The sequence below is a fragment of the Eptesicus fuscus genome, chromosome 4 (assembly GCF_027574615.1).
Source record: "Eptesicus fuscus isolate TK198812 chromosome 4, DD_ASM_mEF_20220401, whole genome shotgun sequence".
In the NCBI taxonomy this organism is placed as follows: Eukaryota; Metazoa; Chordata; class Mammalia; order Chiroptera; family Vespertilionidae; genus Eptesicus; species Eptesicus fuscus.
The window spans coordinates 37,718,434-37,862,612 of record NC_072476.1 but is presented as its reverse complement, the minus strand read 5'-3'; the positions used below and the strand labels follow the sequence as shown (position 1 = coordinate 37,862,612).

At 40.1% G+C, this 144,179-nt stretch overlaps 1 pseudogene; it reads right to left on the bottom strand.

Annotated features, from left to right (window-relative positions):
* Nucleotides 1–33,383: 33,383 nt before the first annotated feature.
* LOC103286203 (cofilin-1-like) lies at nt 33,384–35,979 on the bottom strand (annotated as a pseudogene).
* Between the last annotated feature and the right edge of the window lie 108,200 nt (nt 35,980–144,179).

Here is a 144,179-nt window from a genome sequence, read left to right as displayed (position 1 = left end):
AGTCCTCTCATCACATTGTTGGACTCTCCAGCATGACAGCCCTCATCCTGAAATTATCTAGGGGCTCACCAGGAGGTACCTCCTTGGTATAAATTCGGGCATGGGCCTATGCACCCACTATGAGTAACAAAGACACTCCTTTCTCAAGGTAAATCCCAAGGGTGTAGAGGCTTCCTTCTAAGAATCAGGGACAAAAGCCAGCCACATTCTTTATTATACAATAGTATCTGCCTCACCCATTGCCAATAGCCTCTTATAAGGAGGGACGGTGCCTGGCATGCCTATGCCTGGGACTGGCCCCAGTAGTTATGTTTATTTCAGTAAATCCAGCAGTTTAGGAAATTTGCCCAAGGTGAATTAGTGAGTGAGAGCAGCCTCTCATTGTCTGTGAATTCCAACTTGGCAATTTTTTTGTTACTTTGCCTTTCTACGGCAGTGGCTTTTATAATTTAATCCATCAAGAAGAACAGTAACACGATAGCAACAATCATAACACAGTTGTTGTTTTTTAATCCTCTTTTTAATCTTTTTTTTGCTTTGATATCTATCTATAGAAACACATTTGAATTAATAGAAAGTTAGCTTTGTATAAGGAAAGACCAATAGAGGTGTCAGATAGGCAATGTCATGGCTGTGTTTATGAGTGTCCACGACTGTCAATATTAAGTAGGTTATAGAAGTAAGTGCTGGTGTTTTTATTTTTGTTCTCAATCTGAGGATGGCCAAGGGATTGGATTTTAAAACATGGATATGGTATTTGGTGAATCTGACAAATTAGCTGATTATATGTATGCTTACTTTTTTATTCCAAAAGCTATTTTCCTCTAGTAGATGATACAATCAATGCTAAGGATTGAATATTTAACCTAGTTCTCCAAATCTTTGATAATTTGTTTTCCATGATGTACTAGATTAAAACTAGAGCTATTGCCTAGAGATTTCAAAATTAAGCCAACTATTTCTGGAGACAAAATATTTCTTATGTATTTATGTATATACACCCCCATTTTAAATGTTTGATCTGAAGAGTCTCTGGGTTTTTCTTCTGGGCACACAGAGATGCCTCCCTGGCAGTGTCAGGGCAGTTTCCCCGGGCCGTGGCCTCATTTTCTCCAGGTCTTACACTGGTCTAAATCCTACTTTTTCTCTTCCTTGCTGTGCAGACTTGATCCCTGGCTTGCAGGACTTTTTGTAATTAGGATGAACAGAGAGCCTTCTGTGTTTACTGCATTTGCGTGGTCTCCTGTTCTTGCCTGAGGCCCAGGGTCTCCTGTGAGTATATTCACAGTAATTCCTCCGTATCATCAAATACCCAGTATGCATTTAAAATTTCTCATTAAAAATAAGGCTTTACTTTGTTTTATTTAAAACTGGGGAGAATTCGCATGTTTGTATGCAACTGGTGATGCAGTATTGAGTGGAGACTTTTATAAGAGTGAGGTCCTCAGCAGGGCCCCGTGCCACACTCACCTCCAAGGGGACCACCTCATGTTGGTTGTGTGAATGGTGTCCTATGAGTGTGCATCGTGTTAAAGGGAAGGGACTGAAGACATTAGCAGCCCACCAAAGAGGTCTGAAGATTATTTTAAACTGAAAACATCTGAATAGACAACAGCCATGAAAGAAACATTATCTAAACAAGCAGAACCTCCCGAAAATACAGCTGTCATTGACCCCCCACTCTGAGGGAATTTCCTGTTTGAAAGAAGACTGACCCTTATTAGCACCAGGAAGAATGCAGCGGCCATGCCCCTCCTCCTCCAGAAGGGGAAATACTCAGCTGGGAAGGAGAAAGAATGCCCATTTCCATTAGTAACAAAAAGTCCAACAGAAGCTTCCATACCTTCCCATTGAAACCCTAGCCTGGCTTCTGTTATGTTGACCCAAACCTTCAGCTCTTCAGTGAGTTACTCATCACTAAGCAACTCCTATGTATACGTGTGAAATAAACCTTGTCCTTTCTCCAGTTGCTCTGTTATCACCTACTTTTCAAGCCCCTCACTATTTGGACCTAAGTTGGCAGAGGAAAACCTTTTTCTCTCAACAGGACCCTGGGTACTTGTGGAGAGCTGGCCTTAGGAGCATGGACCCTTTATCCATAGTAACAGGAGGGAAGACAGAGGGATATGTGTATATTCAATCCCTCTCTTGTTCTCAGACTTACTGGAAGTGTCATCTGCTCACAGTGACTAGTCCTCATTCCCATTCACTACTCTACCTATTCCAGTATATGCCAGGCTCCACACACTCATTCAACCACTCCTTCACCGAATGCTTCTCTAATCCTACTACATGGTCTAGGCCCTGGGGAAATAGCATTGAGCAAAATCCAAAAATTCCTGCCTCCCTGGAGGTAGCTTTCTGGTGGGGAAAACAAATAATAAACTGCACAGTACATTTAATAGTGATAAGTTTGAGGGACAAAAAAACAAATACACACTGAAAAAGCAGGAAAAGCAGTCAGAAAGAGTTGACTACCTCACTGAAAAGGAGACATCTGAATAAAGATATGAGGGAATCAGGAGCAAACCTGGGGAAGTCTGTTCTAGGAAGTAGAAATAGCTATGTAGAGAGAGTTGACTGGTGTCTTCAAGGAACACCCAACGGATGAGTAGGGGGTGAGCAAAGGGAGAATCATAGTAGGAAATAAAACCAAAGTAGATTATGTGGGGCCATGCTGTGTGGGAGCTTATAATCATTGCAAGTATTTTGGTTTTACTTAGAGAGAAATGAGAACCCATTGGAGGAATCTCAGCCGTAAGTTAATCACAGAGTTATCACACGGTCTAGCAAATACACTCCTAGTACGTAACCAAGAGAAATAAAAACATAACTTCAAGTAAAACATGAGTGTTTATAGCATCATTGTTCATAAAATCCAGCAGAGGAAAAAACCCAAATGTCCATCAACTGACAGATAAGTGAACAAATTGTGGCTTATCCATACAGTGGAATAGTTTGTTTCTACATATTTTTCCTTATCTTACTATGTATTCTCTCACTAAGAGATCTTATCCATACTCATAATTTCAACTATCTCCTATATATGAACTCACAAGTGAGCTTCAGATCTTTTATGTAACCATTACACACAAAGCATCTCAAATTCAACCTGTAGAACATTGAAATTATGATTCCCTCATCCCAGTCCCCCCAAAGTCTCCCCAGGATATCACCAAATTCTGAGGATTTTATCCCCTAAAATGTCCTCTAACTTCTCTACTTCTATTTAACTGGTGAACAATAAAATACATTTCCATTGGTTCTCTTAGAATTGGGTAGTTTTGTTTTGCTTTTTAAAAATATATTTTATTGATTTTTTTACAGAGAGGAAGGGAGAGGGACAGAGAGCTAGAAACATCAATGAGAGAGAAACATTGATCAGCTGCCTCCTGCACACCTCCTACTGGGGATGTGCCCGCAACCAAGGTACATGCCCTTGACTGGAACCGAACCTGGGACCCTTCAGTACGCAGGCCGACACTCTATCCACTGAGCCAAACCAGTTAGAGCTGGGTAGGTTTTTGATGTGTAAAATATAAACACACAGTTTTATGTGCTACAATATTCAGTGGACAGAGTTGATAGAAGAAACTACTCTGCACCTAGCATTGAGCAAGACTATCTCACTGGGTGACATAATTATGAGGATGAAATAGATTAAATAAAAGATTTTTTTTTTTTGCTTTTATTTTAAAAGGCTACCTACATCATTTACTGTGGAGATGTCACCGTCTGAATGGGCCTATCCCAAGATTAGAAATTATGTGACATACATCAGTGCATGGATTCTTGGGCTACATATGAATTGCTGATAGAAGACAAATGATGCTGCTTGCAATTGTGACTTGAAAGGCAAGTAAACCATGAATCATCCTCCTGTACTAGTATAAGCTTGTAATCAGAACAATGGAGAACTGATATGTGAATAGTTGTCATTTACTCTGGCTGTGCAGGTAGCTTAAATGCTGTCACATACACACAATTCGTGTTATCTGAAACAGGGGACACTTCTGTTTAGTTAAAATTTTTTAAACATATGTTTAGAAATAAAGAGATATCCTAATTAGCTGAAGCAAGGACAGTAGTGTATTGTGCTTCTCTGTAAAAAAAAAACCACCGTATTAACAATGATAGGACTAAGTATGTGTAGTATTATGCAATACTTTTAAATGTACAAAGCACGTTCTCCATATTTTAAAAATATTTAAAACACTTGTGTGAGTTAATTATGATCATTGTTCCTGCATTCACAAACAAGGAAATGTCCTTGATAAGATGAAAGGATTTGCTTGTGGATGTGTCCAAGTACCAAATGGTAGGAGCCAGGGCACAAACCCAAGTCTTCACCTTCCAACTTTAAACTCTGTGTGTTCACAATTCAAATGGTAAGCACGGCACAAATGAGCAAAATTGCTCTATTTAACAGTGGTGATAATGATGTAATAAAAACAATAACAATAGAAAATATATTGATTTATTTGTCTCTATTAAAATGTAAGCTCTATGAGGAGAGATACAGGCATACCTTGTTTTATTGCACTTCACTTTACTGTGCTTCACAGATGCTGCGTTTTTTACAAGTTGAAGGCAAGACTCTCCACCAGCAGAGATTATGGGACTCTTTATTGCGGTCTGAAACCAAACCTACAATATCCCGAAGGTATGCCTGTAATTTTATTTTTGTTCATTGCTGTGTTCCCAGTGCGTATAACAGTGTCAGGCACAAAGTAGGCCCTCAATGAAATTTTTTTTATAAATCAAAGAATAATATATCACATTTTCAAAGACATTTCACAAATAGTATTTCATTGATTGTCATAGCAATTTCCAAGTTTTCTGACTCTGACTCCAATATTCTTATTACTCCTCATTGTACATAAATAAAAGATTACTTTAAAACAATCAATGCTAAGATATTAAAAATAGTAGGATATAGTAGTTCATCCAAACCAACCCCATAATAGGATCCCAGCCAATCTTACCTTAAGGATGACAAGAACTGACTTGAATAGATTGGCTTCTCTATGGATGGGAAGGTGGTGAAAGGCACGTAGAGAAATTCGCCGTTGAGAAACGCACGTGTCTGTCAAGATTGAAAAACAAAAAATAATGTTCTGAAAGGTGGGAAAAGGTTGGCGCCCCTTCATAAGGGTATTCAAGGTCACCTCCTGTTAGAGCTGCTAAAATGTTTTTCTTTATTATTATCCTGATGGTTCTCATTTATTATGGAGGATCAAAAAGTGATTAATTGAGTTTAAAAATTAGCAAGCGTTCTGTTTGGGGACAGAAAGGTAACAAGGCCCTAGGCTCTGAGGAGCCTCCTCTCAAAGGACCCAATGTATAAGGAAAGAGTGAGTGGAATAGAGCACTGCTTCAGTTTCATTAACAAGGAACTGGGGGAAGGGATTCTGCTGTCAAAACAGGTTTGAATACCACTTGTATTTAAACTATAATGCCATCAACTTTAGATGGTCCTACTTATTCCTTACTCTCCATCCCAAAGCAATATCCAATCAAAGGTGTGCTAACAGTCTGAATGACATTGTCACACACTACAGGTGGTGTGAAATAAAGGTATTTTTACATTCCTACCAGAACAAGAAATGGTATTGTCTATTATTTTGAAGAGGAAAATATTGAAAAAATGACAGTGCCTCTAAAAACTAAACAAACAGTCCTCAGGCTTTCCGTCACCTATTATATTAAAGTACTTTATTATTATTAATAGTATTTGTGATCCCAACTCACTAGAGAAATAATTAATACAAAACCAGAGGGAATAGAATTGATCAGGTGTATGTGCACGTGTGCGTGCACACACACACCTTATGACACCACCCAATATCCATAGCAAGTAAGATGTCAGCCCAGAAATACAACAGCTATTGAGAAACAAAATTAGAAAAGTGTTCTTTTGAAGAAATATTTCCTTTGGTCCTTTTCTTTTTTTTTTTTTTTTAAATCACCAATTTCGTGTGAAAAATGAAATCTAGTGAGGTATCCTTGAAAAACTGGAGCTTCTGTACTCTACATGTAGGAACTAAATCAGAACACTCGAAAGAGGGTGGATGTGCTGTGACATAGTGCAATTGGGAAAGGAATTACTTTCTTCTCTGCTTGTTTTTAATGGAGAATTCCATGAAAGAGTGTGCTGGCAAGAACAAGTTCCTCTCAGTGACATTTCATTTCTTAGCAGCAAGATAGATTAATGCCTGCTTCTTGCAGCTCATGTATTACCAGCCCTCGTGCTCCAGAAATGAAAAATCATGTACTCAATTCATTCTTTATTGCATAAATGTTACACAGAGAGAGTGGAAATTTGCATTTGGGTCTTCATTCCTGTTAAAATATTGTGATCTTGATAACAAGTTAAGAAAATGGTAGTACCACTGTCCTTTTATATTTAGCCTCTACAAAATAGCCTAATGGAGCTTATATATAAGGTGAGGGGAAATGAAAGTAGGGTTATGTTAAATTGGGTAGCCTCTAAATAGAATACAAAAATGTGATCACCTCTATATAGCAGGAATAACAAGACCCATCTGTAAGTCTTAATTGCCAAAGCACAGGGAACTAGAGATGTCTTCAAATGATCAGTAACACAACTCAACCAAAAGGCAATTGAGCTGGAAAAAAAAAAAAAAAAAAAAAGCCCAAGTCTAAAGGAACACACATTGAAGGACTGAGAGACTCTTGAACAAATTGCTTGACAGCAGGTCTGGGAGTCATATCTGATCTCCTTTCTCCTGGAAAAGAGAAAGCAATTTTCAGCCAAGCAATTCCAAGGAGCAAGCTTGACTTTTCACTTGTGGCACCCACAATATTCTGCCTTTTAAAATGTCCCTGTCCCACCAGGTTTAGTACTTTGGTTAGATTGAAGCTTTTGTTCTTCAGATACATAGATTTTTAAACAATGTTTTTATTGATTTTTAGAGAGAGGGGAAGAGAGAGGGATAGAGAGAAAGACACATCAATGGAAGAGAAACATCATTGACTGGCTGCCTCCTGCATTCCCCTACTGGGGTTTGAGGCCCCAACCCGAGCATGTGCCCTGACCTGGAATTGCAGTGGTGACCTCTTGGCTCAACCACTGAGCCACACTGGCTGAGCTTTATTTTTTATATTAATCAGAGCCCACGTGTTTGAGTCGGGGTGGGCTGGGTGGGGCGGGGCGGAGGAGGATTTGGCTGGAGAGAAGGTGAGAAAAGCTGCTGTTTCCCTCCGATTGTAGAGGTTCCTTTTGTGGGATTACCCCAAGTAATCTCTGGTGCTCTGTAGAAACATTGCTTGACAAAATTGAGTAAAATTAGAATAATTACAGCTGGTAGACTTGTATACTTATGCCAGATTATAAAATTGTTCTGTTATATATTTAGAGGGTGAAATAAACTGGAAAAATGCAAATGTTTTGAACGTATTGAACCAGCGTGGTAGTCTTGAATTATGAGTTATTTCATTAGAATATTTGATCTGATCAAGGTTTTATCCTTAGAAAAATTTTTGGGTAGTAATTTTACACACGTGCCTAAAATTCCTTACCAGTCCCATGCAAAACTTTGGAAAACAGGATCTCTTTGTCCCCAGGATCTCCCGGAGGCACCCCCAACCCCTTCTCTCTCCACAGGGGCTGTGTCCCCACTCAGCTGAACACGGGGGGTTCAGGGTGGGCAGTGTTCAACATATAAAAGGCCAAGTCCCAACAGCACCTCTCACGGCTGAAAGTTTGAGTGTCTGTCTTTGGTAGCCTTGTGGGCTGCTCCTGGAAACTTGCTGAGTTAAAGTGAATCTAACACTCAGAGGAAAGAATTGCTTATGGCCCCAAGAAAGAGAAAGGGAAACACTTGAGGGTTTAATTTAAAGTCATTATGGCATTGGACTCCTGCCAATGGAAATTTTTCAGAAAGCCCATCTTTTGCAAGAAAGGAAACTTCCCAAATAGTTTCAGGAGGAAAACCATTTTTGGGGGAAGGAAAAAACACTCAAAACCAAGTAATGGTTTTAAGCTGTTTTCCCCCATGGGTAAAATCTTTGTATTCTCCAGAACTTCCCTAAAACAAAATGCAGATGAATAATAAAATACAAAGAAATTCAATAAAACTAAAATGTAAGTCTTTTTCTTTGAAAAGTCATGGCCATTTCCATAGTTCCACAGGCCTCGGACCTGAAGAAAATCACAGCCATGCAGCAAAACCTGAGGGAAATGAAACGCAGTCTGTTTCCCTTCGGTTCGGTTTCTGTTGACTTACCCAGGAACTCAGGTAGTCAGAGAAACCAAACCTGCTCCTCATAAATATACGTATTCATATTTTCTGAATCAGCGGGGGAGCAGTGGGACACAGTTGGGATGTGTAGAATTACTGTGTTGGTCAAAGGAAGCTTAAAACAAATTTAGAAACTATTTGTTTAAAATAAGCAAAAGAGTCAAAGGCTCTTTTGCATGTCTGGAATATAAGGTTGCCCAAAGGCAAAATAATTTCTGATCATTCTTCCTAAATACATTAGTAGAAATAATTTTAATGTTTAGAGATCACTGGACAGACAAGGTTGACACAGTGTATTTATTATCATTGAAATTGTTATTTGTGATCCTGTTGCTGTTTTTGAATGCCTTTAAGCAGGTTATGTATTTCCCAGTTGGTTGGTCCCATTGTCTTACATATAACTTTTTCCATCTGTTTGTTCTCATAAGCCTTTAAATGAGCAATTTTAGAAGCCTGTTGTTGTTAGATAATAGTAATAAAAGCCATCTTTTTGATAAATGCCTACAATATGTTAGGCAGTTAGTATTTACCATTACTGATCCTTTACAATAGTCACAAAAGGTAGCTATTATTTTCCCATTTTAAAAGACCAGAAGCCTAGCCCAGCTAGCATGGCTCAGTGGTTGAGTATCGACCTATGAACCAGGGTTCAATTCCTGGTCAGAGCACATGCCCAGGTTTCAGGCTCAGTCCCCAGTGGGGGGCATGCAGGAGGCAGCTGGTCAATGATTCTCTCTCATCATTGATGTTTATGTCTCTCTCTTCCTCTCTGAAATCAATAAAAATATATTTTTAAAATACAAACAAATTTAAAAATAAAATAAAAGAATAGGAGCCTAATAAGTGGTTATTCTGAAATTTGAACACAAGTGAGTCAGGCTCCTAATTTTTCCTCCTCTTTCCATTAAACCTCAACTTTGCTGTGATTCACAATGTTATGTACCAGGTTTAAGTAAAGGCCCCTTCAAATAATACACAGGACAAACGACAACTCTACCCTGTTAAGTTCCAATATAAAAGAGTGCAAGAACCTCGGACCTCAGCTAAGATTCATAACAGAAAGCATGATGCATTTGTTCTGCCTAAGATCAGTCACTAGAAAGACCAGATTTTTGTCTTTTTCTTTTTGGTAATACTGCCCCAGGGCCCAATGTGGTCAACCGATGTCATAATTCATTCCGCAGTCCTGTCAAAGACAGCTCAGTCATTTCATCTAACAAAATATTTTTTAACTGTCAGGGTGCATATTTGATTTGGATCCAGGGACAAATGGCTCTCCAAAGGCTTCCTGCCAGGTTGATGACGGGATGTATCAACTGGCTGGATCAGGACTTAATAGTACTGAACCATGGAGTACATTTAAAACACTCACATACATTCTCAAATACTATAATATATAGCAAATTCCATTGCCTTCGACTCAAGGATATTTAGAATATGTGATACATCACTCTTTCTGCCCTGGGATTGAGTTCTAGTCCAAGGTTGTTGTCTTCTTTCAAATATAGGAAACTTAACTTGAAAATAGGTGATTTATCTTGGGCTCAATTGAAATGGCGCATATTCCATCATGTTGGAATACATAATAGCTTATAATTTAAGCAAGGAGGAAGTTAGAGTCACACATCATTTAGCCAGGGTCACTAAGAATGAAGATGTTATGCATAAGTACATTTTCCTGAATGCTTTAAGAGTGCTTTCAAAATGATAAAACCTATACTTACTTTTATCCCTCAGACTTGATATAAACAGGGTCATCATCACAATTTGACATCTTGTGAGTCAAAGTTTCTGTATTATTAGTTTGTGAAATAAAAAATAAAAAGAGCACTAAAGAAAGTCTCATGGATTTGTGTCTGGTCCCACATTCAGCACTGCAGTAACAGAAGTGTTGTTTTTGCTCTGCCTTCCTGCCATTTATAATGTTTTCTTTTTCTTCTTTCTTCACCTTTCTCTCCTCCTCCTTGTCCTCTTCTTCTTAATCAGGTTGTTTATTTTCTTGTTGAGTTTTAAAAGTTCTTCTTATATTTCGGATACTTCTTTTGCAAATATTTTCTCCCAATCAGTGGCTTGACTTCTCATTCCATAGACATCTTTTGTGGAGCAGAAATTTTAAACTGTTATTAGTCTTAATGTCATGTAATGTCAGTCCTCCAACTTTGTTCTCCTTCAATTTGTGTTGGATATTATGGGGCTTTTGTCTCTCCATAAAACCTTACTTTTTAAATTTTTATTTATTGATTTTAGAGAGAGAGAAAGAGAGGAAGGAAGAGAGAGAAAGAAACATGGATTTTTGTTGTTCCACTTACTATGCATTTATTGGTTGATTCTTCTATGTGCCCTGACTGAGGATTGAACCTATAATAGAGAGGCAATATTCCAACCAACTGAGCTACCCTGCCAGAGCTCTCCATAAAACTTTAGAATCACTTTGTTCATATTTATAAAATAGTTTTCTAGGTTTTGTTGGGGATTGCACTGAATCTATAGGTCAAATTAGAAATAACTGATATCTTAACAATATTGAGTTTTCCCACCCATGAACATGAAAAATCTCTTCATTTATTTAGTTCCTTCATTTTGTTTATCAGAATTTTGTAGTTTTCCCCATAAAGACCATGTACATATTTAGATTGTTACCTAATCCTATATAATAAAAGCATAATATGCAAATCGACCAAATGGTTGCTATGACGTGCACTGACCACCAGGGAAAGACCCTCAAAGCAGGAGCTGCCACTCACTGGTGGTCAGTGTGCTTCGACAGGGGGAGCTCAGCTCAGCCAGATGCCAGGCTCACAGCTGGCGAGCACAGTGGCAGTGATGGGAGCCTCTCCCACCTCCATTGAAGGCAGGCGGTAAGGAACAAGGGGTCCCGGACTGCGAGAGCTCCGGACTGCGAGAGGGATGTCTGGATGCCCTGAGTGGTCCTGGACTACAAGAGGGTGCAGGCTGGGCTGATGGACTCTCCCCCACCAGTGCACGAATCTCGTGCACTGGGCCTCTAGTTATTTTATATTGGGGATTAGATTTATACCTAAATATTTCATTTTGCAAGGTGAGTGGTATTGCACTTTTTATGTAAAATTTTACTTTTTTATAACTACTATACAGGAAAGTGACTGATTTTTATATATTAACCTTGTGTCTACAACTTTGCTATAGTTGCTTATTTGTTGCAGGAGTGTTTTGTGAATCCTTCTGGATTTTCTACAAAGCTTATTATGTCTTCCGTGAACATTGAGAATTTTATTCTATGTATTTTTTTACTTCATGAAAAAGTATTATTTTATTTTAAAATTCTATCCTATACAGCTGATTATTGTGAAACTTTAAAAAAATCATATATTATTTTTCAATTATAGTTGACATTCAATATTATATTAGTTTCAAACATACAACCCAGTGATTAGACATTATATAAATTATTAAGTGATCATTATGTTAAATCTTGTACCCATCTGACACCATACATAGTTTTTAGAATATTATGACTGCATTCCATATGCTTTACTTTACGTCTCCATGACTATTCTGTTACTACCTATTTGTAATTCTTAATCCCTTCACTCTTCTCACTCAACCACTCAATCCCACTCCCATCGAGCAGCCATCAAAATGTTCTTTGTATCTATGAGTGTTTCTATTCTGCTTGTTCATCTATTTTGGTTTTTTAGATTCAATTGTTGATAGATTTATTGCCATTTTATTGTTCATATCTTAGTTTTTTCTTTTCTTTTTCTTATTAAAGAACACCCTTTAACACTTAATGTAATGCTGGTTTGGTGGTGGTGAACTCCTTTAGATTTTTCTTGTCTGGGAAGTTCTTTATATGTCTTTTGATTCTAAATGATAGTTTTGGTGAGTAGAGTAATCTTGGAAGTTGGTCCTTGCTTTTCACCACTTTGAATATTTCTTGCCAATCCCTTCTGGCAAAGTATCTGTTGAGAAATCACCTGACAGTCTTATGGGAGGTCCCTTGTAGGTAACTGTTTTTCTCTTGCTGCTCTCTTTTACCTTTTGTATTTTAATTCTGATGTGTCTTGGTTTGGTCCTCTTTGGGTTCCTCTTGCTTGGGACTTTCTGGACTTATATGTCTATTTCCTTCACCAGATTAGAGAAGTTTTCTTTCATTATTTTTTTTTCAAATAGGTTTTCAATTCCTTGCTCTCTCTCTTATTCCAACACCCCCATGATGTGACTATTTGTATGCTTGATATACCAATATATATTGGAGGCCCCTTACACTATCCTCATTTTTTGGGATTCTTTTTCTTTTTACTGTTCCGATAGGGTGTTTTTTACTTCCTTATATTTCAAATGGCTGATTTGATTATCAGCTTCCTCTACTCTACTGTTGATTCCATGTAAACTATTCTTCATTTTATTTAGTACATCCTTCATTTCTGACTGGTTCTTTTTTATGGTTTTCATGTCCTTTTTCATGATGTTGAAGTCTTCTACTCTTCCCCTATGTTTATTGAGCATCCTTATAATCAGTGTTTTGAACTCTGTGTCTAATAGATTTCTTGTCTCCATTTTAAGTTTAATTCTTTTTTTTTTTTTTTTTTTTTTGGACTTCTGTTCTTTCATTTTGGATATGTTTCTTTGTCTCCTCATTTTGGCCACCTCCATGTGTTTGTTTCCATGTATTAAGTAGAGCTGCTACATCTCCTGAGCTTGGTAGAGTGGCCTAATGAAGTAGGTGTCCTGAAGGGTCCAGTGGCACACACTTCCCATTCACCTGAGCTGGGCACTCCCAGGTATGGCTTCCCCTGTATTGGCTGTGTACACCTTCCAGTTGTAGTTGAGCCTTGATTGCTGTTGGCACATCAATGGAAGGGATTTACCCCTTGGCTGATTGGTTCAAGGACTTGCTTGGACCACTGTGGAGGATCAGCTATGCAGGATCCCAACCCATGAGCAGGTCTTACTTCATTGTGGCTCTGTTGCCTGTGGAGGTGGTCACATGGTGCTTTGATAGGGTCTGAAGTTGTCTACCAGGTGGGCTGGTCCTGGAGCCTCCCTGGAGGTACATTCCAAGGTCAGAAACTGCCTGTGTCCTGCCCAGGGCTATCCAGCATGAACTACAAAGTGATATGCTGATGGCTGCTACTTGTTCTGGGCTTCAAGGTGCCCAGGAGAGGCCAAGCTGCAAACCAAGGCTAGTTCCCATTAGTGTTGGGTATGTGACCACTTAGAAAGAGATACAGGGTTCACAGAGGCCATATTATGCTTATTTGAGAGATATTAGGAAAGTCTGAAGCATGAGCTAAGACTAGAATTATATCACCATTTGTATGGAAAAGCCACTGGAAAACAGCTTGGGTGAGCCTGAAAGTTGGTGGGGCAGAGACTCAGGGAATCATGAGGGTAGGGCTAACAGCCTTAGACAAATTGATAGAGACTTGGCTATGGCACTCACATGCTGGAACTATGGGAGAAACGCTCAGCAAAGGAACAATGTCCTCTGCTACCACTTCTGTCTTGGAGCAGGCTGCCCCTCTAGCTCTTGTTGCCAATGCCAGATACCTTAGTTCCTTCCTGGATGTCCCCTGGTGCTTTTTGAACTGCTTCCCCTGGTTCTGGAACTCAGAGGGAGTGAGTCTGAGTAAGTCTGTGCATGGGACTTTTAAGAGGAACTGCCTGGGGCTCCTGAAGCCTTCTCTCTCACTCAGCTACAATCCCAGCTGGGTTTAATAGCCACAAGTTATAGGGACTTTCTTCCCAACACTAAAATCCTGGGCTGGGGTTCCTGATATGGAACTGGGACCCCTCACTCTTCAGGGGGATCTCTGCAGCCAAGATATCTCTTCTGACTTTTATCTGCCACATGTGGTGTAGAAGCAGTCAGTTTCACACTTACCTCTTCTACCTGTCTCAATGCAGCTTCTTTTTTATATTTTTAGTTGTAAAAATTCCATTAAGTTAGATTTCAGGGGGTTTTGAATGATCTGAATGATCTGAACATAGATAATTTTATGTGTTCTTTCCTTGTTAGACTAATTGAAGAGGTTCCTACTAGCCAACTTGGGCATAAATAAGAGTAGTAACTGAAATGCATTAAAACACATCAAATGTTTAAGCCCAGAAGTCTATACTGACCTTAAACAACAAAACAAAATCTCATTGCTCTCCTTTGGCAGATATTAGAAAAATAATAATTTTTTAAAACTTGTAAATACAGGGAAAGCTTCAAACATTTGCCCTGCCTTTTCTGTGTATCTTATACTGCAGGGTAACCAAATACTTTGCAAGGGAAAGTTACTGTCTGTAGAAGTACCCCAGCTAGTAAATGTAGAAGCTATGCTAAAATTATCATATCACTATTTTACAACCCATTATGAAATAATGGATCTAGACAATGATTATCAATGGCTGCTCACAACTCAAAAGGATAAACAATTAGACAGTATAGGTTTCATAATGGAAGTAGACAATACCACCTAAGAATGCTTCTTACCAAAAATTTGTACCTGAAATCACTGAGTTGAGTAGGAGAGAGAGAGAGGAAGAGAGAGAGAGCAAGAGGGGTGGGGGGGCGGGGGGGGGGGGAGGGAGACTACAGTTTAAGATAGATTTAATAAACATTTAAATAATTAAATTTTTATGGACCTCATATAAATCCTGTCTGGATCATATATATAAATATTAAATATATATACTAGAGGCCTGGTGCATGAAATTCATGCACTGGGGGGTGTCCCTCAGCCCAGCCTGTACCATCTCTAATCTGGGACCCCTGACTCCTAACCACTCACCTGCCTGCCTGATTGCCCCTAACTGCTTCTGCCTGCCAGCCTAATAGCCCCCTACCCGTTCCCCTGCCGACCTGATTGACACCTAACTGCTCCCCTGCTGGCCCAATCACCCCCAACTGCCCTCCCCTGCAGGCCTGGTCACCCCCAACTGGCCTCCCCTGCCAGCCATCTTGTGACAACGTGGGGGCGGCCATCTTGTGATGATGTGGGGGTGTCCATCTTGTAGCAGCCAACTTGTGATGACGTGGGGGCAGCCATCTTGTGACATGAGGGTGTGAGGGTCAATTTGCATATTACCTCTTTATTGTATAGGATTGATTTCAGAGAGGAAAGAGAGGGAGAGAGAAATAGAAACATCAATGATGAAAGAGAATCACTGATCAGCTGCTTCCTGCATGCCCCCTACTGGGGATTGAGCATACAACCTGGGCATGTGTCCTGACTGGTAATCAAACCATGATCTCCTAGTTCAAAGATCAATGCTCAACCACTGAACCATGCGGGCTGGGACTGTCTGGATCTCTTAAAATAATATTAAATTAACATTATTTTTAGTATCTAATATTATTATTACTTTTGCAAAACAAAATATTTCTTATCTTTTAGAGATACACTCTGATATATTTATCGACATAATGATATGAGTCTGAGATTTGTTTTTTAATAATCCAGTAGTTGAGGTAGGGTATAGATAAATCAAAATTGATAATTGTTGTAAGTAGATAATAGGTACATGGGATTCATTATATTATTCTTTCTGATTTTGTATATGTTTGATATTCCCATAATAAAATGTTAATAACAACAAAGCAACAAAACAAAGCCCAGATACTTTAAATTAGTTGCCCAACACCACCTATGTAATTAGGGACAGTTCAAACCTGAAATTGGACTCTTGACTTCCAATCAAATACTCTTTCCCTTATAACAAGCTGTTTTGCTGAGATGCCAAACTTCTTGGGTACCAAATTATCTGCCCAAAGCTTGACAAGCCAATGGGTGAACTAGGAAATACACTATGGGGCTATCAAACACTCGTACAAGCAGCTCATCAGTAAGCAGCCAAGTGGCAAATTGAGATTGACTGGGAGTGCAGAGCAGCTGTTGACTTTTGAAGTATTGCCCAAAGCTCTTGGCTTTTCCCCATTTGGCCTTTAAGGGAGCCATTTCAAAAGCAGACTGGCCTTCAAAGTGCCCAAACAAACATAGTTGAAAGGCTGTTTAGTCTGTGCTTAGATTTTTCTTAATGGATGGCATCACACGAATTCATTTTTGCTGAGAGCTATATAATCAGACCAACATGGAGTCTTGTGACAATAGCTAAAGTTAGAGCACCTGGGCACCAAGATTTTAGAAAATGGTTAGATTGGGATGTCATTTCCACATTAATAAGATTGCTGCTTCACTAGACACTAAAACTCAGTCATCATTGCTGTATTTCTGGCATTGTTGAGACACTGGGGCTGGGGAATAGATCCGTGGGGAGATGAAGAATTAATGAAGATCATACTGAAAACCAGAAAGGTGATAAAGTGGCAGTGATAGCAGTGCAAAACCAGGAAAGGGCATATACATCCTCCAAAGGAAGCACATACTGACCCAATATTTAAATGCAGCCAGCTAGGCAGACATCTCTTGCTGTTATTTCTTTTTCTTTTTCTCTTTTCTTTTCTCTTCTCCTTCCCCTTCTCTGCCTTCTTCCCTCCTCCTCCTTCTCCCATCCACCCCTTCTGCTATGTATTTGTAGATGAGGATCTCTTTGGAGGTCATTTATGGGAGGGGGGGAAGGTGGAGTGAAATTCTTGTATTGTCAATGCTAATACTCATACTCTCACTTTTCCATAGTCAATGTTCAACATAGGTATATTTTAGGCATTTTCTCCTAATGGACATCTGTTGCTTTTTCCTGTCCAGCATTCATTTCCATTTTTATCACAGTACTCTGTATCTTCCTTGAAAAACTATCACTTTCTCATCATGTGTGGTCTTAGTGGAATTGTTAACCAAATGGCACCTGGCCCAAGTTTTGCTGACCGGATTCATTTTAGTGAAAATTTGGATGCTTGGGTTGTGATTTATCCCAATAGTAGCATTTTAAAGAGTGGCTACTGGATAATGCTCCCTAGAACTCTAAAACTTTGCTACTCTGCATCCTGTCCTTTCAAAGGCCTGAAACTTGTCCTCGATTCTATGACAGTTTTCTTTTCATCAAACTTTCCCTTTTTCAGAATTGGTTTATATCCCCTATAACCCAACATAAATGATATATTATTGTCCACATATGAGAGCTAGTTATTTACTAAAAGAGAACAAATCAAGGATATTGAATATTCATTTAGTATGTGGAAGGTAAGTACTTTGAGCCACATCAACTCAGTTTATTGGCACACATTAAAATCATGCTCCCCAACTTATTATTGGAGAACAATTGAGTATTTAAATTTTGATGTCTTTTTGTAAAAAATTATGGTACAAATTTTAAGCCCATCATGCAAAACACCAATACCACATTCATATTTTTATTTCTGTGTCTTCTGAATAATTAGATGCAATAGGGAGAAAAGCATAAATCTGAGATAGAGCACAACTTCTCAAAGTCAAAGAAAATTCATTTTTTTAAACAATGTAGGTATAAGTGATGAATACTTCTTTTGCTTAAATACCCACTAGATTATAGGTGAATCAAGACCATTTCTTGGAAACTCAGAGGGGTAACAGGCTTTTTCATTGAAGCAACAAGCCTTTGTTATTTTCAGGTCACACACAAATCCTTGAAGATGGATGATTATCTTTAGCTCTGAGGTAGGGACAAGATAGAACGCTTTAGCTTTCCCATTTCTTAGGTTCATTCATAAGATCAATCATGGCTCCTTGTTATGGACTAAATTCTTTTCCCCAATAATTCATATGTTGAAGTCCTAACCCCCTGTGTGACTATATTTGGAGATAGGGTTTTTAAGAAGGTAATTAAGGTTAAATGAGGTCATAAGGGTGGGACGCCCCAGGAAAATTAGTCTTTATCCTAGTGTTGTGGGTTGTGTCTCCAGACCCTAATTCATATGTTGAAGTCTGAACTCAGTACTTGACTATATTTGGAGGTAGATATTTAAAGGGATAATTAAGTTAAAGTGAAATCACAAGAGAGGGCCTTAATCCAATAAGACTGGTATCCTTGTAAGAAGATGAAGAGACACTAGAGCTCTTGAACGCAGAAGAAAGGCCATGTGAGGACATTAAGAAGGCAGCCGTCTCAAGCCAGGAAGAGACTCCTCATCAGACATCACTGATGGCACCTTGATCTTGGCCTTCTGGCCTCCAGAACTGTGAGACAAAAAATTTCTGTTGTTTAAGCCTCCCAGTCTGTGGTATTTTGTTTTGGAAACCTTAACAGACTAGTACACCCTGTTTTCCAATAATACACCATATATCCATATACTAGTAAAAGACTACTTTGATTCTTAGATAATGCTAATTTAATGTTTATATCAATCCCTCCAAGTTGACTAAATCTCAACACCTTCCCTTTCTTTATACCACTAGCTGCACCCTGTTTCTATGCTCCGTTGCTGCCCTGATTGACACCTGTGGTGCTTCCGGCACTGTGCCAGCATATTACCACTGCTGTGTTCAGGCCACCTGACTGGTGGTCCTTACCTGCTTTTAACCGCCAGAACTTTATAAACTCTGTGCTTGACCCTGAATTCCCTGACATTCTTGCATACTTTTGGATCTATGGGTCTTTATTTAGTCTGCACATCTTCCACTAGTCATTTTCTTATCCCACAACCACATAACACTTCATTTTTCTCAGCACAAATAGGATATCTCTTAGGGTTAGATCAGGATGGATTTAAGTCCACTTTCACATTATACTTGGCCACACTGTGACCCTTTCTTTGGACCTGCTTTATTTCATCTGGTCCACTCTGCAGAACTTCTTTCTCATTATGATTTTTTCGAAGGGATTGTTTCTTCCGCAATCTGGCCTCCATTGCTCTTACTTACACCCCATCAACATATGTCTGAACCCAGATCACAAACAGAGTTCAAAATCCTTTCCTTGAGTCTGATGAAACCCAAGCACATTATAGCTAGGCAGGTGGTGAAGGGTTGCCTAACTTTACAAGCTATCATGTCTAAACCTCATCCAGCCAAGTAGTTTGTAGAATTCCTGTCGTTTTACCAGTTGAACTTTTTATGTTTCATTTCATTTTAGCTTAGCTCTTAGGATAGAATCTGATATAGAGATGAGTAATACATTCAGATGAGTTAGAAAGACAGCAGTGTGCAGCCTTAAGAATCCTAGACAAGGTCTCCTCTTCCCTATTCAGCCTGCAATGCCTTTTCTTGATACTACCTGAACTTCTTTAGCACCCCAGTACCACCTGAACTTCCTGCTATTGTTGTACCTTTTGACAGGTGGATATCAATAAGTGATCTCTTACTCTCATCCCCTATTCCCTTTCTTTAATTTTCAGAACATCCTTGAAAGCTGCTGGCAACAGTGACAGCCCATGTCCCTGTCTCCCTTGTTTCCCATCACCTGACCAATTAACATTGCAGAGCAGAATCTCCATCCCTCTTCAGTTTGCCCAGGCACCAGATCCAGGCCAGAAGGGCACTGCTTCTACTCCACCTTCTCACAAGGAACCCGCTGGCTTTCCAGAGGGAAAAATGTGTGCGCAATTGCCTGCCTTACACAGGTGTCTTGCTTTTCTTAGGTTAAACATAAAGGATATGGTTACTTAACAACCATCATTCATTATCTGACATTTCTTATCTTCTCAGAGAACAGATATAATCACTAAAAAGAGTTGACAGATAAACCAGGAGTTATTTAATGTGACTCCCCCACTTTATGTTGGCTAAGTCTTTAGAATCAGATACAGAGGTTATCAACCAAGAAAGTGAATAGTCAATCAATAACTTGTAAAGAAGTTTAAACAAAAAAATAAAAGAATAGTCATAGTTTTTCCTAAATAAACAGGGGACTCCCATTTCGTTAATTTGTTACAAATTCCCTAAAGTGAGAAATTTCCATGTACAAAACAAATGTAAGTGTCTTCCCCTCAACACCTCATTATGCCTGTCACTACAGGCAGTGGCACATCTCATTGTTAATTTCTTTTTTTAAAATATATATATTTTATTGATTTTTTACAGAGAGGAAGGGAGAGGGAGAGAGAGTTAGAAACATCGATGAGAGAGAAACATCAATCAGCTGCCTCCTGCACACCCCCTACTGGGGATGTGGCCGCAGCCAAGGTACATGCCCTTGGCCGAATCGAACCTGGGACCCTTGAGTCCGCAGGCAGATGCTCTATCCACTGAGCCAAACCGGTTAGGGCTCATTGTTAAATTTCTTGATGTTAAATTAGCCCTTATATGTCTTGTTCTTTGTAACTGCAACAGCAATGATAATCACATGGAATTTTAGATCATTGTTATTTGAACTGTATGTTTAAATTCAGGAATATGCTGCCTTAAACTCTGGTCCTACTAGATGTCCTACTCTGGCCCATGGGTTTTCTTCTAATTTAGTATTGCTTGGCTATTATGCTTTGACCATGTAGGGGAACTTGTATAAATTAAATACATTTGTATAATCAAAAGAGTACTTTCCAAAGTCAATTCTAGATTTTTCCATATTGATATTTATATTATTTTTGAAATTTCACTCTGCAAAGTATTAATTCACAAGAGAATCCCAGGAATTTCTTGTGAGAGATATGCCCCAATAAAATCTGTCTCCTCATCAAGTTACCCACGTACCCATGACCCTACATAGTATCCACAATAACATGTTGTTTAAAACCATCAGGATTAGTTTTACTCCAGGTCTTCAAGATAAACTTATATTTTGTGGACATGGGGAGAGTTAATTCCCTATCTATCTGTTCCCCAATTTTAACATTTCCCCCTCCCCCCAGTATATCTATGCTTGATTTTTAAGCATCATTACTACAAATGGTTAACTTTCGTGAGGAAAATTGATTTTCATAGCTAGGGATGACACAAAAAATAATGAATTACCAGAAAGTAGTCCTCCTTAATTCTGGTCAAGTTAACAACTGATTAGTTTTGCCAAAGAGGTTAACCCCTCTTGTACCTCTCAACCTAGAAGATGGACCAAATCAACACTGGAGGGGGGTAACACGTAAGTACTGTACATATCAGCATATTTCAAAATACAATTTTGTCTAGTATGTCTGCAAAGGATATTTCTTTCTCAGAAACTGGAGCAATGAACACACACACACACACACACACACACACACACACAAGATATGAGTGGGTTTTCTCATTTTGATAAAGTGAACACATATTCCTCTCATAATAGACCATTAACAAAAATCTTTAATAATAAAATATATTTATGAACAACAGCAACAACTTCTTGAAAAGGCTGTAATTCAGTCCTCAATGCTCCCTCTACTTCCAATTCTCTTTTCTTATGATTTTTGAAAGTTGTTAGGAATAGTAGTAAATCTGACTCCCAGAAAATTTGCATTTTATTAAAAAAAATAAAGAGCAAACAAAATCATCATCCAAAAGAAAAGACAACCTGTGGATCGGGAGAAGATATTTGCCAGTGATATATCCAATAAGGGGTTAATATTTAAAATTTATAAAGAACTCATACAACTTAACACCAAAACACCACCAAACAATCCGGTTAAAAAATGGGCAGAGAACCTGAATAGACACTTCTTCAAAGAGGACATACAGATGGCCAATAGACATATGAAATGATGCTCAAAGTCACTAATCATCCGAGAAATGCAAATTAAATCTACAATGAGCTATCACCTCAAACCTGTCAGAATGGCTGTCATCAATAAACAAACAAATAACAAGTGTTGCCTAGGATGTGGAGAATAGGAAAGCTTCATGCATTGTTAGTGGGGATGCAGATTGGTGTAGCCACTATGGAACACAGTATGAAGGTTCCTCAAAAAATGAAAAATGGAAGTACCTTATGACCCAGCAATTTAACTTCTGGGTATTTATTTGAGGAAATCCAAAACACCAATTCTAAAAGTTATATCCATCCCTGTGTTTATTGCAGCACCATTGACAGTAGCCAAGATATAGAAGCAACCCAAATGCCCATCAATAGATGGGTAATGAAGTGGTACATATATACAATGGAATATTACTTGACAATAAAAAAAAGAATGAAATGTTGCCATTTGGGACAACATGAACAAACCAAGAGGGTGTTAAGCTAAGTGAAATAAGTCAGACAAAGAAACACAAATACCAAATGATTTCACCTGTACGTGGAATTTAAAGAACAAAATAAATGAACAAACAAAACAGAAACAGACCCATAGAGACAGAGAACTAACTAAGGGTTGCCAGATGGGACAAGGTCTGGGAGCTCGGTGAAAAAGTGAAGGGATTAAGAAGTGCAAAATATGGGGTTATAAAGTGCAGCATAGGAAATATAGTCAATATTCTTATCATAGCCATGTATGGTGCCAAGTGGGTACTAGACTTTTGGGGGGATCATTTCATAAATTATATAAATGTTTCACCACGTTGCAGTATACCTGAAACTAATATAAAATAATATTGAATGTCAACTGTAATTGAAAATCTAAAACCAAGTAGTATGGGATGGAGAAAGTGTTCCCGGGACCATCTCTCCTCCAGTTGTGCAGGACAGGCTGGGCCAAGTGAATCAGGTGAGAGTGCAGACCCAAGGCACCGCATGGAGGAGAGAGGGGGTGAGGAGAAAGATTGAAGGAGAACTCTGAGTGGCTGGAATGTTTGTTTAAAAAGCAGCAGGGATTATCTGATAAGCTGGGTAAACTGCTTGTTATTTTTATAATGTAAATGAAACCAGTATTAAAGTGAAAAGCTGAAATCCTCTCACAGGACAGATAAAGCCAAATGATTATATTTAGATTAATTTACAAAAGAAAGCAAACATTTTCATTCCTAGTCTCCAACACGTACCAACACATCATAGCCTCTTGGAATGCTTATGGGAGTTGAGTGAATGGAAAGTGAAGGGAGGAGGGTTGGGGCAGGAAAGAGTGTATCAATCCCTAAGTTTTGCCTTCAGACTTCCCATGAAGTGTACCAAGCATTTGAAATCGGCATACAATGAACATTACTAGTACACAGAAGTAAGAATTGGTTGGTTCTTTCTTCCTTCTGCACCTCAAAATTATTATTCCAAAATGATTTTGCCTACCATTTACCCACAAGGACCTGACCCAAAAGATAATTATTTTTAAAACTGGCATACAAATAATTCAATACAGAACAAGTTCTTAACAAAAAAGCCTCACAACTTACTTGAAATCCCTGGAAAGCTTCTAGTGAGAGCGGCATGTGACTGACGTGGTAAATTAGGCCTGTTGGAGAAAAATCAAGACAAAATATGGATTCATTGTTTTTTTGAAAGGCAGCCATATTTTGAAGAAAATGTGCATGCCATGTTTTATTAAGAAATTATATCTTTCCCCATGCTTTCCATCTCTTTCACGCTCTGGCAATGGCAAGCAGGTTAAACAGATGTGTTGAAAGAATTAATACCAGTCTTGGGAACGTGTAAACAAAATATTTCTTTAGAAACACCTACCTTGAAATTTCATTAGTTCTATCAGATACTGGAAGGGCCTGGATTAGGGGAATGATTTAAACGGTGCAGGCTGTTCATACAGACTTAGACCCCTTTTGTGAGATGAAAAATGAGAAGATGGATTTAATATTTCTCCAATGAATTGGCATGGGGTTTAAAATCTTGCTTGGACTGAGATAACTGTGTTTGTTTTAGTGCTAATAAATTCGGCTTGGTAAGAATTTTTCTTTTCTTTTTTAAGATTCATTAGTAGGGGTGGAAAAAATTCCCTTCTAGGTTTCTTGGCTGGTCTAGTAATGAAACTAAGATAAGACGGACTAACAGGCGAAAACCACGTTTAATTACCTACATATGGGAGCTTCATAAAGATATGAAGATACAAACCACAGTCAGGTAATTGAGGCTCATATAACTTCTTGAGCTAATGAAAGACGTAGGGGTTTGAGGACCCCAGGGGAGGAAGCCATTCACAGGAAGGCAGATATTTGGAAAAGAAAGGTTGTCCTGTTATGCAGATAAACTTCTTAGGTTCAAAGCTATCTCTGGTAATAGCTCTCTTCACGGTATAGGCTTCCTTTCCAATGTAAATGTAGGCGTGTGAGGATGGAGGCAAAGAGCTTTTCCTGAATCTGTTGGGTTTTGATTGCCATTACCTCAAAATAATCCTCCTGCCAAAGTGACATGTTTGGGGGTGTTACATTCTGCTCTCCCTCCCATTCTCAGCAGCTATACATTTGCCTCTGTGTAGAACCAACTCTCCCCTCTGAAAAGGCAGCATAACCCGTCAAAGAACAAGTATATAGGATTAGCACATTATGAAGAATAAAGAGAAGCTTTCAGCTCTCTGTCACGGGTGATATTTATCACATTTTTCACGACCGGCTCTAATAACAGTGCAGAGATAAAATAGGCTTGATGCATCTCTCCTGTACAGAGCATTTTACAGCAGCGACTCGGAGAAATCCAGGAGGTGAAACCTGTGCTCCTAGCCTCTTGTGGTTTTTATTAGTCTAAGATGGGAGGTGTGTGTCGGGGGGAGACTACTTCTACAAAAGTGGGCTTGAATTTTCTGTCTGTTATGCTAATGTATGCATAGAAAAAGCTGGTGCTGAGGGCGGTTCTCCAATTAAGACAAATGAGGCACATTGAATTTCTCCCCCAGGGCACAGCAGGGGTGCTGGCAAAATCTACTTTATTCTTTTTCTGTCAGGGCTGAACTGGAAACAAAAGCATGAAAATTCAACACATCCACTTACAGAATAATAAAGGCTGTTGTTTAAAGCGTGAAGAGTTTTGGCACCCTTCTGGGGCCTTATGCAAATCACTCTTCCTCTCAACTGCTACCACACCATCGGTCTTGGAAATTAAAGATGTACTTGGTTGGTTAACAGTTGAAAGGAGAAGAACAGGCTGAAACTCAATTAGATTTGTATTAAGCAAATAAATCAGGACTGACTGATATTGGCTAAACTAAAATGCATTACCGGCTGACAGTAATTCTAATTTGATTGACAAATATAGGTGGTATGTTATTAACCTAAATGAAAGATAAAAATCTTTTATTTTTTAACAAAAAGGATTTTACTCTGGTAAACAATACTCTCCCCCCCCCCCCCTAAAGTTACACAAAACAATAAACAGAGACCACCGACACGGCGCTGTTTACAATCCTTGCTCAATAACACCGGAGATCTATTTCCTGGTACATGGTTAAGAGTTTAAGACCAAATTATTCTGCAGAAAGACATTTGTTTTCATTGATTTATTTGGTGTAATGTAGGAGCAGAACACATTATTTATTTGGTGGAATGAAGCACACCAAACACACTATATTTATTATGGCGAGTAACACAAAAGCATAGACCTGTACGTGCCTGGTTATTTATACATGGTGCTTTTTTACACTAGGGTATATACCAAGGAGCTTTAAATGAGGTTCAAGTTATGAATGACTATTTCAATCAAATGCTGCAAAGTTCTGAGGCAAAACAAAACCCTCTTAAACAGAACAAATTTGTTGTGTGTGGTTAGAGGAACGAGAGGTTTTTCCCATGTGAGAAGATTTTGGAAGTTTCATTTTAACTCATCTCCTTATCTTTGCTGTTTACACTTTTAGAATTTACAGAAATTTAAGCCAGTATGAAGGGGAAAATAAGACATTTGGGGGGCTAGCTATCTGAATCTGTGCCAGTAACCTGCCTTCTGACGTACACCTTTGCTTGCCGATAAACTCCATTCTTATCAAACTCTACTCTTATCTGTTATGCCTGTCCTGCCTTGGAGAACCTGTTTCCCGGAATACTCCCATTTTACAGAGACCATAAACCAGTGATGGGCAACCTTTTGAGCTTGGTGTTTCAAACTTCGCCAAAAAACTGAGCATAACTCGGGTAGTGTGTCCCTTTGAGGAAAAAACATTATTTTGCGATATTTATAGTTTAAATAACATAAATGTTTCATCCTCGGCATGTGGCCGCCTCAGCGGCCGCGTGTCATCAGAAATGGCACTGACACGCGTGTCAGAGGTTCGCCATCACTGCCATAAACCATGAACCATATACAATCCCTGGAGGGGCTGGTGCCAGTGCTGGCCCGCCTCTGGGTGTGGTCTCACTTCCCCCATCCCAACTCAGAGGGGAAGCCTGATCCATATTTGGGGGACAAAGGAACTAAAGGGTATAAAGGGAAAGCTTCGTCCATGTTCATCACTCAGGATTTGGAGACTGACTCCCCTGAGTCATGGCACTAGAGCAATCTGCAATAAAGGCAACTTTTTGAATTTTCTCTGAGTGCCCGGCTGATTAATTCTCCCGCACTGCCTGGCAGCTTATCTGCAACAATTACATTTAATATATTGCTAAATTAATAATTAAACACCAATTTAATACTTCTGCTTTTGTTACAGCCATCTTCTATTTTCTCCATCTTTTCTGTTCATCTGCCTCATCACCTTTTTCTTCTGGCTACCAGATTAGACTCATTCGTATCTTTCAATGATCTTTCCTTCCATCTTTTCCTACCTGGTGTTCTTGCCAAATCCTGCTGTGCTTTGCTCGGCATCAATGCCAGCAATGGTCCCTTTCTCCCCTTGGAAACCTGTCCAAACCTTTGCCTCGTGTGGGCTGCTTCCTGCCGCAGCTCTTGCCAGCCCCTGTTCTTACTCTGCCTGTTCTCATCTCTCCTCTGCTGAGCACATTAAAGATTCTCAGCCAAAATACCTTTCTTTGGGACTCAGTCCCACATTTTCCTCCCCATCACCATCAATAATCCCCTTCACTGATACTGAGTGAAGTTAGATCAGAGAATGAGACATCGACAATCACCGTCAGGTTTCACACACATTTTCTTTCATCCCAGATTGCATTCTCTATTTTTAGCTTTTCAAACCTTTCAACCTCTACTCTCACTTATCTCTTCTTATTCCCCTGCATAGCTGGCTATCAGATGGGCTTCTTTTTGTCTCTCTCTCCCTTTTTCTTGGGACTCTTCCCTCTTTTTCTGCCACCGCCTGTGAAATTTACCTGAGAAATCAGTTTTCAAAGCTTCAATATATCTCAAAACTCATATACAATCTGCTAATTACAACCCCTACTACTTATTGTGGGTTTAGAAGAAATTTAAAAATATATGTCTTTATTGTTGAAAGTGTCATAGATCTCCCCTTTTTTAGAATTTTGTTCCATCATATTTATTTAATGATTTTTTTCAGGTTTTATACTCTTTTAGTTATATTCTTTATTATGTAATGATTGTTAAAAGTGAGATTGTTGAATCATCCATTTTGTGTTGTGTTTTTGTTTTTGCTTTCCATTTAAGAACAATAACAGCCCTAACCAGTTTGGCTCAGTGGATAGAGTGTTGACCTGTGGACTGAAGGGTCCCAGGTTCGATTCCTGTCAAGGGCATGTACCTTGATTGCGGGCACATCCCTAGTAAGAGGTGTGCAAGAGGCAGCTGATCAATGTTTCTAACTCTATCCCGCTCCCTTCTTCTCTGTTAAAAAAAATCAGTAATAATATATAACAATCAGTAATAATATATATATATAAAACAATGACATAAATCTTTGACATGCAGAAGGAATCCATTCTATGGACCTTCATAAACCTGAAGATCTTTTGTTTCTTTTTTTTTATTGTGGTAATATGTACATAACATAAAATTTACTACTTTAACCATCTTTTGGTATACAATTCAGTGGCATTAAGTATATTACCTTAAATTTATTAGGGTAACATATTATATTTTTATTCTTAACCCCTTTCATGTCTTCTTCCTTGCCATAACCCTCACAGCAGTTCACTTGCTTTTTGGGGTCATTTTCAGCCAAGAAATACAATTTTATATCCACTCACAAGGCAAAGCTAAGGTGACTTTGATGCTCCCTTCAAATGTGCAATGATTCTGGAAATAGGAAAATTGTCTAACTGCCCAGTATAAACTAAGTTGTATTCCACTTCAAATTCATATTCAAATTGCTTTTCTGCTTCTTATAGTGCAAGGGAAGTAGTTACAGCAACACAGGAAGCCAGACTTGAGAGGAAAGATTGACACCTGAGAATCAGAAGGCTTTGTTCCCTTAAGCCCAGTTAAATATCATTGAGCTATCACTCAGTACTAAGAGAAACAGTTTCCTCTTGCATTGCTCTAAAACCAACTACTAAATAATGTTAGGATATCTTTGAGGCAATAATGAGTAATCATTCACAGTTCTTTTGAAGGGAATGTTGTTAAGATTAAAAAAAAAAATAGGGCCCAAAGGCAGAGAGCTTTTAACTACTAGCCATTTGGCAATATTACTTTCATTCTCCTTCCTCCCTTCTTCCCCTCCTCCATAACCCTTAGTATAAATCTTCTTTCTGAATTTAGTGTTGGAGAGAGATTCTGCAATTGCTTGAAGAAATGTTCTTCTTCTTGTTTTAAATTTGTTCTGTTGACTTCACTATATTTTAACATGTGTTATTGAGAGCATACTAACTCTGAATTACTGGGTTGCATAGCCACTTGCTGTGGGAGAGGATTTAAATCCATCAAAGTGCTCAGTTTTCCTCCACAGCAGGCAGTCTTGTCTCCTAAGGCAGGTAAAGATCAGGAGAGAAGAGAAATAGAAATAGAGACAGATAGAGACAGAGGTAAAAGAGGAGAGAGAGAGAGAGAGAGAGAGAGAGAGAGAGAGAGAGAGAGAGAGAGAGAGAGAGAGAAGAAAAGAGGGAGAAAGGAGAGACAGATATGTGATATATGTGATTTCCCTCAGGGGTAATGCTATTCATATCTCTTCTGTTTATCTTGAAAAGTTTCCAAAGGACATATGGGGAGCAGCAGTGTTGCCTCACTGGACTTGGTGAAGTATAGCCCTGATTTGAGATATATTAATAGCCAGGAAATTGATCTAAAGGTCAAGGTGTAGGTACTAAGTCTTCTTCTCAGTTGGGGTCCTGTCTGTCTCCACACAGCTTTTATGGCAGCTCTCCCAGCTTTTCTGTGCTCCAAGGCCCTTGAATTGTTGTTCTTTCTTTGTTCTCAGTATCATTCTCCTTTATTTTACTTACCAAGGTATGCCTCAAATATAGACATTTTAAATAGCTTATTCCCTATCTGTGCATCTCAGTGGGCACCAGAGACCTGCTGAAGTAAGTCCTGCTCTGTGGTGTGGGCCCCTGCACAGCTGATCCTCCACAGTGGTCCTAGTCAGTCTTTGCAGTCGATTGACCTGGAGGTAAATCCTTCCCATTGACATGCCAACAGCAATCAAAGCTCAACTACAACTGGAGGTTGTACATAGGGTTGTGTGTGGGGGGGAGGAGGGGGGCACAGCTAGAGTGCCTAGCTTAGGTACATAAGGAGGCTGTGCCACTAGATCCTACAGGGCACCTCCTACATTAGACCACTCTACTGATTCTGTGAGACATAGCAGCTCTACATAATACATAGCAACAATCACAGGGTAGCAGTCAAAATGAGAAGACAAACAGAAACTAACTAATAAAATAAGAAAAAGAAGTCAATGAAATGAAGGTAAGTAAAATAATAGATACAAAATTCAAAACAAATGTTATAGGATGCTCAAGAAAGTTAGTGAGAACTTCAACAGCATAAAAAAGGACATGAAAACCATAAAAAAGGACTAGTCAGAAATGAAGGAAACATTAACTGAAATGAAGAATAATTCACAGGGAATCAATAGTAGAGTAGATGAAGCTGAGAATCAAATCAGCAATTTGGAATATAAAGAAGCAACAAACACCCAATCAGAGTAGCAAAAAGAAAAAAAGAATTTTTAAAAATGTGGATAGTTTAAGGGACCGTTGGGACAACATGAAGTGTAACAACATCCGCATCATATGTATACCAGAAGAAGGAGAGAGCAAAGAATCGAGAACCTATTTGAGAATATAATGGCTAAAAACTTCCCTATCCTGTGAAATAAAATAAACATATATATCAAGGAGGTACAGAGAGTCCCAAACAAAATGAACCCAAAGAGGCCCATACCAAGACACATCATAATTAAATGGCAAAGCTTAAAGACAAAAAGAGAATCTTAATAGCAGCAAGAGAAAGACAGGTAATTACCTAATAGGCAGTCCCCATCAGACTGTCAGCTGATTTCTCAACAGAGACTTTGCAGGCCAGAAGGGATTAGGAGGAAATATTCAAAGTTATGAAAAGCAAGGATCTACAACCAAGATTACTCTAACCAGCAAAGCTATCATTTAGAATTGAGGGACATATAAAGATCTTCCCAGACAAGAAAAATTTAAAGCAGTTCACCACCACCAGTAGTACATGACATGTTAAAGAGTCTTATGAAAGCAGAAGGAGAAGGAGGAGGAGGAGGAGTGGAGGAGGAGGAGGAGGAGGAGGAGGAGGAGGAGGAGGAGGAGGAGAAGAAGAAGAAGAAGAAGAAGAAGAAGAAGAAGAAGAAGAAGAGAAAAAATCCTATATAATAAAGAGGTAATATGCAAATTAACCCTCATGCCCTCACAAGATGGCTGCCTATGACCAGGCTGGCAGTGGCGTTAGTGAGGGATGACCAAACGACTGAACAGTAGGCTTCATGGGGCGACCAGGCTGGCAGGAGGGGGGGGCAGTTAGGGGCGACCAGGCCAGCAGGGGGGCAGTTGGGGGTGACCAGCCCACAGAGGGGGGCAATTAGGGGTGATCAGGCCAGCACACAGAGGCAGTGTGGGTGACCAAGCAGGCAGGCAGGCAGGTGAGCGATTAGGAGCCAGAGGTCCAGGATTGTGAGAGGGATGTCCAGTTGGACATCCCCCGAGGGGTCCCAGATTGGAGAGGGTGCAGGCTGGGCTGAGGAGACCCCCCCCCCCATGCATGAATTTCATGCACTGGACCTCTAGTATGAATAATAAAATTTATCAACAATTGAATCCTAAAAACAAAGTAAATGAACAAGCACTACAGAAACAAACTCATAGATACAGAGAACATTTTGATAATTACCAGATGGGAGAGGGGTTCAGGAGATGGGTGAAAAAGGTGAGGAGATTAAGAAGTACAAATTGGCAGTTATATAATAGTCACAGAGATGTAAAGTACAACATAGGGAATCTATATAATAAAAGCCTAAGTGACCGTTATGGCAAAATGACCAGAATGACTGGTCGCTATGATGCGCACTGAGCACCAGGGAGTAGATGCTCAGTGCAGGAGCTGCCCCCTTGTGGTCAATGTGCTCCCACAGGGGGAGTGCCACTCAGCCAAATGCCGGGCTCACAGCTGGTGAGTGCAGCGGCAGTGGCGGGAGCCTCTCCTGCCTCCGCGGCAGTGCTAAAAAGCAGTGAGCTGAGCAGTAGGAAACAGTGAGGAGGAGGGCAGTAAGGAGCGAGGGGCCGCGGACTGTAAGAGGGATGTCTGACTGCCGGCTTAGGCCCACTCCCTACAGCAGTCGGGCATGCCCTGAGGGGTCCCAGACTGCAAGAGGGCGCAGGCCGGGCTATGGAACCCTCCCTCCCAGTGCATGAATTTCATGCACCAGGACTCTAGTATGGTCACTAATATTCTAATATCTACTTATGGTGTCAGATGAATATGAGATTTAGTGGGATGATCATTTACTAAGTTATATTATGTCTAATCACTGGGATGTACACCTGAAACTAATATATTATTGTACGTCAACTGTAATGAAAAAATAATAAATGATTAAAAAACAAAATACCTTTCCCTCCACAATTTAGCAAGTTAACTTCCAGTGCCTCTAGATTTTTCTATAAATTAGGCATGATCACAAATACATCACAGGGTTCTCCTGAACAGAAAAGATGATAATATACAGTAATTCTTCTAAAATGTTTTAATCATTATCTTTCATGGTAGGTAGGGGAGGAATTGGGAGAAACCCACAAGTACATATTAGAGAAAACTTTATTGTGGTTTTGTTGGGAAGCATGAGACTTGGTTGGAAAGTTTGTAAGGAGAACATTCTGAGAAATGGGAATTGTATGGAAGGCTGCCTGCCCTGTTTATCGGAATTCCAACTTAGGAGAGACTTAGGGGAGTGTTGAAGGTAGCACCCCTAATTATTCCTTGACCTTTCCAAACAAGTCTGTGCATGTGCAGACCCCTGGGTGTTTACTGGAATCCTTATGCTTAATTCCTGGATGCCCTTGCCTAGAGGACAATGTAAACACATGTGTCCTCCCAAGATTACTCACCTATTGATTATATCTAAAGATAAAAATTCCAATAAAGGCCTAATGAGGCAGGCAGTCAAGGCTGCCTGGCTGCTATAGCCGGGCTGTCCCTTAGCTTCTCTTTCACAGTGAAACTGTCAGAATAATCTGTTCATCCGCCATTCAGGGGCTGATGGTCAGTCCTGGCAAGGTTTCCTCTTTAATGTCTAAAAAATCAATGCATATTTTGCCTTTTTATCTATATTAGATTCATTTGCTCTAATATAAAAATATTTCACAAAATTTGACAATAACCATGTTTATCTTTTGATTTCTGTTATGAAGAACTTTGAGAAACTTAGGAAAATGCTTTGTAAACAGTATCACATACAATTTTCTTATTACTAGATTTTGTTTTATTTTGCCAAACATGTGAGCCATTCATTAGCATATCCACTGACTTTACAGGTTTCTTATGCTCATATTTAGGTTTTAAATGATCAGATAAATGATAATTTTTTTCAGATGTTTTCTAAATCTTACAATTTTACTTTTAAATTGAGTTTTAGAGATGTATCAAGATCAAAGCCATTTTAAGAGTTCATTAACCCATTAATTTATTTTTCTCTTAAATAATGTAATAAATTAGGGAACAGTTAATGAATATAACAGCTAATGGTTTCTGTGTTATATCATTAAATGCTCTCTAACATAATACAAATTTTAATCTAAATATCCTATATTTACATGAAAGTACTCTTTTAATGTCATTTCTAACTAAAAATATATTTCAACCAATGCACAATTTATTTAATCTTTATTCCTTGAACACTTCCGATGCTAACATTGAGCTAGTCTTTCTATGAGAGATGTCAAGATAAATAGGAAACAATCCTTGATTCTTGAGAAGCTCAAGAATTTTCACCCTAGCAGTTTACCAGACAGCTGCTGGACTTCTTCCATTTACAGATTACAATCTACTTACACCAAATAATCTTTAACCACATGTCTAAAATAACTATCTTGTCATCTGTGGGGTCAGACAGAGGTTTGTGTGAATCCCTGCTCAGACACTTCATAGGTACATGATGATGGGCCAGTTACTTAAATTTTTCTACTTGTCAGTTTTTCAACCTGTAAAATAGGGATAATGATATTTACTATTCAGGGTTTTATAAGGAGTGGAAATAATATATTTAAAGCATGAAAAACAGTGACCAGAACTTAGATATTCCATCTCTGCTTCTTCCTACTTGCTTATCTACTAGTTTGAAGTCATGAGCTGGACACCCAGACTAGTGGACATGTAAAGATGGCTGCTTTGGTTTAGGCCCAGATCATGGTTCTGGGAGCTGTGATCATGAGGGCTGGGCCACAGTAAGTTGTAAATGAAAAACTGTCTGTGGCTGTTCTTGTCAGAAAAGTGCAATCATTGACCATGTCCCCCTTTTAGGGTACCATGTACTGCCCTGAGCACCAGTAAAAACTGAAAAGGGAAGAAACAGTTCATCTGTAATTGAATGGAACTCTAGGTTAACTTCATGGTTCAGGTGGGGGCATACCATTGTTTTACATTAGAGATGGAAATACAGAGTAAGTATTTATTTTTCTCACAAAATTTTTACTTTGGGTATTAGAAATATTTCTCTATAAGAGAAACAAAAAGGGATTAAGTTGAACTCTCGTTTGCTTTTAGTTTTTAAAAACTACAAAAGTTGATGGGTAATGGATGTGTGGTTAGCTAGAACACATGTATAACTTTTGAGGAAACAAAAGTCAACCTAGAAGTACTAACACTATATTTAAAGTCTTATAATTTATGCATTGATCCATAAAGATAACATTCTTACTGGCAAGTCCTCAGAATTACATAGTCAAACCAAAGGTTCATGGATATTTCAACTATATATAAGTTATAATATGGCAGAAAGGTAAGAGCTCACCATATACTTTGATAGCATCCATAGGTTTTTTGTTTTGTTTTGTTTTTTTTTTTTGTTTTGTTTTGTTTTTAACTCTTCAGACAGATTAGAAGCTTTGGGTGTACCTGTATGTGTTTTTATGACACACACACACATACACATACACCACACACACACATACACACATACACACACACACTGATGGCATTCAGAACACACTACCCCAAAATATGCCATCTTGGCATAATGAATATTTTAAGGTGAAATAATTTGAGAAATAGCAGGGATAGGAAGGACTTTCTCACCTCCCCTTTCTTCCTTGAAGCAAGTCTTAAGACACTTCTGTGAGAGGGAGGTGCCCTTCCTATAGCTGGAGGAAAGGAACATCCTTATCTCTGAAGATAAAGGGACACCATGAGGAATCCAAATGAACTTGCTAAGTTTCTCCCAGTTCACTACCCTTAGCTCATAAACTCGCCCCCCCCCCCCGCCACCCCCCCTTTTTTAAGTGAGGCTTTTTATTGTTGTTTTTCTTTTTTTTCTTTTCTTTCTTTCTTTTTTTTCCCCTTTTAAATTAAGGGTCCCTTACTGGTCCTGCTTCCATGAGTGGCTGAGAGCAGGTGGAAAAGGGGAGGGGAACCAGGCAGCGTGGGGAGGGGTTATCTTCACAACATTCTATTTATACACAGAACTAAACAGACAAGCTATTCACTATTGCGATTAGAAGTTGGCAGCATGGGAAAGGGGAGGAACAGGTTGCAAGTAGGAGTGTCATTAAAAAAATACAGGCTCTCTCCAAAACTGGGGTGCCTGGGGTGGGGAGGACTTGGTCTGTTTCAACCCAAAAGGAATCAGATCAAAAGTGGTCTGGGAAGGCCAGCACCTTCAGGGGTGGAGGAAGAAGGAAGGTCCAGGGGGTGGTGGGCTGTTTGGCAACTGGGTGAAGGGATTGCCCTCCCCCTGCTAGGATCCCCCCAGCCCCTCTGGTCTGGCAGCAGGGGGGCAGCTTGCACCCCCCCAAAGGTAGGTCTGGGGCTGCCAGATACTCCAGGCAGGGGCTAGAGGGGAGCACAAAGGCTTGCCCTCCAGGGAGATGACAGCACTGCCCCCCAGCTTCTCTGCCAGAGTGTAGCGGTCCTGACCTCCTTGTAGCAGTTTGCTGGTAATTCATGCTTGATCCCTGTAAGCATCTTCTTGATGGCATCATTGGAGCTGGCATAGATCCGTGGTTGGCAAACTGTGGCTCGCGAGCCACATGTGGCTTTTTGGCCCCTTGAGTGTGGCTCTTCCACAAAATACCACAGCCTGGGCAAGTCTATTTTGAAGAAGTGGCGTTAGAAGAAGTTTAAGTTTAAAAAATTTGGCTCTCAAAAGAAATTTCAATCGTTGTACTGTTGATATTTGGCTCTGTTGACTAATGAGTTTGCCGACCATTGGCATAGATCATTTTGCTCTTAAGGGGTGCAGACTCAGGGGCCCAGAAGATAAACACCAGGTCCTCCTTCTTGCTCTCCTTGGTCTCATAGGTTGCATCATACAGGGAGTAGCAGCAGCCTTTGTCCGGCAGCATCTTGACAAAGGTGGCGTAGGGGTTGGCTACTGTCTGGCCCACATCACTTACCAGGATCTCCTTGCCCTCTTCCAGAATGAAGTTCTTCTGGTCTTCACTCAGGCAGAAGAGCACTGCCTTCTTGCACTTCTTCACCTCCTCTGGTGTCGAGGACTTACGTACCTTCATGTCATTGAACACTTTGATGACTCCATCAGAGACAGCCACACCAGAGGCCATGCTTCTGGAAGCTAAAGGAGATAGCAAGAAGAACCTGGAAAGACGAGCACGCTGCATCTGCTGCTGGGATCCGACTGCCATACCCTTTTGTTCTAATCACATGTTTTCATGACTTTCGACTCTTCATCAACACTTAGGCTTAACTGTTTCTTTGGGTCTTCATTTCTTTACTAGAGGCCCGATGCATGAAATTCGTGCAAGAGTAGGCCTTCCTTCCCCTGGCTGCCGGCACCAGCTTCCCTCTGACACCAGGGACCCGGGCTTCCCTCTGGCACCCGGCAGGCACCTGGGACCCAGGCTTCCATCACAGCCCCGGCTTTGACCAGTCTAAGTAGCATATTACACTCTTATTATTATAGATGATGACTCCCATGTCACATAAAACTTAAATAAAATTGTATGCTTAAATAAAGCCTGATATGCATCATTCATCTATTGCTTTCAATTTATCTTCTCTATATTTTTAAAGCATAATATGCATAACAGCAATAGATTTTGACTTACAGCAATTCATACCCAAAATCCTTTGCTAAGAGTACCCCATGTTATTATTCATGTTATTAAACAGACAAGTCACAAATTACATTTCTTAGTTGGCTTCCCCTCTTGCACCCTGGCATATAAAATCCTTCCTTCTTCCTTGTCTCTCCTCTCCACTTGCCTGGCCTTAGTCTTTCTGGGGCCTTTGGACTCTTGGACGCAGACACAATTCCTGTTTTAAGATCTCTTTAATAAAATATATCGAATTGGCTGTTCTATGAACCTGATTATACTATGCAGAATATAGACAAATTGTTTATTATGAAATAAATATGCACATTATGCCCCCCTCCTTTTTTTTTTTAAATGTTTTTCATCAAGGTCTTGATGGGCATATAATGTTATATTACCCCCATAAAAAATCAGATTTGACTTAAAGAAACTTTTCTCTAAGAGCATATCTTACCAATCTACTATTATTTAAGATTTGCTTTGAGTTGGCCAATGCAAAACTCACTCAATCCTCCCCAAAATAAAACACCAAAGTAGCTGGTTCTCTAATCTTTCTTATGTAGGAAAATAAAATGCACACTCACAAGAAATGCACACAAAAATGGCTTGTCATGGATTTCATGATAAGGAATGACTGGATTCCAGGAACTCTTTCTCAGGTTTGGATATAGGCCCCCACAAACAAAAGTGGTCCAAGTTCTTCAAATAGAAGATTTATTCTGAATTACTGATGCCTGCATCGATTCAGTTTAAATTGCTTCCATGCCATCAGAAAATGAAGTGTTTACACAAAAATGGAAATTCCTATTTTTTTCTACATGGAGCTGAAATTGTTCACAGGTCACAGCTACAGAGAGGGAAATGCCCAGATTAACTACCCTTTTTTATTTTCTCAGCTGGGCATTGCGCATGTCAATGGAATGTATCTGTACAAACAGCATACTTTCACATTCAGGAAGTGATATTTCAGAACAAGCTTTTGTAAAAGAATACTCTATTTTCTATGGTTTGGGGAAAAGCCAAAGTGAAACTTAGATTTCTTCTATTTCATAAATGAACTCTATAATAAACAAAACTAAGTCTACAATGTGGATTTATATAATACGGTCATTGTAGGGAATTCAACATGACTGCAAAATATTCCATTTGACAAAATTAATGCTGCTGAATATACTTGCTGCCAGCAACTCTTATAATTACATGGAAAGGCAATTGGTAATGAATTCCTTTAACTTGGGAATTTCAAATCTCGAGACTGAATGTTGCCCATTATTAAAGTTCAAAGGCAACTATCTCTAGAATTGTCCTTTTAATGCTTGTTAGATGGTTTTAGTTGTTCTTTTCTTGTAGGCACACAATTGTTGTCTTGATCTTCATGATAAAAAGAGCATTGCTGGATCTTTGTAGTGAACCCAGTTGGCTTGGTAACATGCCTGTAGTCAGAATTCCAAAGTGGGAAAACAAAGGCTTAGAAATTATAGGCTGAGAACTGTTTGTTCAAGACTGTGGGAATCTTACCCTGGCCTGTAGAACCAATGGGCTCTCTTCATTAGATCCACATTCATCCATAAATTCCCCAATTCCTTGCCCTTTAGTCTTTTCCCAAACTAGAGCTTTAACCACAATAAAAACAAATGTGGCCACTTGTTTTGTAAATCAATTCTTACCAAAATTTCTAACATGTTATATTTCTTCCCCTTCATGTCATAATTCCAAAATAATGACATTAACTTATTCAATGTTACATTTATTTCCTTAATGAGGACGTGTCAAAGGGCAAGCCTTTACTTAAAGGCAAAAAAACAAAACAAAACAAAAAAGTCTGCATGTAGGCCTATTTGAATGGTGATGAGTTAGCTTTCTCTCAGTCCAGATATGGCTCTTTTTCCCTAAATTAATTAAATAAGCAAATATAGTCTAGCAGGGCTATTTTAGATTGCTTAGTTTAGAAAATTCAGTCCAAATTGAAGTATAACCCAGTGAAATTAGTTTAACTGAAGAATATCATCTAACAAAAAAAGAAAACAAGGCAATTTTACTTTTATTTTTTACTGGGTGTAAAGGTATTCTTAAATTAAGTAACACTATGTCATTGGATTACACAATTGTGACTTGGAAATGCCAGGAATGTTCCTTTGTGTGTCTAAATAATGCAAGTTGAATTCCGCAGTGTTCATATAAATACTTTAATTACACTGAAGCTTTATCAGCAGGGAGTCATGGGAACTATGTGAAACACTGGATAAACATTTTTAAAAGCAAGAACCATTCAAGGTACACAAAAGACAGGATAGTCATAACAACAGTAGCAACCACAACCACCACAAACTAGGGAAGCTGGTAACTCTCTACTTTATATGAACATAGGATTGAATTGTTTTTCTTTTCTTTTAACTTCTCACCATTGTTTTGGGCAAAATACCTAAAAAATGGGAAAGAAGAAGCCTGAGAAACGAAGGGACGGAAGAATTCTTAGTCTCCTGTGATAAAAAGTAAAAAGAATCCTGAATAACAGTGAATCAGAAAAATCGCAAATCAGAGTGTTTAGGCTTGGCTATTAGATCTGAAAACTGAGAATGAATACAAATACAAATTCCTTTTAAGAAAGCCATAATAAGCTGTTCAAATTTGATAGAATGCCTTACCAATGTGAAATCACATACTCCCAGCTACAGAGCGCTTTGTTTTCTAAATAGACTTAGTTCCCTTCTGAATTTTCTTCCAAAATGTGTAGGCCCCTAGCATTATGGAATGAAAGTTTAATGTGGTGCTACAGCTTACAGCCATTAATTATTGACTGAGCAATTAATGGCTTCATACAAGAAGAAAAATAAATAATGAGAAAAAAAATCATGTCACTTACCATTAGTAAAGCTTATAGTTTAGTTTTCTCTTTTTGCCCTGAATGTCACGGAATTCAGAAGCCAATCTGAACTTTGACCCTGCACAGGTGATGAATATTCATTGCCATATCTATCTTCTCCTTTCCTTGGTCCTGCTTTCTAACTTTCTTTCTTCCTTCACACTGACCTCCTTACTGGCTCTACATACACTAACTCTGTTGCTGTCTTAGATTTTGCACTTGCTCCTCTATCTGCCTACATAGCTCTTCTCCTAGAGATTTGTGTAACTGACCCTTATTGCCTTCAGGTTTCTGCCAAAATAACTCCCTACCAGTGAAATCTTTCTTAAACATCCTCTTTAAAATAGTATCTTCCCCATACATGCTACCTTGTTTTGCTTTATTTTCTTCCATAACACTAAATACCACCTGACATATAAAGGGTGGGACAAAAGTAAGTTTACACTTGTGTGTATGGACAATAATACAATAATTAACAATAATAAAGGATAAACTCTGTGTTGCAATACACACAACTGTAAACCTATCTTTTACCAAGCCTGTATTTATAATTTGCTTGCTTACTTACTCATTTTTTTACTTTTCCCCATTATATAAGACAAAGGTGTTTCTGTTTTGTTAATTGCAGAATCTTCACACCCAGAATATAGTCAGGAATATAGGTATGGTAGGTAAGAAATAATATTTATTGAATGAATGAATAATCCTAAGTATAGACAAGTCTAATCAAGAGTATTCATTCATTCATTTGTTATATCAAGGAGGAGATTCAACAAATCTGTAAAGAAAAATGTGAAACTTCAGAATAAGCAAAATAAATGACTGGATATCCTCTCCATGGAATGCTAGAGCCCCAGGGATTACTTCAGCCTTGACAGGTTATGCACATTTTTACTACTCTGTAAAGTAGAAAGTAGAAAACTGATGGTCATGCAAAAAATTCTTATCTGCAAACATGCAAATCAAGTGTGCCCCAAGGAGTTTCAACTTGGCTCCTCCATTGTAGAAGAAGGCAGTCTTGCATACATTTGCAAATCCATTTCAGTATTCCTAATCTATGTGTCTATTCTTGGGATTCTCCTTTGAACCAATTATAATATTTTACCAGTTCCCGTCTTTAATTAATGACTTAAAAATAATCTTTGATATTGTAACCACAGAATTAACTCAAAATGGTCCTATCCAGTTTAATGACACATTGAATTGCTTTTCAGATACAATGGACCAAAACTGCAAGTCCTGTAGCCAATGCAAGCACAGAGGAGAGAACTTGGACCTCTAGCTGCACTGGAAACCAAAGTTTCCCACCCCAACACATAGAACCAAAGGAGTAGGTCATAACCAGAACTTGAATACTGGAACCCTTTCAGATGCAAAGGGTCTGCTGTCCAGGAAGAGCCATTGTTGACGCTCCTTTACCATAAATGGCCAAGTTCCAAGGTCCTCCAATTAGAACCTGCCTCACCAGCACTTCCACATACTTGTTCTTCTTAACCCCTTAAAAATCGTTAACTTAGATTGGATTAAAAATGGTGGCAGAGTAAGTGGATGTTGCATGGACATGCTCCTAGGAACAAACTGGTATTACAACTAAAATACAGAAAAACTTCCTGAATAATCAACGCAAAACTTGCATGAGAGAACCCTGATACCCGAGGGCCTAAAGTGGAGACCACATAGAGACTGGTAGGAGGGGCAGAGGAGCTAAAGGGCTAGCTGGGCTCCCACAGAGAGCAACTGAAGTCCCAGAGAGATATCTCAGCTGTGGGGGGCTGCTACTGAGAATTCTGGGATCTAATCCCCAAGCTGGGCCCCCCAGGAGAGAGCACCAAAACTGAGGAGGATACCCACATAACATCTGGCTGTGAAAAGCAGTGGGGTGCTGTCTGCCAGAGAGTAACAGCTGAAAATTCAGGCACCCTCTTAAAGGGCCAATGTAGAACATTCCCTGTGGAGCCACCCACCTTGTGCTCTGGCAGAGGGAGGGTGAGGTGGACTGGAGCTGTGAGGGCAGAAGCCAAGACTGGGGACTTGGGGGATAGAGCCCAGAAGGAAGACACCCTAAGTTTCCTGGGCTGAGTCATTCCCTCAAGCAGTGGAGGACATCTTTCCCACATAGACATTTGCCTTGCTGGGGGAAAATAGTTGACACACTCTATTGGAAAACACCTTGCCCTGAGGCCACTTAAGAGATTAAAAATAACAATTACCCTCCAGGCAGAAGCAACTGCCCCAACCTGTTCAAAAAATCTCTGGCCACATGTGGACGATTGCCTTGGGGGCAAATTAAGTTGGAATCCTATCAGTCTGTAAGCAGAGGCAGTCTCTAGAGGCTTTGAGTCTTTGCCTGATCTAATTAGTCAGAAACAGCCTTTAACACTCTCCTGCACTAGAGATTGAGAGGTGTAGAGTATCTACCTAATACACAGTCACAAACCCAATCAGAAAGCCAAAATGAGGAGACAAAGAAACAACCTCCAAATGAAACTAGAGAATTCTCCAGAAGAAGAGATAAATGAAACAGAGATAAAAAAATTTATCTGAAACAGAGTTCACAGTAATGATGGTAAAGATGCTCAACAGCATGAAAAAAGATATAGTAACTATGCAAAAAGAACAGTCAGTGATAAAGAATGACATAACACAAATAGAAAACACAAAACTGCCTGGTACTGGCACAAGAACAGACATTTAGACGAATGGAATAGAACAGAGAACCCAGAAGTCGACCCAAGCCATTAACTCAATGAATATTTGACAAAGGAGGCAAGAGCATACAATGGAGTCAAGACAGTCTCTTCAATAAATGGTGTTGGGAAAGTTGGACAGATACATGCAAACAAATGAAACTAGACCACCAACTTACACCATACACAAAAATAAACTCAACATGGATAAAGGACTTAAACAAAAGATGGGAAACCATAAAAATCTTAGAAGACATAGGCAGCAAAATATCAGACATATGTCTTTACCAATACAGCTTCTAGGACAATGAAACAAATGGGACTACATCAAAATAAAAAGCTTCTGCACAGCAAAAGAAACCACCAACAAAACAACAAGAAAGCCCACTGCATGGGAGAACATATTTGCCAATGTTATATCTGATAAGGGTTTAATCTCCAAAATTTACAGAGAACTCATACAACTCAACAAAAGGAAGATAAACAATCCAATCAAATAATGGGCAAAGGACTGCAATAGACAATTTTTGAAAGAGGACCTACAGAAGGCCAAGAGACATATGAAAACATGCTCAAAGTCACTAATCATTCAAGAGATGCAAATCAAAATGACAATGTGGTACCATCTCACACCTGTCAGAATGGTTATCATCAACAAATCAACAAATGACAAGTGCTGTCGAGGATGCAGAGAAAAAGGAACCCTCTTGCACTGCTGGTGGGAATGCAGACTGGTGCAACCACTGTGGAAAACAATATGGAGTTTCCTCAAAATATTAAAAATGGAGCTCCCATTTGACCCAGTAATCCCGCTTCTAGGAATATATCCCAAGAAAACAGAAACACCAATCAGAAAGGATATATGCCCCCCTATGTTCAATGCTGTACAATTTACAATAGCTAAGATTTGGAAACAGCCTAAGTGGCCATCAGCAGATGAGTGGATTAGAATAATGTGGTACATCTATACAATGGAATGCTATTCTGCTGTAAAAAAGAAGGAACTCTTACCATTCGCAACAGCATGGATGGAACTGGAGAGCATTATGCTAAGTGAAATAAACCAGTTGGAGAAAGGTAAATATCACATGATCTCACTCATTGTGATATATAATGAACAACATAATCTGACGAACCAAATAGAGCCAGAGGGGGAAAAATTTTAGAATAAAATAGAAGTAATCCTGTTATTTCTAATATTTCCTACAACTTTTGTGATATTATACTATGTTAGTACAGTTTTGGTAATATTAGTATAATTAAAATCTTTTTTTCTTTAAATATTAGCTTTTATTGCATGTAATATTATGATATTTAAAATTGTTTTCCTTGAAAAAAACAAAAAAAACACAAAACAAAAACAAAAAAAAAAACCCTGTTAACTTAATACCAGAAGCAGGATGGATTTGAGACACCATTAGGTCTCCCATCTTCTCATTTGGTGCCTTCTTGATCAAATAACTTTTCTTATTCCAAACTGATGTTTTGAGTTTTGACCATTTGAAGCATCAGGCACACGAACTTTTGTTCCATAATAATATGTGTTCATTTTATATTTATATGAGAGTCATGACTTTACCTCTTTTTGAAACTGGTTCTTAAAAATTTTGAAAATGAACATTACATATTTTTTTTCCTCTCAAAAGCATATCTTTGGTGTGATTGTTTTAGAGCTGACCATTTAATGTCTCTGAATTTGTTTGCTCATCTGTGATGACTAAGTGCACTAATATCTGAGAAGTAAAAGGCATGTTGGTAAAGGGGACATGGAAGAAATAGATGAAAAGTCCAGGTGAGTAAAAACCTGGGAGGATACTGCATGTTACACTGTAGAAAAGTGGGTGAAGATATTGCCTTGGAAGAGGGCATTCATTTCTTGATTAGGAACCAGTTACCTTTTAAAGACTCATTTTATTTTTTCATAGACAGAGGCCAGTAGGTCTGAAGCTTCATCTTGATGCTTAAGGAAAATCTTTCTATTTTGGGACACTTTTTCTGATTGTAAGAGATGGTTCAACTACTAGAATTCGTCAAAGAAAGATAAAATCACATCTCAAGAAAGTCAAATATAAAAGTAAAAAAAAATGGGCAAAGAAAAAATATCTCGTAGGGCAGACAATTTTCAAAGTTCTTTGAGTGATAGGAAGCAGACAGGTACTGTTTTGTGTGATATGCACTAAAGCGAATGGAGGGAGATGGGGTATGCCTCTTCATATGAATAATGTGGGCATAGTCCAAGGAGGCCTCCCACTTTCTCAAAAATTTCTCTGTTTCAGTCTGACCTCACAAATGCCTTAATGTGGGTAGATTTTATGAGAAGACATGCAACTATTGAGGAAATATTAACCAAATAATCAACCAAATTCTTTGATACCAACCATAGCAGTCACTGGTGCTAAATAGATTTAATCAGCACCAACCATAAAAGACAGATACAGCCTGTAGTCTTGATACTGTTTTAATAACCTGGTTATTAATTAGCAGAAAGCTGTTAACACTCTCCAGATCTGTTCCCCGCAGATGACTGGGGGAAGGGACCGGACAATAGATGCATGACTAGTAAGGTCTGAGTGACATGGGAAGGTACTTGTCTATTACTCATACCTGGGAACTAATCATTGGCCAAATAGGTGTGGCCATTGCAAGAGTACAAAATCTAAAATACTTAACTCCTAAACAAAGAGAGTTCTCTCTCTTAGAGCTGTTGGCTCTGCACTCACCCACATGGCCCACAGCCATGTGGACTCCACACAATGTACTAATGGACTTTAACTAGCCTGATGCTACATCAGACTCAATTCCCATGTGGAATGGAAACTCTGGACACTGGCTTTGCTTTTACCTTTTCTGGAGCCCCAGCTGCACCTTTTCCAGGACTGGTTTGAGCATCATGGGACTTTGTAAACTGAGGAGTATAACTCTACACAAATAGAAATGACTCATTCTCCCATTCGAGTCTTAGAAAATTCTTTTTCTCAAGATATCACAAGTACCCCACTTGCATCAGTGATGGAGAAAGGCAATCCACCAAATTCTCCAGCAACAGATTGGTGAACCAGCCATGACAGAGTTAACCAGGAGAATGGACCTGTGGACCATGTGGAAGATGTACCTCCCTGCCAAAGCCAGCACTCAGAGCTACCAGTTCCAAGGAAACAGACAATCCCAAGGACTGGTGGCCACAGCAGGGCCTTAGACTGACAATCTATAATAATCCTATCTAATAATAGACAAATTTGCAAATTGACCATACCTCCGACACACCCACAAGCCACGCCCACCATCCAATCAGAGCGAGTATGCAAATTAACCCAAACCAAGATGGCTACAGCCACAGAGAGCAAGGTTTACTAGGTAACAGAGGAAGCCAAGCTTTCCGCCTGCCCTTGCCAGGCCTAAGCCTCCACTCACGCTACAAAGTTTCAATTATAGAAGGTAAACAAATTCAAACAAATGGCGGCGGAATGGAGCTTGAGAGAGCAGGCCAGGGTTGCCGCTGGCAACAGGGGAAGCAAAGCTTTCCTCACACCCTGGCCGGGCCCATCCACTTAAGGCAACAAAGTTTCAATTATAACCTCAACACAAATGGCTGCCGGCCTCGGAGGGAGACCCAGGCTTGGCTCTGCTCCAGGCTACAAAGTTTCAATTGTAGAAGGAAAATAAATTCCAGATACCAGGGCCTCTGCTTGGGTTGCCAGGGGGCATGGCCGGCCTGCAAACCACCACAGGCCCCTCGCTCAGGCCGCCCCATGCCCCAAGGGAACCCCCACCTGATCCGGGACACCCTTCAGGGCAAACCAGCTGGCCCCCACCCCTGTACCAGGCCTCTATCCTATCTAATAAAAGACTAATGTGCAGATTGATCATCACTGCAACACACAATATAGCTGCCCCCATGTGGTCAAAGATCCTGCCCCCATGTGGACACAGGATGGCCACCACAAGATGGCCAGCAGGAGAGGGCAGTTGGGAGGCACCCGGCCTGCAAGGGAGGGCAGTTGAGAAGGACCAGGCCTGCAAGGGAGGGCAGTTGGAGATGATCAACCCTGTAGGAGAGGGCAGTTAGGGGTGACCAGGCTGGCAGAGGAGGGAAGTTGGGGGCAAACAGGCTGGCAGCAGAGTGGTTAGGGGCAATCAGTAAGGCAGGCAGGCAAGCAGTTGGGAGCCAGCAGTCCTGGATTTTGAGAGGGATGTCCGACTGCCCATTTAGGCCCTATCCCGGGATCGGGCCTAAACAGGCAGTCAGACATCCCTTGAGGGGTCCCATATTGGCGAGAGTACAGGCTGGGCTGAGGGACAACCCCTCTCTGTGCACGAATTTTGTGCACCGGGCCTCTAGTAAAAGCATAATATGCTAATTAGACTGGATGTCCTTCCGGAAAGACCTTCTGGACGAAGCCAGGGCTACAAGGGCTGAGGTGGCTGCTGTAGTGGGTGGATGCCGGACAGAGGCAGTTGCCACCGCGGTGGGGGCCGAGCCCCTTGCGTGAATTTTATGCATCGGGCCTCTAGTAGATCCATAATAGCCCTTTGCTTTTTCATTCATTCTCCCTGTAGGTATTTTTTTTCCTCTCTGGTGAGAAGGAACTGGTTAACATGGAACTCTGGGGTGGGAACAGATTCTTTCCTTGTTGCTTTGTAAAAGTGAAGTTGGTACAGCTGTTATTCCAATAAAAAAATTAAGGAGCCACATAAAATAATTTAATATAATTGGAAACTAAATTCTTATAGACTGAAAATAGAGACAAATCTTCGCAAGTGAAAAAATAGATCAAATTCTTTTGTAGGAACATATGTACATTGTCTCAGTATGTTTCCCAATAGAGCTCTTTAGTTCTATACTTTTTTGAGGCTTAGGTTACAAATTCAATGGTTATGGAGATCCAAGCCTGGTGTTAAAAATGCTGTATTTGAATAACAAATCAGTTTCCACATTATTATCAGTTCTATTTGCTTGATGTAGGCCATACAGACTATAGGACTGGGGTCTGTGCTTTCTCCAAGGGCCTGGAGTGGAGAAGCTGAGGAGGAGAAGGGGTAGATATACAGAGTTGAAATGGATCTGGGTGTCTTAGTTATAGCACAGGATTGCTCTTTATCTTGGAACCCATAAATACAGATTGCAGAATAATTCATATAGTAGTAAAGGTTTGAGTCCACATCAGTTTCGGTGTTTGGGATTTACTTACATAATATGTATATACGTTGCATAGTATATCTATTATGTAATCCTTTGGGCAGAATCTCTTAAATCATGCCAGGGCTTAGCCTTGTGTGGCCTATTAATTTCTAGGTTAGTCCTAGATTACAACTGTACATCCTCCTCTGCTAGATGTTTTATAAAATGTTAATAGGTACAAGCATGACAAAGACCATGAACCAAATATCACACTGAGAAAGATATAAAAAGCAAATAAAAATCCACCATGCTAAATGCTCTCAAGAGGGTCCACCTTTCCAGTCTAGATATCATTACCAGAAAACACCTCCATTAAAGACAAATTTGTTTATGACTCTGGCTCACTGCTTATCTGCAAAATTTATTAGTCACATAAAATATTTTGCAGTTTTGTATGACAGTGGATTTGACAGATTTGTCCACGTATCTCACATACTACTTTGACAGGCTCTGTCTACTTAAATTTAAATCTGTAAATATTATTTGCAAAGTTTCCAGGTTGGGTATACACATTGCACTGTATGTACAGAAGCTTAGATCTAACCTAAAACTAACCATCACATTTCTAGGAAATGTGTTGTTCTTCCTATATTTTCTTTGAGTAACCAGGGAAAAAAATATGCATTGGTACTTATATTTAAGTACAAATGCATCTTTTACTTTCAGAATTGGAGAATAAATAAATCTCTTTTTTTATATAAATGCATATATTTCTATGCAGAAATCCCTCAGCTAATTCATGACACTGTACATTAACCACATACACAGATCAACAAAGACCTTGCTTTCATATAGAAACTAATTTAGAATATATTTCTAAATTACTGCTTGTGATTGCTGTCAATTTAATTAGCTACCTAATGACAATATCTGTTCATAATCAGAGTCGTCAAAAAGACCAAGTTTCGTAATTAGATCATATAATTCCTTAACAACTCAATTTTATAATGGAAAGTACAATGCGTTCAGTCGATTTTCTTCAAAAACTCCTCTGTATTCAAAATTAGGAATTCCTCAGTGTGTTCCTTTGACATTTAAAGCTGGAGACGGAGAGGTTAGGTTAGAAAGCACAGCTCCCTCCTGGCTTCCGTGTGAAATTGCTTGTAAGTCACATTATGCTCTAAGTCCATTTCCCCTCCAACCGTTCTGAGGGTATAACATTTACTCTTTGTCACTAATGTCCTTTTCTGTAAGAGACACCAATACGAATTGTAACACAATGAAACAATTTATCTTTGTTGGGCGATTTTAATGATTCTATAATTATAGAAAACTATAGAAAACCATGTTTTCCTCTTAATCAACTCAGAAACTCAGTGACATTTCAGTGCTAAGACAAGAAAAAAAAATAAAGGAAAGGGAGAATCTCTGTATTTTTGTTTTCAGGATATAATATTAATGAAAATCTAGAAACCAAACATAGACAGTGTCAGAAATGCAAATGGACACGTGTCCTAATGGGTGGCTGTGCAAAAATCCAGCCGGAAAAGCACTAAGATAGGCTAATTTCATTTCTCCCAGCTGCCTGCCTTTCAATTCTTTATCTCAGCTATCGGGTTTGAATAAATTTCATCTCCCGCACTACAAGTAATGAGTAGGCAATGACTTATGAAGCCAGCGACAGAGTGAAGACCGAATTAGAATACAATTTTAATGAGACCGAGCTGAGAAAGTGGAAGTGCTACTCATTTGACAGACTTGGCAAAACATCCAATGTTATTTCAAATGCTCTTTCCTTTCTGCAAAGAAACTGTCGACTATTAAAATAAAAATTTAAAAAAAAACAGGGCTCTGAAGAATTCATTAGTGGTAGCTTGTTAATGTGATTATAAGCTAAAAAAAAAAAAAAGAAAAAAAAAAAAGAAAGAGTTCTTAGAGAAGTCATTTAAGGAGCGGAGCAAATGTGACCTAAAATGTAAACGTGTTAAGTATAAACACTCCTGTGAAAACAAATAACATGTTTGGATTTCTCTGGAAGAAAGAATAGCACATTAACATTCAGGCAACATGCATCTCTTTGAAATGAGGTCCAGAAATTGCTGGGAAAAGTGTAGAGTAGACAAATATTTTCTTTGTTACTGCTTACTTGGAAGTCTATGAAACAATGTCATATGGTCTTGAAATACACTGAAAATAACGTGGTGTGAAAACAAGATAAACTCAAGCATGAAGTTCTTTTTCAGAGGTCGATATCCAATGTTCAGGACGGAAGAAAGAACCTCCTTGAGGTGGTGGGGGCAGCCCCCCGGGAAGTATAAAGGGAAATGGTCTCTGGCTAATAGGAAAGGTTTGCCCCCAAACCAAAGCATTTACTATTCTCAAACTTAAAAAAAATAAATAAAATCATAGGGTACTTGTTTTATAAAAAACCAGGATGCCACAAAATAACGAGAACACTTACAAAAGTTAAGAACGCCAACCCACCAAAAACAATGTGGAGGGATTTTCAAGAGTATTTTCCCACTTAACTTATGTCAGGGGATGCCCCTTCTTTCTAAGAAGCCCGGTGCCTTCTCAGCTGGGCCGAGGTGGAATTTGGGTCAAACTGAGCTGTACCGCAAAGCTACTCACAATCTGCATTTTTAAATCCATTTTCGCCCAAACAAACCTCCAAAGATATAAGAAGTCTTTTTTTTTTCCCCTCTCCCCTGGCTCCTACCTACTACTGTTTCTGCCTTTCTTTTAGTGATTACTTCCTGTCAGTTTTTCTAGTGCATAAAACATCTGGGATTTGCTGCAGGCTCTCTGTATTTATAGAGAGCCTCACAGCAGGTGCCACTTAGAAAAAAAAAGCCCCTGTGAGCATGAGCACACCAGTGTTATCCCATGACCCCAGGGTCACGCTGCTAGTACGGCGGTACAATGTTTAGCAAAGGAAGGCCCCTTCCATCAGCAACTGATAGAGCAGTGTTTTGTCTGGTAGGCTAAATGTTTTATGAAATCATAAGTCAGTACCTATATAGCTTTAACAAATGGATATGTGGGCTTTTGAAATTATGTGTAGATGTAGAGTCCTGATTTGCACCCTGTAGTAAACAAATGACTATTTAAAAAATGGAGTAATTTTCTGATGCTGATGGATGGTCTCTGGTGCCCCCAGGCTCCCAGGCCCCAAATCCACTTCCTGGACTTTGAAGTTTGGGTTCCTCTAAAGCTGTGACATTTCCTGAATAACAAACAATGCAGGGGAGACTTTGGTGTGAGAAAATAAATTTGTTAGCCATGGGCCCCGTAAATGCAGTTTGCTCTTAACACCCAATAATAGTGACTAAAGCGATGTGAGACACATTTGCCCATAAATGTCGCCATTCTTTAAAAGGCATGTTACAGTTAAAGAAATTTAATGGAACTAATTTAGTTTATGAATCTCTCCAGCTTCCTCCTTGTTATTGCTGTGGTTTTTTTTCTGAGAGTTACACAGTGTCATGCACTGGTACCTTATGGAGTGTTCGTTAGGACATGCCCTCCTTTAGCCTATCGATTGCAACTTATTGGGAACATGAGATCCAAGAAATCCAAAGAAAGTTTGAGGCAACACCAGGAGTTTAAACACTGCTTTCCCAAGTGTAGTCAACAAAGCACATTTGGAGTGTTAAAGGTGATCCTTTTGGGTGGCCTAATTAAATTGGTAAAAAAAATATGTAAAAACTCAGACATATATTATCTACACTAATAAAAGAGTAAGATGCAAATTGATCATACCTTCACGACGACCACCAGCCAATCAGGAGTGAGTATGCAAATTAACCCAACAAAGATGGTGGGTTAATTTGCATACTCAGGCACCACTCCAGCCGCTCCAGGCCTCTGGGCAGCGTGGGAAGGTGGAAAGGTGGCTCCGGCCAGAGCGAAGGTGGTGCTGGCAGCTAGGGGAAGGAAGGCCTATTCTTGCACGAATCTTCATTCATTGGGCCTCTAGTTACATATAAAGTTATAAATAAAATTAGAAGATAAAATTCCAATTCATAAAAAAATACAAGAGTGAAGCTTTGTCTACCATACTATGCATCTACTATACATAGTAACTTGTCAGTTTATGCCCATTAAAAATTCTTAAAGAAAATTTGAATTTCACAAACAATAGAGTCTTATTTGTAACCCCACTCTAACTTACCACAACCCACTCCCCACACACACACATCTGGTTCCCAATTAAAGAGCATATTTAGTCCTAAGTAATAGAATATAAATTATTCTCAATCTGTCACTTGGTCAGTTACTTTAATGATGAGGAAAAAATTAATATGTTAGGCATCACTTAACTCTCCTAAAGGAATCTTGTTCACAAAATGCAGAGGTGAACTTGAGACAGAGCCTTGGGCTTGGAGAATGGAGCATATCCTTGTCATTCTTATTGCTTTTGGTTGTAGATACTATGTCCCACCCACTTCTCTCCATCAACTCCTTCTTCCATTTTGGTTTTTTAATATTTCTCCCCTGAAACTGTGTGAATACCTCCATGTGGTAGGCACTTAGCACACATATTTCCTGTCACCATTTCCCAGAGTAGACAGCTAGCTTTTTGAGGACAGGGGCCTGATCTTGTTTATATTTCTATGTCCAAGGGTTACTATAGTCATGGTCAGGTACTGATAGGATGGATACTGCAGATCAGTGAGGGGTGAATAGTCACTCAAGATTCTCAGGGACCAGGGACCACAGAGAGTCACAGAGTTTGAGAATCATCAGAGTGAGAGACCACAAGAGAAACTAGTCATGACTTTAACCCTCAATTTCACTTTGACTTTCCAAAATGCGATAACAGAGACAATAGTATTAGACTGAACATCAGATTCTGGATTGGCATTCTGTTTCTAATGATAAATACTATGTGGGCAAAATAGAGCAAATTCCTTACCCTTTCAGACCCAGTTTTTTGTGTTTTTTTTGTTTTTGTTTTTTTTTGGGGGGGATATTGGGATAATAGCACCTACCTCACAAGATTGAATAAAATATTACATGTAAAGCCCCTGGTTCAAGATCAACACATCTTATTTCCCTCCCCTTTACTGTCATCCGAGGAGTTTCTTCTCCCTGTTGCATAGCTGACATTTAGAAAGTTGGCTTTGTTGTCAATGTCTAAGCAATGACACTGTCAAGTCACTGCTGGGGAAGTGTGTTTTTTACAGGGTTCCTAGATACACTTTTCACGGTGAGAGGTTTTTCTGAGAACTGATTTCTGGTATTCTGCACAAATCAAAGTTATTCAAGGAGACAAAGACATTGATCATCTCTTTGCTTCTTGTTTTCCTTGGCCCCTATGGCAGCTCTACCAATATGTCCCATGAATGCTTTATATAACTTAAAGTGTGTGTCAGTAGATAATCATCCATCACACCTAGCCCATTTTCCTAGATTCAGAGGAGAATATTTCTCCTGATTATGTTTTTAAAAAATTCAAACTTTAATTGTGGTTTATATAAAAGAAACATAGAAGTTACCACCTGAGCCATTTTAAGTGTATAGTTCAATAATGTTAAATATATTCACATTGTTGGGCAATGGGTCTCCAGAACTTTTCATCTTGTGAAATTGAAAATGTACCCATTGAACAACTCACCCATCTCCCCTCATCCCATCCAGCACTTCTGATTGTATTTTTAATTGTGGGTTTTGGTTCACTTTCAGATGTGGCTATATACTAATATGTTATCTGGTAGTTAGTAGAGTGTCTTTACAAAATAGCTATTTTTCATTGGAAAAACACCTATGTGCACAAATGGAGTGTGTGAAATGCTCATTTTCTGCTATACATAACACTAATTATAAAAGTAATTACCTAAGAAATATGGGTGTATAATGCTCATTGTCACCTGTAAGATGCTGGGCAAATATGTTTGTAACCCCGGGCTCCTATCTGGTTGAGAATGGAAAGTGGGGTAACAGGTAAGGATGGTGTTCCGAGAAGATAGTGATTATGTTGGAGACAACTAGACTACACACTCTTTAGCCATGCAGAGTGATTCTTGAAATATTTGGATAATTGAGGTTGAAGTATTTTTTGGGAATCTAATCTGCCACTTCTCTGCCTCATTTGGCATATTTAGAATCAGCCTGTATTCATATTTGAAGGAGGCTTATTTTCTTTGAATAAGTTCCAGTGTAGAACATTAATTGTTAAACAAGTACCACAATAAAATCACAGAATCTGAAAAAAAAAAGAAGTGAACCACAAAGGAAGGAGAATTTTTCTTCAAAGACTTAGTTCTTATTATGTATATATTCTATTTCCATTTTCTGACTTTTGCTAACTTCCTATGTTGATTTTAGCTAAAGATATAAATCTTAATATTACATCTGCCTAGCACGGCCAGTACTTTTTTTCCCTAAATGGTCACTAAAAGTTTTCTTTCATCTTCATTCCCAAGGTATAAATAAAATACTTTTTAAACATTAAAAAATATTATCCTAAAGAAGCTCTATTATAATCTATCTCTGAAAATTATTGTTAATCCTCACCTAAGGATTTTTTTTCCATTGCTTTTCAGAGAGAGTGGAAAGGAGGGAGGAGGGAGAAAGAGAGAGAGAGAGAGAGAGAGAGAGAGAGAGAGAGAGAGAGAGAGAGAGAGAGAGGGAGAAACATCGATGTGAGAGGGACACATCAACTGGTTGCCTCCCTCATGCATCCCAACTGTGGTCAGGGAGCAAACCCGCAACCCAGGTACCTGCCCTTGACTGGGAACCAAACCCTTGACCCCTCAGTATGGGGACTGATGTTCTAACCACTACAACACCAGACAGGTCTGAAAATTATTTAAAAAAACACAAAGAAATACCATACCATATATTAGGAAATAATGTTAATTCTATTATATGAGCATATTTCTTAAACCCCCCCCCCCCCCCCCCACACACATATATTCTTACGGACACATTCTGTCATGATACAAATAATTAAAATGCTCTTAAGTTTATTACTGTGCCAGACATTAAAACCACAGTAGAAAACAGTATTCACTGTTGCCTTTTTTTAAAGTCAAATAATTCTGACAAGCCAAGGTCTCTTCCATTCAAACCTCCAAATGTTCCCCTCCTTTAGGAGGCTGGGCTGTTGTTAATACTTTGTCAAGAAGGACTTGTGACCGATACAGTCTTTCTCAGCAGTGAAACGAAGGGGGTATTCCCCTGTGTGCTGTGAAAGATGCTATATCCCAGAGCCGGCTGAGGGTCCGCAGCCCGCTTCTTCAGGGTGTAAGCTTCTGACTGAAGCACCAGCTGTGATCCAGGGTTTCAAAGAGACCTTGGAAATGGCAAAGCAAGACCCTGCATTCAGAACTGACAAAACCAAGCGGACGCGGGAAGCAATAGCTATTCTGTAAAAATGCTCATCGTGGGGAATGTCTAAATGAGGAGAGTGTGCCACAGAAACACGGATTTTCTTCTTTACCTGGCTCATGGAAGACAAATAATTGGTCAGTATAGACAAAATAAGTACTTGGGAGAATATTTCTTTCCAAAGTTAGCCTCATCAAAATAATTGGATTTTATTTGACTCATAATATTAATTAGAAAATTCTGTGGAGCAAACCTTGGCCTGATAAGAGTAAGGAGACTGCAGAGAGCCCTAAATTACACACAAGATCACCCCTGTAGCTCCAAGTTGGAGTTAAAAGGCCTTTGTTAACTTACCCAGGAATGAAAGGCAGTCATTTCTCCCCTGGGAGAATTACTTGTTTCTTAACTTCCAAACACCTTTAAACATATTTTTTATCTCTCTTGCTAACCTCAGCCATAAAGAAAAATGTGTATAAGGCAGTTTTTTTGTTTTGTTTTGTTTTGTTTTGTTTTGCAGCAAAACTGTTGACTGTCGATATGTCCATTGATGTCCCTTGGAGACGTTTGCTGTCAGATGTGAAGGCCATCGTCATGACTGCACCGTTCTGAGCTGGCCTCCCCACGGTGCTGAGTCGGATCCTCAGAAATCCAAGATGCCCTAACGGCTGACCACGAGACAGCAGTCGGCCATGCAGAGGCGCGCTGTGCCCACGGCACTAGGTCAGCGTGATGAAGAGCGTGCCATTCAGTGCCAAGCCATTTACAGAACAGCAGTGCTCCTTCTCTGCCACAGGACTGCATGCGCAGGGCAGCACATATCCTCAGCCATTAAGCACAGTCACAAAGAGATGGCCCCAGTGCGCTCCAGGACAAGGTGGGGAAGCCTTTACTGAAATGCAGACCTAGCTGCATTGGGAAATTGGTCTTGCTAAATTCAGTGCCCTCTGGACCTTCCTTTTAACCTCAGAATTACCTCCCTGGATGCTGAGCAGTCAGACAGTATTTATTTAGTCACACAAGGCTGAGAAGATGTTTTTGCAAACACTCGGTTGTTTAAATAAAGATAAGTAGCACACTACTATAATCAGGCACCTCTATAGGACAATTTTGAATAAGGCAGGGTATTAAAAACAATCTGTGTATATACTAGCTTACATCCGTTTTGAACACTGGTACATCTCTATGGTGAACAGATGAATTCATATTTTTGCTGACCCACATGGCAGTGCTTTTATCCGACTGGTTTCTTATACCACAAGCCTTCCAGAAAGCTGGGATGTCATCACGTGCATTCTCTGACTCTGAGCCTCTGGTGATTCCAGTCATTTTGGAAAGATAGGGCTCTGCCCTCTTGCTTCGGATTTGCTGGCAATAGACCTTCAGCGAACAGTATATCTGCTCCGCTGAAGATGGAGTGCTAATCTAGAGGGACTCGAAATGGCTCTGTCATTTTCTAGATGACAGCTCCTATTTTCCACTGGCTTCTGGCACATGTGCTGTCATCCATCTATGTCAAGAAGACACTTGCTTATCTGGGTGCTAGAAATGCTTTTGTTAAAAACACGTAACTGCAGTTCATCAATCTAGTGAGCAAGTTGTTGATTTTACTAAACTAAGTTTAAACTCCGCTGTGATTTGGTGATATGACATCTATTTTTATTAGATATTGTCATGATTATTTATAGTGTCTTAGAAGCATACTTGGGTTTACAAAAAGGCAAGTTAATCTGCCAACTGAGTGGTGTAAAACAAGTTTCAGGGCTATGATATACACATATTAATATTTTTTCTTCATTTTTTGGCAATTCTTAATTAAGAAATTACTCCTAAAGGAGAGGTAGAAATGGAACCAGGATCATAAAAATCAAAATTTAATATGCAAATAATGTATTTCACAACAAATGATGGTAAGCACTAAAAAAATTGTAATTATATAAAACTAGTCATCTTCTAACTCCAAATAGTATCAAATACCAAAGAATATCATCAGAAAATGTCCTTAATTAACTTGTAGAAATAATATTTTGTTTTGTTAATCCTCACCTGAGGATATGACAGAGAGAAACATTAATGTGAGAGAAACACATTGATTGGTTGCCTCCTGCATAGCCCTGACCAGGGCCCAGGCCAGGGAAGAGCCTGCAACCAAGATACATGCCCTTGACTGGAATTGAAACTAGGACCCTTTGGTCTGCAGGCTGATGCTCTATCCCCTGAGCCAAACCAGCTAGGGCTAGAAATAACATTTTTATTTCAAAGTGGAAAATATTCCTTTTGCTGATATTGATATGGTTTTGACTAGTCTGCCCATGTCATTCTGGTTCAGCCAAGACTTGACCACTCAGAACATGTGCGAACTCTGTCTAACTGGTCCACCTGACCTTTCAGGGAGTTTCTGAAGAATTCACATCCATCACTATCAGCCAGACCTGGTTCAAACACTTTTTGTCATTTAACTCATAGCCAATAAGGTTGCTAATGTGCCCCAGGCAAGAACATACCTACTCATAGTAGAAAATTTGGAAAATACGGAAGAGAATAAAGATGTTGCTTTCTATTATATAAACATTTTATTGTGTCTGTTTGAGTAAAAACATCACTTTGTATCCAGATTATAAGATTGAATACAGGATGAAATGAGCTAGGAAAATTGCTGATATTTGCAGAACATTCCAAGTGTAGAGTAATATGAATTTGTGAACATATGAATGCATGTCCATGTGCTGGAGGTGGCATTGGTGGCAGTTACATCAAGTTAACAATGACAGTTTTTGTGCTGTTAATATGAAAATAGAAAGTGTGAGTATGTCCCAGGTACATGACAGCATATTATTTTTGTTCAATGGAAACAGATGTTATGAAGAAATTGAATCAGAAGTAATCTTGATGGAAATATTTTCACTATGTTATACGATGTGTAAAGATTCAAATTCCTTTTCTCTTTTTAGCAGTAATCTCAACTCCTCTAGGAAATATGAATGTTACATATAGGTGTATATTAAATAAATAACCTTAATATGAAAAAGTAGATTTTAAAATAAAAAGCGGGTATCCTGGATACCTCGAGTATGAGCTAGCTGTCTCATTCTAGCGAAGGTGTTTCTCTTCTCATTCTGTGTCTGGAACATAAAAACAAAGGTATAATTGGAAGCCAAGAGTCAACTAAAGTGACAGTAGAGATCTTAAGGCATAAAGTGACTGTGTGTTTTTCTTTCTTTAAAAATATCTTCTGTAAAATTTCTAGGGGAGTTACCGTTTTCATCTTTCTCATTCAGAGATATTGAGACAAATGTGAGCTCTACCTGTAATATTTTCTCGTTCATCATAAAATCATTAATTTTTAAAAAATTTCAAGCCTTAAACCCTCATGCTTAGGATTTCAAAGTAGTTCAAATCAACTCAATAATGTATCAGTCATGGTTTAGTCAAAGAAACAGAACCACTCTGATAAGTGGATTATATGAATTTCATTTTCCCCCTTTCCCTCCCTTTCTCTTCCTCTCTCCTTCCCTCCTCCCTTCCCTTGCTTCCTTCCTTCTTCTCTTCTTCCCTCTCTCTCTCCCTTCCTCCTTCCCTTCCTTTCTTTCTTCCTGCCTTCTTTCTTTCTTCCTTTCATCTATCACCTATATAATGATTTTGGTTTTATTGTTATTTAAATATTTAATTCACTTGTAGTGCATTTTGGGGTCAGAAGTAGTAAAAATAGGGATCCAGATTTAAAATATTATGCATTTCTATTCCCTCTTCCCCCTACTATAGGGGTCATCATTTAGAGGTTGTCCTGCCCACTGCATTGTAACTCAGAATCTGTGCTCTATAATACTCTATGACAATCTCTCTCCACTGCTGCCCTACCCTTCATTTCTTTTTATATGAAAAGATGTATTTATTAATCTTTTTAAAATATCTTTTTACTTTCTACCTTTCTTAGATCAGGTTTCCAGAAAAGAGTCTGAGGTGAATTGCCTGAAGAAGGTTTATTAGAGAGGGGCTTTAGGAGGTACACTAGGCATTGAGGTCTCAGGCATTCCTGCAGGGAGCCCTGGAATTAGAATCATCCTTCAGAATTACCCCAAATCGAGGCAAGGGGACTGGGCCTTTGTAACCTCACATCAGCTAGTCACTGTTGCTTGAAAGGAGAACCTTGAGGCAGGTCCCCCTGGTGAGAGACAGTGTCTACCAAGGCTCTCAATTATGGTCCATCAGCACATGATATTCCCAGCAACTGGGGGATTTATGGTTGCCCCCAAAGTGGGGCTCTGAGTGGGGTGCCAGAGAGAAAGCAGTTATCCATGAATTTTATTGCCATTCTTATCCTTTGCCCCGATGTGGTTGCAACATTTCCACTCTGGTTGGATTCTAAGATTACAATAGGTATTTATATAACCATTTAGTTATTTTTTATTATGTTAATGTTTTCTGTCAGTTTCAAAGATGTTTCTTCATTTCTGTTTGTCTATGTATGAAGAAAACAAAAAAGTGTTTTATTTCTTGTGTCCAATCATTTTCAGAGATGAGTATTCTCTGAAAGCAATATTCTGGAATGAAGATCAGGGGTTAAGTGTTAACGTCAATTCCTAGAAATTTGTCAGAAATTGGCATATGATAATTTATGAGCATATTGAGTATGTTCCAGGGAGAGGTCAGGTGCTCAGTGTGGTGGTTTAAGATATAAGGCAAAGACTTCTCTGTCTCAGGAGACTGAAAGTAGAACTGCACTTGTTCAACTGCAATTGACAGAAAAACAAACCAAATTCACTAGTGTGATGGTTAATTTTATGTGTCAAATTGGGCCAAGGAGTGCCCAAATTCAGCATTATTTCTGGATGAGATTAGAATTTGAATCAGTGGACTCAGTCACATAGATTGTCTTCCCAATGCAAGTGGGCACCATCCGATCCACTGAGGGTCTGAATAGAACAAAGAAGCTGAGGAAAGAGAAAATTACCCTTTTTTGCTTCCTTCCTGCCTGCTTGAGCGTTTGGACTGGGAGTTATATCATCAGCTCCCCAGATCGGATTCAGGCCGGAATTATACCCCTGGCTTTCATGGGTCTCCAATTTATAGATGGCTGATCATGGGATTTCTTAGCCTCTATAACACATAAGCCAATTCCTCATAATAAGTCTCTTCATATATACTAGTATATATTATTGGTTCTGTTCCTCTGGAGGACCCTGACTAATACATCTAGGCAAAAATGGGAATTTATTAGCTAATGTGACTGAAGAGTCTGTGGCTGGCTGAATCCAGGGAGTCAAATGATGTCATCTGGATTTAGTATCTCTCCATCTTTCCGCTTGGCTTTTATCTGTGTCAGCTTTAACCTCAGACAAGCCCTCCCATGATGACTGAGGTTTCTGCCAGCACACCCAGACTTATTTCCTCTCCCATGAAAACTCCAAGATACAGGGCTCCTTTTCACAAACAACTTCCATAAAACATGGGGCTGAATCTCATCGGCTAAAAGAGAGACTACAGTGATTAATTGGCCCAGGACCTGTATTCACCATTGAAGCACGTGATGCATCTAAATGCCCTGAGAGTCAGAAAGGTGGGATGTTAGAGTCAGAAATTGGGAGACATTGTGGTGTGATTGGAAAAAAAGGGGGAAAGAATGCCAGATAACAAGAAGAACAAATGACTTATAAAAAGAGCCAGGCTATCCTATATAATAAAGAGCTAATATGCTAATTAGACTGAACAGCAGAACAACCGTCCAGACGACCTTCCGGACAAAGCCGGGGCTGCGAGGGCTGAGCCCCTGGCATGAATTTTGTGCATCGAGCCTCTAGTATATTTATATTTTCATTTATGGATATGTATTGAATATCTGCTATATCCTAGAAAGTATAAGATTCTGGGACACAGAGAACAAGATAAAGTCCCTGCTCTCAAAGAGCTTGTATTCTAGTGGGGAGAAAACAGAAAATAAACAGATAAATATCTAACCTGTTGTCACAGTTACCAATTTACTGTCTCTCCGAATCCTTCCTTCTTTGTCCTGCTTTGTAATACTGGAGCTGGACCCTGTGACTATTTCTCTTTTTCCAGCTGGCAGAATGTTAAACGTCATCAACGGAAGTCACAGGGCAAAGTACTGGTGGCAGGAAGGTTCTTCCTTTCAAGTTTCCAGTCCTCCACTTATCCCTCAGGGAGGAAGTCTGGCAGTTCTTGCAGATGCACTCCAGCCGCAGCCTTAGGTCATGCTGTCCCCATCAGCAAGGCTACTATCAGTTCTGGTCTGCCCACACCCTCCAGCAACAGCACTGGCATGGCCACACCCTCAGGCAATGACAGGCCAACTTTAGACACCAGCTCCAACTGCCCATACCTTCTGGCAAGAGCAGACGGCTTCTAAAGGCCAGTGGAAGCCCATGCCCTTTGGCAAGTGTCTTTGCTACAGCCAGACTGCATGTTCCTGTGGTAGCCATGCCCTTTCTGAGAAAGTCTGAGTCTCAGCCTTCAGGGAAGGGAACCCTCTTAGTCCTTAGCTCCCTTACTGTGCATCTTCTGCAGCCTAGAGGTAGTAGCTACCTTGTTGAATATGCTACATCGAAACCCCTTAGGGTCCACTTCTACCCCTTTTAGTAGTTAATCACCTCCTACTAGTTAACAATTCTTTATATGAAATTTTCCCTATTTAAATACATGGTGTGGTTCTGAAGGAAACGGAGAAATTATGTGAATAGGGTCATCGGGGAAGGATGCTGAGGCCTGAATAGTGTTTGGGTGTGCAACTCTGTTCTAGATGGAACAACCAACACATGCAAAGACTCCGAGGAAGAAATGAGCTTGGCATGCCTAATGAAGAGCAGGAGCCTTTTATAATGTTTCACTTTATGTTTGAACTATAATTTGCATAATTATTTCCCTATTACTGGACATTTACATTGTTTAAATTTTTGCAATTATTAATAACAGCGAAGGAAATGGGTAAATATTCCTAAAGATGAATTCTTAGGAGGGAAACTGATAGCTTAAGAGTTAAGGCTTTGAATAATTATTATCAACTCCTCCTCCAGTAAAACTGTACCAATTCAAACTCCTCCAGCAGTGTTCAAGATTAAGGTATGCATTTGCAGACCTGCAGTTTCTATTTCATGTCTCTGACCTCAGCGGGAGCCCTGCTGAGCATGGTGAGCTTGACCAAGCATGATTCCAGTCACTCAGCACTCCACCTATCATCACATAGGATTCCGCAGTAGCATTAGCGCCTCAGAGCCCTGGAGCTCCCTTCCTCCTTTCTTTCATCTCAACCTGAGTGTTATTATTACACTCAGTATCATGAAACAATATTCGCTTTGGCTGGGATACTTTGCAAGTCAACACCAGCTCTAACAAATGACATTCTTCCAGGCCTTGGTGGAACATTTGCGTTCTAGGGAGAATGAGTCCCACCAACTGAGTAACCTATTTGCCAACCCCGCAGTACTAAACCACAATTTTCTATGTTGCGTCATCCTTTCATCTCTGGGAAACACATTCGCCCGCCCAGCGAGGCCCTTGGTGTGCATAAAACAATAATGAGCGTGTATGCTGGACTTTTAATCTTCAAAGAACGTTGTGAACATTAACTAATTAATTTTCACAACACTCTTGTAAGATTAGTAAGCACTACTCCTCCCCTGAAATAAAAACAGGACAAAACATTGAAATATTGGACATCACAAAAAGCCCAGAATCTAATAGTCTGGGAAGAGAAGATTGTTGATTACCAGCTCAGCTGTGAGAGTAGGAGGGAAGCTGGGCAGGCTAGTGATCTTTCCAGAATCACAAAGGGAATGAGCAGCAGGACAGCAATTAGATTTCACTTTACTAGTGCTCATTGCTATGCTTAGGCCAACACATGGGCAGACCATAGTAATTCAATCAAAACTCTGTAGGAGAGTTAAGGCTATCTGACAAAGTCAAGGTCACCTACATACAACCAAATAATGTGAAGGAGCAGTACAAAGAAATAGCCATAAGTATTCAAATTAATGGTATAATAGGAAGAAAATGTATCTCAGAAAACAGACATATAGGACATTGAATTGAAAGGTTAGGCATTAAAGAAGAAATTCAAAATACAAATGCAAATGACAATGGATTACACAATGAATCATAAGAGGACTGTCCCATGAATTCTTACTTGAATGTATACCTGTACCCTCAAATAATGTCAACAATTAGGAAATCTACAATTCTAGAGAGTAGGTAAACACAGCTTTTAACACACTTAGGAGGAAAAAAGTTAACTTGTCTTATACCTGGGACCTAGTGATTATTTTTTACATGTGTGCCTTGAATGGATAATAAAAAAGAAGAATTCTAAGTTTTTAAACTTTCTTTCATCAGCTACATCAATAACTTCATTGTGCTCCAGATTGCAGTCTAGGAAGACAAGGATCACTTGCTATCATTTTTCTACTTTGTGTGGATGGCAAATATAATGGGTACTGTGGTAAAAGTATTCTAGACACTTGGAAATCAGAATAATAATAAAATGGTACATTGTGTATTGCAAATGCTTTTTACTGTAATGATGCCCATTAATGCGCAAGACTGTATATAGGTATAAATAGCAAAGCCTACCAGGTGGTATGAAAGAGTGTGGACTTCAGCAAAAATATCCTGACTTTAAACAAACTACCACATATTAGCTATGTGTCATTGAGCAGTATATATACAATTGCTAAGCACCATTTCCCTCATCTGTATAATGAGGATAATGATACAGTATTGGTCAGGACTCTTGTTACAAGTGACCTTTCCTAAATTCCATAGTCCCTTCTGGCACCTGCCTCATTTCTCTGCTCTTCTGAAAGAACTGCTCATACTCTCTCTGTCCCTAGGTTCTGCTTTCCCCATCCCTCTTCAGCCCACCTCCAATAAGCTCCTGTCTTTGACACCATGCCATGGAAATTCTCTTTTCAAGGTCAACTTAGAAAACCATATTCAACTCAGTCCTGACTTTAACCAGACACTCAGTAGCTGGTCCTCTGTGGACATGACTGAGCACCTTCTTTCCTCCTGAAACAGTTCATTCTGTTAACTTCCTTAATCTCACCATCACATGGATTTTTTATGACCTCAATAGTGATTACAGTTGACTCTTGAGGGGCACCTAATTTTTTGCACGTACAGTCAGAAATCCACGTATGATTTCAGTTGGCCCTCCCTATCTGTGGATCTCCAACTGCAGCTCCAAAATACTGTTTTTGATCTACAGTTGGTTGAATCTGCAGATGGGAAACTCAAAGGGCCAACTGTATCATTATTGAAAAAAATACACGTATAAGTGGACCGCGTAGTTCAAACACAGGTTGTTCAAGGGTCAACTATGTTTTTCAATGTCCTCTAGGAATTCTAAAAATATTTTTATTTTTGGCCTGAATTCTAAAAATATATGAGGGCTCTGTCCCTGTCCCCCTTCTATATCTATCCCCACTCCCTTGGGAGATCTCAGATCCCATGGCTTCAAACAGAATATGTATTATAAAATCATCTAGCCCAGATGACTTTCCTTAGCTCCATCCTGGAAAATCCAAGGCTACTCAACATACACTCTTTTATAGGTAAGAATGCCTTTCAAACTTAACATATCCAATATTAAAATGTGTCATCTACCCACTCTTTAATCCACCCACCTTTTCTTCTCTAGATCTTCTCCATCCCCTTTAGTGCTATCACTATTCATCCAGTTGCTTATGTCAAAAACCTAGGAAACATCTTTGTTGGTTTTTTTGACCTTCCTCTCCCACTCTTCAGCACTTCTAACTCCCACTCACATATCCAGTCCATCGGGAGGTCCTGTTGACTCTGTCTAAGAATATATCCTGATTCCAACCACTTTCCCTATCTTCCCCACAAGCCGGCCACATTTCTCACTTGGGTTAAGACTTTAAACTGGTTTCTCTACTGCTTTTTCTCTTGTTGCACTGTAATCTGTTCTTCATGTAACAGTAAAAGTGATTGTTTTAGAACATAACACAAATATGTTTATTTTTCTACTATAAAGCTACCAATGGTTTCCCAATGCAGTTATAATAAAATCCAAACTCCTTAGCAAGTTGTAGGAGACCCTACACAAACTGATCATCCTCACTCACCAACCTTGCTTATTATGACCTTCTTTATGAGACTTGAGCACAGCAAGTACACTTGGATGTCAAACACTGTACTTGTACTTTCCCCTACTGGGGAACTCATGCCCCAGATTCTCACATGGCTGGCTCCCTGACAACCCAGATCTTAACTCAAATGTCAGTTCCTTAGAGAGACTGTCTTTGACATTTTAAATAAAGTTGTTTCCACACACGTCCACATGCACACATATATTTTCTACTTCATTAACCTTTCTAAATTTTTTCAAAGCATGTGACTATCTGAAATTTTATTAATCATTTTTTTATTATCTGCCTTCCCCATTATAAGACTCCATGAAGCTAGCACCTTATGTCTTTTCTTCTTTACATCTCCCACACCTAGTATAATTTTAGTCTACTCACAGGCACTCATTAAAAAATTTTTAGAGTATAAATCAAAAATCCAGCCTAAACTGGATTAATGAGAAATAGAAAAAATAAATTAACTTAAAGATTGAAGAATAGATTAAATTTAAGAAATGGTTGAAACCAAGCACCCAAGATGGACACATCAGTGTTGGTATATTTCCCAGTTTCTTGGCTCAATTTTCCTCTTTGATAGTTTTATTCTCAGGTAGATTGGACAGGAAGTAGATATAACAAGTAGAATCTCCTAAATAACATAATCCTTACAGTTCTCAATCTCTGGGGAAGAAAATTTCCCTGGAAATAGAGACATTGATTTGCCCACTTTTTTTATACCCCAAATCTAGAAGAGTGGCTGGAACATAGTGAATACTCATTCATACTTAATGAATGAGTTAATTAATAAATAAACACAGGATTTTTCTCTCCCAGTACCCACATATCAACTCCTAGGGAAGACTATTGGCCCATTCAAGGAGGAAAAGTAATGCTGAAAAATCACCTGGATTACATGTCCATGCCAGGAGGCAGTGTTCCATATAAAACATACGATGGATGATGCCAATGAAAAAAGTATGATGAGAAGACAAAAGACTTCTATCACAAAAACATAACTGGTTAGTTTGATTTAAAGATGAAATGAGTTAATATTTGTGTAAAAGCCTAGTCCAACACAGGAAAAACATTTTTTTCAACAAATACTACTTTCTTCTGCCACTTCAAACACTTGAACCTACAGGGGCATAGAAGAAGCTTGTATTAATTGGGTTCTATCCACTTGGAAGACTTAAGATTATTTGAAAAGGATAAGTTTACAAATTGCTAAGTCTGAAAAGCCAGACTCATACAAAGATTCTTCTGGACCTGGAAACATAAGCCATTTGACTTTCAGTTACCTATGATTCTATTTGCCCAAGAAGCCTAAACCTCAAATGCTGGAAAAATATGTGTGCCCATGTCAGCTCTCTGCCCCAGTCCCAGGTCTCTCTGAACATGCATACATGATAGGTCGAACTTCAGACCAATAGGTGGCTATGGTTTGGGTCTTTTGTTGCAAAGTGGATATTTTAAGTGTGAGAGAGGCAGCTCAGGGGAGAGAACATTTCTGGCTTTACTGGGATTTAATTTCACTTACTAAGAATGTGATGTTTTATTTGTACACCTTTATTGCCCTGCCTTCTATATATTTCTCAGGTCAGTGCATCCTCCCAATTTCCTAGACAATATTTTTAATATCCTTTCCACATACCTCAAACAACTTCTCCCCACTCCTCAATCCTCAACCAAGCATTGCTCTTCTTTTTCTAAGGATGTAGAAGTTATAAAAAGAGAGCATCTACATGCTCCCACTACTAAATGTACTCTTATTCTTGCATATAATCTGCTATTTCTGTACATTTCTGTGCTCCTGTCCAAGGTCATACCCACCAATCGTGCACTAGATTTACCTCTCCTATCAATGCAAAGATATTGGTCTACCCAGCATTTATTCTCTCTCTTGCATCTTCAGTTTTCCCTCTGAGTTGACCATTACCATGAGAGCATACTCACATAATCCCTCTTGACCAAACATACCTACCCAACAACTGCCTCACTTCTCCCTTTCCCTTTACCGCAATGTGCCTGTGAAGTAGCTGTCTGCACTTCCTTGCCTTGTCCCTATTTTGACCCCAATCCAATCAGATTTTTGTCCCTACCTCTCCACCAAAACGGCTCTTGTCAATCTCACCATTGATCTCCATGTTGCTAGATTCTATGATCCAACCTCAAGTTCCGTCTTACTCTAGCCAACACAATTTATACACTATATTTTTTTCCTTCTTGAAATATTTTCTTTATTTTCAGAACCACACTTTCTTTTAATTCTCCTAGCTTATTGTGCACTCCCATTTATTTTTTTGACGGTTCTTTATTACATTACATTACATTACATTACATTACATTACATTACATTACATTACATTACATTACATTACATTACATAACATAACTATTCCATTGGCCCACGGCTCCAACCTCAGACTTACCTTACCTATCTATACTCCCTGCATTAGAAATTTCATGTAGTAAAATTACTATCTACATGCTAATGACAACCAAATATATATGTCCAGTATCTAACTTTCCTTTGAATTCCCAGCTCCTACACCAAATTTCCCACTCAATATCTTCATTCAGAATGTTAATAGACTTCTCAAATTTAATGTACATTAAAAATTCTCCAAAATTAAATAATTGACCCACAGAAACCCCACACATGCTCCTTCCCACGTTCCCCATCCCCGTCAATGGCAACTTCATTCCTCAGTCTATCAGGAAAGCCTGCCAGCTCTACCTTTAAACATATCCAGAAACTGAGCACCTCCACCACCTCTACTTCTCTACCTAGTTCAGACCTCCATTACTTGGCATGAATTATTTTAATAGCCTCAATACCGCCACAACTGAGTCTTTTGCCAGAGAGGATTCTCTGTAAGTCCTGTTCCACCTCTGCTCAAAACTCTCCATTGGCTTCACATTGCTTGCCAAATAGAAACTTCTCACCATGACATGATAGGTCTTCCAGGATCTGGCTCTTGACTGCCTTGCTGACCTTATTTCCTGCTATTTCTCTCCACACTCATCATCCCTCGTCACACACATTAATAAGTTAAGAAAAAGCCAGGCATACATATAATATGCATCATGCTAAAAATATTTTGAAGTATTTTTATTTTCTTATTTGCTTATCCCTATTTTCTAATTTCCCTACACTTAGCAATTATTACTTTTATAATTTAAGTAACTTACAGAAAAAGAAAACATACACCCATCAGCATTCATGGGGAAAGAGAGAAACAAAATAGTAAGATCATAGGATGGTATAAAACCTTTGGAAAAGATCCACAGGGGAGAAATGAATGCTAGGATAGCTTAGTTTATCTCACTGTTTATCAGGCAGTTTTCTCTGAAGCTTTCAGCCACGTGATTTGCCCCCACTGACCTCCAACTCTTCCTGGGCTCATGGTCACAACCAAACAGGGCTCTTCCCAGGTCCATACCCAGCATTCCTTGCCTCACACCCAAGCTGAGGCTTGAAATACCTGGGATTCACTCTGTACCCACTGGAAGCACAAACTAGCAGTATCAGGGAGGGAGCTAGTGCTCTCTGGGCAGAACATTTGACCAAGGGAAGACAGGAGCCAGTGGCTATAGCATTCTCTCTTCTTTCCCGGCAGCATGGCCTAAGATGCAGTAGCTCATATGCCTCTCTGAAGACTCGAAAGCAAGAATGAACAATCAGCAGTGCTCCATACACATGGCCAGATCTATAAGGCACTCTTTCACTTGGCTCTCCCCTCCTTCTCTGGTCTGTTTCCCCTTTCCCTCACTTCTGCTTCCCTGCTTTACACTCCCTAATAAAGTGGTAGCACCCAAACTTTAAACTGTCAATGACGTAAACCCAAAGGTCCCTCTTCTTTAGCAGGAGACAACAATGCCTACCTTGCTGTTATCCAGAAACACTTTGAGGTATATTTCTGGTAGTCCTGAAAATCCCTCTTTACAGAGGCAAATTTTTAAAAATATATTTTTATTGATTTCAGAAAGGAAGAGAGAAGAGAGAAACATCAATGATGTGAGAGAATCATTGATCAGCTGCCTCCTACATGCCCCCTACTGGGGACTGAGTCCACAACCCAGGCATGTGCCCTGACCGGGAATCCAACTGTGACCATCTGGTTCATAGATCACCACGCAACTATTGAGCCACACCAGCTGGGCCATTATCTCCCATTTTCACTTGAAGAAATAAATGATGAGAGAGATTCAGTAACTTGTCCAAGTGCAGTGGCTAAGAGGTGAAAATAGTCAGAATTCAAACTTTGATCTGTTTGACTTCTTGGTTGGAGTCCTCTCCCTCCTGACTCTTCTGGGAGTTAGCTTCCCAAAGCCATTCCCCCGGGAAGGTTTGGGCTACCTGAGACACAAGAGTGACACTTGTTCTTCATGAGCACCCATGCCATCTAATTAAAAATTAAGAACTTTTCAGTTTATGAGGATCTTAGAAGCCTTTGCATCAATCTAGTCAGTTGACAAATTTCCCAGTTAAGTTGATTCGGTATTTGAGGAAATTTAAAATTCAGCACAATTTCCCATCACTCATAGATGAGAGCAAAATTAAATAATGAAATTTGCCACCATATTTATGCTGACATACCTGTCCACAATGCAAATTAATTAAAGTCCCCATAGAAAAAATATCTGGGAATTAGAAAATGGGGAGGGGTGACACCCTTTAAGAAAGCCTATCAGTTTTCGCCAAGGAGAGAACATGTTGTGCTAACAAAAAGGAGTGAAAGCCAAACAAATAGACCTTAGATACATACATTTTTTTCACAGCAGCGGCAATCAAGACCTCCAGTGAGCATGTGCCATATCAGTAGAGTAGATTCTTTACTCAGTAAGCTGGGTGGCCGCTTTCCTAATGGAGTTTGAAGAGTTCTGGGGGGAGATTTCTCAATTTGCTAGAACTGTACATTCATAATTACAGGTGCTTGAAATTTCAGCAATTAGGTATTCCTTTCTATCTTCAAATAAAAGCTCTGGGGCTTTACAAGTTACTTATTAAAATGCAAATACCCCTGGGAGGCATAACACCTGGGATTCCTTTTAGATAATATGTTGAAAAAGACTCAATTCAATTCGGTTCATGGCAGTTCACTTGATTTCAGTTTGATTCATTTGAGCCCCTACTAAGTGCAAAGCCCTCGACTGGATCGTCATTGTGGGAGGGAAAGATGAATCAGGCAAGTTACAGACTTCCGCAAACTTCTTGAAGGGACAGATAGAGAGTAAATATTTTGGGCTTTGTTGGCTACATGGTCTCTGTCATAATGCTCAACTCTACCACTACAGCCAGAAAGCAACATGTAAATCAATGGGGCTGTGTTCCAATAAAACTTTATTTACCAAACAGGCTGTGAGCTGGACGCTGACCTCTGTTCTAGATGCTCATAACAGGGCTGGAGATTTACTTAAGTTTACCTTCTGATAAAGTAAAACTTCAAGAGGAGTTTGTAAGACATTGGACTTGACAGGAAGAATCACTGGAATCACTTAGAAAACTTTTAAAAAATATGGAAGTCTAGGCCCCCTGCTAAGGTGTGGGTATTGAGGTAGAACTGATCTGGAGGTACAATCTGGGCACTGGGAGTTTTCAAAGATGAATAAAGTTTGAGAAGCCCTGTTGTAGGACAATCCTTGAAAATGTTGCCAGATGCAGGAAGGCTCCAGCAGGCAGTAGAGGGTGGGGGGAATGGAGATTTGCAATGGCTGGCTAGGTGCCTTCGTTCTTTGGGAAAAGGACTTTTAACATGGAGACTTTCCTACCACACTGAAGAATTAAAAAGAAATTTAAGAAACCTTACTTGTAGAACAGGTAACATGCTATTTTATAAAACCAGAATAGCCTGTGTCTACCTGAACCTGGGAACTACTGCAGCCCCCATCCCTGCTGGTGGCCCAGATCTGTGATAGCTGTGTTCAGATGCTAGCTGTGTTAATTTCCAAGGGTTGCTGCAACAAATTGCCACAGACCACGTGGCTTAAAAGAACAGAAATGTGTTCTGCCACAGTTCTGGAGGCCACGAGGCTGAAGTCCAAGTGTTGGCAGAGCCATGCTTTCTCTAAAAGCTCTAGGGGAGGATCTGCTGTACACGTTTCTCCTCGCTTCTGGTGGATACCATGATCTTTGACATTTTTTGGCTTGTCGGGTACCATTCTGATCTCTGCCCATCATCACATAGCATCCTCCTCTCTGAGCATAGCTCCGTGTTTCTTCTTTGAAGGACATCTGTCATATGAAGGCTCACTCTAGTCCACTATGACCTCATTTGAACTTACATCTTAATTATGCCTGCAAATATCCTATTTCCAAGTAAGGTTGCATTCACTGGTGCCCGGTATTGGGACTCCCACATGAGCATTTACATCAGCCTGTGTCTGAAGGGCAGAGGTAGTGTGGAATAGTGCAGGGAACATTGGACTTGAGCCTTAAGGCACAGTTTGTGGCTTCATCTGTAAAATGGGACTAAGAATCAGGAGATTATTAGGAGACATGAAGAAATTTTTCAAATGGAAAATCCCCTATAGGATTTAAAGTAGGAAATGTCTGAGGAAATGAAATTAATTAAAAGGTAATGTGTATATTCTTAGGTTAATAGGCAGCCGAGATTTACTAAAGAGACAAGTTCAAGACCATATTTGTGGCCCCTGAAGTAGCAATGAAATCCTCATTTGCAGGCCAAAGTTTCTCGCTGTGTTATCCTGTCTATTTAATCCCAGATCTCCAGAGTCCTGGGTGTACTCTCATTACTCCAGCGGAGGAGTTGTGGGTTGTCCCTTTAATTTCTAGGAAGGCATAACCATAGCCTATTCTCTTTTTTCCAGTTTGTCACAAAGAGAGGTAGCTCCTCTGGATAAACCTCCTTACTTTCTCAGTCCAAAAGATGTCAGACATGCCACTTCCAGCCCTGAGCATATTGAGGACAAAGTGAGAAACTACATGTCATAGTAGAAAGTTGGGGGAACTTGCATCTGATGCCTCAGTGTCCTCATCTGTAAATTGGGGATGAAGGTATCAATACCAGAAACTCACTGTGAATGTTCATTAAAACAAGATGTAAACTTCATGGTAATTGATCAATTACGTTAATAAAGTGTGAGGACAAAAGCTCAGCATTTCAATTCTCTGCAATTCAAGCCAGGATTAGGACAAGACTGTGTTAGGGGAGTGAAAGGGGCAAAGGAAACCCTGTAGGATTCTAAAATGTCTCCTTAAAATTTCAGTAGTGCCCAGGCCAGAATGGACAGAAAAAATGCTGCCAAGACATGGAACCTCTCTACGAAGCCCTGCCCACTTAAGTGCAGGACTGAGGGAGGGCCATGGTCCCTCAGGCAGCCTGAGTGAGATGCTAGACTCCAACTCCCATGCCCATCTGCAGGGGAAATGCTCACCCGCAAGACTGCTTACAAATGGGAGCAGACGCTACCACCCTCCACCAAATGTCACTTCTGGGAGCAGGGCAGGTGGGTGGGAGGTGCTACAGGAGGGGCTCCACACCTGCCTGGATGACCTGGAGCCTAATTGTATTTGGAAAGAGGACTTGCTTGGCACATTAACCTTATTTTAATGAGGAATACCAATAGAGTCGGGACAGGCTGGGGCCTTCAGTCTTGTTCCACTGAGAATTTAAAGTCAATCCAAGGGTCATGGAGAGCATCAAAGGGCAAAGAAAAGAGTCTCTGTTTATTCATTTCCCCCTTTCCTCCCTATCCCAACTTCTTCAGAGATGTTTGTTTTCCCTGTCACTTTCTTAGGTTGCGAGTCCACCCCACCTTCTTCTCCCACTTAGAGATGGGGGGGGTCCTCAGAGTCCCACAGTGATGCTGCAGGGAGCAGGGGTCAGAGACCTACATTTTTAGGGAGAGTGAGAACTCACAATGATATTCAAGGAGATGATATTTTATTCGTGTGTGTCTGCATTGGGGTTAGAGGGAGGAGCGTGTGCTTTCAGACATGTTATTAGACAGAATGAATCAGAATTAGAGACTCACCCAGAGACAAAGGTTGGGTGTTTGGATTGTGAATTACTATCAGGCGGGCTTCCCTCCTCAACCTCCTCCCTTCCCACCCATCCATGTGGGTAAAACCAGGAGAATATTAGTTGTAGAGTAATTAAAATGCTGTGGGTGGAAGGGTGAGATTAAAGGGCTGAAAGTTGAATTAGCAGGTGTCTGTTTCAAAATTCAGGTGAGTTTCAGTCCTGAAGCAATTGGGACTAGAAAGCCAACCTGTTTCCAAACAATGAAGAAAGTTAATTTTTTAACATTTATTTTAACATGGGGAAGGGGGGAGAGAGAGAGAGAGAGAGAGAGAGAGAGAGAGAGAGAGAGAGAGAAAGTGCGAGAGGAAAACATACATTAATGTGAGAGAGAAACACTGATTGTTTGCCTCTCATATGGGATGGAACCCCCAACCTAGGTATGTACCCTGACCAGGAATCGAAACTGCCACGTGAGCCACACTTTCCAGAGCATAATATTAATTTTTATTTCCTTTTTCTGCCCTAAAATTTGGAATCAAACTCAGCCTAATATATGTATACTAGAGACCCATTGCACGAAATTCATGCAAGAGTAGGCCTTCCTTCCCCTGGCTGCTGGCACCGGCTTCCCTCTGGCACCCAGGACCCGGGCTTCCCTTGCAGCCCCGGCTTTGTCTGGAAGGTCGTCCTCTAATTAGCATATTACGCTTTATTATTATAGATTACAGGAGACAATATGGCATAAATTCAAGAGGTACCCAGGCAGCAGTATTTTTTAAAATACTGCCCAAGTGATTTCAATGTGCCAGCAAGATCAAGAAACTGGCTGTCACTGATAATTAATTACAAACAAGGCCCCTGATTCTATTCTCCCTTAGTACAGCCTGGAGAGGAATGGTTTACTGGAGGAAATGTAAATTAAAAATTGACTTTTTGATATATTTTGACCAATATATCTTCCTAAACATTATTAAATGGTTTCTTTGTTCATCTCAGAAGTGAGTATGGTAATAGCAGTAGAGAAACATAGGACAAGAAAAAGAGATGGTGGCCAAATCATGGAAGATCTTAATGCCAGGCTAAGGAGCATGAATTGTCTTCAACAGTCAATAGGCTACATTGAAAGTTTTAAATAGGGGTGATTTAAAGCCACAGCTGCGGTTAGGGATATTAGTATGTTACGTATTAGTAGGATTGAGGCAATGGAAGGAGAGGGCCAATTAGGGGATTACAGAGGTAATTTAAGCAGGAGGGATTGAGGCTGTAATAGCAGGATGGTTTTGAGAACGGGAAGTAGGTGAATGTGAAATATTGGGGCGATAAAACTGATGGAAGTAGTGTGGTAAAACTTCTTCCCATTCCCTTCCTCTGGCCAAGTGAGAAACGTGAGGATTACAAGTGTGTTATTTATGTGCCTTTTAAAGAAGCCACAGTGTGCTGGGGCAAATACCGATTTAGCCTATGTTTGGGAGACATTATATAACAAGGGATGGGGGAAGACATGGCACTTAGAGACTATGGATTTCTCATAGAGACCAGCTGGATTGGTGCAGTTTAGATGTGAGGGATGTTTGGTTGTGTTCGATTTAAGATTTGTTAGGGGGAAAAAGAGCTATAGCTTGGGGCCTGTCACCTACCTCAGTCCCAAACCATGGGACTTCCCTCCCATCACTTTTTTTAGAACAAAAGGAAAGAAATAGCTTCACAGTATAGCATGGTATGAGACTCATGAAAGAGGTTCTAGAAAGCAGGTGCGGTCAGAGTATCAAAGGCTGCAAAGAGGTCAACGCGGGGAGGATCCTGAATGACAGCAGATTCTCATGTAAGCACAGAAGCAAGTGAACAGGGCAGGCCTGAGGCTGCTGTCCTTAGCAAGGCCTGCTTGTGAGGTTGGCCCAGGCTGGCCTCTGGTTTACTGGGCCTAAACTTCACAATGTGGTCTACAATAAATACCTGCTTTTTTCTGGGAGCCTGGAATTTTGCCCTGTACGAGGCAGAGGGTGCCTACGTGACCAGCCTCCAGTAAAAACCAGGGGCACTAAGTCGGTAAAGAACTTTCCTGGTGGACAATGTTTCACATGTGTGTTGATTTTGCTTTGTATCCTTTTGCTGTAATAAATCATTGCTGTGACTATTACTGGGTCCTTGTGAACCCCCCTAGTAAGTTATCAAACCTGGGGATGGTTTTGGGGACCCCTGATATAATGGAAAAATAACTTAAGTCCAGTCCAGTCAGACACACCAGGAAATCTTGAACTAGTAAATTTTAAATAGCTAAAGTAAGTGGGTCTCCATGCCTTTGGAAGTCATAAGGGAGACAGATTTGAATTTAAGTTGTTTATCCAAGCTTTCTGATTATGATGAAAATGGAAAGCTGGCGTTTTCTACTTCCTTTAAAGAAATAAAAGGTGAACACAATGAAAAGAACACGTCACAAAAATAAAGTTTGAAAGAAGTCTTTATACCTATATTGTAAAATTTTAAAACTTCCTATTTTGTTTTCTGCCGCCTCAACTACGACCCCTCTCCTCCTGCGCCACACACACACAGGTTGTGAGCGTCCTGCCCAGATGACCAGGTGCACCAGGCCACAGTTCTCCTCTCGGCACTGCCCTGACCATGACCTGGTAAGAAACAAATGCCCCAATGCAATCCCCACCCACCTTTTGCTTGTGTACTCCACCCTGAGCCCCAGGGAAGGCGCTGGCCCACAGGTCCTGCTTGCTCTTGGCTGTCCACCAGCCCTTTGCCTCGGTGTTTCTCCCACGTGGCCCCTCTGAGCATGCACCGACTCTCTCGGAACCATAAATTTTCCTGTCTCTCTTGCGTCCCCTCTTGTGGCCACACCTGACTGACCATATAAAGGAACACAGAACGACACGACTCAGTGACACTTATTTTTCCATGTCTAATTCAAACATAATAAAAGATCATAATGAACGCTGAGGTCAAAGCCTAATAAAGTTAATGTGCAGATTTTACCTGTCTTAGTTCAGGCTACCATAACAAAATACCATAGACTGGGTGGCTTAAACAACAGAAAGTTATTTTTTCACAGCTCTGGAGGCTGGAAGTCTGAGGTCTCATTGTGTCTTCACATGGTGGAGGGAGGGTGATCTCACTCTTACTTTTCTTACAAGGGCACCAGTTCTACAGATCAGAGCTCCTCCTTTATAACCTCTTGAACTTTAAGCACCTCCTTAAAGGCCCAGTCTCCAATACAGTCATGTGGGGAGGAGGATAGGGCTTCAATACATGAATTTTGTAGAAACAGCATTATCCTTCTTGACAAACCTTCACTCCAACCACCATCTTTTTTCATAACCATTTCTCAAATGAGAGATTATTATAGCATGCAGCATTTCTTCACCAGGAATCAGGCCTTGAACCCTCCAAAATCTATTTTCCTCTTGTAAAAGCCCACTGAAATTTCTCTCCTTCACTTCTTGGTTTTCACTTTCTTTTAATTTCATCCATGCTGTTTTTGTCCCCTGCTTCTCAAAATTCCTTTCTCTCATCACTTTTCAAACTCTGTATTCACTAAGTTTGTAATAATTTATTTGTCCCATTTCTTTCTCTTCCAACTTCTCTTTAAAAAGTTTTAGTTTGGAAAATCTCAAAAATGCAAAGTTGGAGAGAATAGGATAGCAAATCCTCATGTAGCACCTTATCATGTTATGGCCAATTTCTTTTTATTGATATACCCCATCCCAGGATTATTTTGAAGCAAATCTCAGACCACATATTGTTTCATACGTAAATATTTCAGAAGCTATTTTTTAAATATAAAGATTTACAAAATCACAACCACAATGATCACACCTAAAAATTTAACAATAATTTCTTAATTAAACTAGAGGCCTGGTGCACGAAATTCGTGCATGGGGCGGAGTCCGCTCAGCCCAGCCTGCACCCTCTGCAATCTGGGACTCCTCAGGGGATGTCTGACTGTCGGTTTAGGCCCAATCCCAGGGATTGGGCCTAAACCGGCAGGTGAGCAGTTAGGAGCCAGCGGTCCTGGATTATGAGAGGGATTGGGCCTAAATCGGCAGTCAGTCATCCCTCTCATAATCCGGAACCGCTGGCTCCTAACTGCTCACCTGCCTGCCTGCCTGATCACCCCTAACTGCCCCGCCCCCCCACGCCAACCTGGTCACCCCCAACTGCCCCCCCTGCTGGCCTGGTTTCCCCCAACTGCCCCCCTATGCTGGTCTGGTCGCCCCAACTGCCTCCCCACCCCCTGCTGGCCTGGTCGCCCCAGGCAGCCTGCTGTTCAGTCGTCTATTCGGTTGTTTCAGTTGTGACAGCCCCTGGCTTTTTATATATTAGGATATCTAGAAAGTGTCCATAATTCTCTGATTGTCTCATTAATATTTTTTTCACAGTTATTTTTTATCAAATCAGGACCCCCAAAACCCAAACATTGCAAGGTTGATGTGTTTCTCAAGTGTCTTTTAATCTACAATATACCCTTTCCATCTCTGTTATTGTTTCTTGAAATTTCTTTGTTGAAGGAAGCAGATTATATCCTCTAGAACTTTTTAATCATGTTGATTGTATTCTATGGTTTCATCCCTGTAAGTTGGAGGCAAGATCTAGAGAAGCATGATCAAATTCAAGTTCAATATCCCCCACCCCAAATATGTCAATTCCAGGATGTGATGCCCAGTGCTGTTTCGTTTCCTTGGTCTTAAGAGTCATCTCCTGCTAAGCTTCAATCTCTAGAGCTCAATTCCTCTGCCTATGACCTTTCAGAGCAGTAATCTGTTCCCAAATCTCAACAATCACTTCTAAAAACTGATGCAGAATGTTAGCCCAAAGTGACTCAGAATGTTAGCCCTGCAAGACACGTTAGACATCTGTCCACATAGGGCTCCTGGACTGATGATTTCTAATCTAATTCTGTAAGATACTTTGTGAATAAAGAGCCTAAATCAAATAATTTTATGAATGGCCCGACTGAATAAACACGAACAGTTTTCTTTACAATGTAAATGTACATTGTAAACCTGAAAAATGAGTGTTTCTGAAACTTACTTGACTATGGAACTCTCCTTCTTATATTTATAAAGCTCCCCAATAAACAGTGTTCCATGGAACATACTTTGAGAATGCTGGAAAATTGGGTCTCAGGAAAGGCAAGCCTGGGTCTTTTTCCTCTGGACTATGTTTTCAGTCTAATAAGCAGATGCCTTGTTTTACTTCTTTTTATAGAATAGGTCTTAATTAACTTTTAAAAATGAATTTCCAGCCCTTACCTGAGTTTGAGCCCATTTTTCCTAGCAGCATATTGCCTTCCTCCCTGGGAATAAAATACACTGTCACCAAACCGGAGTTAAAATCAAATCCATCTCTGCTATTTGTCCCTTAGCATCTCTCCTTTTTGTGCAATAACAGAATGACTACTTTTTAGCAATCGACTACCAACATAAAGACTATTTCCCAGCATGGTAGCCATCATCTCTCAGTGCATAGCATGATTGAGGGCAGAAGTTCACACTGGTCCTTGGAAGTATGAAGGAATGCCTTATTAACAGAGTTAACTCCTGATTAATTCCCAGAAACACAATGGCTCATGTTTGATTGCATTTTGAATCCCTGTGGTGCTGACATCCTTTTAACCTGTCCTACTGTTGTTTCCTTTATTCACTAAGTTAATATTTATCAAATATGCTTTATGTTGTGCTCTGGGCTCCATGTTTACAATGAAGATACACCACGGTTCCTGTTCTGGGAGGATCCCAATGTGGTGGGTGACATCGGTCACACAAACAGATCATGACAACCCAGTGTGGGCTGCAGAGTGATGCTTTATGCAGGGAGCTAGGGCAGCTCATGGATGGTTTCATTCTCGTTAACCTTGTCAATCTAAGGCATTTTAAATTCTCAAGGCTGGGGACAAAGCGCCCTATCCTTCTTCCTTCCACGCAGCGTGGGAAAGCACCAGGAACACAATCAGCATAGACAGAATCCTTCCTGAGAGATTCACCTACACCTGTGCTTCAGAAGCCATAATTCCCGCCTTGTGATCTGGCAAGCATTCAGCTAATTCTCTTATCTTATTTTCCTGCCTTTGTTAAGGAGAAACCGCTCAGATATAAACCGGGTGAATTTTCCTGTGTGGTTTGCTGGCATCAAGGTTGAGAGGGACAAAATACCATTGTGGCCACCTGCCAAAATGCCTCTTGGTGACTATGGAAGGCAGGCATTGTCATGCAAGGCCTGTGGCACATCTGGAATGAATTTTGTGCAACAAAACGTTGTGATGTGTGTGGTGTTTCCCATCTTTAGGAAGGGTGAAGTGAGGAATTTTCAATCTCATTAGAAGAATTGGCTCATAGTTAAGAGGTCCTTTGCTCAGCTGTCACATGAAAAGTTTACAAATGGTCATTGACTGTTCTTGACTTTTATGATTCCTGAAGTCAGGTCATGGACTGTTGTTCTTCAGATCCCAGGAGAAATCACCCTCCAAAGTTAGAGCACAGCAAACTCCCTAACGGTCCAATAGAAAATAAGTGATTTTTGGTTCAAGTACAGGGAGCAATTTATTATGTCAAATCATAAAAGTTTAGCTTTGGATCTAACTCTAGATAAAAATGTTGATATTAAAGTGATAGCCAGTAAAAGCAATTCTAGTTTTATGTGGCATAAATAAAGCTTCTTCTTTTGACAAAAAATAAAGAATTAAGAATTTCTCCTAATTAATCTCTCTACAAAACTATAAGCCTCTGTAGGCTTCAATATACAGTGATATTTATACATACATTCACACCTACAGAACTCACCTATCCCTAATTTTGATTTAAGAGTATACAACTACTTACACACTGTGCCCAAAGACTTATATTTATGCATAGAAGTGGGTCCCAGTTGATTGCACTGAGCCAGGGAATTCCATGTGGGAGTTCTGTGTCTTTGCTGCTGAGATAGGAGTCTAGCTGTATTTGAAAGGTGACTTATTTAAAATAAATAAAATCAGCGTACCTTTCCAGAGGGGGCAGGACAGGATTTAACCGAAGGTCTACTTTTTAGACTGGTGCTCCATGGAAGGAATAGCTCATAATTAATGGAAATGTTGGGTAGAGTATTATGAATTTACTCCATGGAACAAATGAGTTTACTCATTTCTGGGACAGATACAATTTTACAGATCCTTTGTCTCTCTTCTCTTTTCACTTTGCAGATTTGGCACTGGCTACTGTTTTTTTTTTCCTTAGCTACAGTCAAATGGACTTGAACCACATTATCACTATGTTTTGTTTATCTTTTCTCTTTTTCAATGACTTACATTTACATTAGATTAATAATAGCAATAACAAGTTGGTGTTTTTTTGGGGGGAGAGGAGATGAAGTACAGTGCTTTGACATGTACTATCTCGTTGCAGCTGAACTTCACAATCAGCTTGCAAGGAAAGTGTGTGTGTGTGTGGGGGGGTGGGGGGGGGGGGCGGGGAGACGGGTAGCAATATCCCTGTTTGGCATATTAGAAAACCAAGGCTTAGAGTCCCTCAGTGAATTTCCTAACATGTCACCACCAGGACCAAGACTTGGTCAGGCTTAATCCTCAGTCTCAGGTTTCAGAGGTCCTTTCCACCATCCCTTATTGATTTCACCGAGCATCCAGCATGCAGACATGCAGTGAACACTGTTGGTGTGTGTAAAGGATTCAAGTGAACTTACTTAAGGCAACAGAATAATCAGTCAAGACTGACCCAAATAGACAGCTCTCTACCGATGAGCAGCAAGTTAGAACGGGAGCAGGGACCCCAGAATGTGTCTCCTTGCAGGCAGATGGACAGGAATCTCTCTGGAGACTGGCCAGGAGGCCAGGAGGTCTCCCAGAGTGACAAGAAGGTTGCCAAGAAGAATCTATAATGCTTCCATTTTAGGTTTAAAGGAGATTACTGGCACAGCAGGCACATCTCACACTATACACAACACTGACACAAATGCACACATATCTGCTTCTATGTAGATAGATGGTATCTGGCTGTGAAGGGTGCATCTACAGGCAGTTTTCTAGTTTTAACTTTCAGTCAAACTAATCAACACAAAGCAGTCAGCAGCGTATGTGGGATGACAGATACTTCTAGATCTTTGCTGGTTGCACTAGTCGGGTAACGAACGAGGCACCAGTCATAGTTGGAGTGCCCTGCTACTGCATGTTGAGATTTTTCCCACGGCTGACTGAGGCAGAGGCTGCTAATTGCCTACCCAACACCCACTCTCCCCTCCTTCCGTTATAGGACTCTGGTTTTATAGAGAACAGCCAGGGTACAATTAAAAGGCCATTTTCTACACTTCTCCTTACAGCTAGAAATGGCTGTATGTATATGTTTTGTTCAATGAAAGGTGAGTAAAAGTATTCTTTGGAATTTTGAAGAAGTTTCCTTAAAGGGCAGTGGCTCGACCTGTCTTCTTGCTGCCCGGAAGGTGGGTGTGATGGCTGGAGCTCTAGCAGCTATCTTGTAAACCTGATGATAAGGACAATATCCTAGGAATTGAGGAGTGAAGTTCAGAGAGGAGACTTGAGTCAGTAAAAAGTCCATGGAGCTGCCATGACAATCCTGGACTTCTGATCTCCAGACTTGTTTTATGTGTCAGAGACGTATGTTTCTATCTTGTTTAAGCCACTATCATTTGGATACTTTGTTATATTGCAGTGGAACCTTATGCCAAATGATACACGGATGGTGGTAGAAGAGATCTAAAAAGTGGTTAAAGTGGAGGTGAAAAGCAGATTTTAAAAATATAAAGAAAGAAGAAATAATTTGAGATCTAATAACAAAACTAAAGAAAATAAGTAAATTACATAGTTGGATAATATTTAACTGCTATTTTCCAGTTCTTTCTACTCCTACTCTTTGCCCCATCACTTAAACAACACTGTCTGGATGGTAGGATTAACACAGAGAGGATAAAGTGTCAAATTACAGGTTTCCAAAGGTTTATGTAGAAACCTTTTATTATGGAGAATTCAGTTACTGAAAAGTAGGCAGAGTAGTATGGCAAATTTCTGTATTCATCACCCAGTCTCAACAACCATCAGTTCATGAATCTTGTCCCATCCATTCCTCCATCCACTTCTCCTTTGTCATTACTTGTAAAATAAACTTTTAATTTTGGGATAATTTTACGTTTTCAGAAAAGTCGTAAAGATAGCACAGAAAATTTCTGTATAGCTTTACCAAGTTTTCCCTGTTACAATTTTACATTACCATGGTACATTTGTCAAAATGAATAATTAATACTGATATGTAACTATTAATTAAAGTTAGAGTTTATTCAGATTTTACCAGTTTTTCCACTAATGTTCTTTTTCTGTTCCAGAATCCAATACCTGGTACCATATTGTATTTAGCCTCATATTATTTAGAAGCATATCCCAGATATTAAGTATTTCATCTGTATATATTTTAGTATACATCTGTGAAAGACAAATACTATTTTTAATGAAACTACAATGTAACATTACACCCCAAAATATCAATAATTCCTTAATATCATCCATATCAAATCAAATATTTTGTTGTAAATATGGTTATTTTTGAATACTTTTTTTCCAATCCTAGATCAAACATGACCCAAAGTCATGATTGGTTTATACATCTTTAAATCTCTTTTTGTATAGGTTTCCTCTCTCTCTCTCTCTCTCTCTCTCTCTCTCTCTCTCTCTCTCTCTCTCTTTTCCTTTGCAATGTATTTGTTAAGGAAATTGGGTTGTTTGTCCTTTAGTTTTCCCCATCCAGATTTTGCTGGCTACATCATTGAGGGGTAGTTTCCTTGGCATTTCAGTAAATTGGCTCTAGAGCTTAATCAGATTCACTCATTTATTCATTCATTTGTTCAATTAGTTTTGGCAAGAATATTTTATAGTAGGTGCTATGTTTTTCCACCAATAGGCAAATACTGTCTGACTCTGTTTTTGCAATGTTTGTGGCTGTTGATGTCCTTTGTTATAGAGACTGTGAACTGAAAAATACTGTAATTCTAACATTTGTTTTACATTTATAAGCTGGAATATTTTATAAAGAAAGAGTTTCCCTCACTTATCATTTGGCTTTTGTGGCACACATCATATAAGAAGGTAAGATAAATACTGATTATTTACCTTTATGTGCCACTTTTAAAACTAACAAGTTGACCTCTTAGCATCCTCTAAGTCGATCAAGTAATTTATAATCCATAGTCTCAGAGAACGAGGCTTTCTTATGTAAAAGAGCTGAGTGCTTGAGACACTTAGTATTTGTTTAGTATTCCCCAAATCTATAATAATAAAAGGGTTATATGCTAATTAGACTGGACATCCTTCTGGACATCATTCTGGACATCCTTCCTGACGAAGCTGGGCTGGAGGGAAGCCAGTGCCGGCAGCCCAGCCGGGGGAAGGAAGGCCTACTCTTGCACGAATTTTTGTGCATCAGGCCTCTAGTGTGTGTGTGTGTGTGTGTGTGTGTGTGTGTAAAAGCCTGAGACTTAGCACAGGGAAAAATGAAACATTAGCTATTAGCTTTCTTTCCCATAAGGGGACTCAACAAGAGGTGAGAAGGGGGATAATTAGAGGAGCCAGCTTAGAGCTTGGGTGCTGATGGGATGCAGACAAATGGATTCAAAGACCCAAGAGTGTGTGTGTGTGTGTGTGTGTGTGTGTGTGTGTGTGTGTGAGAGAGAGAGAGAGAGAGAGAGAGAGAGAGAGAGAGAGAGAGAGAGAGAGAGAGACAGAGAGAGAGAGAGAGAGAGAGAGAGAGAGAGAGAGAGAATGAATTTGGGGGAATCAGAGCTGCAGACCTTGTGCCTCAGCTCTCCGAGTGTAGCTGGAGGAGGCTTTAAGCTCTTACAGAACCTCAAGGCTGGTCTGGCCCTGGTATTCCCACAGCAGCATGGCCATGACTAAGGCAGGCACTTAGGTGGGAGGGCCAAGGACAGCCCCATCTAATGTGATGACCTTCTCAGTGCATCAGAGAGGGTGCATGGGGCCTAAAAGTGCTGAGTGGGCTGGACCGTGAGGCTGGAGCAGACTTTGTGGTTTGATGACAACGACAGAGAACAGTTGAGTGCAATGGATATCCTGTGTCCAGATGGGCAACTGGCACCCAACAGAGGCTGGTGGGACAGACGGTGGCATGCGAACCAGATTCTAGAAATTGGATTACCCTTGCCTAGGGGGAAAGAGAGGTGGGACTGAGGAAAGCCTAGCCATGAATCTGATCAGCTGTTACCTGAAAGAGATTGAGTTTTTTCTTTTTCTTTGTACCATTGAAATAAATTTAGCTCAGAAGCTTCTCTTTTCACACATTAACAGAATAACTTCATTTTCCCAACTCAAGGTTACATTCCAGTAAACAAAATCCAGTTAAATAGACATGAAGGAGGTAGGATTACTGCCGACCCAGGACTCTTGTAAATGTAAATCTCTTTATACATACACAAGTGGGTCAGTCTTTGAAAGGACGGGAGTCAGAGTGGCTGCCTGAGCATGTTGTCCTGCTCTCCAGGAAGTAGGAAGAGAATGGCCTGGCCTGACGGTTACAACGTGGGGTGGGGGTGAAGGGTGAAATGAGGGGCTTCCATTCAGGGTTGTGGCTACTTTTCTTCTCCAAAGTTTCCATTAAACATACATGTGCTTGGGATTAGATAGAAAAGCTCTTAATTGGCCTTGTCAGATCTCTCCTCCAAACCACGCCTCCTAAATCCTGTGAGTGTCTGTTAGAAGGTCAGTTCATGCTACACTTTATGTTGGAAGCAATTGGATTCATTCATATATCTTTTTCAATCCTTCCCTGAGGATGTGTTTATTGATTTTTTTGGAGAGAGAAGAAGGGAGAGAGAGAGAGAAAGAAACATTGACTGGTTGCTTCTCATACTCTCCCTGACTGGGGATAGAACCCACACCCAGGCATGTGCTCTGACTGGGAATCAAACCTGATACCCTTTGGTGTACGGGATGACGCCCAACCAACAGAGCCACACTGACCAGGGCATGGATTCAATCTTAACTGTTTGCAATAGACTGAATGTTTGTGTCCTCCCCACCCCCACCAAATTCATATGTTGAAAACTAACCCTCAATGAGACGGTATTGGTAGGTGGCCTTTGGTAGGTGATTAGGTCATAAAGATGAAGCCCTCATGAATGGGATTAGTGACATTATAACAGAGACCCCAGAGCCCTCTCTCTTGCCTTCTGCCATATGAGGACACAACAAGAAGAAAGTTATCTATGAGCCAAGAGGCAGGCTCTCACCAGTCACTAAATTTGCTTGTGCCTTGATTTTGGACTTCGTAAGCCTCCTAACTATGAGAAATAAATGTTTGCTGTTTAAGCCACCCAGTCTGCAGTATATTTGTTATAGCAGCTTGAGTGGACTGTTATTTGCAAGATTCTTTGTATAGATTACCTTTTATGTCTCTAGGCTCTATCTCTCTATCCGACAAATAAAGAGAATTTGAACTAAGTGCTGTACAGGCTGCACCATGAATCCTTAAATCTCAGCACCTGCTTCACCCACAGCTGCCATAGTAAGTGGCCCAGAGGGGTTCTTTCATATTCAAATTGCTATAGTTCATGCCACCGAACTTTAGTATATGGCTATTGTTTAGCATTCTTTCTCTTTAAGGAACTTCTTTTTCCCTTACTCTAACTATAAATGTCTCATTGCACTTGGCACCCCTAGTTCCTGGACTATCTGGCCACAGGAATAGTCACATAACCCAGGCCAACCAATAAGAATCTTTCCTTGAGATTTTTGTTTATTTTATTTTATATTTACAGTGGGAGAAAAGAATATTTTTCCTTTCTGATGTCAGAGCTGAGAAGATATAAGATATTGGTCATGGTTTCAGCCTCGAGGAAAAATTGGGCATGCAGAGAACTATGGAAAAGAGAAACCTAGAGAATCCTAGTTCACCTGAGTTCTAGTTCCTGTTAACTCTGGGCCTTATACCATCATCTTTGCTGTGATTGGGATATGCCAGACAACAAAGACCTCTGATGCCATAACCTAGTCATAACTTATTCTTACTTGTAACCAAAAGAGCACCAATCAAACTAATGGAATGTAAGCCAAAGGCATTCACATATGAGCTAAAAACTGGGGAGGCATGTGAAGTGCCTTAGCATAAATTTCTGGCTAATAGAAGTGCTCCTCATTGAACGGGAGAATACTGGCCTTCCTTTTACTGTGAAAAAAATAAGTTCTAGATGAACAAAAGAGGTGGACCAATTCAGTTTAGATTCTATCCACAGACATTTTGAGCTACCGTTGTTTTTTCATGAGGTCCATTGTGTATCCAGTCCTCAAAGCTCTGTTCTTAGAAAGGCTGCCATAGATAACATTCTTTATGTGTTCTTTTAATGAGCCCCCAGTTCAAAGGTAATCTATGCATATCTCTTCTGGCCAACTATAAAAAACCAACATATACAACCAAAATCAGTGATGCTCACCATAAACCTTTTTAAAATATAGAATTTTGGTATAGTTGGGTCTGAAAACTCCACACGTAAGTCCAAAATGAATCCTGTTTAAGATTCATTTTGCTATTTTTTTTCCTTTGAACTTTAAGATTATACAAGAGTTGATCAGTGGACACTTGATATTGGTGGGTGGTCAGTGGACTATATTAATATAACTGTGCTAACATTCTAAAATAAATTGTCAATCTCTAAACAGCTATCCATGTCTCCAGTATTGTCAGTTTGGCTTCCTCTTTCCAGAAATAGATGTCACACTTTGAACTTAAAATATTCTTTGGTCATGAGGATTAAACATTCTATTTTCCTCTCTGCCTATTTCTCTTAAACTCTCTCATCTTTCTGGTTGTAATTTCAGCAGCCCTACATTCCCAACATCAAACGGAGGTTAAGCACCATGTTATTTAAACAAGATGAGTGTATTTGATAATGACTGAGTAGGGAAAGTGGAGGAGGAATAAAGCAGAAAGGAGGGCACCTCCCAACAGCAGGGCAAGGGGAGGACTGTCTCAGCAGCACCACAGCCATTGGTCTGCTCAGTAAATATACTGCTCTCCTAACATTATAATTCATCTCCCTAAATTTTTATGTTTCCCACTTTGGAAAACAACTCTGTCTAGTATATAATTTCACCCTTTTATTATGACATTTGAGAAAGTAGCCAAGACTGGTTAGGTTTAATTATCCCCATCAAGTTATTTTAGATGTCAGTTTCTACAAGTCATTCACAAGTGGGCAGATGGCAGAAGCATGTTGTTCCAGAATGACTAAGCTTGGGTAAAGCTGGAGAAAAACGTTCACTCCCTTCCTCGATGTGTGTGGTGTTGTGAACACATATCTTGTATGTTTGCTTTGGTGATCTTATTGTATGATTTTAGAAGAACCATCAGCTGATTTGTTTTGTTTCTTTAAATAATCTCAAAAAAATGTGACCTGTTTTTAATCAGAGATAATAAAACAATGAATTGTCTTGAAATCACCATTTGCTGTGATTACTTTCTTCAAGGTATAATCTTGAACTTGAGTTTGAAATGTTAATGCATTCTGATTCCATGAGGTCATACCTCATCTGAATGTGGCAGATGGAGAAATGGAATTTGCACTCCTTGAAAATCAGTATTCTGCAGTGTTCTTAGTGTTGTAATGATATATCCCTAAACTGTGCATGTTTTTAGAAGGTACCACATTTGGACATCTCTAGTCACTAGCATAAACCTTTAATTACTGCTTAAATATAGATGAGTATGTTTCTTTCTTTTTTTTAAGGACTTATTGTGGGTAAAGAGTAAAATAAGCACATACATTTGAATGGCATGAGAGCAAAACATGGAAAACTTATAAGAGTAAAAAAGTTAGCATTCTTTTGACAATATTAAAATCACATAAAATGATTTATTTAGAATATTGATAATATACTAAATAGAATGTGAGGGTTCTAGGAGTTTATCTTACTTGTAAAGTGACAAGTTAGCTTCCAGTGTCATGGATTTTGGCAGAAAACATGAGACTCCAAGGTCAGAGACAATGAACCATTATTATTCACAACAATAACAGTAGCCAGAGTATAGCATTTGCCCCAGTTCCCTATGACCCAATCCATCCACAGCTATACAATTAAAGACAGGTGATACCTACGCTTACAGGAGAGGAGCCCTGAGTTTAGAGAACAGGAGTCTTTTATAATGAGCAGTAAACACGCCTGAACTTGGAAAGAAATATTATCTTCATTTTACTGGGCAATAAACAAACATGCTTATTTTCTTTATCTTCTCTATCTTCCAAGGCCTTCTGCTACACAAACGTCCTTCAAAATGTAATCTGGGAAAAGGCGGTTTGTGTTGGCTCTGCTCCTATGATGTGTGGAAACAGGAGAAGCAAGAACTGTCTTACAATGGATGCACTGTACAGAAATGCGAGTTTCCTTAATTCTCTGCATTCAACCGAACTTAGCTTTGGAATCTCCATTTTTTATTGTGGAAAACTTAAACTTGTCAGGGTAAACTCAGTCATTTCTGGCTTAAAATATATTTCTATTTGTAATAAATGTCAGTTCCTCATACTGTTTTACTGCATTCTTCTTAGGAGTAACAATATAGTGGCCAACACCTACACTGTATTTATGCTCCCCATATTTCATGCTCTTCATATAAATCAAATCATTTAATCCTATGGGCAGGCAGTATTATGTGTCTCTATATTATGGAAATCGAGGCACAGGGAAGTTGTGTTGCTCAGTCACATGGCTAGTAAGTGCCAGAGCTGGGAGTCTCACCATGGGGTCTCCAGAGTTGGTGCTCCTAACCTGTGCTACCTTATCTGTCTGCCTTCTAAGCCCTCTGGGCTCTCCATGCACCTGAGGACTATGTATCTGACCCGCATTTAGTCCAGTCCTCTCTGGCTTCCACTGTGGTGTCTTGTCTCATAGCATCAGCTGTTTGTCAGCTTAACTGCCAGTCTCTTGTGAGACTATCTGCCAACTCCCACCCACTTCAGAACTCCTCTCCAGGGATTCAGAGCTCCACGCTGGTGTCAGGTCACCCACCCAAAAACACCTCTCAGTTATTGCTTTTCTATCACTCAGGGGCCATATAAAAAACATGGTTTGAATCTCAACTCTGCCACTTATTAGATGTATGACCTACAGCAATTTGGCTCTCTGTACCTCAATTTCTACACCTCTGAAGTAGAGATGATAATACTGTATTTCTCAGAGGGCTGATACTAAGATTAAATGAGTTAATTTATATTTGGCAGGGAAAAGTGCTACACTAAGTGTCTATTCATATACTGTTATACCCGAGAGGAATGGCAGAAAACCAGTTTTAGAGTATGGATCTGACATATATAATTTACTAATTTATGACAAATAAAGCATGTTCTAAGTTAGATGAGGCTGAGTTGACCATGACAAGTTTAAGTTTTCCACCATAAAAATGGAGGCTACAAAGTTTGTTTCCATTTAATTAAGAGAAATACAGAAACTTTCACTTCTGTACACAGTCTTGTGAATGGTTGTAATTGTGAAGTTCTCTTTGAATGTGTAGTCTCTCGAGCTAGAAAATGGTATATTAAAAAATAAACTCTTCTGGTGTTCTACTACATAGTTGGCATTTCTACTTTTGTAACATTTTGATCCGTTAATGGGACAGGAACAGGAACCTTCCCAGGCACCAACTAATAGCTATACTTTTATCACATTCCCTAAGATTCTTCTTTTATCACCAACTAAATGAATTTTTATTTAATTTCAGTGGAAAAATGGAAAGTTCTTATAGCATCACATCTTGTCCCCATTGTGTGAGTGTGTAGAGTTTTTTTGTTTCTTGATAGTAAAACCCAGACTCTTGGTATTGAGGACCCCTCCACCCCAATTATTTGACTCTTAAAATTATTCACTATAGTTTTTTAGACTTTCTCTACTATATATTTATAAAATCTACCCAGTCACTGAATTCACTTCCTTGTTCTGGGGCACATGCCCTCCCTGGAAGGCAATGACAGTCACATACTTACAGGTGGAGTGCTACTGGCAACAGCAGGAGTTGGAGAGAAAACTCCCGATAGCATCTCAAAAACATGTCACTTAATTTACATGTTCCAGTCTCCTGAGCACTTTGGCATGTGTTTTAGAAAACACTGAGTGTTGGTGATTCCAACAATTAAAAATGAGTCTTCCATTCTTATGTTCCCTTGAACTAGCTGAATTTAAGAAAATCACTGAGGTCAATGGCTTCTTTCCTGTTTTATTTTCTTTTTCTCTGAAAGCAGGGCCAGGACGAGGTCAAGGTGAATGAGACCAGTCAGTTACTTGCCTTGGATACAAAATTTAGGGGGTACCAAAAAATTCAGTCATTAAGATAAATCATATTTTAATGTAAAATTAACATTAATGTAAAAAAATCCACAATGAACACAATATCAAATATTTAAATCAAAGCACAATCAGGATTACTGATTTTCTGTTTTGCCTGAGCCTCCAGTAGGGCTGGGTATAGATGGCTCTATTACTGATCTTGGGACTCTTCCCCTGCCCCCACCCCCCTACCCCCCCGCCCCAATTGTCAAGCCACTGGAAGTGTTTTAGTGCCTGTTGTGGCTGAGACAGTGGTGAGAAAGCCCCCAAACACTGATATTTGAGTCAAAGAAATCATTTTCCTTCTAGTTATCTTTGTGGCTTGACTAGCTTCTATTCTTTGTAACTACTCGATGAGTAAAAGATTAATGGTATTTATGCACTTGAAATGTGTGTCTGCTTTCTTCATACTTTGCCCTTTGAAATTTAAGCAATAAAGATGTTTTCTTATGAGCTTTTTCTACCTTATTATTGCAGAACAAATATAACTTTTCCCCTCCTTCTTCCTGGGTATAGAAAAAATGGCCTTCCCTTGAAAGGAGAGTGATATATTCATGGTTTTCTTACCAAGCTAGCCAAAAACCAAAACAAACAAAGCAAACTATTAATAACATATTAATATTAGAAGCCAGTGAGACAGCTAACATATTGGAGATAACCATGTTGACATTACACTATTTCTTCAAAACAGAAACCAACCTGGGTGTATGTAACTAAGTGGTTTAAAACTTGAAAATGGCTCATCCTGTCTTTCCTAAACATGTACCATCTAAGAGTATTGAAGCACATGTTTGGGGTTGGATGAGAAACAATGAGTCCAGAAACACTGAGACCAGAAAAAAGACAAGGGAATACTCAATAGGAAGTGACATTTGCCCTCTTGTGACTTTGACCCCAAAGGCCACGCCCGAGGGCATTGGGAGGTAGATTGGGAGAAGGGTGTGGAAAGAGACTGTCTCAACTGGAAGCCAGGTTCCGGGTGTGATCCTATTAGTCTCAAGGGTCCCTGACACACAATCTGACAGGCAGTTGGGTGTAAAGAGGCTCCTCCCACCTCACTTTTGTCACAACAGCCTTTTTATTTCAGCATCATCAGGGAACTGCTTTTAAGAGCATTTGGATAGATGGCATTTTCTGCAGTGGTAGTGGTGGGAGGAGGGGGAGGAGAATCTATTTGCTGCACAGGCAGTTTTTGTGATTTTAACAAGACTCTCTCACCCCCTTCAAACCCAGCCCTGTGAGGCAGAACACACACACTCGCTTGTTACCACTCGCCTCCTGGCCTCTGAATTCCTTTCTCTTTAGCTGTGTTCCTCAATCCTTTGTATCTCTCCAGGGCAGAAGTAGCAAGAGCAGCAGGGACATGGCAGAGGAGCACAAGCCTGTGCTGTTTCTGGAACACTGAGCCTGTGTCCATGCTCTGGAAGTAGAAATTCTGCCTTAAGAAAAATATTTCACTCCAGGGATTTTTGTCTGCTTTCCAAAGCACACAAACATGGATTAACGTAATGCGTAGGCACCCAATGCCTGACACGCAGATGACCCTGCCTATGATGGCTATCCACAAAGTAAGACGGTGGAGGGGTCCTCCTGATGTAAAGAACAGTGGTTTATCCACCTCCCCCACTAGGACATATACTTAACACATGGTGATGATCAGGAGGGTTACATTAAAATTTCTTCTTCTAGAGGTAATTCCTCCCCCTTTCCTCCCATTCATCAAAGCATTTCAGAGTCTAAGTAATGGAGACTGAGATTTTTATGCATATGCACTTGATTTGATCAATATTTAAAAAAAGTAAATCAGTTGCAATCTTCAATGTTTTTACTATCTGCAGAAACAAATTTCTTTCAGCACTCCTCGCTTCCAATCAACACCCTTCAGCATGTTGAGAGGCCATGTCTCAAGGACTCTATCTGTTATCCTCTCCTCTAATATATTCATTCACACTCATGTGACAATGGGTCATGCTATGTCCATATTTTTGGCCCCATTTTGAGAGGGCATTGGAAAGCAAGGGATAGGCAATCTTTGAAAACACGTTTTCACCCTTTCTGTAACATTTTGCAGAAATAGAAATAGCTGCCTATTGTAGAGGGAGGGAGGGATGGTGCATGTTTTCCTCCAATTGTTGAGAATGGATGAGGCTGTTTATTGGGCTATTTGGACGACTCCTCTCTGACAGATGGAGGCAAGTGAGTTTTATTCAAGGGACTACTGGGTTTTCTTTTTCTAAAATGCACAGCACAAAGAGCAATTACAAATTCTCCCAATGAAAATGTGCATGACCCTTTGCAAATATGTTACAAAGACGTTCCAAGAAAATTACAGGAAATTCACTAGGCATTACTAGCCTAGTCATGTGATCATCATCTGCTGAGCATTTTTTATTTCCGGTCAGAGATTGATATTTGTAGTACGATGCTTACTAGAGCAATAGGTTGAAAAGGAAATTGTTTCCTTTCCTATATTTTAAGAATGTTCCCTTTTGGCAGTGCATAATCTCTTAAAAATGATCTTGCTTTCAGATAGCTACAAATATGTCATTTAGTGCTTTTTGTATGAATGTGGGACTGATGGATTTAGATACCAGGGATGGATTGCAGGTTTTTCATTACCATAAATCCCGTGTCACATCAGCAGCGTGATGGAAGCATTTTGATAGATAATACAAACTCATTAATCACCACTCTCTTAAACTAAGTACCATAGAAAGAATTTTAAATGATCCACATTCCAACATTTGTGAATGCTTCCCCTTTTAAAAATGCCATCCTTTATTAGTTCATGCTGTCTGAGATAGCTTGAGTTAACTCCATGAAAAGAGACTGTGTATCAGGGAAGAAAGGACTGGAAAAGGGGAGGAGGGGGAGGAAAAGAGGCAAGAAGATTAAATTCCGTCTTAAATCCAAACAGGGCTAGATTGCATGCTAGCATTAATGTCTTCGTCCTCCCCCAGAGAATGTTGGCAGACTTCCAGTTTATTAAAACAACAATCCAATGCTGATCTCCTCTTTGTATACACAATTCAAGGATGGATCATTTACTCAAACAGAGCTGTTCACTGAGGTATAAAAGCAAAAATGCATTTTAGGAGAGGTTGTTTATGACGATTGCGTAAAGCACTACACTGCTGTGTTTCATGCACGTAATCCTGATCATTATTAAGTGAAAAGAGAAAGCCACGTTGTTATTCTAAAAGCAGTAAGTACACTTTGTGTCCAGGCATGTAATGCTGCTGCTTAAGCTTGTGATACTGTACAAAATACAGGTATGTGTTCCTTTAAAAAAAATTGTTACCCGCCAAACAGATGCACCCCAGACTGAGTCTTCTCTTATGAAATGTCCCCCTCCTCCACCCCTGAAACAATGCATCACAGGATTTATTTCACTGATGGGTTTTCCTACGCACTTAACACTTAAGAGAGAATCTGTGAATATTCAACTTTCTTGGCAGCATTTAATGATTAAAATGAAGTTTATCTGTTCACACATTCATTGCCAGTAGATGGGTGTTTATACAAGAACAGTCATGCATGCCCAGACTTACATCTTAATGTAAGAACACTGTCATCTTTCTTTTGTCACATAAAACTATGTAATTCAGCCAGCCATTTGCAGGGGTACAAGTTCTGCTGGGTTCCCAGAGAGCGGCGACAAATGTCAGACAAACAGACTTCCCGCTGGAAGACCCATCTCCGGCAGCAGAGCCGGCCTCGGGATAACAGCCTGTGAAGTGGGCTTTGTTTCCAGGTAGCATTCTGTAAATCCACATCTTTGATAATGACAGTGCATTGAATGGTGACTGACTGAATGGTTGTTGAACTTTTAAGATATGATTCAGCACACCACTGTGAGAACAGAGCACAATAACATTAAACACCAGATGGTATTTCAAAGCCCATCAGATACACAGATTCCTTTTTCTTCTCAACAAAAGATCGGCAAGGCCTCTCTAAAAAAATTAAAAAAAAAAAAAGAAGAAAAAAAAAGGGGGGAGGTGGGGACGCCCTTTAAGATAAATGGGATGATTTGGTTTTGTCTTGCTTGACTATTATAGGAAAGCCATCTGAATGGGTCACATTACAAACTAGACTCCAGATCAAAGGATAACTACTGCCGTGGTGGGTCACACGGATCTGAACTGTGTCATCCAGATCAGCATGAAACCCTAAACTGTGGGCCAAGAAAACATTCTCAAACTGAGACCTGACCATACCAATTAACCAGAGCATTTGCCTCTTTGCTTCAGAGGAAATCTGAGAGGGTTTCATTGGTCAGGCCACTGTGTGGACACACAAGAGAGGCTGGGATTCCTGTAATGTAGCTAATACTGTTGGGTTCCCGAGTGAAATGTAACTGTCCACCAAAGAAGTCACCCAGGGGCTGCTACTCCATCGGTAGCAATGGAGTGAATAAGGAAGTGAAGGAAGCGTAGTTTGCACACATGAGATGCTAATGAACACTGAACTCATTTTAGGGACATGCTGAGTGTGTGGATGACAGAATAGAAGGGAAGTGTGACAGTTAATTTTATGTCAACTTGGCGGGGCCGCAGTGGACAGATATTTGGTCAAACATTTTTTCTGGATGTTTCTTCAAAGGTGTTTTTTTGGATGATATTGAAATTTAAATTCATGGACAAAGCAGAAAACCCTCATCCAATCCGTGAAAGGCCTTATAGGACAAAGACGGACCTCCCCGAGGAAGAAGGGATTCTGCAGGCAGATGGTCTTTGGACCCAAAAGGAAACTCTTTCATGAGTCTCCAGGCTGCTGGCACCACCCCGTCAGAATTTGGACTTGCCAGCCTCCACAACCGTATGAGCCAATTCCTTAAAATAAATCTCTCTCTCTCTAGGTACATATCCTGTTGCTTCTGTTTCTCTGGAAAGCCCTAACTAAAACAGAGAGGTATGGAAATAATGAAAACTCATAATAGTTTAGCATTTACTGGAGGGCCAAGACTCAGGGATAGCTGATGGCTGGGGTGGCACGAATAGTGGTTAAAGACTACGGCTCTGGAAGGAGACAGATCTGGGTTGGGATTTTGGCTCTGCCATGTGCTAGCTGTATCACTTGCACAAGTTCCTTAGGATTTTTAGGCTTCAATTTCCTTATTTGTGGCACAGAACAGTAAGGTATACCTCTGGACTCTCTGAAAGGAGGTGGATACAAAAAGAACAAAGATTTTAGAAATTACAAAACATGGGCAAAGGGCTATAAACTACAAACGACCCCCTTCCCCCCGCATTTCTTTGTGAGATGTTTGGTTATGAATCTTTGGTCATCAAATCATAAGAAGTCGTCCTAAACGTATAGTTACCTGGGAGATACCACATACTCCCAATGCAATGGCTGCACCAGGCCTGGCTCACCACCATCTCCCAGCAGCAGCACTGGGGATTTTGTGTGAATCTTCATGAAGAAACTGTGGGCTTCTTAGAGAGGTGAAGAAAGTGAGGAAACTTGAGTAAGATGTTTTGGTTTAAAGACACAGATTTAAGAAACACTGAAAATATTGGCCTGCTCATGGTGGAGTCCTTTTGTCCTAAGGAATTTGTCTCTGCGATTCCAGAAACTGGTCACTTATTTGGGGTGATCAAATCTCATATTCCCACAATGAAGATACACCTTTAAAGTTCAAGAGAGTCTTTGGAATTTATTTAGCTGAGGGCATGTAGGAACTACCAATTAAACAAACAAACAAACATCTATTTTTATTGATTTCAGAGAGGAAGGGAATGGGGAGAGAGAGAGAGAGAGAAACATCAATGATGAGAGAGAATCATTGACTGAATGCCTCCTGCTTGCCTCTTACTGGGGATGGAGCCCACAACCCAGGCATATGCACTGATGGGGAATCATTGGGTGATCTCCTGCCTCATCGGTCAACACCCAACCACTCAGCCACACTGGCTGGGCAGAACTGCCAGTTTTGACTGAGAGATGTAGTATCTTCAGGGAGCAGAGCACTGTGAGGGACTAGAGGGTTGCTTGGAGGGGAGAATGGACAGGGGAGACTGGGTGCTTAACCAGCTCCAGGGTGTGGTGGGCATGAAGGCATGAGGAAAGGGACTTAGGCAGAAGGAAAGGCCTATAGAAGGAATATGGGGAATGCCAAAACCACCTCTATTTAAAAATTCTGCCCAGGACCAGCTCTGGATTCTGTTCTTTCTCCTGGCCAAAGATCAGCCCTGCTGCCAGGATCCAGAATGAAGATGATAGACAAGATGTTACATATTAGAGAGGTTTTGCAGACCAGGCTGGGACAATAACCACTACAGAAGGTTAATCACAAAGGACGCTTCTGTGCAGGTTTGGATTCACCATAAAACCCACCAAAGAAGCAAATTTTTTAGAGATTTAAAATGTGACTTATGATTTTCATGGAAGTTTTCATATAGCCATATTAATTATACAGAGGGACACATTTATAGAGTGGCTTCTAGGAATCACAAGTTTTATGTTTACTTAATCTAATCATCACAACAACTTTACCAAGAAGTATTTTCAGCCGAAATTGGTTTGGCTCAGTGGATAGAGCGTGGGTCTGCGGACTGAAAGGTCCCAGGTTCGATTCCGGTCAAGGGCATGTACCTTGGTTGTGGGCACATCCCCAGTAGGGGGTGTGCAGGAGGCAGCTGGTCAATGTTTCTCTCTCATCGATGTTTCTAGCTCTCTATCCCTCTCCCTTCCTCTCTGTAAAAAATCAATAAAATATATATTTTTAAAAAAGAAGTATTTTCAGCCCTATTTTACGGATAAGGAAATTGAGGTTCAGAGAGGGTAAGTCATATTACGCAAGGTCACACAGGCAGGAAGTGGTGGGGCATACCCCCCTGTCTCCAAAGCTTATGCTTTTCTCATCCTACCATTTGTATCTGAGTAGTCGTCTGTAATTGAAAACTCGATACTCATAGTAACCACAGGTTCCCGTTATTCTTTCCTTTTATTCTTCAGGCAGGTTGTGGTTATCTATGCTACTTAAAAATTCAAAACCTGATGGCATATAACTTAACAACAAAAAGGCCAACAACCCGAACTGGAATAGATATTTCTCCAAATGAGAAATACAAATGGTCAACAAGTACATGATATGATTCTCAACATCACTAGGGAAATGCAAATCAGAACCACTGTGAGGTACCACTTCATACCTACTAGGATGGCCATAATAAAAATAAAAAAGAAATATAGCAAGTGTTAGTGAGGATGTGGGGAAATTGGAACCCACTTACATTGCTGATGAGAATGTAAAATAAAGCAGTTCTGTGGAAAAAGAGTTTGAAGTTTTCTCAACATGCTAAATACAAAATTGCCATATGACCCAGCAATTCCACTCCTAAGTATATACTCCCCACAGAATTAAAAACGGATATTGGAGCAGATAGATGCACACACATATTTAAAGCAGCGTTATTCACAATAGCCAAAGGTGAAAACAACCCAAATATTCATTAAGGAATGACTAGGTAAACAAATTGTGGTCTATCCTTATGATGGAACATTATTCGGCCATAAAAAGGAATGCTACAACATGAATGAAATAAAAACACTATGCTAAGTGAAAGGAGCCAGACATAATAGGTCACACAGCATATGATTCTATTAGTAAGAAATATCCAGAGTTGGTAAATCCATAGAGATAGAATACAGAGTGTTGGTTACCAGGGGTTATGGATAGGGAGGAATGAGGCACAGCTGCTTAACGGGGATGGAGTTTTCTTTTGTGGTGAGGAAAATGTTTTGGTAATAGATAGAGGTGGTGGTTGCACAACATTGTGAATATACTAAATGCAACTGGGTGATTACTTTTATGTTATATAAATTTCACCTCATTAAAAAAAAAAATCTAAGGCCTGTTGATGTCCTGGTTATTTGGAAAATAATTACTCAATCAGGTTCCAGACAGACGACCATGGAAACAAATAGCCAAAGCACATCTGATGAATTCGCCACCCAAGTGCACCAGAGAAAGGGTGCCTCCATCCACCTTACCGGAGACCCTGTTTCCACATGTTTCTTTGTAGATACCCCCTCAATACCACCCTGGGGTAAAGCAGCTCCATGGCACGAGTCACCACCTAGCAATGACTGGCATGTTTCTCCCCGACAGCTTACCATGTACAAGCTGGACCGGCTGTCTTTGCTGCCCACTCCCTGCATTCACTAATGCTCTCTCATCATAAACTGCTGAACATGGTTACACTGGGGGCCTGTTCAGAATTCAAGAGATGCCTGTTTCTATGTTTGATTACAGCAGGGGCCGCAGGCATGGAAGATTTTCTGTGGGAGCCAGTGGCCCAGTTTGAGGTTATTTAAAATAATAAGCTTTTTACTTAATGCCATCTCTCTCTTTTCAGCTGCAAACAGTCTCCATCCTCTCCCCCCCCCCCCAGGGTTGGGCACACTGAAATGTTGCTTTCAGAAAGATGAGGGTGTCCACGCCCCTGATGATTTCTAATGCTTATGGAACACATCGCGTAGGAACAATTTAGATTTACACTGTGTTCCTATTCAGCGCCACATCAGCAAACATTATAAATGCCTGGCCTGAGTAATGAACGGCTTCTGAGCGAGTTTCTGGGCTGGCAGCAGGTTTGAAATTCTATAGAGCCAGGCAAGGGAGACGGTGACTAGGGTAGACTTACGGGAAAGGATTAATGAGGGGTTGAGGGCTGAACATACTGCTCCACTGTTCTCTCAGTCAGTAGACTGAGGACTCACTGATTTTGCCTTCAGGACTGTACTTTTATAACTTAAAACAAGCCTCTTTAAACAAATCTGCATCAGGCAATGTGTCAACACTTCATTGGTTCCAATGGAATTAGTTTTCTAAATGCTCTTTTCTGAAGCAATTTTTGTACTTGAAAATGCATTACAAGGAACATTTACTATAACTACAGTACAACGATATGGAATATGACAAGCAGGGTTTTAATCAGTGCAAGCTGCAACACTGAGCACGGTCCACGCTGATCCTCCCCCTTCCCTCGGCATCAGTGTTAACAAACCCAGGGACTTGAGGGTATTTTCACGGTGTTTGCTGTAAATAACAGCCAGGACCGTAATTGTATTTGCCCCGAATGAACTAGGCTAACAGCCTTTCAAAGACGCCTAGGCAGGTTCTGATTTAATAGCCTTACATAACTTGGGCCCTTTTATGTATCCCACGCCAAATAAACCACAAGGTTGTTCTGCTAGCGGAGAGATAGCACACCAGAGCCCGAACAGAGTAGGGGAAACCACACGTCAGCACTCCGTTAGGCCTGCTCCGGTCAGACGCCAAGCCCCGTGAGAAGCAGCCAAGAGTTACTGAAAATTTAACACCTCCAGTTCTGACATGTTCCGCAGGACACGCTCTCTTGGTAAGATGCCTATAAATACGAGCAGCATGAGGGCCTGCAAAATGGCAAAATATTTCCTTTATGCATTCTTCTCATTAGCCTCAGTATTTGGTTTGCTTACCATGAAAAAAAAAATTCCCTAAAAGGGAAATAGAGAAAGAATAGGGCCTTTCAAGTGCTCTAATAGTAAGAGGTTGTGGGTCTCATTGAAAAGCAGTATTTAACTTTATTCCACTTCAACCTCACCTCTTTCTAAATGTTGCTGAAATAGGGATGAAAGGCTAGTGGCTGCTGTGCCTGTGCTGTGTTAAACTTTGCAGAGAGCTGTAGTGGTAGATGAATCAACCCTGTGTGTTAGGATGGCCCGAGAACGTTCCCTTGGACTTGCTGCAAACAGTAAGTAGAGACCTCCTGGGTCCTTCTGAGATGTCTCATCTACTTGTCTTTGATGGATGCAAACTATGCCAAATGTATAGCTTGGGGTCACACATGCCTGGGGCAGGATGCTAGTCTTTCCATTTTTGCTAGTTGTCTACACGTTGACTAGTTACTTAAATCCTCCGAGCCTTGGTTTTCTCATCTGTAACACTGGCATAGGGCCTAATTTATTTGACTGCTATGAGGATTACCGATAATGATACCAGCTACCTAGAATATGAGATACTCAACAAATGCCAGCTGATATTGTTTTTGTGACGAGTTCAAATGGGAGATCCACTGTGCAGTCAACATTTATTAAAGACTAATTAGCTGCTGCGTACAGGGCAAAGGACAAGATATTGCTTATGTCTGAATGGGTTTCCCAGTCCTATTGTGAAAGTAGGCAATATGAATGTGGTTCCTGTCAAAAGTGGGGAGGGCCATCATCCAGCTAGTGCGTCCGTCCTAGCGGAGTGGGAGAACCTGGCCACAGTCTACATTAGAGACCCTGCTAGTGGAAAACATGAGTTTTCAACTTGAGGCAGGACTTCAAATCAAGAGCCTGAAAGAGGGCCTTTCCCCATAAATTAGATTTTAACAAACTCAGAGGATTGATTGAGTGGAACTTTTCCTCTTGATTTCATTTACTTATTTTTATTAAGATTTAATTTTTTAGAGGCGTTTAAAGTTCACAGGAAAATTAAGGGGAAAGTACAGGGATTTCCAATACACCGCCTGCCATCACACATGCACAGACACCTCCATTATCAATTTCCCCACCAGAGTGGAACATTTGTTTTAGCCGAGGAACCTACACTGACACATCATAACCACCCAAAGTCCCTAGTTTACATTAAGTCTCATTCTTCATGGATAAGGAGTGAAAAGAATTCAGGAAAGGGGAGTGGCACTGTGCCAGTGCCAAGTACACTAGAACAAACCCCCTAATTTTGACCCTTGTGTGAAGTTTATATTCAGAAACATGGTTCTTTTCTATGATTTTGTGTGTGAAAGTATAGTGTTTTTTTCCTCATCTGAAAATTGGACTGATGTTAGCCTTCCAAGTAAGAAGGCAAAGTGGTTAGCTGCTGTGGTTCAATGAAAGCACTAGAAAGAGAGGACAGAGGACCTCCACAAAAGTATAGGGAATCACCAAAACATTAAAGGTCCCATCCTTTTCTATAAAAATCTTACTTCATTTGATATCCCCAAGTACCAGAGGGCCTGGGCTGGGTCAGCTGTCCTGAACAGTTTTGCTCTCTGATTGTCTTTACCACCGTAAGAACTTATGATCATTAAATATCCCTGACTCTTCCTGAGAAACAACAACACACCCTGGTTCAATTGGACCAGAATGATCTGGATAGACGACATGTAGAAGACAAAAATGTTAAGTTTAATCATCTGGCTGGACATTCTTGCTCCCTTATCTCTATGGTCCCTATCTCATTGAGGTTTTCTCTGATCCCTCTATAAAAATTACCCCCCTTTTCTTCCCCTCTCTCCCTGCTTTATTTTTCTCCATAATAGTCTGTGTACTCACTTTTTTTTAAATATTTTTTTTTACATATTCTCTGTTTCTCCCACTGGAGTGGAAGTTCTATGAGGATTGGCATTTACTGCTGAATCTCTGGCTCCCAGAACAGGAGCATTTAGGCATACTGAACCTTTGGGTGTTAACATTAGCTGAGTGGTTGAATACATTAGAGATTCATGTTGCGGTTATAAAATGTTTTAAAAGGCAAAGCTCAGAGACTGGACCTAAATGAGAAATTTGGAACAGGGGGTTTAAATTGCTCTGTATTTTTAAGTGAAGGGAAATTTTTAGTTTTCTTTTGGCAGTTCCAAAGGTTAAGAGAAGAGTGGGAGATGGGACAAAGGGAAGAGAAGGTTGGGAAAGAGAATTTTAGGGTGTATTCTCACCCTCAGTCTCTTGCTAACTTGAGGAAACCTAGGACTTCCCTACACATAGTGCTCTTGTTCTACAGCATGTGACCCACTACACCAGCTCTGTCCCATCCTATGAGACGAGAAAGGCACCTGACCTGGGGCACCAATCAAGAGGTTCCCTAAAACAAAGACTGATTTCTGATTTTCAATTTGAAGTTGTACTTTGTACTGAGACACAATTACTTTGTCATCTTCATACCTCATTAAATATAGTTACACACAATAGCAAATTAAAGTTTGAGAAAATTAAGAAATATATATTTAGAAATGATAGAAATAGAGTTGAGGAAACAGAATGTGCAGCAAAATTAAAAGAGAAAGACATACGAAAAATAAAAAGGTGAAACCTGGGAAATAAATTGAGAAGGTTCAATATTTGATTATTAGAGAATAGGGAAAAAGACCAGGAAAGAATTATCAAAAAACGATGACCTTCACCCCCCCAAGTTTGCAGGGACCTGAACCCTCACCCCTGCTGAGGGAGATCTCCTGCCCCCATGGCTGCTCAGCTTCACATGCCCAGCTCAAATCGGGACCCAGGTAACAGAGACTTGGCCGACAGCAGATGCCCTCTCACTGCAACAAGACTTAATGGAGATTTCTTGCACCCATGATCTGGGGAACTGGGGTCTATGATATCTAAATCCAGCCTAGCACCAGGAATGCTCAGGCCCTACTCAAGAAGGCAAATAATCCTCTCCACTAATATTTACAGGGTAAAACAAGATGGTTGTTAGAGTATTAAATTTGACAGTAAAATAGTAGTCAAGTTTTCAGACTAATTTAAATTGGCCAATCAAAATAAGCAAATACTCTAGAAAAATCAATTGTACTGGACAAAAAAGCTATTCCTAAAGTGTTAACTAAAATTTTTATTGAAAAAGTAAAATTTAAAAGCTATCAAGATTACAGCATAAAATTCCCAAAAGCCTCCCAATATTTAAACCAAAAAAGGGGGGATAGTAGAAGAATATCATGTAAGGAAAAATATCCTGTAAATAAATTACATCTAGAAAAGTTTTACTTTAGAAAATTAACTTTCATTTGTAATGCTAACAGCAAGACACCCAGGTAAAACATACATGGTGTCAAAACAAGCCAAAGGAAAATCGTTTGGGAAAAAAAAAAATGAAAAAGGATCGCAAGTCAAATTTATAGAAAATATTCCTTTATTAACTTTTGGTCGAGAATATGTTTGTATATTTTCAGAAAACAACTCCGAGACCATGTGGATTCCTGCAACAGAGAGGAATTGACAGGAGTGCTCCATCCATGAAGACAGAAGAGAAACAGTCCAGAGATGGAAGACGCTGACCATGCCTTGCCATACTAGCAGTCAGCAGATGTGCGTCACTGCAGATTGCCCAGGACCAAACCAAAGAGGGTCGGACCTGCATTACCACCATCCAGAACTGAAATATCATTGTCCACCATCCAGAACTGAAATATCATTGCTATTATGTACACATAAACAACTGTTGGACTTGAAATCGGGACTCAAAAGAACTGTTGGCCCAGAAAGAAACTCACTATAGACTGATTAATTTGCCTCTCAGCATAACCATTATTGCTTGTCTCATTTTCAGTTCCTATAAGTGTATTCCTAGTATCACATGAGCTCACTCATCTAGGGGAAATGATGAACAACATAGACTGAAGAACAAGAACAGCATTGATCAGACTATCAGACCTCAGAGGGAAGGTAAGGGAGGGTGGGGACAAGGGAGATAGATCAACCAAAGGACTGTGTGCTTGCATATGAGCCTAACCAGTGATCACGGACAACAGGGGAATGGGGGCATGCGTGTGGGGGTTTTGGGATGGGAATGGGGGGAGGGGTTGATGACAAATATGTGATACCTTAATCAATAAAGTAATTAAAATACAAACAAACAACAAACAAACAAACAACAAACAAACAAACAAAAAACAATGGAAGAATATGTGACTATATTTGAGAAAATATAGGAGTCTTCACTTTAATGGATTTGAGTGTGAATAAATGATCTAGTCATTGTGTCATGAAATTTCAGTAAAGCAAAGATAGTCACAAAACTTTGAAAGCTCTTAGAGAGGAAAGAAATCTTGTGAAGTTTGATACCAAATAGATTGGTATCAAATTTCTCTTTAATAACAATGAGTAAATTAGAGAATATTTTCAAAATTCTGAGAGAAAATGTTTTTAAAGCTGGAACTATGTACCCATCCAACATTTTGATCTAGTAGGAGGCATAAATGAAGACACTTTAGGCAAGGTCACCGAGTTTCCTCTTACATAGCCAACCCCCAAAATATACGTGACAGTAGGCTCTAGAGAAATGAGGGGAGGTGATGGAAAGCAAGAAATAGAGGCATGAAATAAAAGAAATGGTGAAGTTAACCTTAGTGTACATAAGAAAGAAATGCCAGAATGCCAGTTGAGTAGCACGGAAAGTAATGAGTTGTAACTAGGCCAACATGCAGCCGACCCCAATAGTGACATTAGGAAGAATGGAATGAATTCCCTCTATTGCTGCAAAAGCTAGAAGATTTTATTGAGAGAAAAAATGAGTACTATAAATAAAAATACTGATAGAGGGGAAAAAATGTAAAGGAAAAATAGGCCAAATGTGAAACAAACTGAGATAGGGCATGAATTTGAGATATTGATGGAACCTAAAAAAAGAGACTCCATTTGATCTTATCACAGAAACATGTTCCTCAGGTCCCCTAGGATTCATTACATTGGATCAATAAAGTGAAAGCATAATCCTACCATACAACATGGCTTTTCTGGAGGAAAAAAGAATGTTAACATTGTTGTAACACTAATTATGTTTTCAAATATCGGTATCAACCAATACATAGAGCATCAAGGAATTATTTAAGATATGGAACAGAGTTTAAACATAACAATTTTTATGATTTCAAAACAAAGTATCGTTGACAAAAGGTAGCAGATGGGTATGCAGTAGGGTGGAGTCACAGAACTCTCATGTAATATATTGAGATTAAGAGGTGCCATTGAAAGTTGATGGGAAGAGATACAGAGATTTAGGACTATCATTTGTATTATCAACTCTAATGGATAGAATGCCCTCACCTTTACCAAAAATTGGGGGGAAAAGGAGGAGGGGATTGCAAATGGGGGCTGTTAAAGTAAGCTAATTCGCATCTGTCATGGTAGAGCATTTATAGAAAATGCTCAAAATTGATAAATTAAAAATAGAGGCACATTTGTTATTTATTGCTGCATAACAAGTTAACCCATAACTTTGCAGCTTTAAACATTTATTATCTCTATGCACCAGGAATTTGTAATGGGCTTGGCTGAGGTATTCTGGCTTAGTTTTTCAAAAGATTACAGTCAGCCCAAGGCTTGACTGGGGCCGTAAAATTCACTCCCCAAAAGGCTCACCATCCGGCTGAGGGCCGGAGGCCTCAGTTCCTCTCTACAGGGCTGCTTCCATTCGAGTGATCCAAGATTCCAATTATTACCCAGCCCCAGAAGTCACACACTGTCACCTTTGCAATATCCTATTGGCCATACAGGTTATTCTTTCTGCAGGTGGACCTCACACAAGTATGAATATCGGGAAGTATCGATGAGGCGCATTTTGGGAGCTGGCTTCCGCAGGAGATGTGTGCCATATTACTTAGAGTGGTAAAGTAGCCATTAAAAGTATAAAATATAGACATGCTTAAAAGAAGTTTGTGCACTATTTGATTTTTTTTCTTTATGTGCATAGCTTGAAAATTTTTGAAAATACTTTATATAAATAAATATTACCCACAACTGTTTAACCCAAGAACTGTTAACATTTTATTTCTTTTCAGTCCTTGTTCTCCCCTTATGTTAAAGCAAATATATATATATATTATGAAGATATATTATATTGTATGTACTATTCAGTATGTTTCTTCCATTCAAAATTATTTTAAACATTATTCATTTCATTACATATTCTCTAAATATGATTTTAAAAATATTGCTTTTCCATGAAGTATAATAATAACAAATATTTATTTTGAAGTGTTTAGAATATTCCCACAATTCCTCATTTATCTATACCTGTTAACTATTTGGAGGATACATGATATTCTTATTCTCAACCAGGTTTTTACAGAGTGTCCACCAAAAATGTATATACTCTTTAAAAGCTGGTTTCTATTACATTTTGAAAATGAAGTGTATTTTAATAAACACTGCCTTTATAATTATTCAAAGCGTTTATACAGTTTTTGGGACACACTGTATTTTGTTTAAGAGAGGAAGCATTGTGGAAAACCTGATTGTAATGGCAGTTTTGTTCCATTATAATGGTACTAGAGGCCCAGTGCACGAAATTTGTGCACAGGGGTGTGTATCCCTCAGCCCAGCCTGCACCTTCTCCAATCTGGGACATCCCTCTCACAATCCAGGACTGCTGGCTCCCAACTGCTCAACTGCTTGCCTTCCTGATTGCCCCTAACCTTTTCTGCTTGCCAGCCTGATCACCCCCTAACCACTCCCCTGCCAGCCTGATTGATGCCTAACTGCTCCCCTGCCAGCCTGATTGCCCCTAACTGCCCTCCCCTGCAGTCCTGGTCACCCCTAACTGCCCTCCCCTGCAGGCCTGGTCCCCCAACTGCCCTTCCCTGCAGGCCCGGTTGCCCCCAACTTCCCTCCTCTGCCAGCCTGGTCACCCCTAACTGCCCTCCCCTGCAGGCTTGATCACCCCCAACTGCCCTCCCTTGCTGGCCTGGTCCCCCCAACTGCCCTTCCCTGCTGGCCATCTTGTGACGGTCATCTTGTGTCCACATGGGGGCAACCATCTTGTGTGTTGGAGTGATGGTCAATTTGCATATTACTCTTTTATTAGATAGGATACCATAATTTAACTGTCCTTTTTGGGGACATTATCTGTTTCCAATTGCTATTATCACCAGTGCTCCCTACCCATCATTGTGTACATTTCATATGTCTTTTGGGTAAATTCTTAAAAGTGGAAACACTGAGATGAAGTTTATGAATAATTTCAAGGCCCTTGAAAAAACACAGGGAACTTTCCCCCTGAAAGCTTTTACCAACCCCTCACTGCAGTGTCTAGACCCCCTGTACCACCTCACCTTATCCTGTATGCTGTCATCAATGCATATTTACTGGAAAAATGGGTGGTTCCCTATAGACAACTTGGACCAAAGTAAAGGAATTAGGTTCCGGCTCTGAGATTTAGTCTAAAGAGGAAAAAAAAAACAAGCAAAGCAACAAAGAACAAAACTTTTACTCTTTTCAGCTGCCCCAGTGGAAATGACTAGAACTACACACAGGGGGCATCTATCTGAAGCCTTCTGTGTCATTATTTCACAATTCCTTCCTTACACAGTGGACTTTTTAAATTCTCTCTACTGCCATGCTCACAAACTCTTAAATTACATTTACCTTTACTGGGATATAAAGGTCAGGTGTAATTTACCTAATAGAACCAATTGATGGAAATCTATACAGTGGAAGAGGTTTAAAGCTTGAAAAGCTAAGACCACTTTGTCCCTGCCTGTGTGCTGCTCTCAGCATGTTTTAAACACGACCCAGCATTTGTTCAAAGATGCCACATGTCATCATCTTTAAATGACCTTATCCATCTTATCACCACAATTTTGAACTAAGAAAAAAATCCCCCGAAAAACCCACCACCAAATGATCCTGAATGATGCTGCCTGTCATGTTAGCCGTCAGAAGCCTTGGCACGGCCAGTCATTCTTGCAGGTATTTTATCATTTACCAGATTACACTGAAAATAAAAATCTCTTGAAAAATATCCCCCTCCAATTTTATCTTCTTGGCTCTCCATATAATGCTAGTGCAAAGGAAGAAATTATTTGATAAATTTGATGCTCTCAGATAAGTAAATCCCATCATTCGTTTGTGGGAATGGAGCAGGATGCCTGTGTCATTCCCAGCTCTACTCCTCATGAGTTTCACCCCATCAGAGGGACCCCCCACTTCCTGCCTCTTGCCCTCAACTTCATTTATCATATGCGGCAGAAAACATCTTTCTTAGCTAATTCTCAGAGTTCCTTTAAGGATAAAATATACTTTAAACTCTCGTTTAATAAATATTACATTGGTGTTGGGAGTTAGAAGCACAACTTCTGCCTCACAGGTTTATTTTTTAAATTATTTTTCTTCAAGCTTTAATTAGCTCAAATGTCTTGACATTACTAGCAACAGGACAACAGGACTAAAGCAGTTTACCATATACTTTTGACTTATATAATTTTACATCTATTCACTTTTGCTATTTTAAGAATTTTAACACCTATTTGACTAAAAGTGCAAAATGGTTTATGTTTATCTATCTATATATATAAAGAGCCAGGGTCCATAATGTCCAAAATGGCTGAATGGACGACCGAACACAGGAAGTCAGTCCTGCAGTCAGTGCTGGGTCTCCACGTTGCTGCAGGCACGGCAACCCAGCACTCACTGCCACTGCTGCAGGAGTGACGACCCAGGGGGCTGCGGATCAGGCCCAGAGAGAGGCCCGGAGAGAGAAGCAGGATCTGATCCGCAGCCTCTGTGGCAGCTGTTGATCAGCCCTTGCCTCTCTTTCTCTCCAGGCCTATCTGATCAGGCCCAGAGATAGGCCCAGAGATGCTGACTGGCATAGAAACCGACCAATCAGAACCAAATCTGGGTGAAGTGCCAGGAGCCAATGGTTGCCTAGGAAGTGGAGCTTTTGACACTGACTGGCTTAGAAACTGACCAATCAGAACCAAATTTGGGTGAACTGTGAAGGCAGAACCTAAGGTGGGGGCTGAGGAGGGGTTTTAAGGGCAAGAGCTGTTTGGTGTAAGGCAGTGGTCGGCAAACTCATTAGTCAACAGAGCCAAATATCAACAGTACAACGATTGAAATTTCTTTTGAGAGCCAAATTTTTAAAACTTAAACTTCTTCTAATACCACTTCTTCAAAATAGACTCGCCCAGGCCATGGTGTTTTGTGGAAGAGCCACACTCAAGGGGCCAAAGAGCCGCATGTGGCTTGTGAACTACAGTTTGCTGACCACGGGTGTAAGGCATAAGAAAGTGGTTCAATTTTTTAATGACTGGTTTGGCAGGATAGTGCATATGGCTGGCTATCAGTCCAGATATAGGGATTATGTATTTTTGTCTGCCGAGAGCATCTCCTGCTGCTGAGAAAGGCTCCCTCCCCCCCTATTTGAGCAATCCTATCCTATATAATCTATCTATACTAATAAAAGGGTAATATGCTAATTAGACTGGGTCGACCGGCCATCTTCCAGACGTCTGACTTCCTTCCCGACAAAGCCATGGTGGTGGGGACCAAGGCAGAGGCAGTTAGGCGTGATCAGGCTGGCAGGGAAGGGCAGTTGGGGGAAAGATCAGGCCAGCAGGGGATGGCAGTTAGGGGTGATCAGGAAGGCAGGCAGAGGGGTTAGGAGCAATCAGGCAGGCAGGCAGAGGCAGTTAGGAGCGATCAGGCAGGCAGGCAGGTGAGTGATTAGGAGCCAGTGGTCCCAGATTGCAAGAGGGATGTCTGACTGCCCGTTTAAGCCGGCAGTTGGACATCCCCCAAAGGGTCCCCGATTGGAGAGGGTGCAGGCTGGGCTGACGGAACCCACCCCCCATGCTCAAATTTTGTGCGCTGGGCCACTAGTAGTATTTTATAATGCTAAACATTTTCTTTCCTGGTCTCCTGGATGGTTCTCTCACTATTCCTCCCTCTAATTTATTTTATCTACATTTGAGCAATTAAGGACTTTTTAACAAGTTTGACTAAAGAGACTAACAATTTTTTAAATGTTTCTAACAATTAGTACTTATTTAATCTCAGCATTTTACCCAGAATAGGTACTTTTCACAGCTAATTTACAAACAAATGCTAAACAATGGCACACACAATTATATAGTGCCCAATATTATCTGCTAGAAGTCTGCCTTTTCCTTTCTTTCAAGGACAAATTTCAGCAACCCAATCACTTATATGCTTGTCCAAAGAGAATATCACTGATTTCTCTGTGTGACACCCTCGACCCTGCCTCCAGTACTTTTTCAAATGCCTTTAAAAAAGTCAAAATGCTCCACAAACATTGGTTACCTATGTACAAGTTAGTACACATTCTGTAGGGAAGATCCCATGAAATAAAATCACACACCCACAGGTAATAACCAACCTCCTTGAAAGGCAACTTTGCTACCTTCTGTTTCTAGAGCTGCCATATGTCCATCCCATTTGCCTGCTCATGGGCCTTAAGATAATTTACTTCCAAGATCACTCCCAACAGCACTTCCCCTAAAGGAGTCCTTTTCTTAAGTTTTATTTCCCGTGTGAGTAGTGGGGAATTTGGGTGGAGAGAGAGTGACCTGCCAGACCTTCTGGTTCTAAGGTCTCTACACTCTGTGTCCTTCTCCTGACTAAGCTTTGAAGTAAAAACTGAGCAGAGACTCTTTTTTTTTTTTTTTAATTTCTGCTATGGTAACCCTAATCTTCTCCATGACTAAGGATGCTTCTGTCTGAATAGGTAAATACATTGACATATGAAGAAGAAAAGACAAGAATACTTTTAAGAAACTATTATCATTATGAAGCTGGGATATGAGTAGTCTCCTTAGGCAGGAGGTTAAGGTGCTCAGCCTGGCTACTAGGGAGATTAACAGTGAATACTGGTAAATTATATGGGGCAGGATTTTGGGAAATGCAATGTTTTTGGTTCAGGCATGTTGCTCTTGATGTGTCAATGGGTTATCAAGTACCTGTAACCTATAAATAAAAACCATATAGTTTATTTTTAGATGTCAGCTTTTTGCATTAAGATAGTCCATCATTGCATGCTAGAAATATTCTGATTTTTTTCTTTTGTGCTCTTTCCTGTGGTTATCAGGTTTTCTTGCCAAAATGAAGCATCTGCAGCTTAAGGATACAAGTTGCTCTTCCAAAGTAATGTCAGATTTAGGAATGTATGCTTTCCAGAACTGGAGTACTAACATCACCCAGCTGTTTTAAAACTGTGCTGTTAAATTCACCCAGATGTCTCTAATTGCATCTAGCTATTTCGTCTTAAGTTCTTTGCTCATCTTGTCTGTCCCATTCACTTAATCTGCTATAAATCAGTATAGCTTTGAATTTTTTAAGAGACATTTGCAGAGATCCAATGATATGAATATGGAGAGAATAGACTTCATAAAGATATTCTTAGATCTCATAATAAAATAAATCAGTGAATATCAGAAAAATTTAGAACTCTGGGACTGAGAGGATATTTAGGGATAATTTTGTTCATTTCTTTCATTTTACAAAGAGAACACTTAGGTTCTGATAATTTAGGAGACTTTATGGAGACACAGAACAAGATGTTGCAGAGCTAGGATTAGACACCAGGAGTATTTGGTTTAATATTACATATGTGGATTTTGAAAGGCAGCGTTTTGTGTGTTGTTGTTTTTTTCGGTTTTGTTTTTATTTTGCATTTTAATGAAACAAAGTGTATGCAAAATGGAACGACTCTTCTATCTCCTCTCTCTCTTCTGCATCAATGGCTTCCCTCCCTTCTATAGGGCTATTCACATCAGCTTACAAATATACACTTACTTCTGTTAAAAAAAGTTTTTCACTTGACTACACATCCTCCTCTAGCTACACTTTTATTTTTTTTAAATATATTTTATTGATTTTTTACAGAGAGGAAGGGAGAGGGATAGAGAGTCAGAAACATCAATGAAAGAGAAACATCGATCAGCAGCCTCCTGCACATTCCCCACTGGGGATGTGCCCGCAACCAAGGTACATGCCCCTGACTGGAATCGAACCTGGGACCCTTGAGTCCGCAGGCCGATGCTCTATCCACTGAGCCAAACCAGTTAGGGCTACACTTCTCCTTTTATTCACTTTCACAGCAAATCTTATACAGAAGATTGTTAATATTCACTCTTTCCAACTTTTCTTCACATATTCTTTTTATTTATTAATGCACTATTCATATAACATAAAATTAAACATTTTAGAAGAATAAAAATACTACGATCATATCAATAAGTGCAGAAAAAGCCATTTGACAAAATCCAGCATGCACTAATGATAAAAACTCTAGTAGAGTGGGAATAGAGGGAATATATCTCAGCATAATAAAGGCCATATATGACAAACCCACAGACAGTATCACACCCAATCTCAATGATGAAAAGCTGAAAGCTTTTTCTTTAAGGTCAGGTACAAAATCAGGATGTCCACTTTACCACTCATATTCATCAATGATTTGATCAATCATGCCTATGTAATACAATCTCAGGAAACCAAGATTTGCATGAGCTTCCCTGGTTAATGACCTGCTGAGAGAGTAACACATCCTGAGGATATGAAAGCTTTGCATTTGGACACCCTATGGGTCTCTTCATTTGGCTGATCTTGATTTGTATTATATATTACAAAGCTGTAATTATAAGTATAATGCTACCCTGAATTTTTTGAGTTGTTCAAGCAAATTATCAAACAAGAGGAAGTAGTGGGAACCTCCAAATTTGTAGGCAATTGGTCATAAGTGTGAATGGCCTGGGAACCCTGGAGCTTGTAGCTGGGTCTGAAGTGAGGGGAGTCTTACGGAGGACTGAGCTCTCATTCGGTGAAGCTTGTGATAACTCAGGTAGTTAGTGTCAGAATTACATTGCAGACTGTTAAGATAAAATTTCAGGAGTAGATGCAAAACAGGTTAATGTCTTACAAAACATACACACACACATCATTTTTCAACCGACAAAAATGATTTGCATTACTACCAGACAAAAGCACAAGTTAACGTGTAACTTCTGGGACCTTAACAAACATCTTAACACCCTCTATAGAATCATGGCGCCCAACATTTTTTTTCTCGCTGTACCTGAGTCCTCCTCTTTAAACTAGTACTACTTGGCTGTCTACTAATCATGGAAACATAATAAATTCAGAATTGAAACCCTAAACTTCTTGCCCCAAATATGATTAATTTGTATTTTTTTACTTATCTCTACATGGCCTATTGGTCTTTTCTGTCTCTCATCCTTGGCTTTCTCTTTTTATCCCATTTCATATCCAATGTGGCAGCAAATTCTGCTGGGTTCTACCTTCTAATCCCATCCTGAATCTGACCAGTTCTCATCACCCTCCCTGCTAACTTGATGGTCCATTGTATTATCACCTCTTTCCTGGGTTATTACACTGCACCTCCAGTTGGTCTCCCTGGTTTCTGAAGCCTTTAGCATACTTTAATCTATTTTTAAGGAAGCAGCCATCATAATCCTATTAAAACACAAAGCAGATTATGTCAAACCATACAAATGCCTCCTGTCTCACCACCGTAAAGCCAAAGCCCCTCCTCTGGTCTGGAAGGGCTTATGTGCCCTAACCCTCGGCTCGCTCTCTAACTTCATTTCCTGCTACTCTCTGCCTTGCCCTCTCGACACCAGCCACTTAGCCATTCTGTTGTCTTGAACATGCCATGTGTTCACGCTTACTGATCTCTTCCTAAAACCCTCTTCCTTCATGGTTTATATCCTCACTTCTTTTAAGTCTTTGGTCAAATGACACCTTCATAAGTCATCCTTTGACCACCATTTTTATTTATTTATTTTTATTATTATTTTGTTAATCCTCACCTGAGGATATTTTCCCATTTATTTATTTATTTATTTGAGTGGAAGATAGTGGGGAAAGATAGAGAGAAACATCGTTGTGAGAGAACCACATTGTTTGGTTGCCTCTCCTTGGGCTGGGGAGGAGCCTGCAACCAAGGTATGTGCCCTTGGCCAGAATCAAACCCAAGACCCTTTGGTCCACAGGCCGACACTCTATCCACCAACAAGGGCTGACCATCCTTTTTAAAACTCCTTCTCTGTCCCCACTCTTCCTACCCTGCTTTTCCCTCTGAATTATTTTAACTCTATTGTTCTTACCACCATGCAAAATGATATGTGATTTACTTATGTTGTTTATCATGTGTTTTTATCTATGAGAATATAAGTATCATGTGGTCAAGCATTTAAAAAACATTGTATGTTTTATTCATCACAGTATCCCTAGTGCCCAGAACAGTTCCTGGCACATAAGAATTCAATAAATATTTGTTGAATAATGAGTTGTGACATATTGATAGTATTGAAAAGTAAAGAAACATATCACCAGCAACTTTATATGCAAATAAAATCTGTCGATCATAGTAGTTTTGGGTAGCTATATAGTTATTTCCATGGTTTGGAATTGATTTAAGAGCCAGCTTGCAAGTCATTAATAATGTCAATTTAATTACTCTACAGTTACAGCTCATTTTGGATCCCAAACTGAATTACCCATCTTGAACACCACCTTATTCATCAGACTTGGCTCTGGTAATGACGCGGCGATAACAGCCATTTGTTATTTTCAATAATCTTTTCCTTAGTCAATAATTTTTCACTTGTAAGTAGCAGACATACACTTATACTATAGCAGTGATACAGTTCGTTCATATATTAATTCACAATATGTTTTCTTTGCATTTTCCCTTGGCGATTCTTTAAAAAGAAAAAAATTGAGTTGGACTTTTGCCTTCCTCTGCTTTAGCATGGGGTCAAAGCCAAAACAGCCTAAAATCAATTCCCTTCCTGTTGGTTTTTTGTTTGTTTGTTGAGAAAACTTAAACTCTTCACCCTAAACTCTTATGCTAGGGTGACGTAGGGGAGGAAGGGTGAGTTGGTGTCACTGAGAAAAGAGGAAAGAGAGATGAGAGGTCAAGGACTTTTTTCTGAAGACTAAGGGAGAGACTGCTTTGAGGTTACCTGAGTACATGGTAATGGCTACTGTGTTATCCCCCAACAAAGTGACAGAACCTTGGAAGACAAAGGCTATGTGGTGTTATTAGGGCTTGTACTCAGGAAAGAGAGCTATACTCCAAGGTGTCTCACTAAATCTAGTGGAAGTAAAGTTGAGCCTCACGAGGAAGTGGGAGAATCAGGAGGCATAAAACCTGTCAGACACCAAGGAAAATGGCAATACCATCTCTCTTTCGGAAGCTGAGTCCCCTTTCCCTCTTTGAAGGCTAGCTATGTTTGCTCCAAAAATGTCTTCCCCCAAACCGGACTTATACCACTTCCTATTCCAAGAAGGACTCTGGCAAGAGTCAGTCATGTTTTCCAGCCTCAGGGCTTATGAAATTGCTGTTTCTGCTCTAGGAGGGTTGTGAACAGGAGCCGAGAAAGAAGATAGCAAGTCAGTGAATTTATGACTAAGTCACTACAGTTTGAAAGTCTTGTATCCAGACCCTGTTATGACTATTTTCTGGTCTCTAGGGCATAACTAGTTTGGTTTTCAAGATAAAACTCTTGTCCATGCAAACCATTTTGGATGGGAGAGCAACAACAAAAAAGTTTCTGGACTGAACAGGATGATAGGATTGATTGGATTATTCACCACCAAAGGAAAATGTAATTGTCTATTGATGAGACTCTTGAAAGAAATGAACCAAATCTACGTGTGGATCATTAACAAGTGGGTGTGGGGTCCATTTACTGTTTCTTGTGAAAGATTAGATGGCACTCAGGAAAACAGCAACCTAAGCATCATATTTTTATGTAGTTAAAACTAAAATATTGCACCAGAACCCTAAATACAGATTCTTGAAGGTTAGTAAAAGAAGGAATGGAAGAGTAGACCATTTCTGTCTTTCTTATTTCTAAACTCATGCATCTCAACTATATTAAGAGAAAAAAGATTAATCTGATTCTGTGATCATAGTAAATAGGTTGATTATATAAAAAAATGAATTGTAAATGAAGAACAGATACTAGAACTATAGAAAATGACCAGTATATATTTACAAATAATTTAGTAGGTTGAAGTTTTATTGATAACTGGTGAATTATTATGTGCAATTCATAAAGAAACCTGTGTATACAGTTTTATATTCTGATTATAGGGAATATTTTGGCAAACTTGTGAAAATTTGCTCTGAAAGTTCATACATGGGTAGAAGTTCTAGAACATCTTATATAACATGAAATAAAATCCCTGAGGAAGCTTATAACCAAAGTGAACAACAAGTGCTGGCGAGGATGTGGAGAAAAAGGAACCCTCGTGCACTGCTGGTGGGAATGCAGACTGGTGCAGCCACTGTGGAGAACAGTATGGAGTTTCCTCAAAAAACTAAAAATGGAACTCCCCATTTGACCCAGTAATCCCACTTCTAGGAATATATCCCAAGAAACTAGAAACACCAATCAGAAAGGATATATGCACCCCTATGTTCATAGCAACACAATTCACCATAGCTAAGATTTAGAAACAGCCTAAATGCCTATCAGCAGATGAGTGGATTAGAAAACTATGGTACATCTACACAATGGAATACTATGCTGCTATAAAAAAGAAGGAATTCTTACCATTTGCAGCAGCATGGATGGACCTGGAGAGCATTATGTTAAGTGAAATAAGCCAGGCAATGAAAGAAAAATAGCACATGATCTCACTCATTTATGGAAAATAAAGAACATTATTACCTGATGAACAAAAAGATAGGTACAGAGTCAGTAAAGCACCGAACAGACTGTCAAATTACAGTGGGAAGGCTGGGGAGTGTTGTGGAGGGGGGGAAAGAGATAAACCAAAGGACTTGTATGCATGCATATAAGCACACCAATGGACACAAGACACTGGGGGGGTGTGGGATGAAGGCATGCAACAGGGGGTAGGGGAGGCTTGAGGAAGGTCAATGAGGAAAAAAAAAAGGAGATACTTTGAACAATAAAAAATATATACAAAAAATGTAAGAAAGTTTAGCATAGATTGTTAAGAAAATAAAGAGCTACAAAGAAGCAAACATACAAATTGCTCAATATTTAATGAGAAAATAGTAATCTACACTAATAAAAGAGAAACATGCAAATTAACCATCACTCTGCTATGCCAAGCCACGCCCATCAGCCAATCAGGAGTGAGTATGCAAATTAACCCAACCAAGATGGCAGCCAGCCACGGAGCTGGAGCAAGAGGAAGCCAAGCTTCCTGGCTGGCTCTGGCCTCCACTCAAGGCCACAAAGTTTCAATTATAGAAGATAAATAAATCCTAGATACTTGCTTCCAGCCTGCCCTGGCCTCCGCTCAAGGAGGTGCTAAAAAAAAAAAAAAAAAAAAAAGAAAAAGAAAAAAGGAGGGGCTGGGACCTTGGGTCACCAGGGGGTGATCAGGCCAGGATGGGACGGCAGGGGCCGTTGAGGGTAAGCAGACCAGCAGGGGGGCCAGTTGGGGGTGAGCAGGCCATCAGTGGGGGTCAGTTGGAGGTGATCAGGATGGGGGGCAGTTTGGAGTGAGCAGGCCAGCAGGGGGGGGGGGGCAGTTGGGGGTGAGCAGGCCAGTGGGGAGGAAAGGAGGGGGCGAGCAGGCCAGCAGGGGGGGGGGTAGTTGGGGGCGAGCAGGCTGGCAGGCAGAGTGGTTAGGGGCAATCAGGCAGGCAGGTGAGCGGCTGGAGTCAGCAGTCCCGGAATTGTGAGAGGAGTCAGCAGTCCCGGAATTGTCCAACTGCCAGTTTAGGCCCGATCCCTGTAAACGAGCAGTAGGACATCCTTCGAGGGGTCCCAGATTGGAGAGGGTGCAGGCCGGGCTGAGGAACACCCGCCTGCCACCCCCCCCCGCCACCCTCCCGCCCCCCACCCCATGCACAAATTTTGTGCACTGGGCCACTAGTACTTTATAAAACCTTTGGATTCTTAGGTTAATTTCCCTTTTAGTAATAGCCTGACATATTTTTATGTATGTCCAAAATAAAAATAAAATAAATAATATGGTCTCATTTGGGGATCACAGTTTTTGTTGTTTAGGTCTATCATTCATTTATAAACCTCTCATTTTCAAAGCAGGAGAAATTCTGTTTTTAAGTAATAGGATTTGTTTTCCCATGAGCATTCTGATGCCTGAGGGTAGGAAAGCTGATTTAGCCATTGATTGCCATCTTGGTCCTTCCTGTAGCTAGGAGGGACTAAATCTAGTTGATGCATCTTAAGTTTAGTAAGCAGTGTGCCTGAGCTGGATGATTCCTCTACATAACTTTATGAATTAAATAGCTTAAAATAACTTGTTGGGAATAATGGCTAAGCCAGAAGCCTTGGGAGTATTGAGGGTACTTCTGAGGAAAAGCAAGGGCCCTTTCCGTCAAAGGTTCTATCATGTGGAGTTTTGTACACTTGGAATGCTGGACCAGCTTCATGAACCATCAGGAAATGGACAAACACTGACACTACCAAAAGACATTATCACTGCCACAGAAGTGGTGGGAATTCTTTCTCCTGCTTATTACATATTTTCTCTCCCTTGTCTGCACCATGGAGTCAGAGGAAAATTTTAGTAATAATGTGACAAGAGGATGATTTTGTGTGTTTTTTGTGAATCCACATTATGATTGTTTGAGATCACTAAGTGTCCTCGATGTTGTTGGCATTCAGTGCTCTGTGGAAGTGAGATAATCCCCGCTGGCTCTTTCAGAGTTTGAAGCTTAGCACAGGAAAGGGAGAAGCTCTCACAAATTTGAAAATGAGAAGTGGCTGAAAAGTGAAATGAAATGTCTCCCACTAATAGGCTTGGAGTCGAAAGCTCAAGTACACCTGAAAAAATGTCTATCTAAGTTCGGCAGTGATATAGGAGAGGCATCAACTCTTGACAGCTTTAAAAGGAAGAAGAGTGTCAATCCCATTGCCTTGACAAGACTAAGATCTTTGGCCTTTTTCTGACAAAAAAATCTGCCACTGAATTATAAAACATTGTTAAATGCTAACAAATTTCAGATCATGGTAGTATCCAAGGAAAAAAAACCAAATTTATCAGCTGGCTTACTTAATTTTCAGTTTCACCTATTTCCCAAAAATTTCTGAGTGACTTAGAAAAAAAAAAAAAAAAAAAAGAAACACCTAAAGAATGAAATGCTTGGGTTTGACCTAAATACAGCCACACACAAACATGTGCCATGAGATAGGTTTAAAACATTGACCTTGCTCTCCCCCAATCACTGTTACATGGTTGAAGATGCACCATTGACTTTTGGTATTTGGTTTGTGTAATATTTTCCCTTTAGTGCTTTCTCATTCTTCTTAAAAAAATGTGTGACTATCATGCTCTGTAAATAACAAAACCATGATAATACATAAAAGTCTTAAATAACCAGGTTTTCAACCCATTTCAAAAATAAATACCAGATTAAGGGGTAGATTTTAAAATTTTGGATCTCTGACTGTTAACTCGGTTTACCACCTGAATGGCATAGAGGACCAACTCATTTTTGCACCTGATAGGGAACTTGTTATATCTTCATATTTATGTATGTGTACATAACATTTCTTACCAGATTTAAATTCCCTAGAGGTATTCACTGACTCTTGTTCATCTTTGTATTTCTTGAGGACAGAGCCACATGTTTGTGCTCGCAAAGGGAATTAAATTAGGAGCAAGTCTCATTGGCACAAGATAAAAGGAATAAGACACTTTTTTTGTTGTTGTTCTGAAGCTATTTTTTTTAAAGCAAGATATTGACATAAAGGTATAGCCTTGCTATTGAAGTAAAGTTCTTATTTTTTGCTTTGAAGTAAGAAAGACAAGAGTTCCAAAAAGAGCTGGTAAAGAGTGTTTCAGGCCCAGCAAGTAAATATGTAATGAGCGGGGCAGTAGACAAGGTCCCTAGAATAGGCAACATGTGGAGGGAGGAGAGGAGAGCTCCTGGGCACAGTGCAAATGCTAAGGTCGGGTTTAATAGTCTATCCTTGTCTAAGACTCTGTTTTAGTGAAATAAAACACTCAATATTAGTGAAATAAGTACTAATATTTTCACATTTGTGCCCGATTTTCTTTTCTATTGCCTTTGCTCATCTTCCCACTGAGTAACCCCACCCATTGCAATAAATTTTTAAACAATTTTAGTCCCTTAATCTAAGCTCATTTCTGACGTTTAAATATCAAACCTAAGGTTTAGAGCCAATCTACTAATTTTATTTAAAATGATCAAAATATATCTTTTCAGCTGCATAAATGGTGCCACCTGAAAAGAACCTGCAAGAATTTTTAGTGCCAGAAAGAACAATAATAGCCATTAATAATATTTTATGTTCATTAATTAAGTTGTACGTGTGACTTTGTAGTGAAAAAATGCGGTCAAAGGTTAATTAAAAATGATAAAGATAGTTGCCGTATCCTCTTTTTGAAAATTCATTTTTCTTAACCATTAATTGTCCAACATTTCTGAATCTTAAAGAATAAAACATATATTTATTCTTCGAAGAATTATCAAGCAACTCATCCATGCCAAGTGGCACTATTTTAAACTCTTGAAATAAAAAAATTCCTAAAGTATGGTCTTTGCTCTAAGCAACGAAAAGCAAAAAGCTTTGAGAAGCTTATTGGGTTATCCCATTCAATTCAGTTGAGTCACAAGTCTTTTGAAGAAATCTTGTTTGAAACAGGAAAAGGCATTCAATGGGTTAAATGGCATTATTTGAGAATTTTGTAAATTCTGCAAGCTGAGAACACAGATTGTTGATTTAAAACAAACAAGCATGCACTTTCCACCCCAGAGCCTAGTTCCAGCCCTTCTATACTTCAGTCAATACCTCCCAGTTTCTTACAGTAAAATCAGGTGTAACAACTAGACGAATTTTAACAGCTCCAATAATTATATTTTCTGTTTCTTCAAAATATCTGATTGATTGAAACTCAATCCTCCCTCTTCGAAGAGACTATATGTATGCAGGCTACTGTCTCAATGCCTTTTGAGTACACAGTCATCAGAAATGCATTTTCTTGACTGTTATCACAACTTACTTGGGAGAAATAATGGCCTCCCTTAGGCTTTTATTCTCCTACACACATGGATCTATAAGTAAGTCTGAAGGTGCATGGGCAGAGCATGGGAAGCCTCTATTAGACTGCTTCTTTCTGTTAGGAGCGCCCACAGCGAACTATCCTGGGCTATCTTATAGACAGCAGGGAGCCTCAGCTATTACTTTGTTTAACAGCTCTGTGGAATAGTCATAACTCTCCTCCTTTTTTAGTGAGAGAAAACTGGCTCTGAATACACACACACGGGCCAAGTGTAGGTTTGTGTCTATATACAACCCAATCTAAAGTCTTCAAACCAACACTAAAAGATCAGAATGGAAGAAAACATTTGCATTTATTTTGAGTAAATGAGATTTGAGACATTTGTCTTCCCATGCATATATATGTCGCATATCAAAGCAAAAAAAAAAACCAAAAACACAACTGAAGTTCCTTTTTATATTTAAACTTTGCTTCAGAAGATATAGAAAATATACCTATAGGATATAAAAATAAAATCTACACCTATACATTTTAGTTTTTCTGTGTGTAATAGCTTACCATGATTTGGGTGCTTTGCTGAGGCTTAAGAAATTGTTCGTGCCAATTCCAATTTGCTTAGTTCATTTACTTTGCTCCTAAGTTGTAAATTAATCATTGCTGGTAACATCAATTTAGTTGTAATTAATCATAGAGGAAGGAATAAAGCAGTTGCATTGGTGCCAGCCATATTAACTGCCTTATCTGATTGCTCTTGTGTAATTTTCCAGCACTTTGATGAATATACAAGGCAAGAAATACTTTGGGGGCTTCCAAGAATATTCACAGTGACACATATTTGGGAATAGACTTAAAAGCAGTATAAATAGTTGATTGCTGCTTTACCTAAAGACTTTTTTGTGTGTCTATGTGGTATATAACTTTTACACACACACACACACACACACACACACACACACACACACACACACACACACACACTTTGCCCTTGCTTTGGATAAATGATATGTTGATGCTTTCAGACCAGTTGAAGCTAAATATGGAGATTGTATTGGAGTGCTGGCTGAATGAATGTTCAAGGTCAGAGAAGTGAATCCCAACAAATAGCAAGTATTGATGTTTCCTATGCAGTTTCCTCCCATCAAATAAATATTTAGAGGAAGTATAATTCTCATTTGCTAGGATGCAATATTTATTAGCTCTTCACAAAATATTGATTTTTACAACATTATAGTCAAAATGTATACAGATATTTACTTATGCCTATAAGTAAATACTCTAACAGAACTTTAGAGTATCTTACAAACAAACAAACAATACACTGAAGTAAGAGGAATGATATATTAAACTAGTGTATTTACAATCCCCATAAATTCTGTCTTGTCACTCGCTAACCATTGTATCGAGCCATTCACTATGTTAGGGTGAGGGAAAGTCCCAGTTATAACATAGAAGTTAGAGCTTAGCATGGAGTATCAAGATATACTTTTCAGCCCTAACCAGTTTGGCTCAGTGGATAGAGCATCAGCCTGTGGACTGAAGGGTCCCAGGTTTGATTCTGGTTAAGGGCATATACCTTGGTTGCAGGCACATCCCCAGTGGGGAGTGTGCAGGAGGCAGCTGATTGATGTTTCTCTCTCATCGATGTTTCTAACTCTCTATCCTTCTCCCTTCCTCTCTGTAAAAAATCAATAAAAAAATATTTTTTTAAAAAGATACACTTTTCAGTTCCTAGCAAAATAATAATCTTTTAAAAAAATACCTCACTACCCCCTTTTTTATTTTTTTTAAATATATTTTTATTGATTTCAGAGAGGAAGGGAGAGGGAGAGAGAGATAGAAACATCAATGATGAGAGAGAATCATCCATTGGCTGTCTCCTGCACACCCCACATTGGGGATCCAGCCTGCAACCCAGGATGTGCCCTGATGGGGAATGAACCGTGACCTCCTGGTTCATAGGTCAATACTCAACCACTGAGCCGCGCCAGCTGAGCCAAATAACAGCCTTGAAAGCTGGACTTGGCAAGTGTTCCCATTAAAATAGGAGTAGGTCTATGTTACAAACTGTCTTCTGGCTCCTATTGGTCCCCATGGTAGAGTGGTTGATCAGGCCTTGTGCTGGGTGTCCTGGACTAGTGCTCCCTGCAGGTGACCGACCCTGCTGAGTTCCATTGGCATGGCATTGGCATCTAATTCTGACTTCATGGTCTCTGACTTGAATCTGGTCACAAGATCCCTGTAACCTCCTTGCCACCACCTCAGTCCTCTTCAGGTTCACAAAGTTACACTGTACTTTTCTGTCCTCCCATCAGAGCATGTAGGAAGCTGGATCCCGAACATTACATGAACAGGCTAGGGGATAAGGTGGGGGAATGTGAAGCCCACCTGTTTGGATGGGTCCCTGTTGCTCAGATACTATACTATGTTGAACATGGGATCTCTCTAAGAGGCATGAAGTTTTCTCAGGCTACACCCAAAGAATGGAACCAAACCAACCCAAACCTAAACAAACAAGAAAATCTACCCTGGAACTTTCCTGATCACATCTGGATATTTCTATCCAATCTCTTCAGATTTTGACTCCAAGACCATAAAGGACACTCACTTCTGAACTTAACTCTTCATCTTATTCTGGTCTTCTTAGCACTTCCTCAAGACTCATAATGTCTTTCTCCTTTTACTCCCTGTTTTATAGGAATTTCCCCTACTTCACCTTCTCCCATGGTCTACATGAGATGGATTACATTAAAACTTTATGCTCTCAATTTCCCAGGCTTGGCACTTCATATGTAGAGAAAACATTTTAGGATTTAGAAGAGTTTATTCCTCTGCATCCATTTACTAACTTGGGATGTAGGAGGATAGGGAGCACCTCTGAATAGAAACAATGACCCTTCTTGGAATACTGCCCTGGGGAGAGGTACAATTCAGTGTAAGAGAAGTATATAGTAAAAGACAAATCTTCATCCTACGCATGTTCCTTAGGCAGTCGGCTACTTTCCACAGAGATAATCACTGTCTCCAGTGTCTTATACCTATTCTCCCAGAGGTATATATATATACTCTCCTATACATGCATGTATATGAGTTTTTCTTTTAAAAACAATTTGTAGTATACTATGGCCACTGTTCTGTATATTCCATGTTTTACTTTATATATCTCATCAATACATATCAGTATTCAGAGAACTGGCTCATTATTCTCAATGGTTACATAGTACTCAAATATAAGGAAGTAATATAATTTAGTTAACTAGCCCTCCCCCCCTCAGTTTGATTGTTTCAGTATTTTTTTTCTTGCAAATAATGCTGTAATGAATACCCTTCAATATGTTTTATTTTGAACTTGTGCAATAAATATACATATATTATATATATGTGTGTATATCTACACTAATAAAAGAGAAAGATGCAAATTGACTATACCTTCGCGACACCCACCAGCCAATCAGGAGTATGCAAATTAACCCAACAAAGATGGCAGGTTAATTTGCATACACAGGCGGCTCTGAGCGGCCGGGGGTGGGACACTTGCGTCATCGCCATGGTGACGACACAGGCGTTCCGCACTGCCCTAGCTGCTCCTGGCCTCTGGGCAGCATGGGAAGGCGGGAAGGCAGCTCTGGGCTGGAGCAAAGATAGAAAGGCGGCTCTGGGCTGGAGCAAAGGCAGTGCTGGCAGCCAGGGGAAGGAAGGCCCATTCTTGCATGAATCTTTGTGCATCGGCCTCTAATATATATATATGTATGTATATGGTAGATGTGGCCAAATTCTTTGCAATAGAATTGTTCTAATTTACAGTCTTATCAACATAAATAGGAATGTCTATTTCCCTTTGCCTTTATCAACAGGTTGTATCAACTTGATATTTGACTATGAAAAATAAAATATAGTCTTAAAGTATGAATTTGCATTTTTCTTGTTAAGAGTGAGGTTGAATTTATGTAAATTTTTAAGAGTCTTTTAAATTTTCATTTGTTTTTATCCCTTTTCCATTTTTCTATCAATTTGTTGGTCTCATTGATTTTTAGGAGCTCTTTATGAATTAAGAATTTGGGATATGCCACTTTGATATTTTCCATTAATTTATTATTTGTCTTTTGGCTTATGTATGGTATATTCTGATATGCAGAAATTAATCAGGTTTCTATTTTATTGTTTCTCAGTTTTGTGGCATATTAGAAAAGCCTACTCGACTCTGAGACTATTAAAATAAGTTTCCCATAGTATGAACACTTCTATTATTTGATTTTTTACATTGAAATATTTGATTCATCTGGAATTAATTTTATTGTAATGTGAGAGGAATTGTATTCTTTTTCCAGGTGGTTACTTAGTTGTATTACCACCACTTACTGAATAATTCATTTTTTAACTTATTAAAAATGTGAATTTTATGATGTAATATAACATAAATGTAATATAGAAATATATGACTTAAGATAATAATATAAATATGTTGTTATATAATGACATAAATATATTATTATATAATTTATTTATTTATTTATGGAATTTCTATTCATTTTGTTGATCAGTTTGTATGTTTACTTAACAGTGCAGCATAATATTAAATATTACAGTAATTAATTAAAGAAAGGAAAATGTTTTATTTATTTTTGTTCATGATATTACATTTTGAATGTGATTAAAACATCTAATTAACTAGAGCAAGTAATACTTCACCCAGAAAGCAAAATTACAAATGACAGCAATATCCTCGAAGAATAAAATTATACCGCAGAACCAACTTGGAAATTAGTCTCATACATATTTGTCATTGCTAAACACTGAGCATGGCTCATGTCAAAAGTTGTCAGAGCGGTCTGACAAATATCAATGTCTAAAGTGACATTTAAGAGAACAGCAACTTGGTAATTGAAATACTGTTTTAACATGTACATTTTTTTCCACTTGGAAGTGTGCTCTTGCTGTTGAAAGAACAAAATGTTGATTTTCTTACCTGGGTAATGTGACTAAAACTAGTCGCTCTTAATTAGATGAAGTACCAGGGACTAAGTACCAGAAGAATTTAGCACAGACATTAATCCTATCAGGACAATGCCAGCCTGAGCCTGACTGCTTTCAGGAAACAAGGTCAAATTCAGTACAACACATTAATGCTGACCAAGGAAAGAAAACGGAGGGTTTCCTGTCTAGAAAAAAACAATATTATCACTATAAGCCATGCTGCAATGAGCTCCTTTTTATCAATTACTGTTTTTATATTGTTTTTTTTAAAGTACAAAACAGTACAGTCATTCAAGTTTACACAGTTCAAATGCCTCTTTAGAGTAAAATGTGACAGTCCTCCCCTCCAAAGAGAGTACCCAGAAGCAGTACAGTCATCCTGGGTGAGCACTGGTTCAGAATTCATCTAAGAGAGATTTTTTATTTTGTTATGCTTTTTGTTGTTATTGTTCCACTTTTAAAAAATGTATTTATTGATATTTAGAGAGAGAGGAATGGGGGAGAGGGAGAGGGAGAGAGAGAGAAAGAGAGAGGATGTCTCACTTATTTATGCATTCATTGGTTGATTCCTGTAAGTGCCCTGACTGGGGATCGAACCCACAACTTTGGCATATCAGGATGACACTCTAACCAACTGAGCTACCCACCCAGGGCAAGTATTTTGTCATGCTTTACATAGTAAAGTTATATTGTTTTTCATCTTGATTTCATTACTTACAGTGGTGGGCCTCTTCCCATGTCAACACATGACCTACCTCATTCATTTTTTATTTGCGCTCAATTTTGTTTTAGCCATTTTTCTCTTTACAAATTTATTATCATCGTTCTTATTTTAAATTACTGAAATACACTTTTAGAAAAATTCAGCAGTCCAAAACTGAAATTAATGGAATAGAAAATAACTCAAAAACTAACAGTTATTTTCATTCATCAAATGTGCAAAAATAATAGGAGATTAGAGAGAAATGAATGTTCTCATACATTTCTGCATCACTTTTTGGAAAGTAATGTAGCTATACCTTTTGTAAATTAAGCATATCCACAAAATTTGGCTGTGCAATTCCATTTTTGGGCATCGATACTGCATAAACCAAAGCCTGAGAATACAAGGACGTGTGTGCAAGGATTTGTATAGCAAAACTCTTCAATGTGGCAAAAACTGGAAATGACCGGAAGGTCCATCACTATGTAATGATTGAACATATCACAGGCAACAATGATATAGAACATTAAATTGTTATTTAAAAGTATGTTTGTACTATAGCTACTGAACTGATGTATTTTCAGACCTTTGAATAAAAATAGCAAGTTGAGAAAGAATGTCTCTCTATATAAAACCCTAATATGCAAATAGACCAAATGGCAGAATAACCGAACAACCAGTCACAATGACGTGCACTGACCATCAGGGGGCGCATGCAAAACATGGTGGGAGTCGACAGCAGAGCATGGAACATGGCGGGCATCGGTCTCGGTGGGATAATGAAGCAAGTGAGTGGGGGCGCCAGACCAAGGTGGGGCACCAGTCACTGTCATCGAGGCGAGCCTCTGGTGGTTACTGAAAATTCTTTCCTCCCGTGCGGGCCATTGTCCTGCCGGGCGCTCACATCTGCTGCTAGCGCCGGCCCCGCTCGCACCCAATGCTGGCGCTGGAGCCATGCTCACACCTGCTGCTGGCACCTGGCACCGGCCCCGATCGCTCAGCACTGTCAGTGGGTTTGAGCCATGGCTGCTGGCCCAAATCGCCCCTCAGGGCTTCTCCACCTCTCCCTGCTCCTGAGGGGTGATCAGGGCTGGCAGCTGCCACTTGCACCCACAGCCAGTGCTGGAGCTGCCACTTGCACCCACTGACAGTGCCAGCTCCACTCACACCCGCTGCTGGCGCCAGCCCTAATCGCTCCACGCCATCAGCGGGTGCGAATGGGGCCGGTGCCGTCAGCATGTGGGAGCGGCAGCAGCGGGAGTGGGACTGTTGGCAGACAGGGGACCGGGGCCATGGCAGGAGGGGCCAGGCAGGGATGCAGAGGATGGGCCAAGACCCACCCCTGTGACCACTGCAGCCTTACGGCCTACAGTTCCTTTCAAGGTGCATGAATTCGTGCACTGGGCCCCTAGTGGTATAATATGAAAAGAGAGATGTTCAAAGGCTAAGGAAGATATCACCGGATTATTAAACTGGGCATTAACCTCAACACCAGTGGAGCATCCCCTGAATTTACTTCACTATCTCCATCCTGTCTTTTGCTTGATCTAGTGGAGGCAAGAGCCTGGAATCAAAGCAGGCAGAGGACAAGTCATGCTGCCCTCTAAGTCTTCACTAGAGGACCAGGACTTAGCACTCTAATAGTACACAAAGATGCCTCTGCCAAAACAAAGGAAATAGGGCTGGAGCAGAGCCCCATATAAGTAACTTACTTGCATTTCCAGTGTTTCACCCATTAGGAAAGATGGCTGACCAGTGTCTTGATAGTTATCAGATTAATGCTCTCTGCTCCAGGAAGATGGGCTCCTTAACCTTGATGCCTGTTCATCTTTGAGTAAAAGAGAGGAGAAATAAGGAAGAAGAAAGGATTTCCATTCTTAGATGATCCAGATTAACAACAAACAACAAGGATATAATCTATTAAAAATCTAAAGCAACCATCGGAAAGAGATGGAAATTAATCTTCAACTACTTTTTAAAACCTTGGGGGTTAATGAAAATAAAAGCCATATTTTTTTCCAAGCACTTCTAGGTTTCTCAAACCATCTGTGCTTCAAGGAGAATTTAGTTCATGTGTTTTTAGTTAATTTACACTTAACACTTAACTCATCAAAATGTTGACTTGTTATTCTAGCTATTTGATGTCTCAGAAATCATACACACATTTTACTATATGTTCAAAAGTCTCTCTCTCCCTGCTCCCCCCCTCCCCCCCACACTGGATAAGGAAGTCATCATTAGCTAGCAGTAAACAGAACCTGGGAGAGCTTAAGTCTGATTCCAAACCGAGAACTAAGGAAATTCCAAGGGGTTTGAAACTTGGCAAATTACTTTCCACACACATGGTTACAAAATCTTTAAGTGATAAACACAAGAAAGGACAAAAAATACATCAAAATCATCACAAGCATAAATGAAGTATCGAGACTGTGGAGATGTTTAATCAGTGGACGTGCAATAGTATCATATTAACTCTGTGTTTCTTAATTGAAAGAACTTCAAGGTCAACATAAACAACCCCACACTGGCCCTTGTATAATAAACATTGTGTAGAAGCCAACAGACTAATTTTTTCACACACAAAAAAAGGACAAAGGATATTCTTTAGAACTTTTGACCTTCTCTTCTTTTAAATAAAATGTATTTGACACATATCTATTAAAAATCTCTTGTATATTCATATAAGTGGGCTGGAAATAATTTTTCTTCCCACCCACTCCCTTTCCATGGACATGTGGCTAGAACAGAATACTTATCATTATCATGGATTAATGTTTGATTGCCTAGTTGTACACTTGAGTAAAGCTTCAGTTAAATCTGAACCAATTTTCATGATATTTACACGCAGAATTTTACAGCTATTCGATGCTGTTTGTGATTGAAGTCAGGAAAGTGTTCAGGGGTTGAAAATCACGGAAGGTATTTTGGGACTAAATCCCATGCAAGTATGAAAGGAACCGATTCATATCCAAGAATGGACCGTGGAATGAAGCAGAAGATTCGAGATTCAGAGAAGTGGATCAATAGAAACATGGAATAGAAATGAATCAATGGGCACATGAAATAGAAAGTGGAATCAATAGGACCATGAAGCTGGAGGGGTTGGAGCAGCCAAGAGGTGGAAGAAATGTTCAGGGGTAGTGTGGGGAGTGGGGGGGGGGGGGCAGAGACAGAACTTGAGGCATAAGAAGGGCACTTCTGACGTCTGAGTTCTCTGAGTGGTTTGGCTTGCTTTACTGCTCTTGGGTACATTTATATTTTTTTTTTATTTTTTTATTTATTTATTTTTTTTTTTTTATTTTTTTTATTTTTTTTTTAATTTCTTTATTGATTAAGGTGTCACATATTTGTCCTCATCCCCCCATTCCCATCCCACCCCTCTCCCCACGCATGCCCCAATCCCCTGTTGAACTTATCCGTTGGATAGGCTTATATGCATGCATACAGGTCCTTTGGTTGAACTCTCCCTCTCCCCCCACCCTCCCCCTACCCTCCCGTATCCTCCCTCTGAGGCCCGATAGTCTGATCGATGCCTCCTTGCTTCTGGTTCTGTTCTTGTTCCTCAGTCTATGTTGTTCATCATTTCCTCTAGATGAACGAGATCAAATGTCACTAGATATATACTAATAAGAACTGAATGTGAGACGAGCAATAATATTTATGCTGACAGGCAAATGAATCAATCTGTAGCGAGCTTCCCCCTGGACCAACAGTTCTTTTGAGACCCAATTTCGATGTCCAGTAGTTCCTTATGTGTACATGTCAGCACTGACCCCTCAGCTCTGGATGGTGGACAAATGGTGGTAATGGAGGTCTGACTCCCTCTGGTTTGGTCTCGGCCGATCCCAGGGGCACGGCGTCACCTGGACTAAGGGGCACGTGGCCTCACCCATATCCAAGGGGCGCGTGGTCTCACCCGGGCCTGGGACCCAGCCTCACCCGGATGGATCCAGGGGCGCACGGCCTCACCCGGACCCAGGATCTGGCTTCACCCGTACCCAAGGACACTTGGCCTCTCCCAGACCCAGGGGCACGTGGCCTCACCCGGTCTTAGTTGCACAAGGCCTCACCTGGATCCAGGGACACATGGTCTCTCCCGGACCCAGGGACGCTTGGCCTCTCCCAGACCCAGGGCCACTTGGGCTCACCCGGGCCTAGGTGCACGAGGCCTCACCCGGATCCAGGGACGCATGGTCTCACCCGGACCCAGGGACGCTTGGCCTCTCCCAGACCCAGGGGCACGTGGCCTCACCCGGACCTAGGTTCACGAGGCCTCACTCGGATCCAGGGACACATGGTCACACCCGGACCCAGGAACGTTTGGCCACTCCCAGACCCAGGGCCACTTGGGCTCACCCGGGCCTAGGTGCACGAGGCCTCATTCGGATCCAGGGACGCATGGTCTCACCCGGACCCAGGGACGCTTGGCCTCTCCCAGACCCAGGGCCACTTGGGCTCACCCGGGGCTAGGTGCACGAGGCCCCACTCGGATCCAGGGACACATGGTCTCACCCGGACCCAGGGACGCTTGGCCTCTCCCAGACCCAGGGCCACTTGGGCTCACCCGGGCCTAGGTGCACGAGGCCTCACCCGGATCCTGGGACACATGGTCTCACCCGGACCCAGGGATGCTTGGCCTCTCCCAGACCCAGGGCCACTTGGGCTCACCCGGGCCTAGGTGCACGAGGCCTCACCCAGATCCAGGGACACATGGTCTCACCCGGACCCAGGGACGCTTGGCCTCTCCCAGCCCCAGGGCCACTTGGGCTCACCCGGGCCTAGGTGCACAAGGCCTCACCCGGATCCAGGGACACATGGTCTCACCCGGACCCAGGGACGCTTGGCCTCTCCCAGACCCAGGGCTACTTGGGCTCACCCGGGCCTAGGTGCACGAGGCCTCACCCGGATCCAGGGACACATGGTCTCACCCGGACCCAGGGACGCTTGGCCTCTCCCAGACCCAGGGCCACTTGGGCTCACCCGGGCCTAGGTGCACGAGGCCTCACCCGGATCCAGGGACACATGGTCTCACCTGGACCCAGGGACGCTTGGCCTCTCCCAGACCCAGGGCCACTTGGGCTCACCCGGGCCTAGGTGCACGAGGCCTCACCCGGATCCAGGGACCCATGGTCTCACCCGGACCCAGGGACGCTTGGCCTCTCCCAGACCCAGGGCCACTTGGGCTCACCCGGGCCTAGGTGCACGAGGCCTCATCCGGATCCAGGGACACATGGTCTCACCCGGACCCAGGGATGCTTGGCCTCTCCCAGACCCAGGGCCTCTTGGGCTCACCCGGGCCTAGGCGCACGAGGCCTCATCCGGATCCAGGGACGCATGGTCTCTCCCGGACCCAGGGACGCTTGGCCTCTCCCAGACCCAGGGCCACTTGGGCTCACCCGGGCCATTTATAATATAATAGAAGTATGGGGGCAGAAGGAAACATAATAATTATCTCATTCAACATTGTAAAGTCTAACCCTCTCATTTTTATAGTTGTGAATTTTGTTGACCAGACTGGATGGGTCACATTTTTACTTAGAGCTGGGAGGAGCAGCGTAGGGCCCCTCCTGACTCCGGTCCAGCAGGCCTTCCATGTAGCACACCTTGAGCAAATCGGTCATTTCCTTTCTTCTTTTAAGATTCCTTTTTCTTTCTTTTCTTTCCACTTGCCTCATTCACTCCCAGTCTAACTCAATACTGAAGTCAAAGCGACAAAATGTCACACCTCCAGCTTGACTGGAATTGTTTTCAGCGGGAGGGGTCACAGCAAAGCATGTTTGTTTTATGAAGTTTCAAGCTTATCCCCAGCACATGGGTTCAAAGCTGTGAACCATCTTTGAACCTTGGGAGCTCTGAGTGGACAAGATGGGACTAATATATAAAAAGGAAAAAAAAAAAGGTTCAGAGGACTGTCAGATCTCAATTCTCTTTTTTAAGAAACCTTTTTGGTGAGTTAAGTGTAAATGAGTCAGAAACACACGGATTTTATTTCCCTTGCCATATGTAAGGGTTTAAAAATTAATGGAAAAAAGTGCTTGGCACAACATGTTTTGAATTCTATTGGCCTTTTTTCCCTCCCTTATGATCTCTGGAAGATGGAAGCTGAAGAATGATGAAGACAACTGACTCAAAAGCCATCATGAGTTTTAAACGTGTGTATAACACATGGCACTTTGTTCCACGGAGTAAGAATGTCCAGGCTGAGAACTCCCATTCTGACAACCTTCTGATACTTTTAGTGTTTGACTTAATTATATTACTAAAAGAATGTTCCAAGCAGGTTTTTATCTAAATTTATTGTCTGAGAATCAGGGACAGGGCTGTGAGGAAGCCATTTCTTTTGAAGAAGTGTGATGCTTGAGAAAAGGAGTATTATTGGGCAATTTGAATAAAAGTGATAGTACACTGTTGAAACAATGTGAGGCTTTCCCAAAAATAAAACTATCTATAGGATGACCTTTTATAAACTTTATTATCTGCCTCAGGCATTTTACTTTGTGTAGTATAACTAGGATCTTTGTACAATTCTGAGTATTTCTATCAAGAAAACAAACAAACAAGTATTTCAGGATTCTCATAATCTGTTTTTATTTTTACTCTTTTTTGGCCAACTTGTTAGGGGATATATTATGTAAGTCCTTAGTCAAATTCTCCTGTTTTGTTGTAGGAATGCTCATAATTAGCTAAATAAATTTCAAATCCTCTGTATAGGCCATGCTTACAAACTTATCTTTTTTTCCTAACTTATTTTTATTCCCTGGTTTTCCCAGGAATTTCTAAGAGAACATACAAGTTTAAATAAACACTTCCTTGTTAGCTTGTGGTTTGGCTTTAAAACACCCTAGCCTGATTTAAATCAAACCATTTCAGATGCTAGATGTGGATGAAATCACAGTGAAGCTATGCTTGCGATTTTATTAAAATGATAGGTTGGCCAGGACAAAAGTACTTAACACTATTGAGTGCCAAGGTGGAGTATACTCAAATTAGCCTACTTGGATTGATGGAGCCAGGCCATAGTATGCGGCAAGAGCACTTTACATAACATCATCACATCTGTCATTAACTACGTGATTTTTTTTTTTTAATTTTTATTTTTTGCATATCGTTTCATGTGTTTTAGATAGAAGGAAAACTGGGCTACATTTCAAAATTTAAATATGGTACATGAAAAGGCTTTGTTCACATTTAATTAAATTATTGTTTATGTGCCATATGTTTGATAAGACTCTGCTTGTATCCCAGATGGAGGGAATGGGTATAAAGTTTTATTTTTCCTTCTTCTAAAAGTACAAGGTACAAATTGAGATGATTTTCTAAGACTTGTCATCACAGTGACAAACTCATACAGGCGCCGCTGTGACACAGGCTCTTGAATGATGGCTTCATGGCTCATTAACTCTCAGGACTGTAAGGATAACCTCTCTAAAGATGGTAGGGCCCTTCACTCCAGAAGACGATACTTAAATTATTTTCAAGACTCTTAGTGCAAATTTCCTCAGCTCTACTGTTGCCCTGACTTGCCAAAATGATTTTCTTTAGGATTTCAGATCAGGTTTATTTTTAAATATTAATAAAAAATAGAGATATTCACTGTTAATTTAAAAATGTAAGCCTAAGTCATGAAAGTGGAATTCAATAATGTCTAATGCAACTTGAACTGGGAACGAGTAGAGACCTTTCGGATTTCCCTACATTGAGGAAGCAGAACTCATTTGGCTCCTTCGCCCAGCGTATGTGCTTTCTGAAGAGGAAGGGAAGAGTCACTGTTACCATATGAAGTGAGCATGTGTTTTTCTTCCTTTTGCTGCTCTGCTGTTTTTGCCATATTTTCTGAGTTCAAGTCTCTAATCAGTTGGTGGAAATGTAGATGTAATGACATTTATTTTGGAAAACATGTTCTGCTAAAATTTTGTAGGGATGTAAGCCATTTAATTCTTAAATTGGCAGCTGAAACGAACACTATGTCCATCTAAACAACTACTCAGATATTTCAGCTAGAAGCATTTTGGGACACCCAAGGCCAGGAAAGTCTTTCTGGATCTGCACACTTCTCTAAGTGAACATATACAGTCAGGGGCTTACCTCCAACCATGCAGGTAGAACCCGAACAGAGCCTATGTGCCTCTCCTATTTGTGGTGTGTCACCATGTGTATAAAAACAGCTCCTCTCACCCAGCGGGCATGGCTACGTGGTTGAGCATCAACTTATGAACCAGGAGGTCACGGTTCAATTCCCGGTCAGGGCACATGCCCAGGTTGTGGGCTTGATCCCCAGTGTGGGGCATGCAGGAGGCAGCCAATCAATGATTCTCTCTCATCACTGATGTTTCTATCTCTCTCTCCCTCTCCCTTCCTCTCTGAAATCAATAAAAATATATTTTAAAAACAAGCAAAAACAAATAAGGTCCTCTCTTTTTATTCTTACAGAGAATACATGGAAATAGAGGAAATACCAGGATGAAACTCTTGGCTTTAGTAGTTGCTTTACGAGGAAGGGTGTCATATTCTTTGGAGAGGGGACAGTCTAGGACAGTGGGAAAGGTAAGTGGGGAGACCTCCCTGTGAGTGAGACATGCCAGCCTCAAATTAGAATGGTACCCCACTTCTATTTTCTCCAAAGAGTGGGCAGGAGAGCTGCATCTACCATCTTGATTTGCCTGACAAGAAAGAGAGTAGTAGCTTTTTTCTTTTTTTGAGCATCTGACATAGACTAGATACTAGAGCAGAACTTTTAGATAGATTTTTCTATTAAAATGTCACAAAACTCCTGTAGTAGGTATTGTTATAGGTGAATGGTATAATACTATAAATATTATTCATATTACAATGGATATAATATAATAAATTCAGAGAGTTTGATCAACTTGTCACAGTCATACAACTGGCACTGGGATTTGGATTGTAGAGTCGGATCCCGCTGACTGACTCTTTCCAGATCATCATCCACGTAAAGTGAGGACACAAATTGTGAGCAAACCAATCAGGGGCAGATGGGAAGAGAGAGTAAAAGAGAAAGACAAATATTGCCATGCTACCAATTAGGTTATATTTGTCATAAATTATTGATGTATGGTAGAGTAATGAATGCACACAAAATTTAAAACAATATTCTGGTATTTGATAATGATTGAAAATTCATCCTCCTTTAAAATGCACAGACACACATTCATGGAGCCTTTATTTCCACTAAATGCTGAATGGTTGCCCATATTAACACTTTGGACTCATCCTCAATATCGCTCTTTCCCTGCCTTGCCAGAACTCACTTTGCCCTAATTGTGGTTTTCTCTCCATTAGTAAAAGAACCTACCAACCATGCTGTGCATGAGCCATGAGCCTGGAAATCATCCTTGGTATCAGACTTGCCCTTATTTCCCATGTTCAATCCTTTTCTTATTTTAACCCATTTTCCCTCCTAAATATTCTTAAATCTGTCCAATTTTTGCCATCTCCCCCATTATACCACTATTACCTGCACTTCTACAATAATTTTGTACCTCTAACTTCTAATCCATTCTCCATAGAGCCACAGGGAAATATTTTAGTAAAGCAAATCTGATCACATCCGTCTCCTGCTTGACATCCTTCAGAGATAGGATCCAGACAGAATCCTTCACGTAACCTGTGAGGCTCTGCATAGGCTGACCTCATTTCTCTCTCCATCTTCCTTTCAGGTAACTCCCCTTTTCCTCTCTTTAATTCAGCCACTTGGATCTTTTAGTTCCTGTCTCAGAGCCTTTGCTAATGCTTTTCAGTGGCTGGAATATTCTTCCTCAAAACTTCTCTCCTTCCTTTTTTTTTTTTAATATTTTTATTGATTTCAGAGAGAGATAGAAACTTCACAGATGAGAGAGAGGATCATGGATCAGCTGCCTCCTGCCTGCCCCTAACTGGGGATGGAGCCCACAACCCAGGCATGTGCCCTGACCGGGAATCAAACCATGTCCTCCTGGTTCATAGATTGCTGCTCAACCACTGAGCCATGCTGGCCAGGCCTTCTCTACTTCTTGAGTCACCTTGAACTTGTCCTTTATATAGCTCACCATTGTTCCCCTTCCTCTAGTCAAGGTCCCATCTTTCTATATATTTCCCTTAATACCTCCTCTTCCCTTTTAACACATTTAACAATAGTGGTGAAGTACTTTTTTGTCTATTTTTTCCTTAGTGTAAGCTCTATGAGAGCAAAAGCCAAGTCTGTCTGATTCACTACTCTATGAGCAGCACAGGGCACAGAACTGTTAATAGGCTAGGCACCTTCTTGAATAATAAAATGAATGAAGACTTCCTCTATCACCTTCAATTAAGGCAGAGAGTGGGTCATCTTACAACTCTAACAGCAGGTTCCTTGAGGGAAGCCACTATGTCTTTTTTTTCTTGTTATCCTTAGTGACTACCACAATTCTTGGTGTATTCTCAACAGTGAGCTTACCAGGTGTACAAACTATATGAATGTTGACTGGGAAGCCCCTAGCTATTAGGAAGCAGACTCTCTTTCCACTATATAAGACCTAACTATTTTATTTTCTAGGCAAATTAGGGAGCTCAATGACATAGCTTCAATTTATCTACATTTCTCTTTTCTCTTATAGTAGTCAGGGTTCTCAAGAGAAATAGAATCTATATATGTAATACTTATTTATTATAAGGAATTGGCTCGTGTAATTATTGAGGTTAAGTACCACAATCTGCCATCATGCACTGGAGACTTGGGGAAGCTGGTGATGTGAATGGAAGGCCTGAGATCTGGAGAGCTAGAGGTGTAGATTCCAGTTTCAGTTGGGAGGCCTGAGAACCAGGAGCACAGAGAACAGGAGACAATCCATGTTCCAGGTCAAACAGTTTGGCCAAGAGGAAATGTAACCTTCCTCTGCCTTCTTGTTCTATTCAGGCTCTCAGTGGATTGGATGATGCTCACCCTCACTGGAGAGGATCATTGCTTTATTCAGTGCACCAATTCAAATACCATATACACCCTCATGGACACCCCCCAAAATAATGTTTAACCAGATATCTGAGCATCCTGTGGCCCCCATTAAGCAGATACATAAAATTAACCATCACATCTCTATAGACAAATATACACATAGACCTATTGATTCTGAATATTTGCATTTTGCTGTACCTTTCAAAATTCTTGCAACTGAGATCATCTGTTCCAAATCTTGTAGATCGTTCGAGAGGTTACAGTTGGTGGGAATCTCATGGAGACAATTCAATGACCTCAGTAAATGTTATCCATAAATTTTCAATGACATACTTCACATGGGCTGCTTAAAATTACTCCAGAGGCGCATATAGGTATTACATACAGCCACAAAAGATGCATAAAAACAGAATCAGCAGGCTTTGTACGATGTTCTTATGTAACCAATGACTTTATAAACACTATCAGTATTGGTTAAAGCTATTTCTATTTTTTTTTACCTGGCTGTGAACTCTTCCTCCCCCACTCCCTCCTTCCCTTTGTCCCTCCATCCCTCCCTCTTGCTTTCTTCCTCCCTCCCTCCCTCCCTCCCTCCCTCCCTCCCTCCCTCTCTCCCTTCCTTCCTTCCTTCCTTCCTTCCTTCCTTCCTTCCTTCCTTCCTTCCTTCCTTTTTTCCTTCCTCTCCCCACCCCTTCTCACTTTTTTGATATGAACTTTTAAAGTGAAAGTTGTGCTCAGTGAGTTTAGTTATGTGCACAGTCTAATTTTTTAATATCACACCAAAATACCGGGGTATATTTCAGAAATATCAAATATACTTAGCAATTAATTAGCTTCATCAGTGGAAGTACTACATGTGAAAATGTTCCATAATAAGAAACAAATTATACTAAGAAATGAATAATTGGTAATGAAAAGAGAGAGTTATGTTTTAGGGTTAGGGTCATGTGCCTCTTCTATAGATTATTTGCCAAATAGTTGGTGTTTAGAAAGTTAAATTATGATATTAGATTTTGGTAGTTTGCTATGTCAGCTCAAAGTAGCAGGTTCCTATATTTAGAGCAACGGCCTAGAAAACAAGGTTGGCTGGGTCACTTTAAGTCCCTTTAATTTTCTATACCATAGTTTGCTCTTTTATGTGCCACTGATAAAAACTCTTGTGCATATTTCATGGGCTGTTTATGGCTAACAATTTACCATTTATTCTATTCTAGTACAATGACAATTCAAGAGAGATGATGAAATATAAAGAAATGTGAACATTGCCTCCATAGCATTACACATGAGATATTATTATGATCACTGGAAATATAAGTGAGAAAAATAGTCACTTCAATTTGATCAAATATATTAAAGTGAACAAAAAAGAAGCAATTAATGTAGGAAAGAATGATATTACTCTAGTGGAGTCAATATGATGATTTGAAGGTATTAGCTAAGTTTTAAATGCCATTGACTCAGCCCTGAAATAAAAACCAAAAACCTAACCTAATAGAATTACAATTGAATAATAGTGCTCTAGTTTTTGTTCATAAATGACAGAGCATTGTTTGATATATACATATTTGCCACTGATAATAATTATTTATACAGTTTGAAATCTGAGGAGGATAGCAGAATAGAGACCATGTTCGTTTGTTTGTTTTTACATTATATCTTTTTATATTTGAAACAATTCCTATATTTTCCATTTTATTTCATTAATAATTTTATTTCTTTATTCTACTTTCAAGTTGAAGTATTAATCACTTTGATGTACTATAGAAATTTTGAGGTTAAAAGGCTAGAGGTAGGCTTTATAGATTCTACACTTCGTAATTTTCACTTGTAAAATGAGGGACACTGGTTGACCTGACATAAATAGTTATTGTGTTAAAGGAAGGTTCATTTTGCTCCTTCACTTCCACCAATCCTTGCTTCCCCTTGATTATCACTATTTCGGCTTTGGTTGGTTTCTTATTTGGAGAGCAAGAAAGGTTGATTGTATATCAGTGTATCTACTCGGGACCTTGGAAGTCATCAAAAGATCCACAGAGACTTTAGAGGAGGAGGTCTCAAGTCCAACACCCATTTTTGAGATGCAAATCTGGAGAAGCAGGAAAGATCCAAGGCATATGAAGAGTCACACGTCCAAGTAGGTGGGGATCCAGTACATGGTAGTGACTGCGAAGTAACAGGAGCTCAAAGGCAGTGACTTACTGACACTTGGCACCAACTTCAGTTTTGTTAAATCACTTGAATTGTGGTTTTTGAATGGTTATTTCACTGTTAACCTTCTATGTGTATCTTGTATCCCCAGAAAAATCAAGCTCCTTGATTTCCTATAATTCCCATTGTTTCTAGCATACTGCAAAAACACTCAGTAAAATTTAAATGAATCCATTCAGTAGATTCTACTACTGCCATTAGATCCCCTGAGGTTTTTAATTCTTTCTTTCATTTTTTTTTTTTACTTAAAAAATCAATGGACATCTTAGTCATTGCTTTAGCCAGACTTTGCATATGTGCTGGTGTTATAAACTCTGGGCACTGTTCACCGACTGCCTATGCCCAGCATTCTACCATGTATTCTATTCTAGCACAATGACAATTCAAAAGAGATGATATAATACAAATAAATATTTGTAAGTTCTGTCTAGACTCAGAGATTAAGACATTTTTTCCCCCTCTTGAGTCAAGTTCAAGCACAACTGCTTTCTTTCTATTCTTCTGCTCAGTGTCGGGTAAAGCACCGGCCTTTTCAGATAGGGGACCATAAACAAGATATCCCTCATGGTGCATCTGGCTCAAACACTTGCTTGGTTCTGTGCATTATGTTCTCAAGGCGACTTTCTTCAGGGCAGATCCAGGCTCTGGCTCTCATGTCCCTGCCTCCCTTAGCTGCTATTCTCTGATATGTGACTGTGGTTTTCCTATGCCATTATTTTCCTGGCTCTGACAACATGACAACCACCCTTTTGGATTCCCCCACTAGCATATCCAAATTCTGCTGCTTCAACACTGCTGAGTGATCTGCCACATTTGGAACCGCATTCAGGCTAATGTCACTTTGCATTTTGAGTTTCTGAGACATTTCAGAGTCACTGATCCTTACTGGAAACAGGTCCCTGATTATTTCTTTGTGCCTTGCTCAAAAATTACATTTCACAGCCAATGCATGATCATGATTGATAAAAGATTCTATTGTCTCTTCCAAGCCTGCCTACACTGAAGAAATCTGGCCCTTTTCAAAACATTTGGGGATCAAATGTTTTTCAGCTTTCCCTAATAGAACGTTATATCATAATCATAAGGTTCTTTTTCTTTACTAAAGGGGAAGCAATTTAAATTTATGTTTGGCCTCAGGCTTGTTAATATAAACCACATAACAGCCTGGGTTTTCAGAGGTCCTTGTGATTGTTCTGAATGAGACTATTTCCTCTACCTGGCCGCCAATGAGAACTGGAGAAAAACAGATGGGCGCAGTCATGGAAGTGCATTGTTAGCCCATGGAAGAAAGTGCACGAGGCAGGGGTTCTTTCCCAATCTTCTCACAGTAAGAGGCTCTCTGTTCTTTATCTCTCCCCTTCCTCCTCTTCCTTTTCTTCCCTATGTTCTGTAGTTTTTGTTTTCTTGTTCTTTTGCAAGCCTGTGATGGGAGAGGGCTTCTTTTATTATGTTGACTTGGGGTTACCCAGGTCTACTCCAAGAATCAGAAACTGTGTCCTAACAAAGGACAGATATTGGTTTGTTTTCCTTAAATAAAGACAAGTGCATTGACCCTGAGTTTAAAAGTTAAAAGTATCTGTGACAACAAAATTTAGTGGGCAAACAAAATGGTTTTAATAAGACAAACAGGATTTTTTTATTTTTGCAGTTAGGAAGCCATTCTGTTAAAAGGAGCTAAAAACAAAAACTCTGGTAGTTTACTGAGCATGGGTTAAAGACATTTTACCAAGACTTCTCCCCCGCCGCCCCCCCCCCCCATAAAAGTACCTTATTTTGTGAATTTAAAATTCAAGTCATAGTCCTACTTGTTTTATTTTTAGTGTGACTTCCCACTTGTGGCACATGTCCACACATATAAGGAAATCACATTTTAAAAGATTACAAATAGAATCCAAGTCTAAAAGTAATTATAGAAATAAATTGTAGCAGGAATTCAAGCCTTCCTTTTAACTAAAACATCCCTTATAAATCTTTGTCTGTGTATGTACTAGTTCCAAATGTCAGTCTTTTATGAAGGTGCTTGCCTCTGGCTTTTATATCAGATGATCCTAAATCATATTCACATGTAAAACCTTATTTTATTTCAACTATATTCTGAAAAAGAAATTTATAACAACTCTTGTAATTCTATTTAAAAGTATTTCTTTAAAAAGATATATATTAACCTTCATAAACTTAATTAACTGTATTAAAAAAATTGTGCTACAGAGATACTCATATATTCCATAAGGCATACTCATATAACTCTTTTATGAAATAAACTAGAGGCCCATTGCAGGAAGATTCCTGCAAGAATAGGGCTTCCTGCGGCCTGAGCAAAGCAGAGAAGGGAGCAAAGCCTGCCAAGGCGGGCTTTCCTCCTGCTGCCGCCACCGCCCTGCGCTGCTTTCCCTTCCGCAGCCGCCACTGCCCCGTGCTTTCCCTCCTGCCGCCGCCGCCCCACTTTCCACTTTCCCTCCCTCTTCCTTCTACGCTGTCTTCAGTCTTCGCTCAGTGCCTGCACATGCAAATAACCACTATCTTTGTTGGGTTAATTGCATACTCACTCTGATTGGCTGGTGGGCATAGTGGAGTGATGGTCAATTTGTATGTTTCTCTTTTATTAGTGTAGATGGTCTTATTACATGGACCAAAGATGTTGTGATTGGCAGAGACAAGAGCTATAGTACCTCAGTAGCTACAGGTGTAGTTTATGACATTTTCTCCAATACTTTACCACATTAGGATTAGAAAATCTATTACAAGAGATTAGTAATAAGATCTGGCATATAAAGTTTGCCATCAATACCTTATTTCAATCAGAAAAATACATCCACTATATTTGACAAACCACAATTATTTAGAAAGGGTCATTTATCTCCCTAGCCAGTTTGGCTCAGTGGATAGAGCGTCAGCCTGCAGACCAAAGGGTCCTGGGTTCGATGCTGGTAAAGGGCATGTACCTTGGTTGCAGGCTCCTCCCCAGCCAGGGCCCTGGTCAGGGCTCGTACAGGAGGCAACCAATCAATGTATTTCTCTCACATTGAAGTTTCTCTCTCTTTCCCTTTCTCTTCTACTCTCCCTAAAAAAAAAAAAAAAAATAAATGAAAAAATATCCTGAGGCTGAGGTAAGGATTAACAAAACAAAAAAGAAAGGGGCCTTTATCAAAAGATTGAATGCATTTTTTTTTTTTTTTTACTATAAGTACTTCACATAATGTGTAGAAATTTCTCAATTTATGTTGGCTTTTATGATTTTTTAATTAGTTGGTCTCTATTGACAGCATATGATAGAAACCAAATCAAAGTAGCTGAAGAAAAATAAGGCTTTTTTTTTTTTTTGGCTTATGGAAAGTCAAGGGCACAGCTTCAGGCACATTGAATTTTGTTAGGAATCTGTGAATCTGTGTCTTTTTCTATGTCTTACTCTTCTTTCCTTTGGGCTGACATGTTTCTGAGACAGGCTTTCTCTGCTAAAATGTCCTCCAGCATTTCCAGGTAAATATTCAATTATCTTTAAGAACAACAGGTAGAGAGTTCTTTAATGATATAGTTATGCAAAGGCTTCAAGTTGAGTCTCATTGGTTCTACTTGACCTGACTTGAGGCACTTAATCATCTATGTGCCATCACAACAGACCAGGGGATCCAGAATTCCAGTTAGCTGGGCCGGGGCCACATTTCTTAGCAGCACCAGAACCATAAGGAAAGAGAGCAAGGGAATCAGGAAGATGAATGCACGTTATCCCGGCAAAAACAAAGCAACAGATGTCCACTGTCTTACTTCTCTCATCCATCAGACATTTCCTGAGTTTCTCCTGCATTCCCTCTATGAGCAACAGAGTGTGTGAGGCTGAGAGTGGGGCAAGGGGCACAGCAGGCAGGAAGAAATTCAAAAGAAAAAGACTTAATCTGTTCCCTAAAAGGAGAGATGTATGTAGGCTCTAAAAAATAATGAGAAACAAGGGCTCTGCGATGAACTTGTTGATACAGGTGGTTGAAATTCAGAGCAGGGGAAAACACTGTGATTAGAGAACTGAGAAAACCCTTAGGAGGTGGTCTTGAATGATGTACCAAAGCAGATGGGTGGAAGGGCGGGGCCTTCCACAAGGCTAGTGGAATGTTGGTGAGGTCTCATAGCTTTGATGCAAGGAGTGTGTTGGTGAAACAGGAGAGAACCAGGTCTAGTAGCACTGAGGGGTAGTGTTGTGGAGGAAAGGCAGGTTGTGCTGGATGAGAGCGAGAGATGAATGAGGATGCCTGAATGCCAGGTGGGGCAGTTTAGGCAGGAACTGATCAAGGGAGGCAGAGTTGTGATAGGAAGATAAAAGGATTTTAGGAAGTTGAATCTGGTAAGGGGCATGGAGTAAAGTGACCAGGTCAGAGAAGGACATGTGGCTGTGGGGGAGGAGAAGAAAGGATGTTAAGAGAAATTTCAAAGGGAAGATCAATAGGACTTTGAGGAGCTAGTGGAAATAGAGGAGAAAGAAGAAGATGACTCTAAATGATCAAGCCTGGGGCCCAGATAATGGAAGAATCATTTCAATGTAGTGACAGGAACCATCATTTCATGGTATTTATGGTGCTTTTCTCAGTGACATCCTCATTTTCTACCATATACTTTAGCTCTTTACATGTATACCTTTCTTCAGGAAAGTTGTATAATTTATCTTTGTCTCTTCAATAGCACGAAGTTAGGTCTTTTGCACATATTTGAATCAATGTGTTAAATACATTTTACAGAGGAAAAGATCAACAAGGATGATCTTTTCGATCTCGGTCTGATATTTTATTCTTTGTAATCCTTTTCTGCTACAGTTCTTCTTCTTAGGAGGTACATATATCTTTCCAATAAAACTGCCTTGCAAGAAACAGAAGTATCTATGGATCTATAGAAACTTATAGTGTATTTCCAGATGGCCTAATTTACCCAAAATTTCTTTCAAGTTAAAGCATCAGAAGCAAGTCTCCCTCTGACCTCTTAAAACTCTTGATATTTTCCATTTAGTTCTATAGTTTTAAAAT